Raw genomic sequence first — 134,898 nt, 5'->3', positions numbered from 1 at the left:
GAGAAAATTTATTGCCACTAAGTGGAAGGCTTTCCATGCCGTCTTTTCCTTGCCACACAGTGCATGGTCAAATGCATCATCTCGAAGAAGTTCACGAATCTGAGGACAAACAAAGACACCTTCCTTTATCTTAGCTTCACTTAACCTTGGAAATTTTCAAGGTTTGTCAATGGCCTTGACAAAGTTCTTCATCAGACCCAGCCTGATGTGTAAGGGTGGTAACAAAATCTTCCTTGATTCAACAAGTGGTGGATGCTGAAGACTTTTCCTCCCAGGCTCCAATGACTGTCGGAGTGGCCAATCTTTCTTGATGTAGTGGGAATTTCTTGCACGACTATCCCATTCGCAGAGAAAACAGCAGTACTTTGTGTATCTAGTCTGCAGACCAAGCAAGAGAGCAACAACCTTCAAATCACCACAAAGCTGCCACTGATGTTGGTCATAGTTTATGCACCTCAAAAGTTGTTTCATGTTGTCATAGGTTTCCTTCATATGGACTGCATGACCAACTGGAATTGATGGCAAAACATTGCCATTATGCAGTAAAACAGCTTTAAGACTCGTCTTCGATGAATCAATGAACAGTCTCCACTCATCTGGATCGTGAACGATGTTGAGGGCTGCCATCACACCATCGATGTTGTTGCAGGCTACAAGATCACCTTCCATGAAGAAGAATAGGACAAGATCCTTTTGACGGTCACGGAACATGGAAACCCTAACATCACCTGCCATGATGGTTCAGGACCAGAAGTTTCATCTGCTTCCTCTTCCTCGTCTGACTCAAGTGAGAATGATTCTGGTGCATCGGGAACCAGCAGTTCTTCTCCATGGGCTACTGGGCGTATAGCTGATGGAATGTTTGGATAATGCACAGTCCACTTTTTCTTCTTTGACACACCTTTCCCAACTGGAGGCACCATGCAGAAGTAACAATTGCTGGTTACTGGTTACAATCTGTTGGCTCTCTCCAAATCATTGGCACTGCAAAAGGCATAGATTTCATTTTCCTGTTCAACCACTGGCGAAGATTTGTTGAACAAGTGTTGCAACATATGTGTGGGGCCCACCTCTTGTCCTGATCTCCAATTTTGCAGCGAACATAAAGGTGATAGGCTTTCTTAACCATAGTGGTTATACTGCGCTTTTGTGGTGCAAAAGTCACTTCACCACAAACATAGCAGAAGTTATCTGCACTGTTCACACAAGTACGAGGCATCTCTGCTCACTTTGGCTAAACAGAAATGTGTGCCTTTGCAAAATCAAACACTGACAAATAAGAGAGCACGACACTGTATGATTTCTAGAGCTGATCTAAGGCACTCTGTTCAGCAGAGTGATGTAAGCTTTGTTATGATTGCATCATCCATGACTTCTAGGAATAACATGATGCAATTCATATCATGTATGACGCAATACCAGCTTCAGATTGCATCATTCATTGTTTTGCCTAAAAAGCAAGTACTGTCCAAACCCAGTCATAGATTTATTCATAGATCCAGTCAAAGATGTATTTTAGTCATTTCTGGTTTAAATTGAGATCTGTTCCCTTTATAACTCACTTATCCTCCGCCATTCCCAAGTCAAGGGTCGTATATACTGACCCAGTAGCATATCTTGAAAACTAGAGCCAATCAACAATTTTAAGCATCATTTTCGTTCTCAGTGACCCAGAATTAGTAAAGTTTGACTGCATTTATTTCAGAAGCATTTTGGCTGTAGAGCAGTGTTTTTTATTGTGATTGCATTTACATAGACGTTCCAGACAAGGGTGTTAGTCTAAATGTCTTAACCATTCAACAACTGAGGGAAGAGCATTGTGCAAGTCCACGAGGGAACCAGGTAGCCCTTGCTGATGGATGCAGTCTGCAAGTCTATGATCTATCTCTTCTAATTGACCACAGTGGCAAAGAGGTGAGTCACAAAGGCCCCACTGTTGCACTACATCTGATCGTTCTACATCTGAAGCAAGTGAGCTTTGCCCACAGATGACATGGAAGGTAAAACTAGGGGGCTGGACTGTTAGAGCTGCCGTGAGATAGTCATTGGCTACGTGTGAAGCTTGTTCTTGCCACCTAGTAGACCATCTGGAGGTAACATCAAGGTCCTTTAAAGGAACTATCCAAACAGTGGTAGATCAGTGGATTAGGCACATCTTTTAAACAGGGGTAGATGTGACAAGTCTTGCATCTTAAGTAACAGATTCTGCAAGGCAACTTGTCACCTGATGTCAGAAGGGGTAACGCTGGACAGGACCAGCAGCCAGGCCTAGTTGGTTCGTCTCATGGTACCAGTTGTTATGCACATAGTTTCATTCAGCTGACTGTCCTTTAGTCCTGTGTGAGAGGAGCTGAGCCACATCAAAGAGCAATCTTGTGCTACAGAATAGCAAAAGGCAAACCCAGAGCTTCTTAGTATCTGCACGTAGGCTCCCCACAGTACTTAATTTGTAAAGAGATGCCGGGGCTCAAGCAATTTTTTTAGATTCATAACTCATGCAGCAAGCCCAGAGATGCCAGGACTATGAACTAACAAGCCTAAAGGTGCCAGGGCTCAGGCCCAGCAAGCCCTGGCACAAATTAAGCACTGGCTCCCCAGGTTGAACCAGCTAGTCTACTGATCAGGTTGTTTCTAATCTTTATTTTCAGCAGGGCCACCGAGAGCAGGTTTGGGCCCCCCAGCAAGGGCGGACCAGCTAAAAATCTTTACACGGGATTTGTAGACAAAAACATATGCAACATAGTCGGGTCCTGGGCCCCCTTCTGGACCACCGGGCCCCGGTAATTTGTACCAGCTTCCCCCACCTCTCGTCAGCCCTGATTTTCAGTGAGGTCTTGGTAAGGTGTTCCTTGAATGTCATTGTGCGGTCCAGTGTCACACCTGAACACACAGGCTTTGGGTCATGGTCCACCCTGTGGCCATTCAGGAAGATGTATCTGTTGGCCTTTGTGTGGTTTAGATGGAAATAGCTGGAAAGTGACTTTTTTGCACTTGGTTAAAGCCTCCATCTTTTACACTGGTGGGTCACCTCTCTCATAACTTCATTCATGACTCCTTCTAGGTGACTGAAATCCTGGTCCTGCACTGCCAGACATATGTCATCTGCCTAGATAAAACATCTGGCATTAGTGCAGGGAAGCTCATTTGTGTAGCGGTTGAAAAGTATCAGTCCTAGAATGAGCCCTAAGGTAGAGACCATTGTTTTGGGAACTCCAGAAGCTTGTTTTTTGTCCAAGTGAAACTTGGAACTGGCAGCCTCTCAGCAGCAGCTCCACAGCCATGATAACCCATTTCGATAGGACCAATGCCAATTTTGGTAGTAGGCCTGTATGCCAGGTCATGCCATAGGTAGCTGTAAGATCTAGGAATCTAAGATCTAAGAATACTCTGCCCGTCTTCTGCAGTTAATTATGGCAAAACTAATGAAACACTATCTTAGATAAAGACTAAAAAAAAAAAAAAAAGTTATGGAGCAGAAAATGTAGATCCAACCTTCAACTAGCAGTTCCATCAAAAATAAAATCATTAGCAAATATTTTTAATTTCCCCCCTTAGAGATCTTGGGCCTGAGTCTCTGTTGCCTTAATGCTCCTACATGTCACTCTGGCAGCAAAAAAAGCAAGGCAGAAATAGCCTCTGAGGGAAACCTACAATGTAAAGAGGTTCTCTAACCATTAGAGAGCTGCCAGAATAGTTTTAGGAGACACACACAGACACACACACATGACCACCGCCATTATATAGGGGTGTGCCAGCAGCGGGCGGGAAAGGCCCAAGTGTGCTGCTCAAGGCCACTTTTGCACCAAGTGCGGGAATGGAGGACGTCAGAATCCAGGGCTTTTCCATCTATTTAGATCCATGCCAGGGTAGTCCTCCTGCAAAAAAGAGGAAGTAAAAGCAATTTAGATCGGGAGATGCCTGTTTCATGTCTGTTTTGGCTAAACTACTTGTAAATGTTATATTCAGAGATTTCAGATTCCAAGTGGCAGCAGGATCGTCTGATTCTAGTCCAGGCAAGTCTTCAGAGCTGACAGAGGCCACCAACTCATTTCTCACAGGCCACTAAACAGCTGTTAGATGGTGTAGGTGCAGCTGTTGTGCAAGGACATAGGGTGAGTGAGGCTGCAAAGGTCAGAGGAGTCACACCGTACACTGGAAGGTTGAGCCCTGGACTGCAGGGTCAGAGAGTGACCTGTAAGCTGCAGCTTACAACAGGGTTTGATTGCTGTGTTATGTAATGTTGGAATAAAAATAAATTGCTAAACACAAGCTCTATTTGTTTTAGTGCAAAGAACAACACAGATGGCAACAGCTTTCAACCTGGACAGGCAACCTAGGGATTAAAGGCACCACACGCCAGTAACAATCCTGTGAGTCACCCAGTTCCACCCTTTTATAAACACCAAAGCTATTTTTCCTTTACATATGTGCAAATAGGGACATTTTTACTAACACACTTTATATTTAGCATTTTTCTAACATAAAAATATAAACCGTTGGTCACCTACCACGGTGATTGCTGAGAGAGATGGAAACTGTCTGCCATATAATTCTTGTGTAATAGCAGAGAGAGGGAACTAAACCTCACTAAACCAAGAAGGCTAGTTGGTTAAACCTTCCCCAGCGTAGAATGATAGGGGTAACACAGCTGGACAGTGGGAAAAAGAACTGAAGAGAATAAAAGGCAGCTGAAAACAATTGCTGCCTTATCCTCCCATCACTGATAAGCCTCCAATTCTCTCCCATGCTTCAGTGCTCAAGTCCCCCTCAACTCATCTCCTCGAAAAAAGCCAGTTTAAAAAAGCTAAGTATTCCCACTACACTAGGCATTGTTACTAATTTGGTAGCTAGCAGATGCCATAGGGCTAAATAGTCCCTTAACATTCAAACAAAATGTCAGATGTAGCTTCTTACATTTCCTCAGGAGACTTGTGTGGACCAACAGTGAATTCAGAAAGTAGCTGAATGGAAAGAAAGCCCATGTCTAAAGCCAGAGTCACAAGGCAGAAGTGTGCAGGAGAATAAAATTATAGCAGCTCCACTAGTTTAGCCAGTAGAGGTCTCTCTTCTACTAATCCACTAATAAAAAATAATAATAAAAAAAGTTTTCCCTTTTGAAAGCATTCCCAAAACAGAATAAAATAAATAAGTGAGTGAGCCTATCGGCTCAGCTGTGAACCGTTCAGCACTTTAGTCCACAAAGTGCAAACTACTGTATAAAAAAGTTACAACACTAACCCCAGACTTTTCATCCAGCAGGAAAGGCCAACACAGACCCCAAAACAATGCGTGTGTCTGCCACAAAGGAAAAAGGAGAATAAAGGGTATTGCTGAAACTGCTCCCAGCAGGGATATGGTCCATTTGCTTGAAGAGCTCTTTAGTCCATGCAAGGGTAGTTCAGGGGATTGGTAATGTGATATGGAGCCTTTCCTGTATAAGTCACTGGTTTGAATCTGGATAATCAGCAGTGCCTGAAAGCCTTTACAACTTAATGGCTATTCTGTTGGTCTATGCGAAATGAATTGTTGGTCTTGATCCATCTTTTAATGGGGTCTACATCACAAAAAAATATGAAAACTCAAAGCAGCTGGAACCCTTGTTGGCAGTCTCAGAAGAGAGGCCAAGGTCGGAAGGGTATGAAGGTAACTCTCCTCATCTACTAGTCTACTACTGCCAGCATATTGGGAAGGCAGCATATGGAAGCCTGTACTGGCACTGCCCATGCTGCATCTGTCCCGTGGATGGAGGACTTCAAATAATAAGGAGAGTCAATCAGCATTTCCCATCAACATTAAATGCACATTAAAGGTAATCGGTAAATATGTTTTCAAAAAAATCCAACAGTTAGGTGCTAAATGTCTGAGGTAACTAGGAGGGGAGGGACATTCAGGACATGATCAATGTAACATAACTTGTAATCTCCACATCTGAGATTACACAATCATTATAGATCTGCAACTCATGCTCCAAGTGACAACACACTCACCATGGAATCCTGTTGTAGACTGAAGCTGGTTGCTGAACCTGATCCAATGACAACAGACAATGCTTGATTCAATAGAAATTTTTCCATTGACTTCAGTGGGCGTTGGATCAGACCCAAAGACCATCTGCTCTGAGAGGTGCTGTAGACTTTCATATTCCAACATGAGTTTCCTCGTCCCAGAATCCAGCAGAGTCCATGACCTCCTTTTTAGGTCAAAGCAGATGTGCAAGGCAGTATATTCCTTTGGTAAGAAGCAAAAGCTTATGTAGCCTGGGTGATTTAGCAAGACCTTTTAAAGCCAAGAGGAACTTCTGGTCAGCCTGAGTCCTGGGCAGTAGAGTTCAGAAAGGTTACCAGACAGGTCAATTCTCCAGAGTCTGGTGCAGCATGGGATAGCAGTGAGAGGCCTTCTTGGACCAATGTACTTACATCAGTATAAGTAGTCATCCACATTGATGTAGTAGTAATTTAACTCCACCAGTCAACAGCTGCACGCCTAAAAAGGGGGGCTACAACTGTTGATTTAATTTAAGGATGCATCAGTTGGAGAAAGATGTGTGTGAAAACCTACTCCTGCCAAAAGAAAATTTATATTAATGCAACCCTCGTGTATAGACCAGGACTACAAGAGTTAAAGGTGTCCTGAAAGGAGAAAAGGCCAAGACCCTCAAAGGTATTTAGGTACCTAACTCCCATTAATTTAAATGGTAATTGGGTGCCTAAATACCACTGAGGATCTGGGCCCAAGAGCCTGGCTTTGTGGCCCGTTCTTTTGCTTCATGATGTATGGTGAAGAAACCCTGACATATTTTGTCCAGGTCTTTTGTCTCATTGTCACCTTACGCTCCCCACAGTCTGTTGTATCCACATGTTGCCTCTCTTCATACACTTAGACTGTAAACTCTTTAAAGCAGGAGCCATCTTTTTATATATATACAGTCACTGTTTGGAGCCTTTAGGCACTACTGTAATAAATAATAGGCTTCTTATCTACCCTGGAAGACTCTATGATCCAGATCCTCAAAGACATTAAGCACCTCACTCCCACTGAAATCAATGGGAGTTAGTGCCTAAATGTCGGATCTGGAACAATGTGATTTAGGAAACCTCTTGCTAGATATCATCAGATTACTTTTCACTTGTTCGCAATTTTTCTGTCATCTTTGCTGGACAATTAATTTTCCCTCTTCCTTTTGTCTCCCCAGGAAACCAGAATTTTAAGGATGAAACTGCTGGGTCTCATTGTGAGAGGCAGGGATATCCAGACATCTCTCTACTTATGTTCAGCTGTAGCCAAGGAACAGTTAGACGGTAATGAGGGATGATTAGGTGGGATAGCACTTCATAGTTATAAACAGATGTATTTTTCACCTGTAATTTATTTGTTTGTGTAACTTTAGTAACTTTTAGTGTTTCCTTTAGTAACTTTTATAGTGGTAACCCAACTTTATTTTTTCTTTCGGATAGAGGCAGAGGAAATCATACTGGAACAGCAACCTGAAGAGTGTGTACTTACTTATTGAGAGGTATTTATATAAATTAGCTTAGTAATTTTAGTGGAGAGTATATTCCCTCCCTCCCACCAGAGCAGAATAAGGTGGCAACATTTTTTCACTTTTATCCCACTTTCATTTATTTCTGTTTTAGATTTTAAAATCATTTGGGGTTATGTGAAGAGACTTAAGTCAGCTAGGCAAAAAATAAGGAAAATTTTAAAATGAATGATGGGGGGCAGGATGCAAGCGGGGCAGTGGGAAGAAAACCAAGGAGGCAGATTTGGCAGTGGGAGAAATGTGGTGGAAAAAAGTCCATGATTAAATGGCTGCCAGTGTGTTTGTTGATAACACGCACTTTTAAGAGTCTATTAGTACTTTTTTCTCCCAAATATTATTTGTGCAAATATGATCTAGTGAAATTATCAGACTGATGCACAAGTCAGTTAGGGTTGCCAACGTTCTAATTGCACAAAACCAAACACCCTAGCCCGGCTCCTTTCCCAAGGTCTCACCCCCAGCTCACTACATTCCCCCTCTCTCAGTGGCTTGCTCTCCCCCACCCTCGCTCACTTTCACTGACCTGGGGCAGGTGGTTGGGGTACGGGAGGGGGTGAGGGCTCCAGCTGGGGGAGCAGGCTCTAGGGTGGGGCTGGGGATGAGGTGTTTGGAGTGCAGCAGGGGCTCCAGGCTGGAGGGTGGGACCAAGGGATTTGGAGTGTGGGAGGGGGCTGCAGGTTGAGGCAGGGGGGTTGGGGTTCAGGAGGGGGTGAGGGCTCTACGGTGGGGCCAGGGATGAGGGGTTTGGGGTGTAGGAGGGGGCTCCAGGCTGGGGGAAGGGGCTGGGGCACAACTTACCTCAGGTGGCTCCCTGCCTGTCCTGGCATCGTGCTGCACCCCAGAAACAGCCACCAGGTCTGGGTCCTAGGCAGGGGGCCAGGAGGCTCTGTGCATTGCTCTCACTCACAGGCACTGTCCCCCCCCACCTAGGTGCATGGGTGGGGGCAGCACACAGAACCCCATTCCCTCCACCTAGGAGCCAGACTTACTGGCTACTTCCAGGGGTGCAGCGCAGTGCCAGGACAGGTAGGGACTAGCCTGCCTTAGCCCCGCAGCACCACCAACCAGACTTTTAATGGCCCAGTTGGCAGTGCTAACCAGAGCCGACAGGGTCCCTTTTCAACCAGGTGTTCCACTCAAAAACCAGACACCTGGTCACTCTCAAGTCAATTCTGGTTAAGAAACCCATCATATGCCTACTTTTCTGGCTGGGGTGAGGAAACTGATAATAAAATCTTCCTGCCCCCTGCAGAACCTTTATCCCAAACTCTGGGATAAGGCATGGCAAAACACTGCTGCGAGAGGTAGAGCAGAGTTAGAATGCATTACAGACGTGGGTATACTCTCATACAGAGAGGGGGAAACAACTTCCTGAAATGAAGTAAAGGAAATAAAGGGGGAAATTTAAAATTAGTAAAGATGCAAATAGGGATCTGCAAAGTGAACCTTTGTGGATTTGCTTCACTGCTTCATGTGGTATCCATCGTGTGTGTCTCTATTCTTTGCAGTCTCTATTCAAGGATCTGAAAGCATTTTACAAACAATGTAAACTTCACAGTGCATTTCTGAGAGAGGGTATTTTAGCCATTTTCCAGATACTGAGGCAGAGTGTTGAAGTGACTTGTCCAAGGTTAAACAGCAAATGTGAAATTGAAGAACCCAGATCTCCTGCCTTCTAGTCCTGTGCTTAAACCACTAGACCATGCGTCTTCCCTCTAAAACAGGTTTTGTCAAGATTAAAAAAGAAATCCTGAGGGCAGAAAAGTACACACACAAAGAAACTTTGCTACAGAGAAAACTGCTAGACTGCTTCTTCCTTCTTCCCGCCACCCCCTCTCCCTCCTCTGGAGACTCCCTTCTCTAGATTAATTTTAAGGCAATTTAAACAAAAACAGAGGGAGACAAATCTTTGCCTCCTAGTTACGGTTTTTGCTTTGCGTTCCAATGTGACATTATAAAATCTCACTCGTTCATTTTTTTAAAACTATCCTTTAATTTAATTGATCAGTGTAGAGGAGTCCTGCTTATCCCCCCTCCCCACAAGCAGGAGTTGGGGGGGGGGGGTGAGAGGCTCCCAGCCATCCTCAGAAGGACCCTGCTGGTGAAACGTTATCACCATAAGACTCCCTCCTGTCCTATGTATATTGATTTTGCCGGAGGTTGCTAAACTGCTTCCCTGACACATTGTGCAACACCGCATTCGCCGAATTCTTGGCTGTTTGTTTAGCACCCCCTCGTCCTCACTCTGCCGCAGCAGTGGAAACGGGAGTGGGGGAAGGGGAGGATGATATTGCATCAGGCTGAATGGGGAGTGATCTCTGGAGGTTGAGATTCAAACCAAGCCAGATGCTTTTTTTTACTTACACTTTTACACACCCACACCCACACCAAGCCAGCCGCTTTTTTTACACACACACTGTGTGTGTGTAAGTGACAGCATGGCTGCTCCCTCCCACTACCCCACAAGGATCAGAGTAGGGAGCTGCTGGTCATCATGGCATCCCGGGAAAGACAGCGAGGCAAAGTTGCCTCCAGCCAGCTAGAGGGGAAAACGCCGCCGAACTAATAAGCAAGCAGCAGACGAATTCGAACTGCCGCGACAGGCCAATCAGGGAGTGTATGTAAATGAGCCCTGCTCTAGCCGGTGCACAGCCACGACCTCTCGGGCGGGCTCTGGAGCCGCTCGCGGCTGATCCCACGAGTCCACCTTAAATCTCCCCAATGGCCGCTCCGCCGATGGGCTGTTTCCCCCAGCACGGGCTCATTGGGCTCAGCCGACGCCAATCCAGTTTACAACAACAAGCACGGCCAGCAGGGGGAAAAAGAAAGAGAGAGAATAACCCACCTCTCCCTCCCCCCGCCGCCAAGCGTTCCCTCCTAACGCAACTACAGCGCGATCTGGATTTCAAAAGAAAAACACACACACACACACACAACTTTCCAAAGGTGCCTCCCTTGAGTCGCCTCCCCAGATCAACCCACTGATTTTAGAGGCGGGGGGGGGGGTGGAGGAGTGAGGGGGTAACTTGAAACAACGCCATGATTGTTGCAACAACACTTTTCGAGCTGGGGGGCAGGAGGGGGGGCTGAGGGGGACATATTACAATGATGCAATCCTGCCTTCGTCTTTTCTCTGTGTGCTTGTGATTTGCATTTCCCTGCCGGTGCATGGAGGGAATGGTGTTTTTTTGTTTTTTTGCTCTGTTTTTCCAAGGGGAGGAAGGTTACTGAGAGGGGAAGATGAATTGTGAGATCACTTTTGAGTGTGTTTTATTCGTTCCCCCTACCCACACCCCCTTTGGGGGGGAACATGTGAGCAAGGAGAGAGGGTGCTGCTAACCCACGGACGGCCCGAAGCATTGCAGATCGGTGCTGAGTTGTTTTTTGGAAGACAGTGGGTTTCTTTTTAGAGAGGTCTGAGAGACTCTCCACTCCAAGATTTTGGAGCTTTTTTTTTTTATTATTTGATTTTTGAAGCTAGGGTATGGTGACGGGTCCCAGGTGAAAATGATCGCTCGATAAGGATTCCTTGTAGAGGGCCCCCCTCCTGCAACGCAAAGCTCTAAACACCGCCTGCCTTTTTTTGCAGTGCGATATAAAACATTTTTTAAAAAAATCCTGCACGCCCATCTCGCAACGTAATCCTGTATCCCGGTACACCCCGCTCTGCACCCCTGGAAAGGTGCCATCCTCACCCCTTTCCTTGCTTAGGACCTGGCAATTACTCTACTGGGTCGGTGTATCTGGGGTACGGATCCTACGCTATGTACCCCCCAAACAGAGCCCCACGTGAGCCTGACCTACCTCTGCTCCCCTCCCTTCCCACTTGCTTTAAGCTTTTTTTAGGCGGGCCGAGGTTTCGCTCGCGCTATCCCTTGGGTTAGGCTGAGACAGGGAGGAGCCGCTGCCTGTTTATTTCCCATCCGTGACCACTTTTGTTCATGGCAAACTCCCTGTTAGTGCTCTTCACCTTAGGGCTTTTCTTATCAACTCGGCGTGCCGAGACCTTTTGAACCCCTAAAAATTTGGAGACGAAAGCAGATTAGACCATCAGGCGGCTGGATGCCATCCATAGGCTTGCGGGGAAGAGGGATTTGAAACCGATCCCTAGCCGTCAGACGAGGAAAAGCACGGTGGAAACAAACACTGGCCACTCCCTTTCCCCAGACCTGGGACAGTCGCAGTCCTCGGGTGGCATCTGCCTTGCATCAAGTACATACATAGCCGGGGAGTGCGTGCCCTGATTCAGAAGTCGGGGTTTCTTTCAGGCTGGTCGTTCAGCGTTCCGAGTTGCTGTCCTTGGGGAGAAACGGTTCGGTTTTCCTCTCCTGCCTTTAATTACAGGGATAGTGCACACCCTGTGCGCCTAGAGTGTATTTTAAGCGAAGCTAAGGCAGCAAGCGAGGGAAAACCCAGGCATGGTGGAAATAAATAACAGGACATTGCTTAATAGGGGATTTCAGCAAGTGAATTAGACTCTTTAAGTAGGTGCTTCTGCCCCGCTAGAAATTTCACTCGCTGAGATTTAGGGCTTTTTTTGTCGCACATATACGATTTTCAGGGGGCATGGAATGGATGTATGCTCAGCTAGATGTTCGAAAAAATGGTTGTGCTAACACTGTCAATAGCTGATCAACTTGAACAGGCCCAGGCATGCAGCCGTGGCAAATATAGTGTGAACAATAAAACTTTACAGTGCTATAGGGATTTCCCTGTAAGGAGCTGGCAATGCTTACATAGTGCCTCTCCCCCAGCGCTGAGAGGAAGATAGAGAAACTGGGGCACAGACTCTCTCAAGATATCTGGGAAAGCTCAGAAAAAACAACGCCCTGAAGAGATGTGAGGTTTTGCTAACTAGTCCTGATTCCATCCCTGGCAATGTAAAGTTTGAAAGAGCACTTGTGAAAGAACAACTGATGAAATATTTCTAATGACCTTTATTTTTAAATGGTCTTAGATCCACTTATAAAAACCTCAATTTACCTTCCCCTTTACAGTAGATGATTTGCATGCAAGTTGTCTTGTTTAAAGCTTTTTTCCTGTGGTGATGCAACCTCTTTGGTTTTGTGTCAAAACGATTAATAGGAGATAGCAACCTTACCTGCATTTTACCTGTTGACATAGGTTTGTGCTCCTTTCCCCAGGAAACTGGCTCTCCATAAGAGTTTGTAATGAAGCAGCTTAAAATCAGATGAAAAACATTATCCCTATATGAAACCACTTCTGTTTAGGTCCTAATTCACCCTATACTGTACATGATTCTATATTAGAGAGAGTAGCCTTAGTAGTGTGACATAGTGAGGGTGCTTTGGACAGAGGTGGCATTACTACTCGAGACCCTGATGCCACGAACAACCCTCACCATTATGCACATGCTTAACTTTAAGCAGGAAAGTAGGTCCAATGGTTTTAGTGGGACTACTCAGGTGAGTAATGTTGAGCACTTTTATAAGTGTGTGCAAGATCAGGACCATAGATCATAGAATATTTTCTAGGGTTAACTCTCTGTATGGAACAAAAACCGATGTGTTTGCTCTACAAACATGGAGATAATTTAGAAGCACAAACATACTAAAAGCAAACCCAATTGCGTACTTACTAGTCAATGTAATTATTAGGGTTTTTTTATATGTGCAGAATCCTATGATTTTGTTGATTTACTTATTTTGTGTGGACAAGGGAAATGGACATATTTGGTAAGATGCGGTTAATATAAGAGGGTTTTCAGACACAGTCATATCAGAACTTGAAAATTCTTTAAAATGGGGGTACGGGAGTAGCGCTGACAGATTCCAGGCATAGATTGTTGAGGGATTTAAGGCCCAGGTCCTCAAATGTATTTAGGTTCCTTACCTTTATTGATTTCAGTGGAAGTTAGGAGCCTAAATACCTTTACGGATTTGGGCCTTAACAGCAGCTTAGGTCTGATGTACAGTTGGCCAAATCTTGTGCCATCTGATGGCAAGATATGGTCCAGTATTTGAATATGTTATGACCAGATGTTATTTGGATTAAGATTTCAAAGGTATAGTTTTTAAACAAAATGGTGTGACTCAAGAAGTTAACTTCCTCCATTGAACCAAGAGGCTGAGGGCCTTTGCTCCCAGTTAATCTGAGATAGTGCCTATTACTGGTAGAAGTAACAGTAAATTATGACACATGGCCTGAGGAATGTATATATTTATAATGCTGTATCTTTATTCCTTACTTTCCCCTATACTTTAGGCACACAGAGGGAAACCTGCTGTACTACTTGAAGTAATCTACTTCCTCTTGGGCCAGGTAAAGAATGAAATTGAAACACACAGCAGAGAACTCATTTCATATATATGGCAGTTTTCTTTATTGATTGCTTGATGTGAAACAATATCAATTGGCAATTTTTTCTCACGCATTACAAAAAAAATATTAAACTTGGCTCAGTCTGCAATCCTTTCAGCACAGCCATATTAATTAACAGAAAAAGAAAGAAAAAAAAAACAGAAACAAACGAACAAAAAAAAACCCTAAAAGTCTACCAAATAGAGCATTTACAAATGCACAAAACATGCCACTTTGGCTTTATGGGGAAAAAATATCTTCTAGATTAAAAAAATCTTTTAACATAAATAAGTTAGTATAATTTCTCAGTGTCTTTACAGAGTTATGTACACAGGTACACTTCAAACTTTTATGTTTTTATTTTTACATACAGATACACAGGCAGTGTAGAAAAACTGTTTAAAGATGTAGTGTCCCTTTTCACTCACTCATGAACATTAGTAATCAACAATATTCTGTTTTGAAATATGAACTCTCCAGATTCATTTGAAAATATCCAGCTAATGTTATGGATAATAGTTAGAATCAATGGAACTACTCTAAAATTCTTTAGGTTTATCCTAAGAAATTTAAGAAGTTGCAGGACATAAAAATCCTTTTGCTGCTACATAACGGAAACAGAGCTCCCACCTCATAAGCTTAATGTAATAAGTAGAAATTCACAAGCAGTCTGTAACAGTCTGCTGTAGCCAGTGTTAGCATTATGGTGTATTTAAAAAAAAAAAAAAAGACATTGTAGACCCCACTTAAAGAGACAATACATCTTTAAAAAGTTTTTTTTTAAAGAAAACCTCTACACTGCTTCTCTTCATAAATTTCCCTGCTTGCTAGATTGTGAAAGCAAGTTTCAATTGGTCACCCTTTTCCATTCCCTCCCTCTCCCCCCCAAAAAAAGTTTATGTGCTACATAAGGTAAAAACTATATACACAGGTAGTACAATGAAGCAAATAAGGAAAAACCTAATTGCACAATGCTACATCCAATGCTTTTAGAGGCAGGTCTTTTAAGAGTGCCTAAAATTTTAGTGTTATTGTTTATTTTTTTGTTTTTTTCAGTGCTTGTACAGGATCTCCATCCCATGGAGAATCAACGATATGTATTTTAACTTTTATATATATAAAAAACTTTACATCTTCCTCCCTTCATCAACCACCGAGGCATCCGATGAACAAGGAAATGCATATTCTTAACTCTGTGATGAAAATAAAAAGGGAAGGTATTAGAAGTGCCAAAAGAAATGCAATTGCTTTGCTCTACTAGAGATCATGAGACACAAGTCACTATTTAAAAACTAAATCGATCACTTGCATTCTTTGCCCTAATTGTTGGGGATGGAGCGATTTTAAATTGGGTGTCGTGCCAACAAAACTTTTGACCAGTAATCAGTAGTATATGGGCAGAAGAGGGACATATTCCTTTAAAAACAAGGGAAACTCACCTCCACCCTTATGGAGGGCTGCTGATCCACACATAGGTTTTTTAAATCCAGCAGGCTTACACAGAGTTGAGACCAAGTGAACATGTTTCCAGAGCTCCCCATATTTCACTTTTTTAAAGTAGTATAAATGCTGTGTTATTAAGCTGTTTTGCAACAAGTCTCTTGGCTGACCCAGAGTCACATATTTAAGATTAATGCAAGATTCGTTTGCAACTGATCTTCTATCTTTCTAAACTCAAAACGTATTTTGGGTTGCAATAATAAAAATAAACAGCCCAGGGAACCCTCCTCTACTCCACTCCTTTTATTTTTTGTCTGCCGACACCATTAGTTTCCCCTTCAAACACCCAAATAAACAGACAGTAGTAGTACAATTTGCATACACATGCATGCTGACGTGTTCATGGATTGTTTACCCCAGCAGAGCTAATTTGTTTTAACTTCTGCTTTACAGCTTAATCTATTCTGCACAATCGCAAATCATGTTTGGAAACCCTTTCCTTTAATCCCTACTACTTTGAAACCATCGGTAAATGTACGACCCCCCCCAGCCCTTACATTTAAAAAACCCCCTCTCACTAACGCAGGGTGCTGATTGTACATTCCGATGTGTGTGATCGTACAAAAATAAATATAACAAAAAGAATAGTTCTGATATAAATAAAATGCTCAGCTTCTTGATTTACAGTCCTTATTTACTTATATGTCTCACGATGAAAGTTTGCTGGTATGTGCAAAGACCATGGGAAAAGCCATTAATACTCATCTGAAAGTTTAAAACAGTTTAGAAAGAACGTATTTGAAACTCATGCGTTCTACCAGCCATGGTACCGATACAATTGGTAAGAGGATCCTCCCTACTTAAGTGACCCAAATCTTAAACCAGAAGGAAGGTATTGTTTATTAATGGCACAGTAAAAACTCGCTCATTTACACTCCCTCTCCCCTATCCCCAAAAATTTAGCATAGTCTTCCTAAAGCATATTAACAAGATGTATTTAATCTGTAGACTTCTATTTTAAAGCCCTTTTGAAATTCTGTTTTTCAGGCGTATTAAAAAAAGACCAAGTCTACAAAGTTTATCAGAGAAACTAATATCATAGATACTGGAATGGCCTCAGAGTGGACCTTTCCATAGTCCTTCAATGCTTTACTCAGTTACACTGGTTTAAAACAAACAAACAAACTCCACCATTGTAATGGGAACCCACCTAAACAGTTTACGTTTGACGTCTTCTTGGGCTGGATTTCTTGGGTGTTTGCTCCACTGAGCTGGCACTGGGGGATTCTTCTGAAACCTCTTCTTCTGTTGTGTTGGCTCTTTTAGGTTGAGGAGAAGAATCTAGGAGGGCAACATTGAAAGAAACAAAAAGAAGAGTGAAAACTTGATATTAAATACGTTTGCTGCCAGATGTTTGCGCTGCATGGGGGAACGAGGGACTGGAGGACCCTGAATATTTATGACCCTCAGGGTCAACTATCGAAAGAGATGAAAGAGATGGGGAGGAGGGTTGTTTTTTTGCTTAAATAAAGATACAAGTTTCTTGTTTTGTCCAAAATATCCTTCTACGCGTTGCTTCATATGTGTTATGAAACTTGTACTATTTAAAAAAGTCAAAAGGATGCAGAGTTCACATAGCGATTACTACAGTCGCGGGGAGAGGAAGGAGGTGTTAGTTTGTAAGGGCATTTGATTGCAAATGATCCATGGGCTCTAGAAGCCAATTTAACTCAAGCTTCCCGAGAGTACAGACAGTCCTGGGTTTTTAAGCTAAGAGGAAGGGTAAATCTTAAAACGCTGTCTCCCAGTAAACCAGTAGAACAGTTTATTGTATGCAAGATATGAGCGTGATGTATATGCGAAGGAGGTATACAGCACTAACTAACACTGACAAGGATACAGTACAGAAAGCAAAAAGCTTTTGTTTTCTAAGAGTACGTTACCATCCGTCGCTGGTCGTTTTCTTTGCCCACTGCACTGGTCTGCTAAGTCCGTTTGATTTTCAGATACATCAGTTTTTTGATCTACAAAGTGAGTGTCCTCTGAGATTCCCTGAGAACCGACTACAATCACCGTTGGGCAGTTTCCATTTACATCCAAACTCTCATGGATGGCAGATTTGCAAGCGACTTTGGGGGGCCTCGGGAGTCTGAAGTAGAAGTCGGGCGAGCTCCCTTTCTCCACGGCTTGCCACTCGAACTTGCCAGCCAGGGGCTTGTGATTCTGGAAATCAAAATTCCACTTCCTTTGACATGCCTCTTCCATGTCCTTGCAGTGCTTCTTTAAGTCCCTGTTTAACTCTTCGTGATTCACGGGCCCAAAGAGGTTCCTGCAAGCTGAAGGCTTGGGATACTCCGACTGCCGGGCTTCCATCCGCTCCAGGGTCGGGCTCCCATTCGAAATACGTACGTTTGACATTTCCCCCCACCCTCTTTCTTCTGGCGGCGGTGGTTGTTTTTCTCTTTCGCTACGTGAAAATATTTTCTTCCTTGCCTCTTCTTTTTTTTTTTAAACTCGATCTCGGCTCCACGAGAAGAGACAACAACAAACACTTGCATAAGACACAGGCTGGGGGGAGAGAACCCCTGATATTCACCAGAAAGCCTGGGGCAGATCAAGTGGAGAGCGGAGGATGGGGAAAAGCCAAGCCCCCTTTTGCAAGCCCAGTTCCAGGCTGATGCGAAGCCCGCGGCTCCCCCGATCCAAACTGCGCTCGCAAACCTCGCCGATGTCAAAGCTGCCGTGTAGTAAAAAAAAAAAAAAAAGACGACGGAAAAAACAAGAAAAGACGAGCCCTTTTCTCGGTTGCCCAATATGGCGATTGAAGGGAGGCTGACGAAGAAGAAAATGATTGACATTACAAGTCTATTTAAACAGCGGAGGCGATCCATTGGTTAATGCGCAGGGCGCCGCCCCATCTGTGCGCCTCACCTCTTCCAAACAGCCAGATCTAAAGGTGGCCCGGCCTCATTTGCCACCTCTCGGTCTCAATACGCTTTAATCGTAATCATTTAAAAAAAAAGGGGGGGGGGGGGAGATGGAGAAAAACCGTTTTGCCATTTTTCTGTTGTTAGAAGCGGCCCTGCAAAGCTCCCATCTGCCCCGCAGCGAGCTGGGCTGGCGGAGGCTAAGCGCGGAGCGGCTTTGCAGCGGGGCCGGGAGCGAGCCATGGTGGGGAGGCTAGTTACATTTTGACTTCGTTCTTGCAACAAGCGCTTCGCATCCACCCGCGCCAAGTGTTTCGCCCTGGAGACGGGAAGGTCAGGAGTTCACGGCAAGGCGCTGGGGCTGGAAGGGGATCTTGGATTTGAACACACGCGGGGCCGGGAGAGAGAAGCGGGACCCCTCGATACAACAGCACCCCTTGCCCGCCAGATAAGGAGGGAGGTAGGGAGGTGTAAGCAGGGAGGGAGCCAGCAGGGACACCTCCTAACAAGAGAGACAGAAGTAAGCGAAGCGGCGGCTCCCGCATTCTTCGTGGAGGTTAGGGTCGCCGTCAGTTAAGTTAGCCTAGTTTCTGTAATGTGCTTGGGGTAATGGGTTAGATGCTCCAGGAATCACACCCACCTCCTCAGTCAGCTACAGCAGGTTCGGAGCAGATAAGGGCTAGTACTGCGTACCTTTAACACTTTCTGTTCCCTGCCCGTCCCGGATCATAGCCCGTGCCGTCTCCTTCATGTGAAAGGGAGGTCCCATTGACAGGGGTAGAGGGTTCTGCTAGGGCTTCAGTCCAAATCTGATCCTCCGAGATTAAGAGCGCCCCGGGGGACGCTACCACCAGCCCTTGCTGAAGGATTTACTCCTTTACCGTTGTAATGGGAACAGAAAGATCCTAGTCTTTGGGGCTGACGGTCACTCTGTGTTCCCCTCTATCCTGCACAACACGATATATTTTCACTTTAATTCGATTTGTATTTCTATGTGCCTATGCACCGCCAGATTTGTTGCTTTGGACAAACTAATTTAAGCGGAGAGCCCATACAACAGAGTTTAACTGGGGGAGGGAGAGGATTCAACTGACCTTGAAGCAACTGGGTTTGTTTCTCTCTCTCTCACACACACACAGCTCTCTCTCTCTCTCTCTCTCTCACACACACACACACACACACACACACACACAGTTTTTAATGGGCTGCTTAAGCTTTCAGTACGAACATTCCTTAAGGCAATGATGTAATAAAAACAGTCATTTCCCAACACCAGGAGTAAGGCTGGGGGAAGGAAGAGGAAAAATAAATATGGAAAATCCAGTTTTCCCCTTTTGCCCCATTCAATCACAATGATCATTCCCATTTCATGTGACTTACCCAAGACCTTAGAAGGCATTAGTTTCAGAGCAGGGAGTTTTTAATTTTAGGCTTGGTCTGCACTACACAGTTAGGTCGACATAAGCTGCCTTGCATTGACCTAACTGTGGAGGTGTCTTCTCTTAAATTTGGCTCCCACCAACATAAGTACCTCTCTACACTGATTTAGGCCATGTACCAATAGAGCTGTGCTGCTGTAAGATTGCTTGTGTAGCCATGTTATGGTGACAGGAAAGAGTTCTCCTGTTGCCTTAATAAAACCAGCTCAACGAGCAGCAGTAGCTATGTTGGCGGGAAAGCATCTCCCACCGACATAGTACTGTGCACACAAGCGCTTATTCTGGCAACACTTATGTCACTCGGGGTTGTTTTTTTCACCCCTTGAGCAAGAAAAGTTTTGTCAACATAAGTGCTAGTGTAGACATGGCCTAAATAACACCACCTCTCCAAGCGGATAGAGTCAGTTGATGTAATTAGGTCAACACAGCACCTACATCGACTGTTACTGGCCTTCAGGAGCTGTCCCACAACGCCAACACTGACACTACAATTGATAAAAGTACTCCTGGTGAGGACATGCACTGCCAACACAAGGAGCCAAGTGTGCATGCACACACACAGGTGATTTAATACTACAGTGGCTGTATGCTGACATCAGTTAAATGGACATAATTTTGTAGTGTAGACATGGCCTTAGTTTTCTATCCTGTGCTTGGATCATTATGTCCGATGGGTCTTAATATTGCCAGCCCCAATCATTCAACAAATCATATATCAGGCCAAAAACCAAAAGACAAAAAACCTACACCATGAGATTATCTTAAAAATCATGAGATTTCAATGAAATAATAAAATTGTCTACCTTTTTATTTACCTTCTGTTTTGGTTTGGTTTTAGCCCTTAGTTTTCATTTTCCAACTTCTCTCTGCTACCACAAGTCTAAAAACTTACTTTTAAAATTAAAATAAAATTAAAATAAAGCCAACATTCTCATGACTTCAGGAGCTTGCCTGGATAAATTATACATGAATGGTTATCAGTTGTATGTCCAGCTAGGAACTCAGCATCAGATCTAGCACCTGGTCTATACTAGAAAGCACTAGTTTGACTACATCAGGGGCTTGCATCAGATTAACTGTTTATTTAGCTAAACTTGGTTCACTTTTCTAGTACAGAGAAGGCCTACAGAGAGCCACACACCTCTCTCAGCCAGAGACCCAATGGACTGCCAAAAAAGCAAGTGTGAGCTTGGGCATTTAAGAGAGACCCTAGAGCAGGGGCCGGCAAACTTTTTGGCCTGAGGACCGCATCGCGTTTCCGAAATTGTATGTTGGGTTGGTTAGGGGAGGCTGTGCCTCCCCAAACAGTGAGGCTTGGCCCAGCCCCCGCCCCCTATCCGACCCGTCTTGCTTCTCACCCCCTGACAGGCAGGGCCGGCTTTAGGAAGTGCGGGGCCCGATTCAAACAGTTTTGATGGGGCCCCGGCAGGGATGACTGGGAAAAAAAACGTAAAAAAACACGTGGGGCTTATACTCACCGGGCGGCACTCCTAGTCTTTGGCGGTGGGTCCTTCACTCGCTCCGGGTCTTCGGTGGCACTGAAGGACCTGCCACCGAAGTGCTGCCGAAGACCCAGAGTGAGTGAAGGACCCGCCGCTGAAGTGCCACCGAAGACCCGGAGCGCTGCCGGGTGAGTAAAAATTAACAAGGAGCCTCTAGCCAGGGAAGGGATTCTCAGCCACTTGCCCCCACCCCGGCGGCCCTGCCACTGGGCGCGGGGCCCGATTCGGGGGAATTGGTGAAATTGGCCTAAAGCCGGCCCTGCTGACAGGCCCCTGGGACTCCTGTCCCATCCAACCCTCCCCCCTGTTCCCTTTCCCCTGCCTGCCCCCCGCCACCCTATCCAACCCATCCTCTCACTCCTGACTGCCCTCCTGGGATTCCTGCCTCATCCAAGCACCGCTTCTCCCTGTCCCCTGATTGCCCCCAGAACCCCTGCCTGACTGCCCCTTGCCGCTCCATCCAACCCCCTGCCACCCCATCCAATCCCCCCTCCTTCCTGACTGCCCCCTGGGGACTCCTGCCCCCATTCAAGCCCCCTGTTCCCTGCCCTCTGACCGCCCTGACCCCTATCCACACCCTGACCGCCACCCAGAACTCCCCTGCCCTCTATCCAACTCCTCCACTCCCTCCCCCCTTATCATGCTGTCTGGAGCACACCGGTGGCTGACGGCACTACAGCCACGCTGCCTAGAGTACCAGGACAGGCAGCCGCGTTGCCCAGCTGTAGCCAGCCACGCCACCGAGCAGCACCGAGCACCAGGTCAGGCAGCGGCTCTGCAGCCCCGCCACCCAGAGGATTGCGGCGGGGCAAGCTGAGGCTGCAGGGGAGAGGGAACATCAGGGGAGGGGCTGGGGGCAGGAGCTCAGGGGCCTGGCAGGAGTGGCCCGCGGACCATAGTTTGCCCACCTCTGCCCTAGAGTAAACCATCCTAAAAGACTGTGTTACACTTGCAACATTGGAGGCTGTAAGGCTGCAGTCATTTATATCGGTGCAAAGTAGGGATAAAATGCCACCTTCTGATTGGAAGTATTTTACACCTGCTTTGTACTGGTATAAAGGACTGTGCTATGTGCAAAAACAGGGCAGACTCAAGACCGTAGCCTCAGCAATGCAATCGTTTTCACATGAGAAGACATTCCAAGAGGTATGGACTTAACACGATTTGGAGCATTCAGCAATTCTTTGGAGAAAATCTTCAAATGACCTGTAGTTATCATGGTCTTTCCTCAAGGAGCAACTCAACCCTTAGCTCACATCCTGCTTAGCATTTTATGATCAGTGTTTGCTGCTGGAGTCAGGCTAATTAGCTAATTGGCAACAGGGGAGTTTTCTTATTGTTTTCCCCTTTAGAAGAAATAAACCACAACCATTCCACCTTAAATAGTTTAGGCTGTAAGTAGAAAGGCTGTGTCTGGAGCGACCTTGCTATGATCTAAAGTGTTTTGTTTACAGTCAGGCACCCCCTGATTGCTGCAGCAAATAGTGAGAGAGGCAGGCGTCTGCTATAGTAGAAGCAAAGCGTGAAAAACTACTATAGAGCCCCGAAGAAAAGATCTTCAAATATCAGAGCGCCATCCTCCCGCAGAAAGAGGGCACGACAGGCAAAACAGAGCGAGGTTTTCAGATAAATAGTTTGAAGGAGACATGATGTACTTTTTAATCCCGTTCGACGTTCAGTTATGCATCGTGCAGGAAATGATCATAACTGAGCTGTGTGTGTGTGTGTGTGTGTGTCAGTTGTAGAAGAAACGAGTCAAAGGCTGGAAGAGAGGATTAAACGAAGACAAACTTAGAGAAGAGAAACAGAAAGGAAAGGAATGAGAACAGTTGATAGAGGGCTGATCTGAGCAGTGCTAGGATTTTCGTGTATCCCCCCAGCCTGTACTTGCTTCTCAGCTCTTACTTGGGCTGCAACATTAGCCAAGCCCCACAATTGTATTCTTACTTTGGGAACTGGTTATGCAAGCGTCCCATCTTCATTTTGCCCCATCCCCCTAACATTTAAGACGGCACTTGCAAAAATGACAAAGCATACTTAAGCTAGCCACTTAATATCTTGTGGTTGTGGGGGGTTTTTTGTTTGTTTTTGTTTTTTTAAAGTTAATCTAGGAAGTGTGGGTCAGGCTGGGATAATCAGACAGCCACTCTACTGGACACTGTTGCAGTCAGGATGAAGAAAATGGTAAGAGAAGGTGATCTATTTCAATGGTTTGACTACGCTTGTTTTTGACCTATCCAAGGCTGTGAGAGCTCATTATAATTCAAACTCCATTAAAAAGCCATTTGCATGCAAAACGCTACCTTCCTGAAGGAATTTGTGGTTAAGGGGTAAGTATAATACCAGACACAAGCCCCAATAATGCACCTGAGTAGTCCCCCTGAGTTCAATGGACTATTCAGATGCATAAAGCTACTAATATACTTAATTGTATGCAGGATTGGGGCCCTAGAGAGTGCCTATGTGCTGAATGGTGAGTTGAATTGGCCTGCCATATCTAGGTTTATTAAAGGAGCCCTTATATGTGTCCATTAGGGGTAGTCTGGGACTAGCCCTTCATGGGTGCTCAAGGTCAGCCATAGGATGCAAGAAACCTTCTCTTCCATCTCGGGGGGAGGTACGACTCATATTTTCATTAAAATGGTGTATTTCTAACACTTTTAACTAACACATGAAAGTCCTAGTTAGAGCTGGGCAGGAAATGGTTTTCGCATCCCACAAACATTTTCAAAGTTTTGGAAATTTTTCCCATGTTGGGATGAAAAGTCAACATTTTGAAAACTGTCCTGAACCAAAAAGTTTTTGGTTCAAGTCAATTGACACATTTCATTTTGATAATTTTGAAAGGTTTTGTTTCAGCAATGACTATTTAAAAAGGTACTATACTTAGCTTAAATTTTGGAGGAAACAAGATGTTTTCAACCAGAAAACCAAAATTTTCATTTTAAAAAAAGTCAAAATGGCACGTCTCAACAATTTAAAAACTTTTTTTTCCAAATTTTTGTTTTAGTCAAGAAATTTGTCCAAACCAACTGTCTCCCATGAAAAGTTTGTTTTGATGAACAGGCATTTTTCTGTGTAAAAAAACTAATGCACATGAGCTATCCTGAAGCAAAAACACAGTGAAGACCAGACACTTTCATTTTACTGTCAGGTAAACTCGCCAAAGTGAATCCCATCCAGGGCTATAAGCCGTTTACCTTGGTGAGTTTACCTCTCAATAAAAGTAAAGTGCCTGGTCTTCACTTGGTTTGTGCCTCAGAATAGCTCGTGCACATTAGTTACTCTGAGGTAAAAAACAAAGGGTTTTTTAGCAGTGAAGACAAGCACTAAGTCAAGTGCAATGTGCTTCCAGAAATTCCAGTTTGGATTGTGCATCTCCACACACATCCCCTGAAGGAGCTAATAATATTTTACTATCTCACAGGGGTATTGTGAGGACTAACTACTTCACGTTTGCAAAATGGTTTGAGGATGTAAAGTGCTATATAAGAACGAAGTGCTAATAATAATGATTCATTATTATTATTACTATGAGAGTAAACAGTTTTCTAACTATGTGCCCAGTAACCTGGTGCCTTTAAGTAAGTTTCTCAATAGATAAATTATATCCAGTGGAAATGAGTTCTGTTTTTCTACAAAGCCTGAAGTGAACCGTTCTGGGAAGGGGATATTATTTTCTAGCAATGTTTTCTCAAGCACAATTCTTTAGGTTCCCAAGTGATGACACATTCTAAAGCAATGCTTTTGGCCTGAGATGTACATCTGTGAAAGGGACACTGGCTCCATTTTTTAAAGCCATTCATTAAATAAAAACACCCTATGTCATATGTTATGTTTCTCTGAAATGTTTAAAGTTTTTAGTGCATGAAATCATATGGTGCCTGGATTTTTTCCAGAACACAGCACTAACCTCTAAATCAGTAACTGGACATTGCTGGAAGGGTTTGGTAGGGAGTTTTTTACGTCCGTTTTGTGTTGTGTTTTCTTTCAGTAAATGCTACATCTTTATGTATTAGGCTTTTTCATAAAAGCAGCACTCCATATATGTGATAGTTATTACTGAATCTGTGCAAAAGGCACACAAATTACTAGCCCCTCCCCCCCACACACACACACAGTTCAGCTGGTGTAATTGTCTTAGTTCTGATAGCTATTACACCCACTGAGGACCTGCCCAAAGTTTTTTCTTTAGCTGTAATAATTGCTTGAGGATCAAGAGGGCTAGAAACATTTTTCTTATATAAATAGGTGAATTGGTTTGGCTGCTTCCTAAATTCTTTATAGGGGATTATTTTACTTTCTAAAGAACTTTGATTTCAAATTACAGCCCATCTCAGACATCAAAAATTACAGTGTCATGTCTGTGCTAAATGCAATGAATAGGACACTGGACTAGACTGCATTGTATTCCTGGCTTTGCTGTGTCACCTTGAACAGGTACTTTCAACTCTTGTTGCCTGAGTCCCCTCCCATACTTTGTCTGACTTGACTATTAAGCTGTGTGGGGAACTGTGTTTGTGCAGTACCTAGCACAATGGGACCCTTGGTACTAGTGTAATAATAAATAATTAATGTAGAGCAGTGCCTCAAACTCATTATATCTTGCCTGTGTTAATCCTAAACCATGTTATGGAATTGCACAGCTTCATGATACAACATCATTAGTGCACTAACGTATAACAACATGATATTCCCACATGGTAAATTTTCCCATTTCACTGCAAGTTTCTGGGAATTTAGAGGAAATCTAAAAGAAGCAAATCCCTATGACCCGTATGAAAGGTATTTTTAAAAGAAGGGAAGAGAGTTTCTGCATAATCATCTGCTTCCCATTGGAATCAAGTATAATGCTTCTGGGAGCTCTGGGTTGGGCAGAAAATGTCTTTTTTGTTTGCTTGTTTTTAATAAGAAGGTGTCTCTATTAAAGGTAATCTGCAAAGGAAAAATAACTGGATTTGTATTCTCTTTCTGATGGTTTAAAAAAGCCCTGCTTATTTACATCCCAAAATTTTACCTGAGGGCTCTCAGTGGGGGCAGAAAACTGTGTGTGTGTGTGTGTGTGTGTGTGTGTGTGTGTGCGCAGCTTTTTGACTTTTTTTTAGTGTTACTACTTCCTAGCTGTATCCATGTAACCCGAAGCTTCTGTTCAAAGCTGTTTATCTGAAAACCTCAATTAAAAGAATTTGTCACCGTATTGATCATTGGTTTGAAAACAATTTTAAATGTAATTTTCAGCCAAAGTTCTTGAAAGATAGACACAAAACAAAAAGAAATTGATAAACAAACTGTTGGAAACCCTGGAAATCCAGAGTGAAGGTTAAACTCAAAAGAAACCCAAACCTCTGAAAGCATGGAAATCCAGTTAGGTAGCCAGACCACCTTAACTCTTCCCCCATGTGATGCCCTGAGAAACTCAGACTACTTTAGCTCAATATTGCCAACTCCAGTATTCAAAAATCATGAGTCAGCTCCCACCCCCATCATGAGATTGGCTTAAAAATCAGGAGGGATTTTTTTTGTTTGTTTGTTGTTTTTTAAATAAAAAACTAGGGTGTTTTGATTTATCTTCTAAGCTGTTTTGAGCCTTTAGGGGTCAAGTTTTCCATCTTCTCTCTGTAACCAAGAGGGACAGAAACTTACTTTTTATTAATGTAAGCCGAGATTCTCCTGTGATCAAGTGAGTCCAGGAGCTGGGGCTTTCACAAAAATCCCAAATATCACAAGACTTATGTTAAAATCACAAGAGTTGGCAACAGGGTTATCCATCCATAGCAAAGAGTTTATTTATCAGTTACCATGAAAACTAAGAACGTCTTAATTCTTTAGGCCTGATTTTCAAAGATACTGAACACACACAAGTCCCGTTGAAATCAGTCGGAGCTGTAGGTGCTCAGCAGTTTTGAAAATCAAGCCATGAGGTCTGCAGGATTGAGGGTCCCTTCCTAAGGTATATAGCAAGGGGGGAAATGTGGCTGGCAGGAAAGTTGGGGGATAAATCTCCCTTCCCTCTTGGCCTGCTGTTCTCTGGACTGCATGGGAGGACGAGAGTCATGGGAACAGAAAAGCTGCTGTTGCATTGCATGGCTACTTCCCTGGGAGTCCCTCCCCCATGCACCATGATTCTCCTTCCCCTGAGCCCATGTAAGCTCTTCAGCCCTATGACAAGTTCAACCTGCAGTCCATAATGAGGCTTCTCCTTGGGCCTTCCTCCAGAATGCACCTCCTGCAAACCTTAGGTTAACCTATCCCCAAACTCTCTGTCATGGGCCTTAGGAGGCCTAGAGTTCAGGTTGTGGCATCCCCTCAGAGCCTTATTAGGCTGTTGGGGGGAGGGGGGCTGCTTCCAAATTTACCCCCCATAGGCTTTAGGAGTAACTAAGCAGCAGCCTTCACTCTACAAATTTCCCCAGGGTCCCCTCCGCCTCAGTTTTAGTTTACTCTTTATCCCCAACGAAGCAAAAACTAGCTCAAAAAGACTCTTGCCAGCCTTGCCACAAGCCAAGATAGGCTTGTTGGGACTAATGGCTGGTCTGCACTGGGAACATACATCCAGTGGTGAGCTGGAGCTGGTTCGCACCAGTTCGAGCGAACCAACTGTTAAATTTAGAAGCCAGTTTAGAACCGGTTATTAAAGGGATGGGCAAACTCTGGCCCGCGGGACCGTCCTATCCAGCCTGCCTGAGCTCCCAGCTGGAGAGGCTCCCCCGCCCCATCCTCGACCTTCCCCCCTCTCGCAGAGCCCAGCGCCAGTGCTCCGGACTGCTCCTGGGTAGCTCCTGATGCTTTGAGCGGCATGGTAAGGGGGTGGGGCTGCGAGCTCCAGCGGGTCGCGCAGCACCCATACACGCTGCCCTGAGCAGCATGGTAAGGAGGCTGGGCCAGGGCTGGGAGGAGGGGTTGGATAAGGGGCAGGGAGCGGTTGGAGGGAGTGGAGGTTCTGGGGGGACGGTCAGGGGATGGGAAACGGGGGGGTTGGGTAGATGTGGGAGTTCCGGGGGTCTGTCGGGGTGGTGGTGGATGGGGTCGGGGCAGTCAGGGGACAGGGAGTGGGGCGAGTTGGGTAGGGGGTGAGGCCCTGGGGGGCAGTTAGGGTATGTGTGGGGGGTCCCAGACTTGTATTCACCGGGTGGCGCTTAATAACCGGTTCCCTACCGGGTCGGCGGCGGGTTGTTCACTCGCTCCGAGTCTTCGGTGGCACTGAAGGACCCGCCGTCGAAGTGCCGCCGAAGACCCGGTAGGGAACCGGTTATTAACATTCTGGCAGCTCATCACTGCATACATCGGCATAGCTATTTCTCTCAGGGTGTGTGAAAAAGCCATACCCCTGAGAGATATAGCTATACTTACCTAACCCCCAGTGTCAGCAGCGTTATTCTGACAGAAGAATTCTTCTGTCCACCTAGCTATCGCCTCTTGGGGACGTGGATTACCTACACCGATAGGAAAACCCCTCCTGTCAGTGTAGGTAGTGCCTACATTGAAGTGCTACATTGATGCAGATGCAGCACTGCAGCTGCGCCTTTGTAGCATTTTAAGCGTAGATATACCCTTAGGTCCATATCCTCAAAGGTATTTAGATTCCCATCAGGAGTTAGGTGCTTTGAAAATAGCTTTGAAAATGTGGTCCTAAAATCAACACAGTGGTAGGGAATGAGCCTAAGGTAATGTCTTCATTGATAAAAAGGCATATTTCACTGAGGGATAACTAATGGATGTTAGCTATTACAGCTGTGCAAATAACTTATTTTTTGGTTTGGTGGCCAAGCCTAAAAAAACATTTGGGATTGATCCAAAATATTTCTTTTTAAATTTTTCAGCAAACCAAAAAAAAGAAGTCAAAACATTTGTTTGGTCAAACAAAACTTTTTGTTCAACCCAAAATGAAACATTTATTTTTGTTTGTGGTTTTTTATAATCTTTTGGAAAATAAAGTGGAAGTATCTTTCTAAAATTCTAAAGTCGTTTTGAATAAAAAAAATCAAAATGTTTCCTTTAAAACATGTCAAAAATGAGACCTTTCTGCTTTTTCAGAACTTTTTTTCATGTCTGAAATAATTTGGTGAATTTGTTACAAAATGTTTCAGTTGACCTGAATATGCATATTTTTGATGCAAAAACATTTAATTTGAAAAATTTCACTGAGGTCTATTACCTGTGCTACTGCAAACTCACAGCAGAGATCGATCACTTGAGTTTTACTAAGGCCTTGCCGACACTACTAGTGCTATGCTGATGTAACTATAGGTGCAGTGTATTCTGACAGAAGGAGTTTTTTTGTTGTCATAGCTACACCACTTCCCTGAATGACATTATCTGTGCTCGCAGTGCTGTTGTAGTTTTGTTGGTCCCAGGATATTGAGAGACAAGGTAAATGAAGGCTATTAATACTGCGTCATGTGTGACCACATTTGGAATCCAACTCCAGTGGGACCCTCTATTTGGGGTTTGTGAGCATATGTATACATATGCCCCCCTAAGCATTTGTTTGATGGACAGTCTGAATTATATCTGTTCTTTATAAATCCTGCACATTTTCCTCAGATTAATTATTCCAGGGTTCTGTATTGACAGATTTGCCAATGTAAGTAAATGAAAGGCCTAATTCCACAGACACTGACTTATGGATGTAGTATTTACTACTGTGAATAGAACAGGAGTACTTGTGGCACCTTAGAGACTAACAAATTTATTAGAGCATAAGCTTTCGTGGACTACAGCCCACTTCTTCGGATGCATATGCTATATGCATAATAAATTTGTTAGTCTCTAAGGTGCCACAAGTACTCCTGTTCTTCTTTTTGTGGATACAGACTAACACAGCTGCTACTCTGAAACCTGTCATTTGAAATGATTGGATCTACTCCAAAAAAGGGACCTACTCAAAGAATAAGGTTAATTCAGAGTAAAAGTGACTTTGGCCCTAGAGTATTGTTTTATAAGAAATATATGATCTCTGTACTAATTAATATACAACCTACAGTATTATAATAACAGGTTTCAGAGTAGCAGCCGTGTTAGTCTGTATCCGCAAAAAGAACAGGAGTACTTGTGGCACCTTAGAGACTAACAAATTTATTAGAGCATAAGCTTTCGTGGACTACAGCCCACTTCTTCGGATGCATATGCTATATGCATCCGAAGAAGTGGGCTGTAGTCCACGAAAGCTTATGCTCTAATAAATTTGTTAGTCTCTAAGGTGCCACAAGTACTCCTGTTCTTTTTGCGGATACAGACTAACACGGCTGCTACTCTGAAACCTGACTACTGTGAATGGCTCCATTAAAGTTTGTGATAGATTCATATATTTTAAAACCAGAGGAACCACTCTGATAATTTAGTCTGACCTCCTGCATAGTGCAGACCAGAGAATTTCACCCAATAATCCCGGCATTAGGCCCATAGCTTTGAGCTAGACTATCTTTTTTTTAGAAAGACATAGTAAGGCCCAAACTTGCAAACATTTACTCTGGACATGGTGTTTACTATAGTGCATAGATTGTAGTAAATGCTACATCCATTCGTGTTTGCAGAACTGGGTCCTAACATGACAAATTGAATATGTGATATGTACAAAGCCTTGGGTAAAATTTTCAAGAGAGCCTAACTGACTTTGGAGCCTAAATTCTATTTTCAAAAGTCAATTCAAAGTCAATGAGATTTAGGCTCTAAGGTGCCTAAGTAATGTCTTTGATGGAACTTAGGCTCCTAAATCACTTAGGCCCAGATCTTCAAAGATATTGCCATATAACTCCCAATGGGATTTCAGTGGGGATTAGGCACCTAAATACCTTTGAGGATCTGGGTTTTACGTAGTTTAATTTTTTTTACCCCTTCTCTACATGTGAAAATTGCATTGATTTAACTTAATCCGTTTAGAAACCGATTTAGTTTTGATCGGTACAACCTCCTTGTGTGCACACCTAGTGCCCTATATCAGTTTAGTTTACACTAATTGGTTTTTGTTTTTTGCTTGGGTTTTTCATTTCATTTATTTATTTATATTTTTCCACCATCAGAGTGTGTGTAAATTTTTTCCTTCAGTAAGGAGAGCTACAATATCTTCAACAGCTTTCTTCTCTCACTCTGTGTTGCTGGGGAAAAGGGATGATGTTAAGACCCAATTTTATTACTGGCAGAACTTGAAAATATTTCAAATAAACCATATTTCTTTTGTACCTATACTTTTATAATGGAGAGTAGTAGCGTAGGCCCTGGAGCCTAGTTATTTCTGCACAGCTTTACAGAGCTGGTATTTAGTTATTCAGTCATTTGATTCTTTTCCTGTATAGTTTATAACAAATGATACAGCGTATACTGTAGAAAGTCAAATACGATGGTTTTCTTTTCCTCAGTAAGTACTTAAATCTTGTCTTGGAAAAGGGCCAGAGCACAGAGCAACACTGTTCCAGCAGTAACATTTTGTACTTTATTTTTAAAACAAACAACAACAAAACCCTCACTTGAAGTAAAATTTCTTTCCCTTCCTCCATCCCCCAAAACACATGCATCTTCTTATGCATTCTTTCTGTCACAAACACACACACAAAGGTTGTGTTGACAATTTCTGGTAAGCACGTTATAGGCCATAACCTCTGCATTATTTGTATACATTTATAGCAAACTGCTAAGAAAGAGCTCATGTCCCAAGGCTCTAGTGCTACATTTTTAAAAAGTGACTAGTGATTTTGAGTACCATAATTAAGACACCTCACAAAATCAATGCCATTAAAAGTGTCCCAAGGAGGGCACCCCAGAACTGAGGCACACAAATCACCAGTTGCTTTTGAAACTATTGGCCTGGGGTGCCCTTGACAATCCTTTGAAAATACAGATCATTCTATTAAATCAGCAGATACTTTTAATTACTCCCAGATCATTACAAAAAACAAGTAGCAGCAAACATATGAACGAAGTTGAAGATCCATAAGCCAGGGCTCACACAAGCCAGCCAGCCTGACAAATCTTCCCCTGCTCCCTAAAAGCCAGGGACAACAGACAGACCTGGCAAAGTGCTCTTCCAAAGATCAGTAAACTTGGGCTTGTTTTGGAGCAAGGGGAGCAGTGAGTTCCAAATGGGGGGGGGACACTCCCCTAATTGGGAATATGCTGCTGGATACCCCTCTCTCGTAACAATGGAGTTCCAGCTACTGCATCTTCACTGACTGCAACTGTGGTTATGGACAGGGAGAAAGGCAGGCTTAGGGCTTGTCTACACTTGGAGTTACTCAGGAATTCCTACACTAGGAGTGCTTTACCACCATACACTATTCCGGCGAAGTGCTCTGTGGTGGGATATACAAACCCCATGCTGGCCAGGAAAGGGTTAATGAGCTGCTGTGGGCTTTGTTTGCGTCTCCCTGCTACACCTGCTATAGGTGTCTGCCTTGGAGGGAGGGGTCAAAGGAGCGAGCCCAACTCATTCAGTTGGTGGGAGGCAGAATAGACTTTCACTTGCATTGTGTAAGAGAAGTTTGCCTGGAGCCAGGAACTGCTTGAGAGACTGCTGCCTGCCATAGCCTCCCTGGGGGAAGGTAAGCCTGATGTGGCACTACTGTTGTGATTTGCTGCCAATGCCTTGCTTGTTGCTGCTGGGTAAGACTGCTGCAGGTGGTGCCCTGCCTGAAGGGGGGTGACAACTAAATAAAGACCTTGTGTGCTAGGCACTCAACTGGGAGCCTAACAGTAGTTGGCTGTGAACCCAGAAGCACTCATGTCACATGCTCCTAGTGTGACTGCAGTTTATACTGGCAAAGCTGTGCTTTTACTGGTATAGCTTATTCCACCATCCCTGAATGAAACAAGCTATACTGGAAAAGTGCAGTTTTGCTGGTATAACTGCTGGCACAGTTCCGTGGTCAGGGATCACACTTCTTCACACCCTGACTGACACAGCCAAGGCAGCAGAAGTTGTAGCATAGACACAACCTTAATTGCTATTCCTGAAAAACTCCATGGGTAGACAAGTGCTTGGGCACCAATCCTGCACTGAGCTGCCAGTCACAGATGTTTCCACTGCACCCTTGGAAACAGCTGTTTTGGGGGGATTTGACTTCTGCACCACGGATTCGTATCACACCTTTTTTTAATCACTTCACCTCTCTGGCTCTGTTTCCTCTCCCACAGTTTGTCCCTCTTGTCTAGTGAGACTGTAAACTCTCAAGGGCAGGGCTGTCTCTTAGTCTCTGTTTGTATTGTGCCTAGCACAATGGGGGCCCTGATCTAATAATCTGGCTTTGAACCTGTTTGGGTAGATTCTGTAGATGGTGCTGAACCACTTTCAGATTCATGCTAAAGACTATAGTCCTTGAACAGAGCCTGGAACACTGAGGGTCTTTTCAAACTGGCCACCCCACTATGTTAAAAACTGTTTTATGGTGGCACCATGTCTGAATCATATTGTAACTGAATGCATTCCTGTAGTCACACCCTATACATCATTGTAGTAATCTTTGGACAAAATATGCCTTGTGAGGTATCATTTGAAAACTAATAACTTGCTGCTCAGTAATATTATGGTAAAATGTATGTAGCATCATCATATATAAAGCTATGACTTCCCCTGAATGATATTGGTGGCACATAGCCCCGTTAGGCAGGTCCTCCAGTAGGTCCTAAACAAAGGAGTGTGTGTTTACCTCAGTTTCCATGTAAATTGTAAACAGGGTCCTCAGACAGCAAGAGGGGAGACAAGGAGAATCTGCACTTCTGCAAACAGAGGTGAGAAGAAGGCACGTGCATCTTCTTTCACCACCAGGCACCATGCTGCCTTCTTTACTGTTTGAATGAACTTTAACTAGGGGTAACTGTTGGGAAAATGTATCTCAAAGGGTAACTGAACTATAAAAGTGAGGGGCAAAACACCCCAAGTTGTCTCTCCCTATCCATCTCTCTCTTTTTCACCTAAGAAACCAAAAGAAACAGCTGTTGGATTTTGGGAGCAGACCCTGGCCTAAGAGTTTGGTCAGTAATGTTACTGGAAATGTGGTAAGGGACTTCACCTTGAACCAAGTCTAGTTTGTTAAGTCTAGTACTAGAAAGTGTAGTATCGTTATTATAATTGTTTCTGACTCTAATGCCTGGTTCTTGAACTCACATAAAACCTCTCTCTTTGTAGTTAAATAAACTTGTTTTAGTCTTTAATCAAAACTAATCCAGTGTGTGAACAGTGTGGGTAACTCCAGTTAGGCTAGCAAACTATCCTATATTGGTCCCCTTAGAGGAGCGATGGACCCAATATATCTGCACTGTCCAGGAGAGGGCTGGACAGTGCAGCACACACATGTTTGGGGGGGAAATCCAGGACAGGGAGCATGTTGGGTCACCCTGCATATAACCACGGCTGCTGGAAGCCAGCATGTGGCTGGTGTTTGCTGACAGGCTGTTGGGTCCGAGTTGGACCCGGGCTGGGATTATTCACAGACACTCTGGGTGTGGCCTGCATGCTGATAGGCTGTTTGAGAGCAGCCCAGGTTGGGAACTACAGCAGCAAAGCATTGTGAGGCACCCCAGGTTGCAGGCAGGTAGGGACACAGCTCCTCACTGGTCTGGATTGCACTCTGGAATGTAATGCCTATTCTAATATAATTTTCAAGCAAAGCACTGTCCATAATGAATACCACTTCTGTCAGTGCAGTTGCCCCAAGCATTTTGCAAAGGAGACTTTTGAATAATCATCATAGCTGCTGCAGGTGCTCCTTACTGTAATAACTGTGCTATAATAAACTCATTTTGGTTTTGATATGTTAAGAATAAGTATATTTGTATGTATGGGCTCATTTAATTTGATGGTTATGACAATAGTTGTTTCATAACCAAAACAAGTGGATTTTATAGCTCGTGAGTCAGTTCCTGGCTGTAAAGGCTTTGTTTTTTTAACTGGACAGGATTTGCTGCAGGTAGGGCAGAGGTGGGACAACTGTTGTTGGGGCTGATACACTGAATGTAACTATTGTGGGTATAGTTGGCTGCTTTGCTTATGTTTATTCGGTTCCCTATCACCTCACATTCATGATTCAGCCTCTCTGATGTCAATCATTTACAGTAGGGTTGGCCAATTTACAGCCCACAGAACAAATTTGGCCTGGAGCCTTGTTAAAATATAGCCCACATGCTGGAGTAAAACTTTTCTGACTCCTGTCCTCCTCTCAGGTGCCAGTAATATTGTTATTTATTAAGGGTTTGATTTTTTCACGGATGTTGCGGAAGTCATGGATTCCGTGACTTTGTGACTTCCACAGTGGCTTGTGTGGCTGACCCCAGGGCCGCACAGCCAGCCTCACTGGCCACTGCTGGAGCAACCCAGGGCCAGTTGCTCGGGAAGTCCCTAGGGCCAGATGTCCGGGGCCTCCCAAACAGCAACCGATGTGGCTGATCCCACAGATCGCCCAAGCAGCAGTCCTGGGGGCAGCCCCGGGGAGTGCCTGTGCGATGGGGGTCTGCCTTGGGGCCAGCCGCACCCACCACTGCAAGAGTGGCCCCGGGACCAACTGGTTCCTGGGACTGTCCGAGCAGCGGATGGTGTGGCTGGTTCCAGGGAGCACCTGAGTAGCAGTCCTGGGGACGCCCTGGGGACTGTCCGAGCAGCAGCAGTCCTGGGGCAGCAGAAAGCGGTCCCTGGGAGCAGCTGCTGGTGGGGGGGGGGAGGGGAGCAGTCAATCCCCATCACTGGAGCAGGGGCCCCCTGGAGCAGCAGGGCTCCAGAAGTTGAGATTTAGTCAGGGGTATTTTTGGTAAAAGTCATGGACGGGTCACGGGCCATGAATTTTTATTTCTTGTCCATAACCTGTCCATTACTTTTACCCAAAATACAGTACCTATGACTAAATCTTAGCCTTATTTATTATTTATATCATAGCACTTGGGCCCTGGGCTGTGACCAGGGCTCCATTGTGCTAGGCGCCGTACAGCTACAGAACAAAAAGATGATCCTTACTGGTGGGATCATCTAAAGGAGCAAGAACTAAACAGCTTTTCCAAGTCTAAGGCCTTGGCCTCGGGTAAAAGTTTCAAAAGTGCCTCAGGCCCAGATCTATGGGAGTCAAGTGCTAGATAACTTTGTGGAGTTGGGCCTAAGTAACATACCAGACTAATTCCCATTTTCCAAAGAGATTTAGGTGCCTAAGTCACACTGAAAGATAGTATACTCTAGACTCATAAGTGCCTAAATTGCTATTGAAAACAAGACTTAGGTTACCCCCTTGTCCGTACACACAAATTGCATGACGATAAGTGATACTGATATAGTTAAACTGAGGTAACTAAACGCACCAACTGCATGTGTTCATTGTGCTTGGCATTGGCACACGCCACAAACCTGCACAGCATAGTGTGGAATCAGTGTAGTATATTGTAATGTGGTATCCCAGGGCGCTTTGTACTTCCACCAGGCTCCCAGCATGTTGGGCAACTTTCATGGCAGAGTGTGGGATACTTCTTGGAGGCCAGAGGAATTGTGAGTGGAAGGGCCAAACTCCAGTGATCCCTCCTGCTCTATCCCAGTATTCATCTGTTGCCAGGGCAACTTCCAAACTTTGCTGTCGGCATGGAGAAGGCTCAGAGGAACACTGCACACCTGTCGCTTGCAGAGATTGAAAATGAGCTCCCATTGCTTGGCTTCACTGCAGAGTTAACTAGAGTTATAACTGAAGTATTGCTCCTAATCCAAGTCCTGTCCACAAACAAAACCCTAACTCTGGTGTGGTGGTGCTTTTAATTTGAGCTGACTGGCCCCTCCGGGGATAGACAGCTAGAGTTGCCCAAACTTCTCAGCTACTGACACAGCCACTGTGTGCTACTAATCCCACCTCTGCAGCTCAAGTGTTATTTGTGCTGTGTGGCCACTCTCACTCATGCTAGGGTAACATAAGAGGAGATGACTTGAGTGTAGATCAGGGTGGGCAAACTTTTTGGCCCAAGGGCCACATCTGGGTGGGGAAATTGCATGCAGGGCCATGAATGTAGGGCTGGAGCAGAGGGTTGGGGTGCAGGAGGGGGTACAGTGTGCAAGAAGGGGCTCAGGGCAAGGGGTTGGGGCAGAGGAGGGGTGCAGGGTGTACAAGGGGGCTCAAGGAAGGGGGTACAGGGTGCAGCAGGGGGCTCAGGGAAGGGGGTTGGGGTGCAGGAGGTGTTCGGGGTGCAGGCTCCATCTCAGTACCACTTGGAGTGGCTCCGGGGTGGCAGCAGCGCACACCGGGGCCAGGACAGGCTCCCTGCCTGCCTTGGCCCCGCACCACTCCCGGAAGGCCAGCAGCACATCCCTGCGGCCCCGGGGGATTGGGAAGCAGAGGGCTCGGCGTGCTGCCCTTGCCTGTGGGTACCTCCCCCAAACTTCCCATTGGCCACGGTTCCCTGTTCCTGGCCAATGGGAGCTGCGGAGGGAGGTACCCACAGGTGAGGGCAGCGCACGGAGCTCTCTGTCCCCTTTCCCCCAGGGGCTGCAGGGACATGGTGCAGGCTGCTTCTGGGAGCGGCATGGGGCTCGCGGCACTACGGGGGTGGCAATCCTGCAGTCTGGATCCAGCCTGTGGACGGTAGCTTGCCCACTCCTGGTGTAGATAACCAGAGTTACCTCTGCAGTGAAGACACAGCCTAAGAGAGATGGTGGCATCCCGGAGGCAGTGGGTCTTTCTGGAGTTACTCAAGGACTCAGTTTTGCAGTGACTGGTGCAGTGTGGGACAGCAGCGGAAGGACAACTTGTACACTTAAATCAGAAGTGGGATGCAGTCACACTTCCACTAAACTCATTTAATACGATCTGAGAAAAGTTGTATTGCTTGTGAACTAAAGTAACCTCTATGAATTCAAATCCAGAGAGCCATCAATGAGAGACAACATGTGTGTTGAGACATGGCATTTCTCATAAGGAACATTATACTGGTGCAATTTCTGTAGACAGACAAGGCCTTAATCTCCAGCCCCAAGAATCAGATTTGGCTCTAGTATAAGTGGGCACAACTCCATTAACTCCAATGAAGTTACACCTATTTACACCAGAATTTGACCCCATGTATTCAGCTGAATTTGGTGCAGAACAGGAAATGGTAATTAGGCACAGAGACAAGAGAGGGAGGAAGAATATTGAAAAAGCACCGACAAGGAATGAAAGAAAAATAAAGGGATAAAGAGAACAGGAATGAGTGAAAGAGGAAAAGAACAGAAACCAAGGGGAAAATAGGAGACGAATGAGAGAAAGAAGGAATAAGCTACAACAAAGACCTATTCAACATAAAAATTTAAGTCTCAGCTGCACCTATTTTTAAAAATTGGTTCAATCTCACCTGCGTTTAAGTTACTTTGCCTGCTCCGTGATGACCCAGGCAAAAATGTGTAAATCCCTTGTTAGAAACCCAGTCTTGAGACCATTGCAATCTGAAAACTGTTTACCAAAAAGATATAGTCATGCTTCAGGCCAAGCAGGCAACTGGTGTTGGGCTTCACCAGTGTTTAAAAATGGGGCTAGGGGCATATTTGTACTATGGTGTACATGACAGTTTACGCCCCTAGGGTCAGGGCAGCATGGCCTAGCAACCAGAGTCTATGGGGGTGGGGCATCCACCAAGAGGTGTGGCATCCCCAGTAGGGGGGCCCAGGCCCACCTGACTCCACCAGGCCCCAACCCAGGGCCCTCACAGTGGTGTAGCAACTTGCCACTGACTCAATGGCAGGGTCCTACCAAAACATGCTGATGCTTCCTGGGTGGGAGGTACCACTCCATCACCCTCCCTGGGTCACTTCCTACCAGTGTCTGTGTTGGGGGTCTCCCATGAGACATTGGGTTCTCTGTGGTCAGCTGGGCCGGTCACCTCCTGTGGTTACTCCAGTCACCAGGGTTCAAGCGGGCCCAGGGAGGCTCTGGTTCCCAGCACAGACAGGGGTTATGGCTGGCCCTCCACAGGCACTTCCCAGACCAGTCCTTCCCCTGCTGCCTCAAGCCCAGAATGAGCCGGGCTTCCTCCCTTTATACTGCTAGAGCATTTGGAGCATGCCCAGTCCACTGTCAATAATATGGGCTTAACCCCAGAGGTGAAAGTAAGCCAGTACGCCGTGCCAGACCGCACCGGCTTCTGCGGCAGGGATTTAAAGGTCTCTGGGCTCCCCACCGCGGCAGGGAGCCCAGAGCCCTTTAAATCCTGCTCGCAGCTCCGCAGCTGGGAGCCCCGGGTTGATTTAAAGGCCCTGGGGCTCCCAGCCACAGACGGTGCCCCAGGGCCTTTAAATCGTGAGAGGCCCCCCCTCTTCTGGATGAGGCCCTACCCACCTCAGGAAGTTACTTTCACCCCTGCTTAACCCTATCAGGGCTAGTGTGGGGTAAGCAGACCCTGTCACAGTGTAGAATAGATGGTTCCATGGAGACAAGAATGAAAGTGGGTAGGGGACTGGATGAAAAAGGGTTGGAGCAAGAGAGGCACTACAGAAGAAAAGCAGAAAAGAACTGCTAAAGCCAAGTACCTAGGTACATGTTTTTCTACTTCATGTTTAGGCTTAGGGATTTTTAATACAAAGGGGCTGTGGAAGGACAGGGGTTTGTTCTTGCTGACATGCCTCCTTTGTTCCTGGTTCCAGCAGCTGCTGCTTTTTCCTGCATAGTCTTTTCCTGTCCATCTCCCTCATTCTTTGGGAAAGAACACTGCAGAGACTACTCTCAGTCGGTACTTGTCAAGATGTTGGGCTTGCAACAATCAATAGCAGGATAACACCAGGTATGTGTGAGACAGAGGTAGGTTTGCACCTATAATGAGCGATAAACCTTGTAGGTTCTCAATTGGTCTGTGGAGAGCTGGCTGGTCACATGGCGCTGGCTCCTCTTTGTTCCCGGCTGCTGAAGCACAAGAAAAGAGGCTAAAAATAAAATACTTTCCTCATGTCCCTTTTCCATGTCAGCAATCATTGTAGCTGCCACAGGGATGTCTTGCAATTGCGAATGGGTGGGGAGGTGCCCCTGGGAAATCTCTCTATTAAGATGCAGTCTGTGCCATGAAAATGTTTGAGAACCCCTGATGCCCGCTTGGGCTATTACAGGTTAAACATAAGGGGCGAGGACAGGTTACTACAGCAGTACAGCAACACTCCAAAACACACAGGTCTCTGGTACAGATTAAATAATATTTAGATAAATTAGATGTACTCGAGTCATAGAATATCAGGGTTGGAAGGGATCTCAGGAGGTCATCTAGTCCAACCCCCTGCTCAAAGCAGGACTAATCCTCAGGCAGACTTTTGTCCCAGATCCCTAAATGGCCCCCTCAAGGATTAAACTCATAATGCTTGGTTTAGCAGGCCAATGTGCAAACCACTGAGCTATCCCTCCCCCTTCAGCAGGGCCGGATGAAATTCACCATGTGGTGGCAGCGGGGCTGCAAGCTCTTGCCAGGCAGCGCAGCTGCAGAGCCGCAGCCTGACCTGGTGCTCTGTGCTGCGCGGTGGTGTGGCTGGCTCCAGCCGGGCGGCACAGCTGCCTGTCCTGGTGCTCTGGGCAGCGCGGCTGTAGTGCTACCAGCCACCGGTGCTACAGGCAGCACAGTAAGGGGGCAGAGAGCCGGGGGAGGGGGAGTTGGATAGAGGGCAGGGGAGTTCAGGGTGGTGGTCAAGGGGCGGGGGCGTGGATAGAGGTTGGGGTAGTCCGAGGGCGGGGAACAGGGGGCTTGAATGGGGGTAGGAGTACCGGGGGGCAGTCAGGAAGGAGAGGGGGTGGATGGAGGGGTTGGGGGCAGTCAGGGGCGGGCAGGGAGCAGGGGGGCGTGGATGGGGTAGGAGTCCTGGGGGGGCTGTCAGGGGGGGCCGTCAGAGGGTGAGAAACGGGGGGGGGGGGGGGTCAGATAGGGGGCAGGGGCCAGGCCTCCCCTAACCGGCCCTCCATACAATTTCGGAAACCCGATGTGGCCCTCAGGCCAAAAAGTTTGCCCGCCACTGACCTAGAGGATAATAGGGTTACAAGTAATAGCCAACAGGGATTTGTCAAGAACAAATCATGCAAAACCAACCTAATTTCCTTCTTTGACAGGGTCGCTGGCTTATTTGATGGGAGGAAGCTGTAGACATGATATACCTTGATTTTAGTAAGGCTTTTGAAACAGTCCCACGTGACAGTCTCATAAACAAACTAGGGAAATGTGATCCAGATAAAATTACTATGAGGTAGGTGCACAACTGATTGACCAAACTCAATGGTTTGCTGTCAAACTGGGAGGACATAACTAGTAGTGTTCTGCAGGTGTCTGTCCAGGACTCATCAATATTTTCATTAATGGCTTTGATAACAGAGTGGAGAGTATGCTTATAAAATGTTCAGATGACACTAAGCTGGGAGGGATTTCAAGCACTTTGGAGAACAGGGTTAGAATTCAAAAGGACCTTGACAGATTGGAGAATTGGTCTGTACTCAACAAGAAGAAATTAAATAAAAACAACTGAAAAATTCTACAATTAGGAAGGAAAAATCAAATGCACAACTACAAAATGGGGAATAACTGGCTAGGCAGTATAACTGCAGAAAAGGATCTGGGAGTTATAGTGGATCAGAAATTGAACATGAGCCAAAAATATGATGCAGTTGCGAAAAAGGCTAATATACTTCTGGGGTGTATTAACAGGAGTGTTGTATTTAAGACACAAGAAGTAATTGTTCTTCTCTACATGGCACTGATGAGGTGGGAGCTGGAGTAGTGTGTGAATATTTGGATGAAACACTTTAGTAGAGATGTGAACAAACAGAGGAGAGTAAGAAAAATGATGTAAGGTTTAGAAAACCTGACCTTCGAGAAAAGTTTTTTTTAAAAATGGAAATGTTTAGTCTTGAGAAAAGAAGACAGACGGGGGACCTGATAAGTCTTCAGATGTGTTGAGAGGCTGTAATAAAGAGGGCAGCGATCAATTGTTCTCCATGTCCACTGAAGGTAGGACAAGAAGTAATTGGCTTAATCTGCACCAAGAAAGATCTAGGTTGGATATTAGGAAAATCTTTCTAACTATAAGGATAGTTTAATACTGGAACAGGATAGCAAGGGAGATTGTAGAATCCCATCATTGGAAGCTTTTGGATAAACACGTGTCAGGGATGGTCTAGGTTTACTTGGTCCTGCCTCAGTGTGGGGACTGGACTTGATACCTCCTGAGTTTTTCTTCCAGCCCAAACATTTCTGTGATTCCAGTGATCAGGGCAATATACTGACTTTTACTTCAGGGCCATTCTAAATACATCTGAATAGAACTAGTCTAATTTAAGGCCCTGTCTATGCTGGCCAAGCTCCAGGTATTGTGGGCTTCTCTGCACTAAAATAATTATCCACTGCTGACAACAGGTGTCAGCAACAAGATCCCCTGAACAGGGCTTTAGCTGCAAGTGTAGACAAGGAGAAGGTTCGGTGCTTTTTCTGTGACCATGATAAAAACCTGAGCAGAAGCATGGGGGCAGCAGGGAACAGTGCTGAACATGGCAATTCCTTGCGTATGCTTGCAGGTGAACCACCATTTTTGGAGCATAGACCAGGCTTGAGTTAGCAGCAGATGTGCTGGTACACAGTTCCAAATCTCAGTATAGACAGGGTCTTAATGGTTGTAACCTTTCTAGGAAGAATCTTGTCATACTGCAGTTTCCTTGGCCAATGCAGACAGTGCCAGAAACATTTGCTTGCTTCCTTGTATCACAGTGTGAATTGTAAATACTCAGCTTTATATTTATTGTGGGCCACAGTACACCTTCCCATGGCAAAAACCACAGGAGGGGAATAAATAGCCCATGAATTCCCTGTGAATGCACCCTGATAGATAAATGGCAAGCACAGAAACAGCCATCCAAACTGCATCATTCTTGGGCATCTATGAGGAGAAGCACTAACCTCTTGGAGGGGTGCTTCTCTGTGCTGTCCAGCCTTCTCCAGGGGTTGGGCCAGCCGGCTGGTGGCCCAGGGATCGGGCCAGCACTTGGGGGCTGGCCAGGGGCCTAGGGGTTGGGCTGGCACTCAGGGGCTGGCCAGTGGCTGTTGGGTCGTCACTCAGGGGCCAGCACTTAGGGCCGGAAGGCGGCCGGTGGTCAGGGTGGTTTGGCCAGGGCTCTTCTGGCCTTGTGGGGCGGGGCTCAGGGCTCTGGCAGGTGAGGGGGGTGGAAGGGTTGGGATAGGGTTAGGGCCTCAGGAGGAAGGGGTGGGGCCGGGGAGCTAACCGGGAGGGGGCATTCATGTTCCGCCCGTGCCTGCTAGCAGAATCTGTCAACCCAGGCTGGAGGCTTGCTTCCAGTTGCAGTGTAGACATGCCCTTAAGAGCCATGAAGCCATTGGCTTGTGCCCAAATAGTAACGCACTCCCAAAGGAGGATGAAGACATAGAATGGGAGCTAATGCACCCTTTGGCAGGGCCAGCTCCAGGCACCAGCCTGGCAAGTAGGCGCATGGGGCGGCCATTCCAGAGAGGGACGGCAGGTCCAGCTATTCGGCAGCAATTCGGCAGACGGTCCCTCACTCCCGCTTGGAGCGAAGGACCTCCTGCCGAATTGCTACCACAGATCGCAATCGCGGCTTTATTTTTTATTTTATTTTTTTGGCTGCTTGGGGCGCCCAAAACCCTGAAGCCGGCCCTGCCCTTTGGTCCCATCTAGATATGTGGTAGGTCTTGAGGGGAATACATTAAAGACAGCAGCTGCTCCATAGCTCCTGTTTCCTTCCCCTTGTGCCCTCCAAGCCACAATGCTGGGGTAGAGGGGCTTTACTGATCTCCTGGGGGAAGTGCTTTCCTTCTTCCATGGTGCCTACCTCCTCTCCACATGCTCTTGTTCTCCTTTGTCCTTGGATGTGCATGAGAGAGCCCTGTGCATCCATTCAAAGGCAGGACGTGGCCCTTAGGCAGGAACTCCAAAGGTGCTTGATAAACAAGAATGAGCGGAACAGGAGACAGCCGCCAATGCCATTCAGCCCTTCCACTTTCATCCACTTTGTTACTGTGTCCTGCTCTCTCCCTCTTTCATCTCTCGTCCTTTTTTCTCTAGCAACCTCTCTCCTCTTCCTTTTTTTAGTCCCTAGCTTTTAAATGTATTTAAATGTTTTGTTTCAATGCCCACTCTTGATAATTTAGTCCACATGTGCGCATAATTCTGCACATGAAATGCTCTTGCACAAAGCTTTCTTTACGGCTGTTTTTTTAAAGCTCATGTTCTCTCATTGTCACGTTCCCTTTCTCCACGGAGGTGGGTGCTTTTCAGAAGAGGTCAGCTTAACCCTTTTATCAACTCCAGCCCCCTTGGTCTTCATAAATGTAAACTAGTCAGACCTCGCACCTTCGCGCTCCTAATATTTTCTTCCCCTCCCCAAAACGCGATCAAGAAAAACAAGTCTGCAATTGGTATTTATTAACAGAACAAAAACAGCAGGTTTAAATTCCTTGAGGCTTGTTTTTGTTTTGATAAAATGAAGTGGTAAGGGGAGGAATGACAGGTCAGAACACCGCACCCATGTTCTCAGCCTTAGCTGACTGGTGCACCTGTTGTTCTGCAAGCTGCGGGTGGGAGGGAGGGGGACAAATTCAGATCTGATGTAATCAGGCATTGCTCTATTGACTTTGAAGGAGTCACACCCATTTACACCTATTCTGAACTTGACCCTGGATTTTAATTTATCTTCCTACTTCCTGCTCCAGAAGTCTCACACCACCCCAATGGGAGTCAAGGCTATTATGAAATGATTTGAGCACCCGGGGATAGTGTGTTGGAATGAGCTCAGAGGTTTATATATTGACATATATTTGATCACTTTAAAAAAAATTGCAGTTTAATTTCTCCATTGGAACAGGAAGGAAGACAAGTACACTTCTCCCTGTGACTTGAAGTGAAATTGCAGCAGTACAATCTTGGATCATGGTCAGTATTTAGGCCCTGATTCGGGAAAGCATCCCTATTCTGGATTGCACTTACACTCATGCTCAACTTCCCACTGAAGTCAATAACTTGAAACCAGTGTTTGAGTCCAACGTATGTGTTTAAGTGCTATCCTGAATAGGAATGGACTGAAGTGCTTTCTTGAATTGGAGCCTTGTTTGGAAGATGATAAAGAAAAAAGTGTTCCAGGTAATGTGGTGTTGGGGTCTGCTTCAGACAGGAGCATTCCTCCCTCTGTGTTGAACTAGTGCCCCGGTTTGGTGTCAGCAGGCACTCTGCTGTTGGAGATGCCTCCTTTTGAATGAGAGGTAAAATGGAGGCCCTGACCACTTGTAGCTATTGAGGGCTCAGTCTTGCCAGGTTCTGCGCCCCCTCAATTCCTTCTGACTTAAACTTCTATCAACTTGTATCTTGACTTTGACAGGTGCTTGGCATCCATCCCTACTGTTTACTGACGAGTTGTGGGGGCCCTTAAATGGCAATGGAAGAAGAGGGCATTGAGTATCTTGCTATATGTTTCAGCACCTTGCCAGAATGGGCCCTAAAGATACCATGGTGTTTTTTGGAAGAGCGGCGATGTTAGGCCTGGTGTCCCGGACAAACTTCAGATACATAACTACACCTTGTCCAATTCACCCTCTGACTGTCTGGGGTCTGAGAAAATCGCCACACTTCACGAGCGGGAACGTTTTGTTGTCGTTGTTCCACTGGCTTCAATAGGACATTCACGTGCTTAAAGTTAGGCAGGTTGCGAGTATCCTGCTGAATCCTGATTCTGGGCATTGCTGATGAGCGGGCAGTGCATGTTGTTGGGGGTCAGCGGGGAAGACGGGGACACTGAGGTCATTTTCGTGTGAACCTTTAGCGAGGGATGCAGAGGTGCTGTAAATAGTGGTTGTTACACTCATCATAGAACCAAGGGACTGCAAGGGTCATCTAGTCTAAGCCCTTGCCAAGATGCAGGGAAAAGCAACTGACAGAACGTTAGATAAAATTGCCCTCACTTCTTTATCATACTCCCTTTTATACCTTCCTGTTGCTTGCCTCCTGGCACAGAAAGCCAACCCGCCCCCCTTTTTTTCTCTGCCCATGGCACACAAGGCACAGTCAACCTGTGGAACTCCTTGCCAGAGGATGTTGTGAAGGCCAAGACTATAACAGTGTTAAAAAAAAAGAACAAGATAAGTTCCTGGAGGTTAGGTCCATCAATGGCTATTAGCCAGGATGGGAAGGGATGGTGTCCCTAGCCTCTGTTTGCCAGAAGCTGTGAATGGGTGACAGGGGATGGATCACTTGATGATTACCTGTTCTGTTCATTCCCTCTGGGGCATCTGGCCTTGGCCATTGTTGGAAGACAGGATACTGGGCTAGATGGACTTTTGGTCTGATCCAGCATGGCCGTTGTTATCTTCTGATGTGTACCTCCTAATCTGCCAAGGCCCAAATGAGGTACACGGACATATGAGTCAGGCAGGTAACTCAAAATGTTGTGTGACTCCTTCTGGCAGCGTAAATAACTTTCTGTAACTTCAGTTTCATGATTCTGCATGTCCAGTACAGAGTCACACAGAGTTTAAGTCTAGAAAGGACCCCTCAGATCATCTAGTCTGATCTGTGTATCACAGGCCACCAACACCTCCCAGCCACCCACACTCTAAACCCAATAACCAAAATTAGACCAGTGTTACAGCCCCACAAGAGACTAAGCTATTGCATGCCATGGGCAGAGAACGTGTGTGTGTGTGTCTGAGGCCTCTGCAGTGTCAAGTGAGATATACCCAAATGATCCCACACCCCATGTGGAAAGTGAAAACCCCCCAGGGTCACTGTCAATCTGACCTGGGGGGAAATTCTTTTCTGACCCCATAGATGACTAGTTAGACCATGAGCATGTGAGCAAAAGCCAGCCATTCAGGCACCTAAGAGAGTGAATTCTCTGTACCACCACTGAGCACCAGACTACCCTGTCCAGTGTCCCATCTCCAGCTGTGGCCATCCCTGATGCTTCAGAGGAAGGAGACAAAAAACTCCACCTACAGGTGACCGGCTGAAGCCCTGAAGCATGAGATTTCAGGAACATAAGATATGAACTGGAAGGGACCTTCAATAATTTAATAATTGTCAGCAATAACAGAGAAGGGCACCAAATCTGTAAGCAACGTCTGTAGTTGTGGGACTAAAATGGGTGACGTGACTGGAAGTGAGGGACTTTTGAGAACTAATTATACACCCCTATGACCCTGCAAGCGCCCAGCTGGCAGTGGACATCTCCAGGGCATGTTGAAGGCAAGTGGGGGTGTCGAGTATAGGATGGAGCGTGGCTAGCATAGTCCTGTGCCCTGACTCTTCCCTAGTTGTTCTAACCATCGCTCCATGACCAGGAGCCGGGACCATCTTTTTGTCCTGTGTTTCCGCAGCACCTAGGACAAGGGGGTCCTGGTCCATCACTGCGGCTCCCAGGAGCTACCACATTACAGATAACAAACAATATTACATCCTTGTGCTCGGCTCTGCACCTTTGCCAGAATGAATCGCTACGTGTCAGTTACTCCATCTCACACAGACTTAGGGCCTAACGGTATCTTGCAGCAAATGGGGTTGCACAAAGCAGAAGTCAGGGCGAAATTTGGCCCACACCACAGTATGTCATTTTCAATGCCATTAAGGTCACCTCTTAATGTAAGTCTCAGCATTTAACTGTGCCTGTAGGTCAGGACATTGGCATGGTTCACTTGCCAACTGTCGCTTCTTTTCTCATCACTGAGTACAAGCCTACTTTTCCTACCATCCGGAGTCATACTCTAGCCTGTTCCCCCTCCTCCTGGCCTTCTTTGTACATTTTCTTGAGTTAGGGGGAGTGCTGAATTCTCTTCTCCCCATCCTCCTGGCTGAAGTATGTCAAAGCACACGCAGATACATCTGTATAATGTGTGTCACTAAATACAAATGGCAAACACAGCAAATCTATCATATAGCTCAGGCATGCTTTGCCACTGCCCCAATGGTACATGCACAGACAGCACAGTGCCGATCTGATATGAGGCAAGGGGTGGCAATTTTGAGAGGGTTTGTGGCACTGAATTCACAGCCCACGCCTACAGAGTAAGCCAGCAGGGTCCACACAGGACAGTTAGAGCACTGTACAGTCACGGCACCTTGTGGCCTGGGCAGTAAATTCAGCACCCCAAACCCAGTTGCGACTGGCACCAACGACCTGGAGCAGCAGCATGAGCAGTGGCTACAGCAGCCTAGAAAAGATGGAATCTGTGGCACTCTTCGTTGCCTGTATCTCTTTCTTCAGGAGGCCACGGGCAAAGCCAGGGCCAGACTGCAAGTGCAACATCCCCAGGATGGGGCAGCTTTGTCCTGCCCTGGGAGCCTGGACACCTCTCTTCCCCAACACTCCAGCAGCATGCAGTGCCAGGCTGATCCTGCTGCTGGCCAAGTCCAGCTCGGTCCCAAAAACTCTGGCTGGGCCCTGCCTTGATTCACTTCCGGGAGTGCAATAAGGGGGTGGAGGGAGTCCCGCGGCCATAGACAGGGAACTGGGGGAGAGGGCTGGCTGGTCCGCATCTCTCTAGGGGAGGGAAATGTCCCGGTCTGTCCTGGTTTCTCCATTGGTGTGAGGGAGAGAGGTCCTGGCTGGTCAGCAGCTCTCCAGTGGAAGGGGTGGGGCGAGATCACAGCAATGCACGGGGGAGAACTCCGTACACAGCCACTTGATCCAAAGTTCATCACCACATACTACCTAAAGGGAAATAACAGGACTTGTTTGTTAGGTAGCTTTTTTTCTCCCTCCAAATCCTTTTATTGTGCCCAGAGATGAGATCACACCATCTGCTGGATGCAATTTGCATTGTTATCACCATTCAGAAAGTGGGAGATTCCACTGAACCGAGAAACATATTTCCTGGAATAGCTTATATGCAAATTAGGCCAGGATGGAAAACTCGAATAATAAACCTTATTTTCATGAGTTTCTCAGCCACCTGTTACGAGTTTGTGATAACAGCAATTCCCATAGGGTGCCAATAAAACGTGTCATCTGGTTCACTAGCCCTGTGCAGCCCTGTACGAGAGCTATATAAAAATGTGGTGCTGTCAGATTAAACTCTCTGACCACTGAGCAAACTGACAAGAAACCTTGATGGCTTGGAGAAAGTTAAGATAATTCTTTAGACCCACTGTGTCATCCAGACTAAATAAATGCAGCCAGAACCAGCCTGAATGCAAAGACTAGATAAGTAGCAAAGCTCCTTTGATTTAATTTTCATTGCCAAAGCAGTGTGGCCTAATGGAGCCCTGGACTGGGCCTCAGGCGACATGGTTTCTATTCCTGGCTCTGCTACTGGCCCGCTGGGTGTCCTTGGGCAAGTCACTTTCCCGCACTGTGCTCAGTTTCTCAGTCTGTAAAATAGGGATAATGATTCTGACCATCTTTGTCAAGCACTTTGGAGATCTACTGATGGAAAGCTAGTAACTGCTAGGTATTGTTATTACAAAATAACACAGCCTTCTGTGCAAAAGGCATGGAGTTCATAAGGCCTTTCCATGAGAACTCAGGAGTGATCACTGAAGGCCTGATCCAAAGTCATTTAAAGTCAATGAGAGTCTTGAATAGCTTCCAGAGGGAAGTGATATTAGCCCCATCATTTTGGGTCATTTAAAACCAGACTGGAAAAAACCTATTTGGTCAAGATCTTCAAAAATGCCTGCCTCAAGTTGGCTCCTAAATCCACCAGTCTGATTTTCAAACATTCTGACCCAGCAGCACCCATTGATTTTTGAAAATCTTGGCTATAGAAAATATATGGTAAAGAACAATCCTCCCTTGTTGGATTAACTGACTGAGCAGGCCTTTCCTATCCCTACTTTTAGAATTCTGCTTAGAATCCTGAGCTGAAACTAAAGAGAGATTCAAGAAGCGAACAGGGGAAACAAAGGTCAGGTGGATCACTACAAAGCCCAGCAATTACCGTGCTTTCCAGCTGGATAATGAATGGCAGGACAGAGTAAGGGTATGTCTACACTGCAGTCAGCAGGGTGAGTGCACGCAGCTCACATAGGCTTACCCAGGCTAGCTTTACTCTGGCTAGTGTGGGTAAAACTAGCAGTGACATTGCAGCAGCACGGACCCCAGGACTAAGAATGCAAGAATGTACCGGGGTGCTGGCAGGTTTCTACAGCTCGCACTGTAGCCTGGGCTACCATGGCTTCACTACTATTTTTAGCTGCACTAGCTAAATGAAACTGCACGAGCTACAATCACACCTCTGATTGCAATATAGACATACCTGGAAAGGTGACCACTTGGAAAATACCATGATGGTAATGGCTATGATGATAACAATAGCTTTAATACCGGAAAAAACTTCCAGGATGAAAGATGTCATTAATTTACCCCTTAAAGAAGCAATTCTCTAGAAAATGTTTTTTGTGTGGTTGTCTATTTCTTTTTTTTTTTCAAATGCAGTATAAAATGAGCCAGATGGCAATCATAGACAAACTGGTGTAGATCTGAAGTAACTCCACTGAAATGAATGAAGTTTGTGTATGTTGGATTTACACAGCTATAACTGAGAACGGGATCTGGTTCAATGAGAAAGAGAGCCTAAAAGGCAGCTAAATGAACAGACATACTTGCCTGTCGTGTTTTCATCTTCAACATATGCACTGAACTCTTCAGTTCACCGTCTAATATGATTCTGCTCAAGCGACACAAGAGTTTACACTGTACTCATCATAAACTGAATGACGAGGGCTGGCAAAGGCAATATATCAGTCTAGCAAGGCACATCAGGTTTGTGAAAGTTGGATTTACTTTTGTTTCTTTAATGTAATGTCCTTGTCTCTCAAAAGCCCCCTGTGACATACCAGTGTTGACTGTAGTGACACCTACTGGTGAGAACAAAGCCAACCAAATTGCTTCTGGCTTCAGCATATGCTTTTAATTTTAAAGTCAATTGGAGGTTTATGGAGTTTTCTGTTCCTGCCTGACCCATCCTCTAAGAAACAAATGCCAGCACTTTGAAGTAATTTTAACCCTTGCCCTAATAACTCAACTGTGCCCGACATCTCTGCATGAGTACATATTTAGGTCATCTATTAGTTTAAACTATTCTTATTAAAAGATTATACTAAGGTGCAAATTGCACTTAATGTTGCCTCCTTGGCCAAGTGTATAATGCACGAACTGGATTTTAATGCTGCAGGTTTCTCTCTGTGTGTGTCACACATGCACACTTGCAAAATATGTACCGACATTTTCAGGGCTAATTAAGCACGCTAAATTATTACCATTGACCACTTTAAAAAAAAAAGTCTTAATTAAACATCTAGGCTTATTTTCAAAAATAGGAAGTGCGCTTAGACATGGGGCAAATCTAACGGTTTGAAATCGACTCTAAATGCCAGGAGTGCCAAAAAAGCTATTTAAGATTTGTTTGTAATTTGTGTCATTGGGGCATACCATATTTATGTATAGGGCAAATGCCTAGTTCATTTTGTAGTGCACATAAATTTGAATGACTTGGTACAGGTCATTTTTAGGTGAATGTAAAGCTTGATTAATGGAAGAAAGCCCAGATATTATAAGATGTTTGCCTGTAGAATTTCAAAGTGAATTTGATCAAAACTAACATAATCCATATCTGTAATAAATTAAAACACACCCCCTCCCCCGTGCCTTTAAGTGACTCTGCGGGGGAAACTATTAAGTTTGGAAAATTAAGGCTAAATCTGAAACTCGGAGTGAATTCCTGGCCACACTGAAGTCAGTGGGCAAACTCCCATTGACTTTAATAGGACTAGTATTCCACCCTCTGTTCTAAAAGCTTCAGAGACAGTGTCAAGGTAACTTCCATGGTAACACACAATCGGTCCATCTAATACCTAGTCTCCAGCAGTTACCAGTCCTTCAGAGGAAAGCAACAACAATGCGTTAACTCAGATTTTGTCTAGATATAATACTAGGATCACGGCTGTTCAATAGATTGTCCAACTGGATGAGGGGACAAGTTGTGATGCTGTGAAATTTGCCTGTTCACAAAGGGTCATATTCTGCCCTCCTGACTCAAATCAAGTAGCTCCTTACACTGAGAAGTTAACAGGACTACGCTAAGAGTAAGGTGCTACTCAGTGTGAGTAAAGGGTGGTGGAATCTGGTCCAAAAATATTTAGGTTAGTCAAGATTAGAGAGAGTGGTGAGGTGCTGCCCAGAAGCTGTGACAGATACTAGCCATGTTGCTTAATGTATCTCTGGAAGGTGCACAGATGCCATGGTGAGGGGTATGGTATGAGAACTTGGAGATACCTAACAAAACTAGTGCAAGAAATTGGGTTATTGGCATTTGAAATTCTACACAAAAATATGCAAAGAACTAAACAGTGGGACAGAAAACAGGCTAATCATATGCAGCAGTGGGTGCTCAACTGAGTTTTATAAGGTTGGATCAGAAGTTCTCAGGACAAAGGTCTGGGCATCATTACAGACAGCGTCGTGAAGATATCTGCTCAATGGGCAGCAAGGGGTAGAGCAATGAATAAGAAGCCAGAGGCTATATGAAGGAGACAGAAAAATATGGACTATGTTACCATTCACTTTGCGTGACTCCTCTCAGAAAGGCTGGAGCTGCAGTAGAAACGGACCAGGAAGTGCAGAAAAATGAATAGAGGCATTGGGAAGAGGTTGTGAGGGCGTTTCACACAAGGAGAGTTTTTTTTAAAAAGCAAAGATTATGTACAGCCATATCACCGCCCCTCCCTCATTGTGCAGTGCAGAGGAGAGGAATGGAGTGGAAACTCTACCTGAATGTCCCAAAACATGTTGGCAAGAAGAGAGCCAAAGTGACATCAACCCCCTCTCCCCAGAATACTGTGCAGTTAGGGCTCACTGGGATGCCTAGCCAAACAGATTGTGTGGTACAATATGTGCCATCCTTCCTAGCAATCCAGGAGGTAGCTCTCCCATGCCTGCAGACTGTGGCTCATGCCCACCTCTCCCTACTGCTGCATTTGCTCCTACCCCCAGGAGCTGGGTTTACCCACCAACTTCCAGATGTCGCCAGCCTTTGTTTATTATCAACTCTGTGTATCAGGAATCTGTGCAGCAACTTGTGGGGAGAAAAGCCAATGGAAATGATCCCTCCACATTCCATAATGCTCTCTTGGACCTGTTCACTCTCCATCCAGCTTGGGGGGGAGGGGGCTCATCATTAGCAGAATTCTTATTTCCTTGTTGCTGGTAAGCAGCCATGACTGGGGGAGAAAGCGAAGTTCAGGATGTTCTTCAGTCAAACTGGCATAACATGGTAAAGGGTCCAGCAGAGCTGGTAGGCTCAGATTTTGACTAGATATATATAGGTCCTGGGAGGAGCCTCAGAAAATAACCATCAGAAAAGAGCTACCTAGGCCAGGGGAGGGGTGTGTATCTCTCCTGCCCCCAATAGGTGGAGAAGAAATGGGGATGATTCCACCCATAACCATCCATGTAACTGGGAGACTCCATTTCCTGCCTGTTTGCGAGATGAGTAGGGTGGGATCTTCATCCTCTGGCTGAGTCAGTGGAATGGCGCTTTCAGCAGGGAGACATCTCTTCCCCTAATTTTTTCTGGATGATTAAACATCAATCAGCCTGGGAACCTGGTCCTATCTTAAGGACACTGAGTGAACTATAAATAGCAATTGGGCTGGACATAATCTGTGACCCCCAGCCCTGAGAAGAGAGCAGTTTTGGGCAGGCTGGTAACCAAACATCATCATCAAACATGCGTAGCCTACTACGGACCATTGCACCAGCCAGAGTGACTGCAGTTGATGGCATCACACCAGACACCATGAAGTTCCTAGATCTGGCTCAATCCTGTGAATCCACAAATCTTTGGGGCAGCATTGCAGGTGGTGCGAGGTAGGCTCAAGGCATTCACCCTTTCACACGTCGGGTGATTTTGTTGGTTTTGTTTATCCTGGTGACATGGCCATAGAGCATGCAAGATCGCTTTTGAATATAGTGAGTGACTGAAGGAAGGCCAGACCTTTCGCAAGAGTGTGACATTTTGCACAAAGTCATACTCTTTATGCTCAGGATTTGCACTGACAGGGCATAGGGAATGGCTCTAGCCACTCCAGGTCTACCTGTAAGCGGGCCCAGGTTTCTGATCTGAACAGCGATACAGGCAGTACACAGGTTTGATAGATCCTGAACTTTGTCTCAGCGCAAAGATGTTTTTGCATCCATAGGCAAGACATGCACTTCATAAAGGAGGTGGCGAGACTTATTTGTTGAAGAACATCTGGTTTGCTGCAACCCAGCAAGGTGTTAGGAGCAATTAGTTAAAAGCAGGATTTTTAAAACTCCAAAAAGTACTTGGCTACTGTCTTCAGCTTGGCTTTGCTTTTATTTAAAAGCTCTGTGTAAACAAGGGATCAGAAATAATGCAGCAAAACAACAAGAAAATATGAATAGAGAGCTGAACACATAGTTACTTAGCTGTAACTCTAACAAACAATGCAGACAGATATTGCTGCTGGTAAAATTCAGGTAAATATACTACTCAGAATGTGACTAAAGGGAGAGGAAAATCATATGCAATTAAGCACTGATCCAGCTCCCCTTCAAATCAATGGAAAGACATTCATTGACTTCAGTGGGAGTGGGATTGGGTCCCTAAGGAGCTAAGGAATGTAGATCTTTTATGTGTAATAATGTGCCATTATGAACTACAGAATAAAGTCTCCCTTTCTAAAACTATGTTGATAAATTTCTCCACCCGGGGGATATGTCCAGTCCTGGTAACAAATTTCTAGGTCATAACATACCAGTGTTTTATTATTTAAAGCAGCTGCCCATGGAGTGCGAGAGAAGAGAAGGGAAAAAACCCTAGAGGGGTTATTCTAACCACCTCCGAACAAATGGAACTGTGCACATTGCTGCAAAAATAACCTTGTCTGGCAATACTTGGCTTTAACAGCTAGAACAATGTGTGTGTTTTTCTGTTGTTACTCAAGGCCACCGACACTAGGTGTCACTCTGAACTTTGGAGGATAGGAAGTAAGAGACTATGAAGAGTATGAGAATAAGACACATTTGCTCATCCTCACGGGTTGGGACAGGTTAGAATCTCCCCTCCCCCTTCAGATTATACAGAGTGGGACAAATACACAGCACTTTGGTGTGTGTGTGTGTGTGTTTATGAAAACAGTACTGGGGACACAGTACATGACACAACAACCCCAAATGAAAAACTGAACAAAGAAACAACTCCAAAAGACAGAGAGAAAAGCTACAGGGTCCTAAACATTCTGTATTTTTCAATCCCCAGATAATCAGTAATGGGACAGATGAGCTTTTGCATTAAGTATTGCGAAGGTGAAGCCCTCAGTTAATGGTGAAGTGCAAAGGGTTCTTTGAACACAGATGTTGGCAGCTATGTGCTTGGACTGTGGGATGAAAGTCAATAATTGTTCTCATGTTTAAGCCAAGAGAGCGAGCGAGCAAGAGAACTGAATGAAGATATTTTCCAGTATATTTTCCACCTCCCTCCCCAACTTCCCCTAAACAGTAGCAGAAGTATCACGCCACTCCTACATGCACTGCACATTTTCCTCAGGAATGTGTGTCTATTTTTGGAGAATTCTGAAACCTTTGAGAACATTCCTCATTCACAAACACACTCTATTTTTTCCTGTATTCCCCTGTGACTGCCCCCATCCTGCCTTCGTTAGACACAGTGTATTAAATAGTCATGCCTGACGAGTGACACGAGGCATGGAGCTGAGAGAATTCTAACCTCCCAAATCCTGAGAGAGCAAGGGGGAAAGGATTCCCTTCACCTTACAGATAGCTGGGGGAGGCTTGTAAGTGTGCTCCAGGCCTGTTAGTGACACGCTGGAGCTATATTGTCATGATGGCATTTTCAGTACCAAAAGGGGAACCTCAATGGTTTCCGTTTAGAGTAGGTTGGAAAAATTGGACTGTTCCTTTTCCTGGGTGTTCAAGTGTCACAAGAACAAGCACTCTGAGACCCCCTAGTGTTGGCTACAAATATTGCCAGTGAAATTCTCATGATTTTGTTTTTGTTTCCAGGGCTGGTCAAAAAGGAGAAAGTGCAGCAGATATGTGAGAAAATGTAAAAAAAGAGCTGGGTTTTTTTTCTTCTTCTCCTTCTAGCAAGATTTTATGTGAACATAGCACTGGAGAAAGATGCCAGCCAGGAGAAAGATCCTGGAGCTTGAAATTCTGTCTGTAGGCACCGAGAGGGTTCAGTCTAGGCAGTAGAAGAGCACACTACCCCTCTCTACATTCTGTGGAAATCCCGTTCTGGTGGGGCCACCTCTAGGGATGAAATTGTAATTCAGTCCCCATGCCCAGTTAGTCTGTGGGTCCTGCATTGAGCCGGCCTGCAAGGGAGACTGTTATTGTGATAATTTTTTGTGGTATTGACACCAGTCCGGTGCAGACCAGACTGAGGCAAATACACTCATTTTACACAGGCCACCAACTAACTGTCAGAGGGTGAAACTTTTGCTCACTACCAGGCTGGGCTGGATTTGAAGAAAGGGTTTGTCTTCACGGCCAAGTTATCCTGGGTGACAAGCTCCCAGGTCTGAATACTCATAGCCTAGCCTGGAGCTGAGCAGTCACACTACAAAGCCCTACCTGACTTACTGTGTCTTACTAGTGCTGCACGCACACGTGTGTGTCACTAGGACTTCTGGGGGTACAGCCCATGGTTCTTAATGCTGCAGTAAACGAGCTGGTCTATGAATCTATCGCGGTGCATTGTGGGAGAACTACTTTGTCCTCGTGGGCCCACAGGAGGGATTGTGGGAAGGCACTGGAGGACTGTCAGCACTTAAGCGATTTAGCTTACATCCACACTGGAAAGGGAATGGGTTACCAGCCCGAGTGAAAGCAGCACTTGGGGTTTAGCCCATACCCCAGAAGAGGCCAGCTAGCCTGAACTGAAAGCACGGCCGCTCTCAAATGAGAGGGTTTTGTGATTAGAAGGCAGGGGGCTGAGGGGCAACATCCACACTGAAAACCGAGCTAACTGCAGTGAAGACATGCCCTAAAGGTGCAAGGTTACATAGCAAAACCTCTGACCCTACCCTCCTACCACCCCCCAAAAGCAAGCAAACAACAAGTTAACCAAAGATTTTTAAACTTCCGAAGAAGAATGGTCTTGTCGTTAAGAGACAGATCATGGAGTCAAAACACCTGGGTTCCATTCTGGGGTCTACCACAGACTTTTTTGCAAAGTCATGGTCTGTGCCTCAGTTATCCCATCTGTAAAATGGGACTAATACCTAGCTCACAGGGATATTATGAGGATACATTAAGTAATGTTTGTAAAGTGCTTTATTTATCCTCACACTATCCCTGTGAAGTAGGGAAATGCTGTTCTCCCTGTTTTACTGATGAGAAACTGAGACAGAGAGAAGCTAAGTGATTTACCCAAGGTCACACAGGAAATCTGTGGCAGAGTAGGGACTTGACCCTAGCTCTCGCCTAGGATAGTGTCCTTATCTCTGGACCATCCTTCCACTGCAGATTTGTCCTGTTTTCATCCACTGGTATAGCTGTACTGGTATAGCTGTACTGGAGCAAAACCCTCATGTACTGGAGCATAGCTGTACTGGAGCAAAACCCTCATGTAGGTAGACAAAGCTATTCTTTGTACTGGCAGAGCTTACATTTGTGTTGGTACAACTATATCAGGGGCTGGACAGTGATGGCTGTAATCATGGCAAGTCTGCTGTGTAGACATGGCCTTAATTTGTATGAACAGATTAATTCAGCACCACCTTCTGGCTCTGTTGTTATGGTATGTATTTGATTTAGGTTTTAGGTTTCTAACCCGAACCATATAAGTGGTTATTGGGACAAACATAATGGTTTGTATGCTGGCAGATGTATGCGTCAATGTAAACATAACCCTCCTTAACAAAGAACACTTGTCTCAGAATTTGCAGGCTTGGGACTAAAAGCTTCTGCTGCTATTCCCTTTAGTGGTGGTAGTGCAATGATATCCCTGGACTACAGCCTAGCTCGAGTTGTCCGGGGCACAAAATTGGAGGTATGTCTGACAAGTTCTTTGGTCCAGGACTGCTTGGTAGTAGTGGAGGTCTTGTTTTCACATGGGGCAGCTCCTGCCCTAGGAGAGGATGTTTGGGTTGGGATGTCATCCCACAGCACATTATTGGAATTCAGTCATTCATTGTTTACTAACCCATATGTACTAGGCCAAGATCAGAATGGTGAAGGTTACGGTGCCTTCACTTGTGAGACAATGGTGCATCTGTCTCCCTGTGTGCTGCCATACAACCCCCGAGTACAGTTATGCACCGCTTTGAAATTGCACTGAAAACAGCAAGTTTGTGTACTAGGCTGACCTTGCTGACAACTCAGTTCGGGAGCCACCTACAGGCTGCACAGAGGAAGCATTTAGAAGGTGCATAGTATTGTCCTGGTTTGTTTGTATAAGGCTCCTTAGTACATTGCTAAAAGGTCTGAATATAATAAATCAATTGAAATTAGTTATTTTGGAGCTGTCCCTTCTCTCTGCAGAACCAGCTGACAGATGCTGCAAACATATCCAACTCAGTAATGAATTCATTTAATTGGTGAGAACAATACAGGCCTTTCGACTTGAAGGGCCATTAACAACCAAGGCTTGAGTGGTTGTATTAAGAGGGAGGGTCATTGATCACTGTACTCAGGTGGGTTTCTTTTTCTATTGGAGAGCGGCCAAGGCCGGGCAATAGTGGAGCTGTATCTTTAGGTTGTATAACCAGAGGACGGTTGGAACAGTATGTTTAAGAGAGAAGCAGAGAAACGGCCCGAAGAAAGAGGTGCCTGTCTGGAATTCAGTGTGCTACCCATACATCTGTGTGTTACAAGCTACACATTGCTTTTATCATTCAGGAGCAGGTATATTTATAAAGAAATTAGGCTAGGACACAGTATCCTGTATCTGTATCAACTCATTTCTCGCCCAGTCCCAACAAAGATATAACATGCTTCTCATGTCCAGATTTTACTGACTGCTTGGGAGCTGTGACTACTTTCTAGGTGGGCTTTTTGCCATGAAGGCCAGCTTGCCTACTTGCCATACTTCAAGGGAAGCATCCCAGGGAATTTGGACTGCACACAGAGTATTCTTATTTAATTATGCCACATGGCCTGTGATAGACAGCTGCTCATCTAAAAGAACTGATCATCAGCAAGTATTCGAATTGCCAAATGTTTTAGTTAGCTCACTGAGTAAATGGACTTTTATTTGTTTGATTCCAAACCACCTGGAGCTACTCTAAATTTCCAATGTAAACTCTCCCTGACACAATAATACCATTATCCACATATGTATTGAATATTGGATCTGGCCAAGTGTTTGTATATTACACATGTTCCTGCAATCTTTAAATCTAGTGTAGATACAGATGTAATTGACGGTCCAAAACCCTGATGTGGTAACCTGTCCCATGGGAGCAGTGAATAGGTTATTGATCACTGAGGGTGAAAAGTGCAGGTCTGTTTGCAGGCTAACCTTGTTTGGCAGACTGTAGACAATGTCAGGCTGAACTCTTGGATTACTCTGTCTAAGGAGGTGTATAGCAATCAGCCTGAAGTGAGCTGCTGATGAATAATAAAAGATTCAAACATAACTCCTGGATATATATATACAGCCATATGCCTTGTCTGGCCTGGCCATCTGGCACCCAGATATTACAGGGATGGGTGCTTTGGAAGTACAGATAATATTGCCTACTGAAAGTCATGACAGAGACTTGAAGCCCACAGTTGGTAGAAAAAGAAAACTCCAGGACTGCAGTAAGAGATTGTGCACCGGGGGTTTGTGCATGGGGGGCACACTGTACACATAGACTTGCCTTGTCCACATAGCAAGAGAGACTGGTAATCTTTACTGCACTGTACTCCTTTCCTTCTGATTTTATAGAGGAACTTCCATGGGAACAGGGATCTATGTGTGTGAAAGGGCAAGACTAGAGAGCCGTGCATCATCACCTGCCCCCAACACCCAAGGAATCCACTCAGGAATTAATTCAGCCTACGGCCATAACTTGATCTTTTGGTAGGTTTTGTAAATCCCACACATGGGAAATTTGCTTTGGGGGAGAGAACTGATTCAGCTAATTCAGAGCTCCCCTGTACAGGTTTATGAAGCATACAAGGAGACCAAGGTATCGCTAATTATGTTTTGTTTAACCAGGTCATTTAAATGGCTAATACATTTTGAATGTGGCTTGTCTGAGCAATATCATCTCTGTATACGGCTAACATGGCTTTTTAAATGGCTATCATGGCTTATATCCGTTACACTAGTGCTCAGAAGCAGGAAAGAATCTGGTTAATTAAGGTTCTGTCCCATGTGATTATGGGACAGCAGCAGAATCTGCTTTGATTAATTATTTGTAGATCACTCTGCATTTCACAGGCCATCTGTGAAGGCAATGTCTCTGTCCTAAAGAGCTTATATTCTAACTCAAACATTGCGAGATGTACAGGGGGTGAAGGGACAGGGAGGAGGACAAAGTTTCAGTAATTTAGGCTAGGGACACAGAGGGGACATAAGCTGAGCATTGCAATGCCTAACTTTTGGTGCCTTGCTACTCAGTGGAACTCACAGCCCTGAGTTAGGTGCCTAGGCTCCCTGCACAACACGGGGAGAGTTAAGCACTTATGAATGGGAGTCACAGAATCCAGTACGCTGAGCAGGAGCCACCTAAACTAGCCAGTAGGACATCCTGAGGAGAGAGGCAGGGTTTAAGCTCCACACCTCAGGGGGAGGTAGGTGCCTATCTCCGCTCAAGATTCACAGGTGAGCCCTTTCCTTCAAGGGAGTAAGGCACCTCGCCCTGGTCAGCCCTTTCTCATCATAAGCCGAGTTGGGGGGAGTTGCCATCTCACAAGTCTAGTGGTTGGAGCACTGAGAGGGGAGAGCACAGAGTCAGAGCAGGGATTTGAACCTGGCTCCCATCTCCTGGGTGAGTGCCCTAACCACTGGGCTATAGACTACAAGGGGGACAGCACTATTGTCTTTTGGAAAATTAGGCTTGCTCAGAGCTCACCTACTGGCCTATCCCTGCAAGTGAGGCATGTGGGAGAAAGCCTACTTTGGGAATCCCACCGGGGCTTAAGTGTGAGCTAGGCACCAAGTAGCTCAATGCCTACAAGATTAAGTGGCAGCTGAACAGAGGTTTTGAGGATCTAAATTTTGGACTTTAGTTGCCTAAAGTGGCAGTTAGGCCTAAACCCCTTTGTGGATCTAGCCCTTAACGTTTTTGGTTTCCTCAGCTTTTTGACTGTCTGACTTAAGACACTTAAAGGGGTCTGATTTTCAGAGGGTGGGTGCTCAACAGTCTCTGAAAATCAGGCCCCTTCAGGGTACCTTAGATTGAGCACCCAAAATGATTAGTCACTTGTGAAAATCTTGGCCATTATCCGTGGTGTGACCCCGTGTAGGTTCTTTGAAGTGAGCAGAGTGTAAGGCCAGGAATGAGGGAGGGGAGTAGATTGAGGAAAGTGGATGGGAGCTGGCTGCTATATTTGTCTTATGCAAGTCTATACACCCAAGGAAGTTGGGATGGGGGTGGGGAATCCTCAAGACTTTATCCCTTCTATATTTTACATGAATGAAAGAAACCACTGCTTCTCCTGTGATGCTTATGTTCCCTAAGACCTTTGGTATCTTCACTGAAATAACTAGCTTCAGTCTGAGCTGTAATTTCTACTCCAAAGATTTTCTCAATTCACGAGACAGAGAAGAGAATGGGGGTGGGTAGAGGGGAACTTTATTTTTTACTACCAGACAAGTTTGAAGTTTGACCGGTTTGTAGAAAATATAAATTAACGCACAGGTCACAGGTCAGACCCTGAGAATCTGCAGCAGCAACTACTGAAGAGTAATGGTGGGGATTTCCCTTGGATTCTGAACTGTATCTATAATTAGAGCACTTAGATACTATCTTCCTCAAAGAAAAAATTGCCCAACTCCCATTGAACACCTCCCGCTCCTACTGCTTATTCAGGAAGCTCTTTGATATGTATATTTACATAGAATCAAAGGTCCCAGCCCTGCAGGGCTTATTCGGGTGAAACTCACATTGGCTTCCATGGGAATTTTACCTAAAGTAAGGACTGGTCCCTTCGAAATTATGGATAAAGAGATGTTTAGTCATCCAGTACACGCCCCGGAGGCCAGTGTAGAATTGTTCCCTGTGATGTTTTCTTGAGTCGTGCCTTGTAAACGATTCAATATTCAGTATGCACCCAGCTGTGTACAGTGACTGTAAAAAAAAGGTGGGTAACAATTTGGAAAATATTAGGTATCTTATAACCAATAAACAAAGCTCAACCCAAATCCCAAACCAAACTGCTAATAGCTTTAATTTACTCACAACACTTGGGGTCAGATCCTCAGCTGTGTAAATCAGTGCAACTCCTTTGAAGTCAATGGACCTATGCAACTCTACAGCAGCAGAGGAACTGGCCCACAGACCCCCTCTTGCCACCTTCAAACCATAGAATTTAACCCCAGCTTCCCTGTTCACTGTCTTTATTGAGGACATCCCTTCATCAGTTTATCATCATCAACAGCATTGACCTCTTACTCACAGTGAAAACGGAGCTAACCTTTTATCTCTTGGAGGGCACTCATGGGTCTTATGCAAAGGTCTATACTTGTCTCCATCAGACAGAGTTGGTTTGAATAGGATTTGGACATCACCCTGTCAGCCCACGCTCCCAACCTGTTATTCCACTTGCCACCAGTGAGAAGATAAATGTACATTTTAAACTTATATTCACATTGGCTTTTTTAATACAAGACATAGATGGTTTCCATGGTGTCACTTTATAAGGGGAAAGTGTCAAACTTGTTTAACACAGTTAATATACAGCTTGCCTGCCTGATCTCATTGCAATAAAATGAAAAGATGCTTTAGCCCACCTCCCCAGGTATAAATACAAGCTGAAGTTATGCAAATTCCCCCAGGTCATTCTCATCTGCATTATAGAACATTATATTGCAGTCATCTGTGTTTCTTTTTCTGGATATGTTTGCTCATTAATTAGGGGAGAAAAAAACAGTCTCGGCTAAGAGCTGGTAACAACTGAATTTGACTTTATGTTCTTATGACAAGGTGGGTGAGGTAATATCTTTTATTGGACCAACTTCTGTTGATGAAAAAGAGACAAGCTTTTGAGCTGCACAGAGCTTGTCTCTCTCAGCAACAGAAGTTGGTCCAATAAAAGATATTACCTCACCCACCTTGTCTCTCTAATATCCTGGGATCGACCTCACTCCATGTTCTTGTGTCTGTTGCTTGCTAGTGACTAAGACTTAACAAAAGTATAGTCTTGGTTCAGGGCAAGATTCTTACCCTGCCTCCTTTCAGCAAGATGGCTTTAAAAGGCCTGTCATGAGTGATTGGAAGGTGAGTGTGGGAGATATTTAGTAGGTGTTTTATTTCTTGTTTCATTGGTGGCTTGGACCACAAGAAACCTTGCAAAAGAGAATCTTGAAGTGGAATTCTCTGTTTGTCTCCTGTGCTAAGAGAAACCACTGGGATTAATTTTAAGTTGCCATTTAGACCTACAAAAGCATTTGGAGCAATACTGTATGCTTGCTGTATGCATCAGAATCCCAGTGAGGTCAGTGGCTGAGCTGTGCATGGAGCAATGCTAGAATATGGCCTATTGATGTGGCTTTTTATTTTAATTGTTGGGACATTTGTCCAAGCCTGGCAGCCACTGCTCTAGCACATCTGATACAGTGCTGGTATTATCCACACATGAACCAGCTTCCATCGTGCAGTGAGCAGGGGAGCAAAGAGGAAGAAGCAGGGAGTGCATGTTCTATGCCAGGGTGCCCTTCTCCCCAGAAGTTCACAGAACTCCTTTCACATGAGCACGGCATTGCCGGATCTTTGCAGATTTGGGATCCATGTTGGACCTGAAAGGGGACGGAGGCGAGGGGCAGTCACACTAAACAGCATGCTCCCCTCCAAACTCAGTGGGGGTTTTCAAGCAGTGGCAGTATGAATCTCCTACCACTCAGAAGGGAGGGGAGAGTGCAAGCATGACAGGGAAGGCAATGATCACATGACTTCTTTGTTATGCTGCCAAGGGGTGGGCACCCAGGGAGCAGGGCAAAGAGTCAAACCCATTGTGGGATAGCCAATTATTATACTCTGATTTTCCTGCTGACCCTGCGGCTCCCTGGGATCTGAAAGCTGCAGCCTAAGAAGCTGCAAACTGCTCTCTGAAGGCGTGAATTCTCTTTACTGACTTTTTTTCCCCTCTCATGGACTTCTCCAAAGGAGTAGAATTCTCTGCCTTTCAAGGTCAACTTGCACCTTATACTGTGTCCTTTGTAAGGGATTTAGGGCTGCATGGGCATCTAAAGATGCAGATAGCTGCCTATTGGGACTTTCAGAAGCATCTAGATACCTAACTCCCACTGAAATCCCCCTGAGGCTCAGATTCACAAAAATATTTAAGCCCCTAGCCCCCAGGGGGTTTAGGCACCTAAATACCTTTGCGGATCTGGGTCCTAGGAGCTCCCACCACCTATCTACATCTTTAGATGCCTAATGAGCTTTAAAAATCTGGTCCTTAGGGTTTAGGCAACAGGTATTTAAAGTTGATTGTTTCCAGGTGTGGTCTCTTGGTTTAATCCATGGCACTGGGGCTTTTTTCCAACACTGATTTCTGAGCAAGAATTAGGGACAGGTGACCCAGCTGGATAAAATAGGGGTTGACCCAAAGCTTTGCTCAAAACTCAAACCAAACCTGAATCTTTTTGGAAATGTGAAATAATTCACATTTTAAAAATTGCTAGGCCAGCTCATCAATTGATGGAAATTAGCATAGTTTTGCTTCAAACTCCCGGCAATGAGGTTACACCAACTGATGAGCTGGAAATTTGATTTAGAAATGGCAAAATACTATAAGAAAGGCTGTACTTGTGGTATTTCCAGGCTGACCAGAACTAGGGAGTATGAGAGAGCCTGTTTTCATTAGTTATTTCCAGTCCAGTTTATAGACCAGGGAACAGATTCTCCTCTCACTTACACTAAGATAAATCAGGAGGGACACTGAAGTCTATGGCGGGAAAATGGTGTGTGAGGAGAATCTGGTTATAGAACCCTGATGCTCCACTCCCATGCACTGCATTTATACTTGCATACAGTAAATGCAAAATGGATGTAAAATGTTACCATGCTGATCTGAATATGATTCCTCTGCAGAATCCCGTCACTTATAATAAGTATATAGGCTCCAGTCTTGCCAACACTTAAACATATGTCATTAACTTAATACACATTAACTTTAATGGGACTACTCACACATGTAAAGTCAAGCACTGGGACTACTCACACATGTAAAGTTAAGCATGTGTGAATGTTTGCAGGATCCAGGCCTGAGAGCTGATTGGCTGTTGGACGAGCAGAATATTCAAAACTCTATGCAGTAATATAATTTAATACTCAACATTAGGGGTTACTACTTCTGGCTGGTGAATCTTAATGAAGAGGGCTAGTAAGAATGAGCTTGGAGGTTATGGCTTAATTCTTAGTACTTTTTTTTTAATAGGTTCAGATAATACTTTTTCCTTTTTTCCTTTTCAGCGACGCCGCTAGTTCCCAGAAGTTCTCTGGGTCTGTGTATATTCCTTCCGTGATATTTTTATTCTTTTATTATCTTTTTTTCTTGAGGATACATTAAGCAAATACACCAGGCCTGATTCTTAACACTGTTACCTCAGTTTTGCACTTATGTAATTCCATCATCTTCTGGTCACTTACTCCTGACTCACACCAGGAAAAACAAAAAGAAGCAAACCAGGCCCATTTTATCTTGAGCTATGACTCCTTTTCTACAAACCCATAACAAAGACTAAGGGTAAAATTTTCAAAAGTCTGTGACGTAGGCGCCTAAGTTCCATTTCCAAAAGTTAATTAGACACTTCGATCCAGATCTTTAAAGGTATTAATGCTTGAGTCACTTTTGAAAATGGAACTTAGTAGAGCTGGGCGGGGGGTTGCTGCAGGGCAGGTCTGGGGTGCATTAGCCAAACTGAGGGATGGAGGAAAGCATGCACATTGTACACTGCATGAGTCATGTCTGGCTCCAGTCACTGTCACACTCTCACTCTCCCGTGGATTCAAATTCCCTCAGGGTAGACAACAAATGAACAAACTACAACCCCAAGTGGAGCTGCAGACTTCCAGGGCCTCCCTGAGTCTGTCTAAATTGAGCATGTTCCCCTTTACGTGGGTGAAAATAAAATAAACACTGCAGAGTAACAAAAACACCATCTCCATCGCTGACACATGAGCTGCAAGTAACACTCACTTGAGAGACAGGGCTTTAGGAAGGTCTTTGTGTTACTGTAATTGCCATTTTCCAGCACAGTGCAGGGCAACAATGATCAGGTCCCTTAAGCAGTTTAATGAGTAATATTGGTGCAGAAGGAAACAAGATGTGCACATTAGTTTGTTTATCAGACACACAATGAGGACTCAGGGTAAAAGTTCTCTGATTAACACACGAGGAGCTGTTCTTCCCACCACCCATGTGGTGGAGATATACAGGTAACTCCCATTGATGTGAATAGGACTTACGTATCCTCTGCCTTGCACCCATCTGGGAACACCTAATGGAAGAATAGGCTCAACGACTGGGAAACAGAAGAAGCAGGTCTCCAGATTCAAGGGATGGTTTTGTTTGCTCTAACAGAGAGATGGCGATACCATTACTTGTTGTCCTTAATCAGGATTGCGACAGATATGGCAATTTCCAGTAATATTTTTGGGATCTCTTACTGTTTTAAATTTATGTATCATTGTGGGCCAGGAATTGCATGTAATTCCATGGGGGAGACGGACCACAACCCTCCAGGAAATAATAACAGTGTGTGTGGGGCGGGAGGGAGGGACGGACACGTGATTAGGCAAATTCACTCAGGTTGTAACACCTTCAGAGAGCTACCCCCACCGGGGGAGACTCACATATACTGGTTCAAACTGCATTCCACATAGTCCAACAGATGAAGAAAGTATCTTTGGATAAATAGCCTGACTCAGGCCCTTCTTTCTGAGCCAGCAAAGGACCAGGACCTTGTGAAGCCCCAATTCTTCCTGGGAAGAGTTGGAAGGCCTTTCGTCTACTGAGGTCCATAGGACAGATGGGTGCCCTCTGGTAAGCTTTTAACATGCATATAGGACCTTTTGCTCTTTTTGAATATGTTTTCTCTGTAGTGCTTCCACTTTAAGAATAAATGTGCTTGCTTAGAAGGAGCTATGTGGTAACTTGTGACTGCCGGCAATGACAGCCTTCGAAGAGTAAGCAAAGCACAGACATTAGTCTGTTTAGACAGTCTGGCTGGCCGAGAATATCACAGTGTAGGCAGGGAATAGTGCAGCCTGGAAAAGCCCTGGTCAGGGGAGCGAGAGAGACACAGGCCTCCACCCAAGAGAGGTGATGGCTGAAGAGCCAGGAGCCTAGAGTGCGGGCCTTCAAGGGGGAGTACAGATGCAGTTGCCCTGAAGTGTGCTAAGGATGTGCTACAAATAGGGTTAATAAGGTATCAATGGATAGACATAAAACTGAATCGGAAAGGGGTGAGGTTTTTTTATACCAAATGACTTTAATATTCTCCAGGCCAAATGGAACCCAGCCCATATTGTTAAGAAAGGCACCGAGTCCAAGTCAGAACCAAAGTGTCTGTCCAGCTTCCCCTGCTCAGATGTTGGAACTGGTGATGTGGGGGGAAGGAATCCAAGTAAGCACAGCGCTACTCCTGTCACTATGAAGTATTGAGTGTCCTCAGGATGGAGAGAAGAGTGTGTCTGGTTTTGTGGTCTGCAAGCTCTGCTCCCCACTTCCCTACACCATCCTTCAAAATAAAACCATTTAAAGAGAAGAACATATTTTGTTTTACATGTAAAGCTCCCTCCCCCTGCAACTTCCTCATAGCAGAGCAAACCAAGCTGGGCATCCAAACCAAGAGGGAAAACCAAACCTCATAAGAGACCCCCATGCTCTCAAACATGCACAGGGGTATTCCCTTACCTAGTAGCTCCCAAACGCAGAAGCAGTAAGGCTGACATAAGGACAAGCATCTTGTTCCCACTTTGACATTTTTGGCATGTCTCTCCCCATTCCTTCGAAGACAAATGATTTGTTGTTGAAAACTGGTGGCTTGGCTGCTCCCCTCCCAGCTACCCAGACATGGCTGGTTGTGCCTGCTGAGCTGCTATCAATCCTTTCTTTCCAGCTGCAATCCGTGTGACTCAGATTCTCCAGAAAACTCCTGGCTCAGCATCATAGGAGGCGGAGGGATTAAAACTTACGAAAAAATGAGCTTGTACCAGCTCGTTATATAAGTCTGTAATGGAGGGTCATATGAGCTGGTCATTTCTCCTGCCTTCCCTTCTCCGATCCTCTGTTATTCTTGGCTGCAAACTTTTGGAGTCCCAGTAGGGATGGCTGGAATGGGACAGGATATCCCAATCAAAAGCCCAATTCCCAGCATGGTTTTTTCCTGCTGGAGGCAGTCAGAAAAGTCTCTTTTTTTTTTTTTTTTTTGGTATGGTTTGTCTGACCTACATTTTCTAACACGGTGTGACCTACATTATTTCACTGACCTACATTTCCATTTTGAAAAATAAAAAGCCCGGGAAAAAAGGCCAATAGAGACATACGGGAAGCAAGAACCCAGGCTCCTGGGAAAGATCTCCAAGCAGTTGCCTGAAAGCAAAGCAGATTATGCAGCTTCTCATTTTTTTTTTCTTCCTCCCCCACAGCTGTTTCTGCTTAAAAAACAAAACAGTTTGCCTGCAAATTCGATTTCAAATTGGGATAGATTTTTAATGAAGTACAAGGGCTTCTCTAGACCATTTTCCCCTCCCATCTTGAAGTGAATTTAGCCCCAGTAAAAAGGAGCTATTTTTTGTAAGGAGACAGCGCCCACTAAAGGCAGCATTGGCCTCCCCTCCAGCTACAAGGTGTTAGCTTATTTGGTGCCTGGGATTGGTGTGTGGAGTCCACCAAAGATATGGAAGGCCCAGGAGAGGGAGGAAGGAATCCCAGAACCCAGTTATCAGCTGATAGAGGGGGACAAAAAGTGAATAAACTGGAACAGGGGTGCAGGCCATAGGGTCAAAACAAGGTAAACAGAAGGGGACAATTGACAGCTGGGCAGTGTAACAGTCTCTGTTTATTCACAGACCAAGTACAGGATGGGCAGTAGCAGTGTAGGCTTCCACACGCAACATACCAGTGTTCCACCCTTGGGCCCTCTCCCCTCTTTCTTCCACACCTTAGCCCTGGGTGAGTTTATGCACCCATGGTTTTAACTGTTCCTCTCTATACTGACAACTCGCAGATTGTTCTCTATTACACCTGACAGCACTACCTTCTTCCCTGTCACCTAGGCTCACAACCTGGGAGTCATCTTGGATTGCTGCCTCTCATTCTTCCTCAATATCCATGCTGTATTCTCACCAAAACTAAAACAAACAAACAAACAAAATAACATTTTGGTTTGAATGAAATGTTTGACCCAAAACAATTTTTGTTATGTTTCATTTTGGGTCATTTTTGGCAGTAGTGTAGTCCAGGTTAAACACAGGTAAACTGAGTTTACCCACTTCTCACTTGGGGAATATGGAGTTTAGTTTACCCATTTCTTTTTTTACCACTACATCACTGGTTTTCGGGTGTGTTCCCCCCTCTTTTAGTTTTTAAAAAGTAAAAGTAAAAGTAATCTTCAAAACAAAACACCATTTCAAAATAAAAGGCTAAAATGAACCATTTCAACTTTACAAAAAAAATCGAATTTGTTTTGGACAAAACTATTTGCTAAATTTGATCCAAATTCAGCAAATAGTTTTGGGGACCCAAAAATGCATTTTCCAGCAAATTTACTATTTTCTAATTTACAATTTTGTTTTTAAACTTTGGAGTGTTATCTTTTTTCATATCCTCACAGCATAAACATTTTACCACAGTTAATACACTAGGTTTAGTTTAGCATAATATATCTTTAATGGACAGTGTTAGAATCAGCATACAAAATGACTTTCCATCACTTTATACACCCTGGGCTGCAATTCCCCCTGCGTTATTCCAGATGTATATCAGTGTAACGCCACTTATTTCAACAGAGTGGAATTGATTTCAATGGAGTTACACTAGAGCAGTGCACCAGTGACTCAGGCTTTAGAATTTTCACTCAACAATAGGCCTGGTCCGTGTAGGTGCTAAGTTCCCTCAGATGCCACTGACTTCAGTGGAAGCCAATTATGGTTAGCATCCTGCAGGATGGAGCCTGTGACACTACATTCCATAATCTTTATGAAAATATGCTTAGATATGGATATGACATAACTGAGATATACTTTATTCAAGATGGCTCGTGTAAGGTATCATTGGAAAGGTTATGATTTACTGAATGTGATTATCCAATTTCTGTGCATGTATCATTTCTGTATCTAAAGTTAGGAATATGGACTATGTAACAATTACAATTGGGTGTATATTGGGAAGACCCTCACCAGATGACAGGCCATCACATTTGATGGGCTATTAGGAAGGAAAAACAAGACTGTGAAGATACTAATCTCTCTACCTCCTGAGAGGCATCCTGGGACATAACTGTAACACTACTAGGTCAGGTGATCTTGTCATCTGATACTAAACATTATCTTGAACTTCTTGTAACTTTCCACTAAAAGGGAAGGGGGGTCAAGTTTGGGAAACAAAGGATTCCCACTTTATGTAAATCTTATTTAAGGGTGGGGAGGAAGGCAAATGGGACTCTCCTCCATTGTCTACCCAAGAAGAAGGACTGCTGAAAGTACCTGAAGGGACAAAGTAACTAACTTGAAATGAAAGGCAGGGGAGAGTCCAGACTGAGACAGCGGTCCAGTCTGCAAGAAGAAATAACTGGAACTCTGAGTTACAGAAACCCTGCATCCAGCCTAAATTCAACATTTAGGGTGAGAAATTACATTTTTTAACCTGTTTCTTTAGTGAATCAAGCTTAGTTTGTGTGGTTTGTTTTATTTGCTTAGTAATCTGCTTTGTTCTGTTTGCTAGCTCTTTAAGCACTTAAAATCTACCTTTTATTGTTAATAAACTTATTTCTTGTTTATAATAAAACCCAGTTTGTGCAATTCATAAGGGGGGGGGCAAGAAGCTGTGCATACCTTCCTCCACATTGAGGGAGGAGGCGGATTTCATAACATACCTTTGGGTCTGCTTGTCAAGGGAGGTGGGCACCTGAGTGCTGGGGCAAGTCCCTTTAGCTGAGTCTTCCCAGAGCTGGTCTCAGAGTCTGTGTCATTCTGCAGTTGGGTGTGGCCCTGCCTGTGTGTGTGCAGGAGGAGGCTTAAAAGCTTGGCTCAGGAAGACAGGGTTAAAGGATGCCCATGCTGGCGGAACACGTGGGCTCAGTGGTATCCCAGTACATCAGGTGGCATCTTAAAGGGGGGGCAACCTGTCACAGAGCCCATTCTTAAGTCCCAATTTTGCAAAGCACTCAACCATGTGCCTCACTTTAAACAGGTAAGTTGTCTCATTGAAGTCAATGCTTAAAGTTACACATGTGCTTGACAGCTTTGCAAGATTGGGGCCTTATTAGAGTCTATCATGTAGGTACAACTTGTCTGTCCTAGTTCACTTTGAAATGAGTGCTAAAACCTACACCGGGACTGTACACACTGTACACAGCTGGAACGGAGCAGGCCAGGATTACATAGCCCCCCTCAGTACCATTGGCTAGCCCATTGTGCCATGCACAGCTACACTGCTATTTTTAGCACGCTAGCTCAACCAAAGCAAACGTGTGGGCCCTCAGTGACTGCATGGAATTTCCATTTATGTTAATAGATGAGTACAGGCTTCCAAGCAAGAAATCATCAACACCCCACCCGCCTGTTACAGCTAGTTGAATTTTTCATTCACAATATTTTATTTATTTTTTGAAAAATAAAGACTTTTGGGGAAATAAAATTTTGTAGACAACTTTGGGGCTTTTAAAAAAAATTTTGATGGAAAAAAGAAAATTGGAAAGTGTTTCATTTTTCACTCCCCCCCCTCCCCACTCCAATCTGTCCCCCACTTTTTTTTTTCTACCCTTCCCCTGACTTTAGGGAAGATGTGAACAAATTGGACAGAGTTCAGATGACAGCAACAAAAATGACAGGTTTAGAAAACTGACCTATGAATACAGATTAAAAAAGGTTAAACCTGACCTATGAATACAGGTTTAAACTTGAGAAAAGAAGATTGACGGGGGACCAGATAATTGTCAAATATGTTAATGGCTGTTATAAAGAGGATAGGGATCAGTTGTTCTCCATGTCCACTGATGGCAGCACAAGAAGTAATTGGCTTAATCTGCAGCAAGAGAGATCTAGGTTAGATATTAGGAGAAACTTTCTAACTATAAAGCTAGTTAAGCACTGGAACAGGTTACCAAGGGAGGTTGTGGAATACCCATCACTGGAGGTTTTTAAGAACAGATTGGCCAAACCACTGTCAGGGATGGTCTAGGTTTACTTGGTCCTGCCTCAATACATGGGGCTAGATGTAATGACTTCCTGAGGTCCCTTCCTGCTCTACATTTCTATGATTCTATGATCCTCCCCTTCCCCTCCCGCCTGTTTTTTTGTTTTGTTTTGTTTTGTTTTGTTTTGTTCCTTTTTCCACTGAAAACATGGGGGCAAGGAAAAGGCCTGGGGAAAAGAACAAAAAACAAAACAAATATTTTTTCATTAGGGCAGGTTCTTTTATATTGAAAAACTGGAAAATGTTTGATTTTTTTTTTAAAGCAACTAAAATTATTTACATTCTCAGCCTTTTTTGACCAGCTTTATTCCCCACAATGTCTGCACCGCACATTTACCAATATACTTTTTGTAGAGACATAGAAGGAATATTAAATGTCCAAGAGAATGCAGGGTCAGATTTTCAAAGTGAGTGAAATGCAATAAATAATGTGTGTACTGGTCTGTATGGAAATATCTGATGTATGTGTGCAAATCAGCTGTTTGTGCGTGCAAAAAATCAGTTAGGTTCCTAACTGACTGTGTCCCCAGTTATTTAATTTCTGTCCACAGGGTATTTATGTGCAGATGCTGGGTGTGCGCAAATCTGTATGTGCAGTTGTGCGGCTCCATCTTTAAAAATCAAGCCTTTGGGGGTATGTCTACTCTGCAGTGGGCAGGTGTGATTCCCAGCGCAGGTAGACAGACTCACGCTAGCTCACATCAAGATAGCGAGCTAAAAATAGCAATGTGACACAGGCACAGGAGGCAGCTCAGTCTAGCCGCCCAAGCTGGGATCTGGGGTGCGTGGACTCCCATGGTAGCACGAGCCTCTGCCCGTGCCTCAGTGTCTACACTGCTTTATTTGGAGCTCTCGCTTGAGCTGTGTTAGTGCAAATCTGCCTGCCTGCGCTGGGAATCACACCTACCTGCAGGGTAGACCTACCCCTATTTTCTTCCTTCTCTTTTTTTTGTCTGAAATCACTGCTCGTCTCTGTTCCCTCACTCCTCCCGCATAACCACACTGGAGCACTTTTCTTAGCTAACTTCTGAATGAATGTATTGCTCATAAAAGCAAAGCACCGCCAGCCCTGACTTGAGACAGGCATAGTGCAGATGGGAGTTACAGGCTAGTTCCCTGCACCACTACTCTGCCAACGCCCCTTCAGACCTGACTTGACCCTACCCTTACTTTTGTAAGCTTGAGTCTGCTCACAGGGTGCTGTAACTCCCCAGGTACAGCATTCCTGACCTGTAATATCCCCTCTGTTCCCAGTCTGGGCTCACACACATCCCTACTGATTGCTTGCCAATCCGAACATGCCCCTACCCAGTTCCTCTATTCATGCCTTCTCCTCCCCCTTGTTCTCTACCAGTACATCTCACTGGGACTGTCTGCCTTTTTAAAAATCAGCAGGTTTTTTTGCTTAGGTGCTTAAATATGGACTTAGAAGCCTAATTGATGGCATCCACATTTGAAAATGTTGTCCATCTTATATAAAAATACCCTGGCTACAGATCACTTCTCATTGTGCAGGAAGTATTGCCTTAAAATGGGGGGGCGGGTCCAGCCTCCAAAATGCACCTCACAGTAGCAAAAATGAATTCCTCGCCTCTCAAGCGCAGCGCCATAGGGATGGTGCTTTCTATTTGCAGTGCAGCCCTGTAGACAGAAAACACTGAGGGCTGGGACTCATCCTTGCACTGTGTCCTTATACCGCACCAGCCTGCCAGGTTTCCTTGCTGAGACATGACCATCTGTCATTCATTTCCCGCGCGAACTGCACAGATCCCTGCCCCATCACGTGTTTAATAGGGAGTTCCCTGGCGAGTTGTCCTTGGAGCTATTGCCTAGCATGCTGTAGTGGGGTACAGAAAGGAGTACCAGGGTCTCTCTTTCTCCCGACTCTCACACACCATGCCCCATCCCTAGAAGTGATCAACAATCTTCCCTCTCCCCCGCCACCCCACATCTTCTTGAGGTAGATGTTTTCGAGGTGCCCCGCCCAGGAAAGATGAATCTCCTGCCACTTACTGTCTATTCAGGAACCTTGGCAGCCCTGAGCATCGTATTTCTGATGCCAGCAAGAAGTCCTATGGGATCCCAGCCAGTCACGCATGGGGATTATAAAAGGGGCTGGACTGCAATTTATAATTAATGACAGGAACAAGACACCCAGCTGCAGCTGAAAAAGCAGGATTTTTATTTTTAATTCTATTTTGCTTGGGGCACAGATCTCAACATGTGAGTTGTGACTCCTAAGTGGGTAGCAGGGGGTCAGCGGCAGTTGCCAAAAGAAAGGGATTGTGAACCTGCTCTTACTTCCTAACTCCGGATTTCTGCCCCTGTAAACCATTGTGTTGAATCTCATGGACCTCCTTGGAAATGCTGTGGGAAATGGACCCCTCTTTTGAGTACAGTCACAACTGCCATATAAAATCCTGACAGAGGAGGCCCAGATGTAACTTGAGAAATGTGCAGGAAAGGGGGTCACAGTACAAATAATAACATGATAATATATCAGATCCTTAAAGATCTCAAACTGCACTGTGGCTGAGATGCATAAGTGCACAAGGCAGCCAAATTCCACTGGAATGTAATTAACATTGGGTGCCTAATGCCCTTAGTTAAATCTCGGCCCATAGTCAAGCACCACTGGAATGCAACCAGCTTTGGGGGTGAGAGCAGCACTGAATACTGCACAACAATGGAAGGAAAGGAATATTTGGCCAGGGACCCCAGCCCAAGCCTTAAGACTCATGAAAAGTATCAGTGGCTCTTTAACGTTGTCACGTTCTGGGGTGCAGTTCAGACCAGTGAGAGGTTGCATCACCACTTGTCCTGTAACCCCGAGTACCTTAAACTGCACTGCTGCTGTAGTGCTGTCTGGATGTTCATCGGCAGCACACAAGCAAGCACTGAGAATGTGTGTGCGAGCATCCCGGGTTCAGCAATTCTGACTTGGGCAGCCTGCTTGTTATGCCATAGTCTTCATCAGCCTTGGTTACTGTGATGGATTGGATCATAGAAACCCCCTTGGGACTTGCCACCTGATGTGCTGAGACTACCTCTAAGCCCATTTCCCCTGGCAGCTTGGGACTTCAGACCCAGGTCTGAACCACATCCCCCAAAAGCTGCAGGCTTAACTGAAAACAGCGTAAGACGTGTTCCTGTCTCCAACACTCAGATGCCCAGCTCCCAGTGGGATCCAAACCCCAAATAAATCTGTTTTACCCTGTATATAGCTTATACAGGATAAACTCATAAATTGTTCGCTTTCTATAACACTGATAGAGAGATATGCACAACTGTTTGCCCCCCCCCCACCCCAGGTATTAATACATGCTCTGGGTTAATTAATAAGTAAAAAGTGATTTATTAAATACAAAAAGTAGGATTTAAGTGGTTCCAAGTAATAACAGACAGAACAAAGTGAATTACCATGCAAAATAAAATAAGACACACCAAGTCTAAGCATAATACAGTGATAAAGTGATTACAGATGAAATCTCACCCTCAGAGATGTTCCAGTAAACTTCTTTTACAGACTAGCCCCCTTCTAGTCTGGGTCCAGCAATCACTCACATCCCTGTGGTTACTGTCCTTTGTTCCAGTTTCTTTTGGGTATCTTTTGGGGGTGGAGAGACTATCTCTTGACCCAGCTGAAGACAAAATGGAGGGGTATCCAGGGGTTTATATAGTTTCTCTCTTGTGGGTGGAAACCCGCCTATCCCCCGTGTAGAACCAGCTACAAAATGGAGTTTTGGAGTCACATGGGCAAGTCACATGTCCATGCATGACTCCGTTTTCTACAGGATGTTCCCAGGAAAGCTCAGATGTGGATTGGTGTCTGTCAAGGTCTATTGTCAGCTTAAGTGTTTCTTGATTGGGCACTTACTGAGAATAGTCTTTTCTCAAGAAGCTGACCAAATGCTTCACTGAGGCTACTTAAAAGCAAACAAGTACACAGCCAATATTAATAATTTCGAATACAAAAATGATACATGCATACAAATAGGATGAATACATGCGGAAGAACATAACCTTTGCAAAGATATGTTACATGGCATATCTAGCATAAAACATATTCCAGTTATGTCATATTTACACTCATAAGCATATTTCTATAAAGCATTATGGGGTGCAACATCACAGTTACTACTAGCCATGTGACCCCAAGAAACACCCCAGTCCCAAATTTCCCCAAAACCATCTGCCCTGAAATGTCCAGCCCTCTCCTGGAAAAGTCAGAGGCATACTAAGGTCTGTTGCTCCTTTAAAGAGACAAACTCACAGCAGCTTGTTGCTTTAACTGGAGTTTATAATCACTTCAAGTCAAACACAGCAGTGGATTGATTTAGAATAGAAGTAAAAGAAGTTTATTAACAAACTGAGAGGTTTTAAGTGAGTTCATGTGTAAGGGATAAATGGTTGCAAGCAAATAAAAGGGAATAATGCTTGCTAGTGACTAAGACTTAAAAGTATACTCTTGGTTCAAGGCAAGATTCTTACCCCACCTCCTTTCAGCAAGATGGATGCCCACCTTCTTGGTCAGGATCTCCCACAAAGTACAGAATGCTACAAGTCTTCTTAGGTGAAAGAATGTGGGGTTCTTTACCCCTCTTATAGTCCTGTGAACTTTTGAAATGTACCTTTCTTAAACTTGATTGTCCCCGCTGTGAGCAGAGGCACCATGGAGTCTAGTGGAGAAGATTCCATACTGGTTTCTTCCTTGCTGGTGCTTTCTACAATGCAAATTTTTGATCTGTCCCTGCAGCCTCCAATATGCCAATGAATGGCAACTTGACTCTGATTGCCAATTGTCTGTGATTGCAGCTGGCTGGAGGCGTTGGCTTTTCCTTTGTCTGGGAAAAAGCCTGTTTATTTATTCCCCAGACTTCTCTGGTTCAAATATATTATAGTCCCATATTTCCTTCACATTTGTACAGTCCGTCGGGTATTTACCATACATACATCACACAGGAATATTAATGATCGGTGTGTTATTGGTTTTCTGATGATACCTTACATGACATCTTTTAAATACAGATTATGACATAAGTGAATTGGGATACACTGAACTGATCAGGCCAGAGGACACTCACTACTTGATACCAGTGAGCCCCTTGCCTTCTGACTTTGGGATGCTCTTAAGGTCACAAGTATACATACAAAGCAGACTAAACCTCAGTTTTTCAAGTCTCATGGAAAAGATTGGTTGATTACCGAGAGAAAGATGAAAGCAACTGGGAAAAGAGCCTCAAGTGGACTTCCAATTAAGTGCCCACATTGTGATTAAATACAATGGCAGAAACAATATTGTATTTACAGATCTAGATATCTAAGCACTAGTATCTGATTTGTATGAGGAATAAGGTATAAGGCCATTTTTCAAACTTAGGTGCCGGAAATTAGGAAAATAAATCCACCTTTAGGTACCTAAATGAGTGACCTGAGTTTTCAGAGGTCTTAGAACATACTTAAGAACGTAAGAGCTGCCACCCTGGGTCAGACCCTGATCCATCTTGCCCAATATCCTGTCTCCAATAGTGGCCCATATGAGAGCTTCAGGAGTAGTGTACAAAATGGGGCAATTATGGAGTGATCCACCCCTGTCTTCCACTCCCAGATTCTATGCAGTGTTGTAGCCGTGTTGGTACCAGGATATTAGAGATCCAGGGTGGGTGAGGTAATGTCTTTTATTGGACCAACTTCTGTTGGTGAGAGAGACAAGCTTTTGAGTTTACACAGAGCTCTTCTGGTAGTCAGAGGTTTAGGGTCTCTCTGAGCATGGATTTGCATCCTTGACCATCTTGGCTAATAGCCATTGATGGACCTATCCTCTGTGAACTTATCCACTTCTTTTTTTTTTAAAACCAATTATACGTCCGGCCATCACACCGTCCCCTGGCAATGCGTTCCACAGTTTAGTTGTGTGTTACATGAAAAAGTACTTCCTTTTGTTTGTGTTAAACCTGTTGCCTGTTAATTTCCTTGGGTGACCTCTGTTTTTTGTATTGCATGAAAGGGTAAATAACACTTCTCTATGCATGTTTCCCACACCATTTATGGTTTTATAGACCTCTATCATATCCTCCCCTTCTTAGTCATCTCTTTTCTAAGCTGAACAGCCCTAATCTTTTTAGTCTCTCCTGGTATGGAATCTGTTCCATACCCTTGATCAGCTTTGTTACCCTCCTCTGGGAGATCTTGAGCAACCACAACTCCCACTGAAGAGCTAAATCCAAGTAAGACATACACAAAAGGGAGTGCACAGTGGCTGAACTTTTTGGACAACTCCCCACTCTGTTCCTCAGAGGTGGTGATTTTTACACACTTTAAGCTTCTGTTGTCTGGGGTTGCTGTGGTATGGGGGTGAACAATTTGTTTGGAGCTCTGTTTTTTGCACAGATCCCTCAGTTTCTGCTCTGTGTTACAGGTGTGTGCAGTACTTTTACACTAACTGAGATAACAATGAATCCTGTGTTTTTGAAGGACAGAATCCATGTTTTAAAGTGTGCTAGATTTGATAAGCCAGCCAGGAGGGGTTGTTAGCTGCTGATTTCTGAAGGTGGAAAACAACCCTTCCAAAGAGCAGGCCTTACAAAGCAATACAGCTAGCTGCTGCAACTGAGAGTGTTGCTGGGGCTAGACTAAGCACAGCAAACAAAGATGGCTGATGGTAGGCTGGAAAATCTACACATCCAGCTAGAAGGGCAGTTTTACCAGCTACAGAGTGACAATCTCCTTATTATTTGTGATTACTTAAACGTTTCAGGAAAGAGTCAAAGCAGAGTTAAAGAAAAGACCCATTAGCTCTAATTAGGTATGCTAATAAGCACTTAAGACAGCGAGGATGTTACTAGGATGGAAGATCAGGGCATGTCTCTGTTGCTGGACCTAAGGGACAGGATGGAGCAGATAACCAATACACCACTGGGGAAGAAAATAGGAGAGACTGCAATCCCAATGAGAGCAATGGCAGCAGTACAAGCTCTGCAATGTGCACCTCTGCTCAAGAAGGATTTCAAAGTGACAAGACAGACTGGAGGTTTGAATCAGAAGGATGGACTGAGTTTGTCAAGACTGGTCCATCAGATAGAAACAGGGCTACAAAAGGGCTATTCAGAACCTGAAGTAATGGAGGCAGTTGTTAAAGCAATATGCCCTGGAAGGAGTCTTCAGAGCTACAGGGAAAGAAATAGCACCGTGGCATTACCAAAGCGGAGGAGACTTTTCAGATCCTATTATGAAGAGAATGATGCAACTGAACTCTATTATAATTTTACCAGTGCAGTCCAGGGTCCCAAAGAAATACCTCAGGATTTCCTGGTACGTGCCTTGGATTTGCTACAGAAAGTACTGTTTGCATCACAGGAAGCTGATTCTACTCTGAAGTATGATCCACTCTTGATGCAAGATATGTTCCTCCATTTGGTCTCCACTGGGCTACAGAGTGATGACATTCGGTCTGTGATGTTACCCTATCTCCAAGATAGTTCAGTTACAGAGGAGGCTTTATTGGAGAGACTCACCATTGTAAATGCTTGGGGAAAGAGAAAAACAGCACAAAGCAGCAAGAGGGGCATGAAGAAAAGCTGCAGAACTTAATGTTGTGTAATAGGCCTCTGCTGTTGGTGAGCCAGAGATTGACGAGGAAGCATAAGAAAAAATATCCTTACATGGAACCAATCTGATGGATGAGACTGGAGATCGGCAGACAAGTTTAGTGGCAATTAAAGAACTAAAAATGGAGATTGCTGCTATCAAAGAGGTTCTGAGGGTCCCCCATCATGATAGAAGGAGACCACTACAATCCATTCCACAGAGAGCTCCTTAGAGGTGAAGCTGTGACCCAATCACCAGAAAGAGGACAAAAGCAATATGATACATATTGCAGTAATGCAATTTCCTGCAAAATCCTGGCAAACCTTATTGAATTAAGTTTGTTTTTTGCTGGGGATATCACAGTATAGTCAGGGAACTGTGCAGCCTAGAAATACCCAAGTCAGGAGGGAGAGAGATGCAGGTCTCCACCTAAGAAAGGTGACAGCTGAGGAGCCTTGAGTCTAGAGTGGGTGCCCTTGCCGGACCTTGGAGGGGCAACACAGATGCAAGTGTCTTGAGCTGTGACACTTGCAACACTTGTTTTTGGTGGGGGAATGAAGAGCACTATCAGTCTGGATGTTGTTTCATGAGGAGACCCCTAAGAGTGGACAGGAAGGGAAATTACACCCAATCACTCCAAAGAGACCTCGAATGACCAACAACCCCAGAAGTCCCAAAGACAGACAGTTGCCAACAATAAACAAGAAATTGAGAAACCCATGGGGCTAGCAGAACTAGAAATGTTAAACTCTTGTATAGATGTACTTGTGACCATGAGTACAATTATAATAGTAAAGGAATAGTAGGTAATTGTTCATTGACATCAAAGCAGTATGATAAGTTAATTAACATAGTGGGGCAAAAGGTACTGTTCGATGTGCTTTGAAAGGAATTAAGTAGCAATTTTGTGGGACATGGTAAACAAGCATGCATAGTGCCTTGCCAGTGGGTGAAGGAGAACCTTCCTAATGTATCAGTAAGGGAACTCATGATGTTGCTTGAGAGAGATGAAAGCCTGAGGCTCACAACTGCTAATGGCACCCCTATTCCATATGATGCGTGGGTTGAAATACAGCTTCAGCTGTTAAATGGCAGGAAAGTACTAACAGTCCCCATGCTGGTCACAACTCCTGAGATGGAGAGTCCTATTATTGGATATAATGTTATTGAAGAGGTTGTTAAACAGTATTGTCAGGAATGATCAGAGGCCACAGTACCCCATGCCCTCCATAGTAATTTGTCAACTGCCTTTCTCCATGTTCAGCAGGCAAAAAATGAATGTGTGTACACTTTCTAAAGGCTTCAAAGTGTGGGGACCTTGGTATGGTACAAGTAGGGAAATGTGGAGTCATAACTAAAAAAGGGGACATGACACACTTGAAAGGTTGAACACATATAAATTGGCTTTCTGCTGGAGTACCGGCCATTTTTGAGCCAGGCATTCAGGGTCAGTGGCTGGAAGAGTTATAGGTTAAGGAGACCCCCCACTCAGAATTCCACAGGGGTCAGCATTCCCATCAGCAATTCAATCCAACGTGATATTACACTCCACCAGCACACAGCGTTGGGATGTCTCAAAATGATCCAAGCAGTAATTCCATTGCCAGTACCAGGCCTAGCCCTGAACCAGGACAGCGTCAAAGTGAAGAGAGTTGAATGTGACACTGTTCCAAGTGGTAATGATACCAGGTCAAAACATTCCTCTGGGAATTCACCTCCTTGTAACACCTTCAGATGGATATCACCAGTTAACCTGCATCCTCTTAGTAAGGAGCAGCAGGAGGCCATCCAACACATGCTACGAAAGGAGTTAGGGTTTTTTGCAAAGGATGCTCAGGAAATAGGCCAAGTTCAAAGTTTAGAAATGCACATAGAGCTCCCTGATGCCCAACCTGCTGCCTCTACCAGGAGGTGAAGAGGTGTTGGCAAGCCTACTCAACCATGGATGGGTCACTAGGTCCAGCTCTTCCTTCACTTCTCTTGTTGTCTGCATGCAGAAGGCGGCTCCATATTGACTATTGAGTGCTGAATCAAAAGATGGTGCCAGATTATCAACCCCTTCCCCTATACAGGATGTATTAGATGGCTCTGGTGGGAAGTCATGCTTCTTGGTTCTAGACCAAGGCAAGGCCTACCATCCAGGGTTCACTAGGAGTTGACTCCTCACCACCTTCATTACACATGGGATTTGTATGAATAGATTTGTATTCCACTTGGGCTTATGAATGTTTCTGCCACCTTCCAGAGGTATATGGAAGAATTGTTTGAGGGTCTGAGAGATAACAGTTGTGTCCTATATTTGGATAATACCCTGGTTATAGAAGAACTTTTGAGGAAAACGTTGAGCATGTTAGGGAAGTCCTTCAGCAATTCAGAAAATATAGCATCAAACTGAAAGGCTGCAAAATGTGATTTATTTAAAAGCAAGGTCTGATATCTGGCTGATTATAACAGCTGAAGGTTATAAAATGGATCCAGCTGACAGCCTTGCAGTACAGACATTGAAAGAGAAAAAACTTTGCAATGTGAGCGAGTTGCCGAAGGTATTGGGCTTGCTAAATGATTATCGCCAGTACATTAAGGACTTCTCAAAAGCAGCAAGGCCTTTGTATACTGTTGTCTTTTCCACCTCGCAACAATAAGGCATCTGTGGGGAGAAGGGGCCTTGTAGAAAGCAGAGAAAGAATGGGATGGGTCAAGTGCCTCCTAGCCAGCCAATCATATGAACCGAGGAACGTCAGAAAATATTAGAAAAGATGCTCGATATTATAGTTGGGCCAGTGCTACCATTAAGGCAAACTAGGTGGTTGCCTAGGGTGCCAAGATTTGGGGGGCGCCAAAAAGCAGTGCGCCCAATTTTTTTTTACAGCGTTCCTGGGCTGGGCTGCCAGTGGCGCACTAACACGTGCGGCTCAGACTCCCTCTCCCAGTGCAGCGGCCACTCCATGCAATTATTGTCATTGCCGGCGGGAGCGGCGTGCTCGGGGAGAGGGCGTAGCAGAGGTGAGCTGGGCTGGGGAGCCCTGCGGCAGCTCCCCCCCCTCCGCCCTGGGGCACCCCCCCCATGGCAGCTCCCCACCCCCCCTGCCCAGGGAGCTGTGCGGCAGCTCCCCACCCCTGCTCATCTCTGCTATGCCCCCTTCCCGAGCATGTGGTCACCGCTCCACTTCTCCCGCATCCCAGGCTTGTGGTGCCAATCAGCTGTTTGGTGCCGCAAGCCTGGGAGGGGAGGAGAATTAGAGCGGGAGCAGAGCAGAGGTGAGCTGGGGTGAGGAGCTGCCGCATGGCTCCCCAGAGGGGGGAGAGCTGCTGTGGGGGGCGGGGTCTCAGGGCGGAAGGGGGTGGGGAGCTGCCGCGGGGTTGGGGGGGGTGCAAGTGGTGGAAGCCTAGGGTGCGAAACTTTCTTGCACCGGCCCTGATTCTAGTGCAACTCCTAGTAATAGCCTATCCAGATTTCTCCCTGACATTCCTTTTACATACAGATGCGACTTCTGATGGATTGGGAGCTGGGTTGTATCAGTGACAGGAGGTCAAGTTACTAGTGATAGGCTACAGCTCTAGGACCCTTTCTCCTGCAGAAAAAGACAATTTGCATTCTGGGAAACAGGAGTTTCTGGCTATGAAATGGGCAATTATAGAGCTATTTCAGTATTATTTATATTACGTGATATCCTTCACTGTTTATATAGATAATAACCCATTGACATACGTACTTGCATCAGCCAGAGTGAATGCCCCTGGACTGTGGTGAGTAGCTGAATTGGCCTACTTTAATTTCAATATCCAATACCAAACTGGAAAATCTAATGTTGATGCTGATATTTTGTCCTGTACGTCACTTGATATAGGTAAATTCATGGAACAGTGTATGGAGGAAATGTCTATGGATGCTGTAAATACTGTATTAAAATCAGGACCAGACCAAGAGGAGGGGCTTATATCCTGGATAACCACTGTCACTATGGATGCTGCTGTATTGGGAGGAGATGAGCTAACAAGTGAATGTTCAGCATCTAGACCCATCTCTCAGGAAGATCTATGTCAAGCACAGGAAGCTGACCCAAGAATGAAAGCAATTCTTGAAGCAAAAGCTAGCAGATCCAGGCCACCAGTAAGGAAAAGCTGCAGGCCAAACCAGGTTTCTGTTTAATGGTGTGAGGGGGAACACTGTAGCTTGATAAGGATGGTTGCAAAAACACTACTCACAATCAGCTGCTAGTATCTGAAACTGGTCTGTGCAAAGTTACATAAAAACTTGGATCACCTAGGTGCTGACTGAGTTATTCATCTTACTAGAAACTGTTTCTATTGGCCACATTTAAAGGAGGATTTTCAGCACTCTGTAACTCAGATCTGTCAATGCCTGAAATGGAGGAGACCAAGCCAACATATCAAAGCCTCATTACATCCTATCAATACTGCAGAGCCAGTCTCAACTGATTTTCTTCATCTTGAGAAAAGCAGTGGGGGTAAGAATATATCCTGGTTGTTATGGACCAGTTTAGCGAGTTTGCACAAGCTTATCTGACAAGGAGAAAATCTGGAGAAACCACAGCTGACAAATTTAAGTTATTTTGTTTTGAAGTTCAGATTCCCTAAACAAATTCATCATGACCAACATGGCAAATTTGAAAACCAGATTGCAAGGTCAAGAACAAACCCAAGTTGAACGATATAATAGAACACTACTAGGAATGTTGAGAACTCTCCCTGAAGACCAGAAATCTAATTGAAAAGAGTTCTATGTGATAAATGGTCACTTACACCAATAAAAACCCACTAAATATTCAGATTGCTCCCAGTCCCACAAGACCAGTCACTCACCCAGATCGATTTGCATCCTACAGCTCACAGCAAAGATAATGCTGTTAGCCAATTCTGCGGTGAACTAACTAAAGGTTTATTAGCTAAGAAAAAGGAATGAGAGATATTGAGAGGTTAGAGCAGGTAAAAATATATTTGCAGGTGAGTCACAGTCTATAATTTTAAAAGGTAGCAGAGATGTAGTAATCTGCCAGTTTCCAAAAGTCTTTTAGGGCTACCCAGCATAACTCGGGGGATCTACATCTTCTTGTTCAGTTATTCTGTCCTCCTAGAATCCAGACTGTCCAGAGATGATGAACTTTTCCTTGTGTCCATATTTATAGCTTCGTCTCACAGAAAACAAGCTGACAGTTAAGCTACCCACATGGGCTCTTTCTTTGGTAACAGAGAGAGGAATGCATTTAGAGTCTTTGATCTCCTATCATCACATACAATGACCACTTGCTTTAAAATGCACAAGAATTAGCATTTTCCTGTTAAAGTTCTTCACTTGCATTACACAAGGCTTCTTTCTTGTTTGGTGTGTTATTTAGTTACAGGGGGGTTATACAATGTAAAGGTTTCCTATTATATTCTAACAGGACACAGATAAGTGAAAACAATACATGCAGCATCCCATTCGTTTTCATGAAGTTTAAACACCAAATACAGTAGAACCACAGAGTTACGAACACCTTGGGAATGCAGTTGTTCGTAACTCTGAACAAAACGTTATGGTTGTTCTTTCAAACATTTACAACTGAACATTGACTTAATACAGCTTTGAAACTTTACTGTGCAGAAGAAAATTGCTACTTTTAGCCACCTTAATTTTAATGAAACAAGCACAGAAAGTTTCCTTACCTTCCTTAAAACTTTTTTTTTTAGTAATTTATGTTTAACTCAGTACAGTACTATACTTGTTTTTTGTTGTTGTTTTTGTTTGTCTCTGCGGCTGCCCGATTGTGTACTTCTGGTTCCAAATGAGGTGTGTGGTTGACTGGTCAGTTTGTAACTCTGGTGTTCATAATTGAGATTCTACTTACATTCTTACGTATTTAACAATCATTTTGATTTCTACTAATACACAGGTCAATTGACCTGGCTTCCAGCTGTGAGTTTATCAGTTCCCAGCTGATGCCTAGGCCTTGGCCAGATCTGGAACTTGGTCTGTCAGCATCACACCCAGTTTTTACAAGGAACATAATTATTCTGACAGTTCAGATGGTGACATACAGATTCAGTTCCTTAATCTTCAAGGTCAGAATAAAAGCTGTGCCTGTTAACACTAGGGAACAACATCTGAAGAGCAACCAATTTATAATAACCAGCTCACTAAACCCAGAAGCTGTGGCTTATTGTCTCACTATTACAAATGATTCCCACATTGCTGCTGATTCTGATGGAAGTGCTGAGATGTCACATGGAGCTGGGTCAAAGGAATCAATACCAGTATGGAGACAGGCAAACACTAACAGTCATTGACCTACCAGGATGAGAAAAGAATGGAGGATATTCACATATGATCAGCTTGGGACCTCAAGTTTCTAGTATAGGAACCCACAGATCAATGTGGATAGTCCCTCTGAGGTTGTACCAGTTACTACAATATTTAGTGCCACTGAATTTAGGTCCAACAATATATATATCAGGATTAATTGCATAAAAGATCCTGTCATTTTTAAATTGTTAATTTGAAGTATCAGTCATTACACAAATAAGTTTATGATCTAAAAATCAAACTGGTGACACCAAAAGTCTTGGTCCCTAGGTAGTAAAGGATTTTTTCATGTTGGAACCAATAGAAGTGTTACAACAAAGTAAGCCTTACCTGTAACACATGGAATGTGTGTGCTGTATGTTTATACTGACTGAGATCATAAATAATCCTGTATTTTCAAAGGATGGAATCTGCATTTTGAAACGTTACATACACGTCTGCTTGGAATAAGCTGAGAATGAGTGACAGGGGATGGATCACTTGATGATAACCTGTTCTGTTCATTCTCTTTGGAGCAGCTGGCACTGGCCACTGTTGAAAGACAGGATACTGGGCTAGATGGACTTTTGATCTGACCCAGTATGGCCGTTCTTATGAAATTATGTGCAGACACAAAATCAGAAGCCCAAATGAGACCCTTGGAACATCAAGGCTTCCAGGCCCAGTTGCTCATCACTGCAAAACTCCAAGTGTGAAATCAGAGCCCACTCCTGAAAATCCGTCCCAGAAAATTCCCCATGAGAATGTGACTACAAAGGGTTTTCCCTAGGTGACTAAGGAAATGTTTCCAGAGCACCAACGGGAAGAATTAAGAAAACGACGACGCCACGTGATGAAGTGGTCACATTGTACAAAAGCGAGGCATAACAGTAACTGAAAGTGCCTATACAAAGGCAGGGAGGGAGCAAGTGACCTAGGTGAATAGGGACTGGGAGTGGCTGGTTCATTACAGAAGCAGCTTTTCCTCTCCTGGAATTGACACCTCCTCATCTATTATTGGGAGTGGACTACATCCACCCTGATTGAATTGGCCCTGTCAACACTGGTTCTCCACTTGCGAAGTAACTCCCTGCTCTCCATGTGTCAGTATATAATGCCTGCATCTGTAACTTTCACTCTATGCATCTGAAGAAGTGAGGTTTTTACCCACGAAAGCTTATGCCCAAATAAATCTGTTAGTCTTTAAGGTGCCACCAGACTCCTTGTTGTTTTTGAAGATACAGACTAACACGGCTACCCCCTGATACTAGGTGCCAATGTTTTGATGCTGTAAAGGATAGGAATGGAGCAACAGTCTCCAAGAATGTCAGCAGATCCAGCCCTGAGTTAAGCACAGCACTGAGTGGGTGAGGTCTCTTGCCCACAGGCTATTGAAACACACCATGTTTAAGATCCCTTAGATAAAAAACCCTGACATAGCCTTGTTTTGTCTGGAAAGAAGCCTCCAGCATTAGAAGCTGAACTTGTGAAAAGAATCCTGGGAGCTGCAGATAACCTTCAGCGTTTGCTTTACATTACAAAATATCATCTCAGGACTAACGCACACCTAAAGCTTGTAAAAAAACAATTAAAGGAAGAAATCACAATACAATTTCCAGAACGATCAAAGGAATGTTTGGTTCACACTTATGATAATAAAGAGTGTTTAGTTAGTAAATGTCAGGGAAAGCCTCTTAGATAATTTATCTGGAACTATCACTGCTCGGTCAGTCTCCCGCCCTATACGTCCCATTGACTGGAAAGGCTACAGTTTAAACAATTGGGCACATGAGTAAAACAAACCTTTGCAAACATCCATTGGTATGTACAATCATTGCAATTGCAATTGCATTGGCAGAGGGGGGCAGGGACCAGTATCCATGTCGCACTCCTCATCAGTACCCGGCCCAGGCCGGGGAAGCTAATGATCCAACCAGCAGATCAGATTTGGTGATGAATCCTGGTCATGTGCCACCTGAGGCACATTGCATATACGCTAAGAAGAAGATTTGCAGAGGACTGGAAGCAGAATGCTCCCAGGAAGGCCCTAGGCTTTGGAAATTGCTTTTCTATTGGTCCTACAAAGCCCTAGGCCTTCTCTACATTACCGTGGATACAAATACATGGCTACTCCAGTATCCACACTAATCTAGCTACACTGCGTCAGACCTCCACCACAGTCATGCTGCACTGGTGTTAAGCGGGGCTTGCACTAGCGCAGCACATCTACACTGGGTCGGGGGAGAGGGTTGCAATAATGTTGCTGCATTGCAAATTGCAAACTTCCATTGTTCCAATGCAAAAATCCCTAATGTAGACAAGCCCCTAGACTCACTCTGCAGAATAACCGCTGTGTAAGACTTCTCAAATGAAGACCTCAGAAAACAGAGATGATTTACAGAGAGTAGAGGTCATTTATTTTGAGACAAATGTTCCACAAATGCAGACCACTCTGAGATCTTGCTTATAAACAACAGCATGTACTTTATTTACAGTCCCTCAGTCCCTCCACCAATACATATCAATGCATCCATACCTTTGCCCTGTTTTCCAGCTTTCCAGCCCCTCCTCCTCTCTGTGTGTGTGTGTGTCGGAGGGGGGTGTTGTGTGGGGATGTGTCTGTGTTAGAGAACTCCCCTTGTCAGCTCTCCTAGCCTTCTCAGGGTCTCTCACACACACGTATGATCACTCTTGTGCACACACTCTCCACAAGCACTTCCTTCCCATACTCTTTTTAAACCACTCACCTGTTGATGAGCTAATGAACTCATTCATTTCCTAATCCCAGTCTGGCCTAGTAATCAAGCCCACCCTTGACCAATTAGGCCTTCTCCAGGGGAACCTAACTAATAGTGACCAGAGTGCTGGCTCAGGTTCCATCTCTCAGCACTCTGTCACAAATGTATTTAAGGCTGACCTTGCCTCCAGTCTCAGTTTCTGCTCCCCTCTCATTCCCAGGCTCCTTATCCCAATCTACTCTCCCCTGTCCCCAACGAGTCCAGCTATTGTCCCCTTTGCAATTGAATCAGACAGCTTCCTTCTCCTCCAGACTGGCTGAGCCCAGCAGGGAGCTTATTGAGCGCACAGGAGAGACAGGCTCCCCACACTCAGTTCAGGGGCCTGGACGTAGCATGGCCTGCAGAAGTCCAGGGCTACAATCACAGGGAAAGTTCTGCCTGTCCTGGGCTGGAGCATGCCCAGTGTGATTGGAACCTTTGATGATTTTTGCCAATAGGCAATAGCAAGTCTCTACTGAGCATGTGTGAACTGCAATTTTCCAAAGGCTTATAACTTGGCCAAATTTAGGCAGGTTTTCATAATGATGGCAAAAGGCACCTCCCTAAAAGAATGCCACTTCCCTACCAAATTTCAAGACCTTGATCCAAAGCACGAGGGCATTAGAGCTTTTCAAAGAAAAATATCACCAGGACTTTTTTAACATGGACACATGCTATGTATTTTTCCTAGCTTCATTCTTGGAAATGACAATCATTTCAGCTGAAATTTTCCAGAGTTAATTCAACCTGAGGCAGACACATGGCACAGAAAAATTCAGTCCAAATGGTGGTAGATAGGCAAAGTTATAAGCAACTGAAAACAGGGTCTTATAATAGGAAGTGTCAGACAACTTTAATAATAGGTGGTGCTACTAAGCCAGCCTATAATACACATGAAACCTGCAATAAGGGGCAACTATTATAGATACACAGCAATCACTTTAAAGCATCCCATCCACTTTAAAGCCTTTCATTCACCCTTTTAATTAAAGATCCAACTCCACTGGACAGCCAATTTTTGCTATTCCTGTGAATCATCAAAGACACATTTCACTCTGTACACTGGGCCTGATTCTCCATTGCCCGGCACCCTGTGTGTAACTTGTTTACACCACTACAAAGTGCGTGTGAAACTCTGTGGGCCAGATTCCACTCTCCCAGCTTAGGAGGCTAGGGGAAACCATATTGGGTACAGAGCCACCATGATGGGTCCTATCTACCGTCCTTCCTGTGGCTGGCTCAGAGGTCATGGCTGGGGGAAAGGGTCATGGTCGGGGCATTCCTGTACTCCTCTGATCCTGGCTGCCATTGATTGCACAAGTTACAGCAATCTCCAGCTGCTCTAATTTGGGCAAGGAGACAGGCCTTGGATCAAATGGCCCCTGGGTCAGGGGACACAAACGTGGCTTAAAGCCACCTTTGCCCCCTCCCTTCTGGCGTATCCTGAGCAATTCTTCTGAGAGAATGGAGGATTGGGACTTAGTACTGGTCAGACTTCAGAGTATTCTCATTTGGTAGCTGGGGTGGAACATGTCAATCGCTCTTCATCAGAGAAAAATCAGCAAGGTCTTTCCCCTCGCTTTGTACGGGGGTGAATGACACCACAAGGTGCAGAATCAGGCCCCATCTATCTATAAGGCTCATTGGCACCCTGTGCCATGCAAGGTGCCATCCAGATGTACAGTTAGTGAAATAAAATGAGAACCATTGCTACTCTTCATTGTTGTTAGATGTGTCCTTGCAATGGTTTGATTTCCAAACCCCGAATGGAAGCTTTTGATTTCTCTGTAGACAACACAGTCTATTCTTACCTTGCAGAGACTGTGTAACTCTCTTTATGAATTACCCCTGTGCAATAGGCTAGCTCCCAGTCACCAGCCACCACTCTCAACTCATTCGTCTGTATCCCCACCACCCCCAACAATGTCCTGACTCCCCCAGCCGGCAGGAGAAAGAGTGCATTATTCATCAGATGGAGGATAGGTTGCTATCTCCGTAGAAATACTGTACCTCCCAAAATGGATAAGATTTCTGCCAGCCCTCTGTACTACTAGCAAAGAATGACAACATCTCAATAATACTAATAATTCATTAATAATTGTCCATGCGCTGAGCTTTTGGATTTGCATAGTTTTCTGAGACAGGGAAGCCAGGTTTTTAGCAATGCCCACGCCATCTGTCTTTTCTCTGCAGAGGAATTTATCCCTGTTTTTTAGAAGCCAGTAGGGAAACTGGGTCTGTTTAGTATTCTCACCTAGTTACAGTCAGTACGCAGTGTGCTGCTACTGGGAAATAAATGTGTGTGCCTTCCTGGACTTAGGAGAAGACACTATGTGCCAATTTTTTAAAAAAAAATATAGTCTCTTGAAAAACACGATTACTTCAAATCTGGGGAATGTTTTATACAGATTTCCTTACTTGGTAAATAAGGCTACAGCTGCCTTGTTTATTTGTTAAAAGAAATGGGAACAACAGCTTATGCATTTATTATGGGGGGTATGGGAGGAATGAGGAAAGATCTCCAGGTTCCCCACACCTGTCATTTCTCCAAGTCCGTAACTGCTACCTTTTAATGTCCTGAAACATGACAACACTCTTCCCTTGCTCTGTCCAATACATGGGGAGTTCTCTCATGATAACACACTCCTCACTCTTCCCATGTGCTTCAGGAGTGAGGTGCAACTCAGATGGGTCACAGTAGTACAAGCAGCATAGTCCAGTGGAGGAGGCATTGGCCTGGGACTCAGGTGAACTGAGTAATTCCATCCCACCGCTCTGCCACTGACCTGCTTTTGTGATTTTGCGCAAATCCCTTTGCCTCAGTTTCCCCATGTGTCAAAATAGGGATAATGACACTTACCCTCTTTTGCAAAGAGCATTTTTCACCATACATCTTAAAGCAAAGTACTGCTGTTAATGGTGCTATCACACAGGAACCCAGCAATGCTACACAACAGGAAACTGGTAAAGGTCAAAAGAATTGGAGGGGAAGAGTGAACCAAGGAAACGGGACAGTGTAGAAGGGGGATAACCATGGAGCAACAAGTAGCAGGGAGAGAAACGGCTAAAGGAAGCACAGAGAACAAGGAGAAGACAGACAGGGAAAAGGGGGAGAGAGATACTGGGCTAGATAGACCACATGTCTGATCAAGTATGGCAATTCCTACAAATATCAGGGATTAGAGGGGAGAAATAGATTGGGGGAAGAGAATCACAGACATTAGAAAGGGAAGAAAAGAATACAGCTGAACCATGACTAGTGCAGGATTGTTTCTGAGTGCACATTTTCTAGTTCTTTGCCCCCATCTATTTTTAAATATCTCACTTCCACTATTTCCCTTAGGGGACCAGTCAACAGCCTAATCGATCTACCAATGTGACATTTTCCCTGATAGGCTACATTTTCTTTTTCTAACTCTCCTCCTGTGTCTCTTCATTATTCATCCTTGTGCTTCACTTAACAATCCCCCTTCATTTCAGTGCTTACACCCTTGAAATATTTTTAGACTGTTATCACAGCCCCCCACATAGACATCTCGTTGCCAAATGATACATATTTTACTCTACCCTCATAAATCAGGAGAGAATCTCAAAGAAGTCAGTGAAAGAATCTATAAGCTATTTCCAGGGCCTATATGCACTAATAAAACTGCCCTCATCATTTTTCTTATTAACACACCCACCACACTAAAGTGCTTGTGCTTAACAAATGCTAAATATTCAAGAAACTCTGCTTTCCCCCTTCCCACCAACCCACAGCTCTTTGGGGTAAGGACTAGAGCCCCAAGACTTAATTTGTCGTACCAGAACATTCTCAAATTCTGTCAGGTGTAAATAAGATCGGGAGTTTGCTGACTTGCCTGACTGAAAATATATGCTCATTTTAGCCCGCAAAACACATAACCTCCCTATAAGGACATAGCCAGCAATTGGCTAATGCTCTGATTGGCAGCTAACCGGAACTAGAGTAAACATTCTTGCTGTAGACTGTAGGGAACCTGCACCATGAATGAATGGCCTGAAACCCTTTGTGTGTCTGGTGTGGTGCAGAGAACAAGGGCAGTCTCTGAAACTAACCTGAGAAATTGAAGCCATCTGATTAAAAATGAAATCAAACAACCCCAGGGACAAGTTTTACTCTGATTCCTATTGTGTTTGGCTTCTGCCTCTAGCTCTTGCACGAAGTGTACTGGGTGGTGAGTTAAGGGATAACAACAGCAGCATTTGTACCAAGGGAAATGAATCCCTAGAGTTTTTCTGAAGTTAATGTAAATTTGGATGGTTAATGTAAATAGGGTGACCAGATGTCCCGATTTTATAGGGACAGTCCTGATTTTTGGGTCTTTTTCTTATATAGGCTCCTATTACCCCCCACTCCCTGTCCCGATTTTTCACATTTGCTGTCTGGTCACCCTAAATGTAAACATGTCTTACACGGTTTCAATGTTCATTTGTGTTTCCCTGAGAAGCATGAGGGTGGGATCCATGCTTGCAAAGTTCTGAAAAATCCCCTCCCCATTTCTCGTACACTCTGGCACCCTCACAGAGCGACACAGCACATTCCCAAACACTTGTTGCATTCAAACAGCTTTATTTTGGTAATACTACATTGAGGCCGCAGGCAGCTCGGGAGGCTGATGGTGCTAAAACTTTGTCCTGGGCATATTACCAGCTGGAAGGATATCACAGGATGCTAGCCCACCAGGGAGACAGGAACATAGGAATTGCAACACTGGAACAGACCAATATTTCATCTAGTCCAGTATCCTGTCTCCGACAGTGACCAATGCCAGATGCTGCGGAAAGGAAGGCATAAAACACCCATAATGCACCTAATTGTGCATTACACAAGAGGGAAAGTTTCTTGCTGTCACCTGCTGGTGATCAGGTTCTGCCTTGAAGCATGACGGCTTACATGCCTTGTAAGTTTAGTTTCGCAAGTGTGACTGCAGATGCTGCTTGTCAACTGCAAAAAGGCCTGGCAGGACCTGAGTGTGAGCAACATGTCCAGAAGAGGGTTTTTGTTAAGAGTTAGGGTGGGATTTTCAACAGCGCACAGAGTTGTCCTGTTCTGCTCCTATTGAAGTCAATGGGAATTTTACAATTGACTTAAATGGGAGCAAAATTAGGCCAACACTGAACACTTAAGCAAACCCATATTTATTATCTTCGGACTTGGGTTTACGAGGTCTGATGCTTACCATAGAGTTGTTTCAATTATCTGAAGGTGATGAAGTCCTTTGTCCTTACTATTCTGGCAATCTCTCACAAAAATCTGGGCCTTCACCATGAAAAAAAATCAAAGTAAAAATAAGGACTTTCTGAGAGCTGCAAAATAAAACTAAGTTTGCTCATTGGGTGACCCCCATCTTTTGCCACACGTCTCAGGAGACACCACACAAACACTGAAAAATATATTTAAAAAATGAATTACCACCTTAAACTACAGATCAATTAAAATGCAAAAGAGGCCCAATCCAAAAACTTCAAATATGTTCTAGACTATGTTTTAAATGTTAGCAGAATCCAGCGGTGTGTGAATATGTTGTTCCATTTGGGGCCTGTAACTCTTCCTAGTATTTTTTAAATTAATTTTCCCTGTATCCCAAATAATCCTTGCTAGCATCTCTCTGTCACTATTAGGCTATTCCCACACTATAGAATACACTAAAATGTTTCAACTTCAAATTGCTAGCCTGGGATAACTTACTCTGTAGGATGGTCACTCTCCTTCAGGGGAAGAGTCAAGTGGTGGGAGGGGTTTTCTGTAATGACCTACAGCCACATAGTGGCCTACTCAGTCATGGGTGGTGCCAAGACTTCTGGGGGCACATCCCCTAATGCACAGGGTCAGCTGCACCACTCTGTGACAGCTCTCACTGGGTACTGCAGGAGAACTTGTTTGTCCCTTTTGGGGCTTGTGGGTGGAAATGGTGCAAAGCAGGTAACTCACACAATTAAACCTGTTCCAGGTAGCCACGCTCCTGATTTCTGCCTGCAGCCTACATTCCAACTGGCAGTGGGGCATGGAGCCTACTCAGAGCAATGACTCGTACCTGATGTTGGCATTAGTGCAACTCATTTTGGGGAGAGGAAGACAAAGCGGGTCACAAAAGGCTGTGGTATTTTGGCAGTGGCCACCACTTGACTCTTCTCAAGTAGAGTGTGTGAGCTGCATGCAAAGCTGGAGAAGTGGAGACAGTGGCTGCTGTTTCTAATGCCAGGTGAATCCTCCTGTACTGGCCTCTGGATGGCCGGCAGTAGGCTGAGACAATGACTTGAACATTGGAGCTCTGAACCAGTGATGAGCACAGTTGCTGCTACTGGGAGCCATTGGACAGCTGGGGGAACAAATCACTGAGCAGGCCTGTTCGCAGTGGTAGTGACTTCTGCTCAGTACACAGGGAATAGATAGATGGCAAGAAAAAGACATGAGGCAGGGAGGTCCCAGAGGATTGTGGGAAGGCATTGAAAGACTCAGCCCTAGACTGTTGTGCCACAGTGCTAGCCTGCATTCACCCTAGAGACAGGTTGAATAAGCAACTCTGAGGAAAGCCCAGTTGAGGCCTGCCCCATGCTCCCGGACTTGCTAACTTGTGCACTTGCCACAACAACAAGAGTGATGGGGTTGTGTGTCTGGACAGCGGCTAAGTTAAAGGGAGCACTCAAGCTGTAACCCATCTTAAATGACTAGGGCAAATCCCTTAGGGAGGGAGATCACAACCTCCCCCATGCCTGAGTTATGAGTCACCCTGACTCTGCCACTTCCAAGGTCATATTTTAGTTCAATAATTATAATTAACAAACCCCGTTTAGCAATTTCCATGTTCAAAAGCTTTTACTCCCATCAACTAATTAAGTTTTGTCTCTTAGGTAACGGTCAATGACAGTCCCAATTATAACATATAATAGCAGCCAAATCGCCTTAAACAGGAGCAGATTTGATTGGCAAATTATTACACAAGTGGAAAGAAAAAAAAATCACAAAATAAAAGAACTGGAAAGAGTCATAGAATCATAGAGGATTAGGGTTGGAAGAGACCTCAGGCGATCATCTAGTCCAACCCCCTGCTCAAAGCAGGACCAACACTCACTAAATCATCTTAGCCAGGGCTTTGTCAAGCCAGGCCTTAAAAACCTTTAGGAATGGAGATTCCACCACCTCCCTAGGTAACCCATTCCAGTGCTTCACCACCCTCCTAATGAAATAGTGTTTCCTAATATCCAACCTAGACCTCCCCCACTGCAACTTGAGACCATTGCTCCTTGTTCTGTAACCTGCCACCACTGAGAACAACCGAACTCCATCCCCTTTGGAACCCCCCTTCAGGTAGTTGAAGGCTGCTACCAAATCCCCCCCTCACTTTTCTCTTCTACAGACTAAACAAGCCCAGTTCCCTCCGCCTCTCCTCATAAGTCACGTGCCCCAGCCCCCTGATCATTTTCATTGCCCTCCACTGGACTCTCTCCAATTTGTCCACATCCTTTCTGTAGTGGGGGGTCCAAAACTGGTTGCAATACTCCAGATGTGGCCTCACCAGTGCCAAACAGAGGGGAATAATCACTTCCCTCGATCTGCTGGCAATGCTCCTTGTAGTTCAGGCACTGAACTGGGACTCAGGAGAACCGGGCTCATTGCCCAGCTCTGCCATCAACACCATGGGTGAAATCGGCCACATCGTTGAACCTCTGTGCCTCTCGGTTCCCTATCTGAGAAACTGAGGCAATACTAGTTCCTTTTTCCCACCTTTCATCTGCTTTGCCCATCTAGATTGCAAACTCTTCAGAGTGGGGACTGTCTGTACAGTGCCTGGCACAACTGGACTTCTAGGACCCTCTAGGCAAATAATCTATAGTAAGAATACATACATCTAACTGTATACTAGACAGACTATTTATTGGCAGGTGTCATGGCATCTGGGCTACTCACCACTCAGTGGTACCTTCTTGTGGCTCATCTGGGGAATTAGCTCTGCCATCTGGTTTGATGCCCCTTCCTGCGGTTACCCAGCCTCCAAGGTATCACAAGTCCTTTGAGGCAAACTGTCCTAGGTGTTCCACTCCCGACTGCATAGTCTGTGGCTGGTAGGAAAACCCAGGCCCGCCCTCTACACCATGTTCCAGTCCAGGGACCCTCAACCCAGCAGCTCTGGGCTTTTACTCTCCCAACCTTTACTGCTCCTTCCCTGGACTCCTTCCTACTCTCCCCTTACTGCTCTCCTCTCCTTGTTTCAGGCAATGCAGGTCTCCTCCCTGAGCATGACAACTTCCTCTCTTTATAGATCCTGCCCAGCTACTCTTCCCAGCTGGACTTCATCTGCAATTAGTACCCTGCACTCCCTAGGTTTCCTCCAGGTGCAGCTTAAGGTTAATTGGCCTCATTTACCCCTCCAACCCCTTGTGTGGGGTTGTGTGTGGACACCCCATCACACCAGCTCCTAAGTTTAAGTTACAGAATAGCAAAATATCGCCAGTGACTTAGCAGGAAAACGCTATTGTCTGATCCGCTGTTCAAAGGGTCAGTTTCTCAGAAAGGTGTTACATATTCCAGTGGTTTGTGTGTGTCATCAGAGTTCCTCCTTTCTTATAACCTGCTCTAGTAGGTTAAGACTACGTTGGTAATATGTCCTCATTTAGACTAACATGGTGGAAACCCATTTGATTAGACTTTTGGATGACTCGTGTCTCTCGTTATCTCTGACCCGCATAAAATGTTAGGCCTTTTTTTTTTCCTCTAAAGTATTCCCTCCTACCCCAGCATCAATATCCTTTCACATCATGGACACAGGCTTTTGTCAAAATGTTAATTGTGGGGTTTCTCTCACATTGATTTTACATTGTGAATGTGTATTTGCTCCCCACGCCCACAGAAAACAGCTTTTTGATTAGAAACAATATAGCCAAGAGATATCGGGTCTGCTATATTAATAACACGTTGGATCTTAGTTGGGTAGCACAATGACAAACCCCAGTTCTTCATAGAACTGTCTGTCAAAGGGTTACATTCAGAGCTTGACCTTAACTGCCAAGTTCGGGTCCAGCTCCTATATTGATCTTTGGTGCAGGAACTATCTGTTTAATAAGTGTTCGTACAGGGCCCAGTGGGGCCCTTAGACACAATTAATAAATAAAATATCATATAAAAGCTAAATAATACTAATGAATAAAGTTCCCCAAAGCGGAGTGGTCAGGTCCAATGGTCCATCTCAGGCCCATTCCACACTCGGGAAGTATCAGAGAACTTACAGAATAAAATTATTTGCAGTGGTTTTCTGCAGATCAGGCAGACCATAGCACAGTCTTGGTTCTGTTACTGCAAACCCAGGAGGATCCCAGAGCCCAAAGAGAAGGACGATACAATGGTTAAGTCTCAAGCCCTGGTTTTATATGTGACTTTTCACCCACTACATCTTTCTCTCGCTGAGTCATCAACCCGCAGGGGGTTGGCAGTGTTTGCACTGTATCCCCATATCCTAAAGGGTTTTAAAACAGGTTTAAACAATTAACTCTGGGCTGACTTGCAGCATACAGGATCTTAAGTATTGTTTAGCTGGAAAATAAAAGCCGTTGAAAGGCTGCCAAAAAACATTATGGTTAGTGTTTTAATACGCTCTTTAGTGCTCCGATAACTAACTGCTCCATGGGGTGCACGTTGGCCTTAAAGAGCAGCAATTACTGTCTAACAGCTTCACCTCACTTCGGGTGAAGGTTTGGGATGTGCCAGAGCTACCTAAAAAAGGTGGCTAATAAAATAAATGGGAAGATATTGGGTCCAGCATAGGTGGCCATATTTTAAAAAGTAAAAAAGCAGAATACTTTTCTGGTGACAATTTTAGCAACATGAAATAATCATAGAAAACACAAAGTACCCTTCTTTTTCAAAATGGCATCCTGCTGTCCCTACTGCTAACTAGCTTCTCATAGTGAGATCAGCATCTTTCCGTTTTCCCCTGTTCTGAAGGAGTTTATTATGAAACATTGAACAAGTGTCACTAACATTCAGTTTGAGCCAATGGGCAGTTTGGGTAGCATGGATGCTCGTTTGACTTTTCTCTTTGCTCCAAATGCTGTTCATAGCTCTTGGACACTGGACAGTGTGTCCCTAGAAATAACAGATTAAATACGAGGTGGTGTAGCAAATCATCTTAAACCAACATTGTGAAATTATAAAAAAAAACAACCCTCCAAAAATTCTGATTGGTTAAATAAAAAATTGGGACTGGCCTAGTGAAACTGGGACATATGGTCACTTTTAGCAGTTGACTGGGTTTCCCAATGCCTCCTTCTGAGATGGCAGAGTTCTAGTTTCCCTCTAGCAAGCACTAGTTAAGCCCTTGCTCATGAAAGCAGCTGGATTCTAGTTAAATATACCATCCTTGTGCTTGGAGTAGGACAGAAAAGAGGAGGGAAAAGTGACTTTAGGATCTTGTCTACATGGGGAAAATTGACCATCATAGCTATTCTGGAATAACTATTCTGCTATACCTATTCTGGTATAATTTAGCTATTCTGAAATAACTCCCCCAGGTGGACACTCTAGTCCATAATAAAAGTGATTTTATTCTGGAATAATTACTTGGCTTCCAAAACGAAGTAGTTCCAGAATAAAGTCTCTTTTATTTCAGAATAGGGAGCTATTCTGGAATAGCTGTAGCAGAATAGTTATTCCACAATAGCTATGAAGGTCAGTTTTCCCCATGTAAACAAGTCTTCAACCACCCTTGTGCTCTCCATATGCAGAGGTCTGCCTAACCTCTGGTGTAAATTAGAGGCTGCTTCTAGGGTTTTCTAATTTACATACATTCTGGGTCCCATTCCACCCCTCCCACCACCCCTCACGGGCCCTGGGAAGCAGAGAATACCCATAGTACACTGCATTCTGGCCACACTGGCAACATGCCACCATTCTGCATGGTTGTAGGCAAAAGGAAAAGATTCTGATCCTTTGACCTGGCAACTAGGAGGCCTCCCGCCCAATTACTGCTGTGATCAACAGGGATCAGGTTGAGCACTGAGTTGTTCTCCCCTAGAAGAAGTCTTGCTTCTCAGAAAGAAGAACTAGTGAAGCCACCCTAAGGATCCACTTCTGTAAAAAACAAAATTTTACAACAGCACAAGCTATTCCTTTCCAAGCTTGCCTGTGAAATACACAGGGCCACCCAGAGGGTTCAGGGGGCTTGGGGCAAAGCAATTTCGGAGGCCCCTTCCATAAAAAAAAGTTGCAATACTATAGAATACTATATTCTCGTGGGGGCCCCTGTGGGGCCCGGGACAAATTGCCCCACTTGCCCCTCCCCTCCCCGGGCGGCCCTGTAAATACAAGACAGAGAGGAGTCCAGAACAATAACTGCAGTTTTGTTTAGGTGCATGGCAAAATATGAAGCCGAGATTAAAACTTACTCTGTATAACACAGGTGAGAAAAATATTCTGGCAATGTTCTACTAGACTTGAGGCTGCAGACATCCATACCAGATTTTTTTCTATGCTAGAACTCTAACATGTCCTGAAATGAATAGGCCACCTTTAAGTGCTGGTCTGAATGACCAAAGAACATAGCACCATGTGACTGATATTGTTTTGCATAAGGCCAAAGATTGATGCCTCCAGGACCCCAGTAGAAACACACCCATTCCATGATGATTCCCCCTTTACAATTACGTGTTGAGACCTATCATGTAGACAGCTTTTAATCCATTTAATATGTGGCATGTTCATTTTATATCTTTTTAGTTTTTTTACTCAAAATATCATGTGGTACCAAGTCAAAGGCCTTACAGAAGTCTAAATATATTACATCAACACTATTACCTTTATCGGCCAAACTTGTAATCTCATAAAAAAAAGATATCCAGTTAGTCTGACAGAATCTATTTTCCATAAACTCATGTTGATTGGTAGTAATTATATTACCCTCTTTTAATTCTTTATTAATCAAGTCCCATATCAGCTGCTCCATTATCTTGTCTGAGATTGATGGCAGACTGACATGCCTATAATTTCCCAGGTCATCTTATTTACCCTTTTTAAATATTGGGACAACATTACCTTTCTTCCAGGTTTCTGGAACTTCCCAGTGCTCCAAGACTTATTGGAAATCAACACTGACAATCCAGCAAGTGCCTCAGCCAGCTCTTTTAAATTCTTGTGTGTAAGATACTTGGACCTGCTGATTTTAAAAGATCTAATTTTAGTAGCTGCTGTTTAATATCCTCCAGAGATATTAGTAGAATGGAAAGAGTGTTACCACATGATATGACTACATCATCTGTTTTTCCCCCAAGTATAGAACACTTCTGCCTTTCTATAGATAAATCTACCATTTCCATCCAGTAATGGACCAATACAATTGCCAGGATTCTTTTTGTTTCTAATGTACTTAAAGAATGTCTTCTTATTGTCCTTAACTCTGCTGGCCATAGATTTCAATTTGAGTCCCTTTGCTTCCTTTATCAATTTTCTATAGTTCCTAACTTCTGATTTATATTCATTACTATCAATTTACCCTTTCTTCAATATGTTATAAGTTAAAAAAAATCACACCCCTAACCAACATAGCTATACAGTACAAAATCTGTATGTAGATAGGGCCTTAGTATTGCAGGGTGAGCGATAGACCCCTCAAAATTATGACAGTCCCAAAAAATTCAGAATAGATGGCACTGGGGAATAAGAAAGTTGTGAAACCAAAGCGGAACTTTGAGAATTCCTTGATATTTAAATGTGAATTACCTTTGTAATTTTGTTAAGCATAAGATGATGATTTGAAATAGATACAATATGACTCATAATGTTTGGCACTTACTGTGTGTCTAAGACAAGGCACATGATGACATGCAATTATGTGGGAAACTAAATTGCTAATTTGAGCTTCCATAAAAATCCAATAAGTTAGAACAGGCATTCCAAGTTTCCGAACAGTTCAAATTCTTGCAAAGCAAACAAAGATCTTATATAAAGGACATTGTTATTTCAATGGATAATTACTGTACCTAGATGGCAATACAAACAAACTCTGCTAATTAAATATATGACTTTATAGTTTGTGATTTGTCAAGAGGCCAATCTCAGGTCAAATTTAGTCCAACTTTTAGGTTTTTCTTTTCAAAAACATATACAAGGAAAAAAAATTCCACAAACTTTCTCAAAACCTAAAATCATATTTCCATGATTTTCTCAATTGCAATTACAACATAAAGCATCCACTCCTTTGCAGTGTTTGCACCTCAGACATTGCAACATTGTGGTGGTACATGAGAACCTGAAAGTGAAATTGGGTAAAAACTGAGAGCCAGATCATACACCCAAGATCTGTGTGTGGTTGAGTTCCAGATCTAGTCTGAACCCTCCTTTGCAGTCAACCACCTTCCTCCATGTCATCATCTCTATCCCTTCCTAGGACTTCATAGGATGCTCCACAGAGCTAGGATCCAGGCAGAAATAAGAATCAGAGCCTGAGGTGGGCAGGAGACACACGTCATACCACCTGCAACCCTTTGAAGATTCCCAGAAAAATGCTCCAGCCTGGCTTCTATGAAGATGGTGGGACAATCCAGCAGCCTGTTGTACAATAAAGAACAATGTGGGAGAATATCACTGACTTTTCCTCTGCCTCCATTCCTTCCCGTGGGTTTTACTGCAAGAGGGGACAATCCAACCCTGAGTCACTCCAGGTTTACTTTTCAATGCAAAATATTGTATCAGGCTTTCCCCAGAAGAGTTTAAAGATGGGTTTGAAATGGGACATTTAAACTATTGTTTTGATATGCATTCCGGTGTGTGAATCCTTAGGGGGTAGAAAATAAAAGTATGGCAGAAACTTTTAGAGCTTTGGCAAGAACAAGGCTAATTATGATTACACCAAATCTACGGCAGCGAGTTTACTGGAGTGGCCTTTGTGTCCCATATCATTTCATTATCTCTCTCTCCATTCAAAACCTCTTTTATCCACTACTGAGGAGGATACTTGCATGGGACCACCTATGTCCCTTTAACCTGCCTTGCCTGACAATAAACAAAAGGAAGCTTCTGGTGCTCTGAGATTCTTCCCCCTTTCCCAGCTCTTGAACACCAAGCTAAAGATTCATGAGAAGTAGAAAACAAAAAGTAGCAGATTTTTGTCTGACGAGTGAGTGCCAAGAACTCCAGAGCTGTAATTCTTCGGTGAACACCAAGTTCCTTGTTGATGTGAGGCAAGCCACTTAACACTTTGACCCCGATAAATAGCCTGATCTGTAAAATGAGGATAATATTTACCTACCTACCTACTTCTCAGGGACATTGGGAGGTTAATATTTGTAAAGCACTTTGAAGAGAAATAGTTCTATCTAAGTGCTGTTATTAAAACACAGGGTACTATATTGCTGATTATGATTATATATAAATATATAGCTACATTTCATTGTGATTATCAAAGATCTATTCATTATTTTAATTATCAGTTTTCCCAAACTCAGATTTTTCTCCCTTTCTTTAAAATAAATGCAGGTTTTCCAATCTCTCCTTGATAAGTGCCATCAACAAACATAGACACCAAAACATAGGCACCAAAAGTGCCATCAATAAACACAGATGCCAAAATGGACATTTAGAGGGCAAAATAGGTCTTTGGGGTATGGATGTTATTTTCATATTTGTCGGTAAAGCACCTTGCACACTTTGGACAATCCAATGGTGTTGTTACTATTAAATAGAGCTATATGTATTTAAATGAATTGGGGTAGAAAGATTTTTTTAAAGTGGGGAAACATGAAAATATGGTAAAATCTCAGTGGAAAAAACCTGGGATTATCCCTTTGAAAATGATAATGACAACTTTAAAAAAATCACATTTTTATCTGAAATTCTTTACCTCCTGTTGTGACAAATAATTCCTAAGATTATTATACCTGAAAATCTAGAGAGAAAAAAGAATGTATCTTTTTTCAGCGTTTCTTTGTGAATTTGAAAGCTCTTTGAATACAGTCACTTTCCCTTGCTCCTCTGCAGACTCTGTTGTTTGTATGAATCTTTCATAAGCAATCAGGGAGGAAAAAACATTTAAAAAAACTAGGAAAATGTGATTGTGATACCCCGCCTCCCCCCTTCTTCCACCTAAGCAAAGAAGATGAGCGGCAGGATTGGTGGCTGAAACAATTTATTTAATTGTAATTGACTCGATTTCAACTTGATGGTGTTCCCTTTCCCAAAAGGTAGTTGGCATCAAAAACATCCCAGCGAAAAACTGTCCCATCCTGAGTCACTCTCTGGGATTAATTTTTTCTCCACCTCCTGGGTTGATGTTCCGCCTCCTCCTCCTCTTTTCCCTCCACAGCAGTGTGCTCACTGACTGCAAGTGTTTGGCTTAGGTTTGGCCTATTTGGCAACTACCAGCTCTTGGTGGGGAAGCAGTCACGTTGCAGAGACACGTGCCAGTGCAGCGAGCGACTGGAAAGCAGCCCGGAATGTGAAAGTTAATCAGCCGAAGAGCAACAGCTTTACAAACTGCACATGAGGCAGTGAGGGCGGGGGGCGGTGGAGGGGGGAAAACACTATGAAGAAGAGAGCAGCAGTACACGACGGAATCTGTCCATTCTGCAGCCATCAGCACACAGCAGCAGGATAAATCCTCTCTCAGTCATTCCCTGCTGCTGGGCAGCCTTTGATAGGTGGTGAGGGAGGGAAACCAAACATCTGGATGTAAGCAAGACTCTTCTGTGAAGTTTGGAAGTGACAAGTGCCATCATTCTCCACATCGGGGCAGCTGCGCCCCAGATCCGTGCAGGAAAAGCAAGCAATCCCTTGTGAGAGAGGCAAAAGTGACAAGCAGCGAGAGCCCCTAAATGTAAGTGATCTTCACTTCGAAATTGACTAACGCAAAAGGTTTATAGAAGCGAATAACCAGAGAACTGCTGTTACCGTGCTTATAGCCCCAGGGTTCACTTGTTGAGTAGATTAATAATTTCTGCTGCTAATAATAATAATTCCCCATACAGCAGTGACTGCATCCTCTGATTATTTCAGTCTCAGTCTGAGTCCAAATTCCAATTCCCAGGACTGGGGAAAGGACCCTGCTTAACTAAACTTGGGAGACGCACATACAGACCCTAGTTTTACTTGTTTAACGACACTTGGAGCATCTGGTTTCTGTACATGATTGATCTGGTTTTCTCTCCCCTCCATCTTACGCTGTTTAAAGCCTTTCCGGTGTGCGTGTGTGCGCCGGTGGCTGTGACTCTGAAGGGATGGGCGGTCTGTTACACTGTCTGGGACTGGAGATGTCGCTGGAGTGAAGTCTAAGGCAACCATAGGGCCTGGATGGAGGAGGAGGCGGAGGGAAATGGGCGCTCAGATCTGGCCTCACGTGGAAAATTTGAATCTTCCCAGGGGAAAATCCGACCCTCTTTTCAGTTTTTGTTCCTTAAGAAACACAAACACACCTGAATCAAAAACCAAAACTAACCCCTCGTCACTCAGCAGGCAGTCCTCTCCCGGGTCTGACCCTTCCACCCCGCTGTGTGAGCAGGAGAGTGGGATGAGTAAGTATGTAACAACAGCGCTGCCCAGGACGAGATTGGATGGATTGCTTTGCAACTATACGTAATAGGGGCCACATGCTGATCGCTCGTGTGAGGTGTCACTCCAGAGGATCGCCACGGACTAGAGTGGAATTCCCTCATGGAATGACCCTGGAGTAACTGAGATCAGGATCTGTCCCACTAATTAATTGATTATTATTCCCTCCTGCCATCACCCATGCTGACAGGTCCCGTCCCTCCCTCCCCGCTCCCTCCTTTGCTACTAGGAGTGTCTTTCCCGTGTAATTAATTATTCGTTACCTCTTAATGTGTCCAGTCTGATTTATGTTTGCGGGGGGTAACTGAAGTCTAACGGAAAGAATCAAAGTACATTTGCGATTTGTTTACAAATCGGGCGCGCCCGGTGATGTTCTAGGCTTGATGTCCTGGGAATATCCCCCCCACTGCAGCCTCCCGGGCAAAAGTGGCGCGTTTCGACACGGATCCCAGAGTGTTTGAACATTCCGCGTCAGGGCTGCCTGTCACTCCGGTGTTCGGGACGGTCCCAGCGAGCACGTAGCAAAGCAAAAACGGTTGGTTTGCTTTTTAGTGGGGGAGAAGCAACCTCGGGGTTTATTGTTCCGATTATTGTATAATTTAATACATTTTTATTTGTATTGGGGGGGGGGGGGCTGGTTGTTGTTTTTTTGGTTTTGCTGCTTTGTTGTTGTTTTTCTTTTACAATTACTTCGCAAAATGTAGAATTGTAGCCCCGACAGTAATCGTAGCAATGGTAGCGAGAGTAACTAGTTACAATCGCATTGCATCTTCCCCGGTAGCATTTGGTGGGGAACTGGTTTTATTTTTGACTCCGAATCGCAGTTGTTTAACTTTTCGCAAGTGTATCGAAGGCGCTGGCGAAATACCGGTACACCCAGCGCGCTCCTATTCTCCAGTGCTAACTCGTGAGGGGGCGAAGGGGGGGGGGAGTCTTTGCAAAGTTGCTGACCAGACTCCTTATCATTTATATTTGTCCTTATCATTTGTCTTCTCCTTAATCGCCCCATGTAAAGTCTGTAGCTGGGAGAGAAAGATATGGCTTGTTAGCTTAACAAAGGCAGGAAAGTTAATTGCCTTTTTGACTTCCCAGAGCAAATACAGAATATGTGTGTGTGCAATCAGGTGCGTATTTGTACTTGTCTGTGTGCAAGGAGCCAAAAGTCCAACAGGATATTACATTTGGTTCCCTCCAGCTATGGATTTTCCCCTGCTTGGGCAGGTGAGCTGGAAGAGGGTGCTACAAAAATCCGGATCCATCCCTATGATTCTCTTCCTTCTAAGGGGGCTGACTAGTTGCAAGGATATAGGTTACATTTCCCCTAAATTCTGCCGAAGATTTCACATAGATTTCCCATTCCCCTACATTCTGCAGCCATGCAGGGTCGTATCAAATGCTCCTCCCTGCGAAAGTGCAGGAAAGGAACGGGGACGGTGTCTCATTCCTTTGACACAGAAGTAAAGGGTCCCTGGGGGCCGCAGCTCCAGGGGTGCTGGGGAAACCTGATGCCCCTGTTGATGGGAACCGTGTGAACAGCAGAGCGATTGCAACTGGAATACGTGTTTCGTTCGTTCCCCAGCACTGGCGGCTGCGGGAGATCCGTTCAGCTGTTCTTGGAGAAGTCAAGCCGTTCCCTTACCTAGTGTCTGAGGATATGGAAAATAACTCACACCCAGCCCCCACCCTGCTGTCCTGAATCTGTGCAAGGGGTGAGCCATGCAAGGACGGACTGTGGTGCACATGCCTTTGCGAAGGAGGCAGATAAGGGGCAGGCATTAGGCAAAAACTAGGGAGAAAGGAGAAGAGGTCAGAGTACTTTGAAATTAGTGAAGGTGGTTATGCCTTTGTATTCCTCTGGAAAAGGTAAAAAGAGGCAGCCACCCACTGTAATAATAATAATTTACTTAGCTCTTATAGAGCACTTTTCATCATCAGTTCTCAAAGCCCTTTTCAAAGGAGGTTAGTATATTTATCCCATTTTACAGATGGAGAAACTGAGACACAGAGCAAAGTCAGGAATAGAACCCAAGACTCTTGAGGTCCAATTCAGTGTTCTGTGCAGTAGACCACACTACCTAATAGGTATATTGTGTATCTGAAAAAATCAGACTTTCCAACTAGACTTTTAAATAAAACACACACACATCATTATTATACCGAGGGAACAGTTCTCCGTAAGGATGAGAATTTAATATTCCATCCAAACTTTTTTTCCCCCAAAAAATTATTTCAGTGTTTTGATCATTGATAAGAGCTGGTTGAACTATTTTGAAATTCAAATTTTTGACAAAATGTTCCATCAAAATTTTGAGGCAAAAAGAAAAATGTTTATAGAAATATGAATTAAATGTTGACCCATTCTAGTTGACATATAACCAGAGGGAAATTAGAAATGGCCACCACTAATGCAGAGCCCTGTTCTTCAACACTTACTTATTCAGGCTGACGTCAATGGAGCTACTTGTGTGAGTAAAGACACTGCATGAATGAGGGTTGATGCATAGATTTTTAAGGCCAGAAGGGACCACTGTGATCATCTAGTCCCACATTCAGTATAACGCGGGCAATTGGACTTCCCTGAATTAATTCCTGTCTGAACTTGAACATAACTTTTAGACAAACATCCACACTTGATTGAAAAATTTCCAGTGATGAGAGGACAGGCCCACTGGTTGTAAGTACAACTCACAAAAATCAGTGGTCACGAGAGACTGAACTGTACTGACCACAAAGATCAAGGTGCTAAATATGTTGTATGTAGAAAGTATTTCAGATTATTTTGTTTTTGCAGGTTTGTAACACACAGGGTTTTACATGCAGAATTAACATGTGGAACTCATTGCCACAACGTACCTCTGGTATCCAAGGCTTAGCAGGTTTCTAGAGAAATGTTAGGGGTGAAATCCTAGTTCTATTCAAATCAATGATAAAGTTCCCATTGATGTCAGTAGGGCTAGGATTCCACTCTAGATATTTATATGAACAATGAAAACATCCGAAGAAGTGAGGTTTTTACTCACGAAAGCTTATGCCCAAATAAATCTGTTAGTCTTTAAGGTGCCACCAGACTCCTTGTTGTTTTTGTAGATACAGACTAACACGGCTACCCCCTGATAAATGAAAACATCTACAGCAATCAAATATGCCACAAGTTTGGCAATGGTATGACCCCTCATGATTCAAAGTATGAATGAAGGCAGTAGGAAGAAACTTTCCCTAGGGAAAGGTTATTCTAGAATTACCCACTTCTTCCGAAGCAGCTGGTGTTGGCTGCTCTGGGTAAGTCTACACAGCCCGCAGCAGCAAGTCTCAAAGCCTGGGTCTGCAGGCGCAGGCTCCCAAGGCTCATGCTATGGCACTCCCAGGGTATGTCTACACTGTGGCCGCTCCAATTACAATCTTGTCCGAGATCCTAAGTACGCATTCAGGCAGCTAGACCCTCTTGTCGCCCATACCACCATGGCTACACTGTTATTTTTACCATGCTAGCTCCATCAAAGCTAGCACACGTACATCTACCCAACCTGAAATTACCCCTCAGAGATAGGATATTGGGCTGACTAGATCGCTACTCCCATGTGGTATAGCTACTCCTGTGTTCCTCTAATCATAGACATGGGCGAGGCAGATTCTTCTCTAATTAATGTTATTTAAGAGATTCAAAAATGCTATTACCAAAGGTCAAAAAATGTTTTTGAGAAATGCCATATTTTGTCTTTGCAAAGTATAGCACAAAGCCAACTTACAGTTCAGATGAGAAAAGTTTCTAATGCAAAAGATTATTTCCTGCAGTGCACTCATTACCTGTCCTTTCCTAATGTTGATGGATCACCTTTGAGTAAACTTAGTTTAAACGGCTGGAAGTTTGGCACCAGACGGAAAAGGGACAGAGCAGCAGTGTGATGGTTATTAGCTATAATGAAAAGCAGCACTGCTAGGTAAAGTGGAATTGCCTTTTGAGATTTCGGACACCACCCAGAGGTTTATTTATGTTGCTGTATTTGCAGCTGCTTCTCCTTTACGGGCACTGAGGGCTCAGTGATAGCTCACAAAAGAAAAAATAAATGAAAACCATTTTTTAGAGACAATATTTTGTTTATATACTAGATATTTTCACACACAGAGGCACCATGGGCTAGTAGTGGACTGAGAAGGTGGGAGTCTGGAACTATTTTGTCCTCTGGCTCTGCACTGATTGTGTGCCCAGCTTTGGACAAATCACTTACCCTTTCTCAGTGTCCTACTCTGTATATCCTCCAGATTTCAGAGCGGCAGCAGCTAGATCCACTCCGTGGCTAGCCGCTAATGGATCCCTAAGGCCGCATTAGCCTCTGTGCTGCCTCTGCCTCCATCTCCATGGGAGAACAGTGATCCATGTAGAGAAAGCAATTGGATATCTTTCTAAAAGGTATGCTCTAGGCTCAACCAGAAGTTATGGATTTGATACAGGAATTACTGGGTGAGGTTCTATGGCCTGTGTAATGCAAGAGGCCATCAGAGTAGATGACCATAATGCTCCCTTCTGGCCTTAAAATCTATGAACCCCCACGAACATCTCCCCTCAGTTTTGCTCTGTCCCCAACCTCCCAACACACCACATAGGCAGCCCTTGAACCGAATTCCTGAGCAGCTTCCACAAATCATATCCCTCCTCTCCCGCACAGTAGGGAGTGCTGTGTGGCGAGCCCTCTGCACTCACCAACACTGAGATAGGATTTGCCCTTAGAGAGACAAAGACGGTGTTTTGCTTTTATTTTTATCTAAAGATAGAAAACAGCCTTCCCCTCTCCCCACTTTATTCTAGAAGAGAGAACAAAAAATTGCAGGAAAAGGGTTATATTTTTGAGTTTCTTTCAGCTAATAGTTTGGCTAATGCAGAGAGTGAATCAGAACAGTAGCCCCGTTAAAATAAAATAACTGGCTTTGTCACTTCTCCCCATCCTAAGATTTCTTTTTTTTTTATCCCCTCTACTTATAATGGGATGTTTTTATCCCCTCCTCTCCAGTGTGCATTCTGTTCTCCCTCTGTATTGTTGTCCACTCTGTTGTTGTTGTTGTTATGTATTATTATTACTATTACCTAGCAGCCCCAGTCATGGGCCAGAACCCCATTGTGTTAGGTGTACAAACACAGAACAAAAAGACAGTCCCTGACCCCAAAAGCTTGGGGTCAACTTTCCATTGTTCCTCAGGAACGTTGTGTTTACTGCTAGTAAAGCTGTGCTTTTACCTCAGAGTAAGTAACACACTTGAACTATACTGAGGTAGAAGCACAGTGAAGACAAGACATTTTAGTTTTACCATGAAGTAAACTGGTGAGGTCAACCCCAGGAAGTTTAAAACTAAAGCGCCTGGTTTTCACTGTCTTTACCTCAGGATAGCTCACAGTTGTTAGTTACCCTGAAGTAAAAAATGCAGCTTTTTAGCAGGGAAGACAAAGCCTCAGTCTCCATGATGAACAAGCCAACCCACTCACTAGCTCTACATGAAGCCCCCCACAAAAAAGAGAGGGAGAAGCCCTCCTCCCCCTCGACAGCAAATACAACATCGGCTGAGGCTCCAGTCAACATAGTCCACTGAAGTCAATGAGAGTTTTCCATGAAGATTGGAGATTGGCAGAAGTTTTCCCAAACAGTTTCCCAACTTTTCCTGGAAGAGGATCAGAAATACCCTAACACTTGCTACATCCCCCGTAGAGCATGTGATGCCTGATGTGTCTGATGATCTTTCTATCTCTGGCAGGGAATCGTTGCTCTGTACGCTCGTTGGTGAGCGGCAGATTGGAGAGCAAATGGAGTGGAGGCCAGTGAAGGCAAACCGTGTACGAAGGAACCTCTTTGGCCCCGTGGATCATGAGCAGCTGCAGCAGGACTTCCAGCATATGCTGCGCAGCAGCATGGAGGGAGCCCAGCAGAAGTGGAACTTTGACTTCTTACAAGACATACCAGCAGAGGGGCTCCTGCAGTGGGAAGAACTACAGAGCCATGATGTCCCGGCCTTTTACCACAGTTGTGTGGTGGGTGAGGCTCGCAAGCCTTTGAAGCCCTTGAACCAGGGTATAGTCAAGGAGGTCAAGGCTCACCACTTTGCCACAGTGACACTGACTGAGCACCCCAAAGTTGCCAAGAAAATGTCGGGCAAGAAGAGCCAAGCAGGGAAGAAACGAAGACAGACATCCTTGACAGGTGTGTGAGATTTGTACTCTATGCTGCTCAGTGGGTCAGAACTAGCCCTGAGAGCTTCACAGGAATTTAATCCTGATAGGCCTGTAACTAGCCTCGTCTTAGACAAAAAACACTTCAAATAAATCAGATGACATTCCTGATGCACACAGGTTAAGGGAGCTTATCACGTGCAGTTTACATATGAGACAATTAGGCTGATTTTCAAAAGGGCTGTGCACCTGCAGTTTCCATAGGCATCCATGGGATTTGTGAATGCTCAGAAGTCTGAAAACCAAGCCAAATAAGGGTATGGTTGCTTTGTCAAACTTAGGCCTGGTCTACATTATAAAATTAGATTGACCTAGCTACAGTGCTCAGGGCTGTGTAAACTTTTGCATCCTGAACACCATAGTTAGGTGGAGCTAAGCTCCGGAGTAGACATGGTCAGATCAATTGTTCCATCAACCGAGCTACCATTTCTCAGAAAGGTGGATTAACTACACTGATGGAAAACCCCTCTTCTATCTGTGAAGGAAGCACCTACACTATGGTGCTAGAATGGCACAGCAGATGTGGCCTTAGGCCTTGGCTACACTTACCCGCTAGTTCGACAGCTGGAAATCGAACTTCTGGGTTCGACTTATCGCGTCTAGTCTGGACGCGATAAGTCGAACCCGGAAGTGCTCGCCGTCGACTGCGGTACTCCAGCTCGCCGAGAGGAGTACCGCGGAGTCGACGGGGGAGCCTGCCTGCCGCGTGTGGACCAAGGTAAGTTCGAACTAATTCGAACTAAGGTACTTCGAACTTCAGCTACGTTATTCACGTAGCTGAAGTTGCGTACCTTAGTTCGAATTAGGGGGGTAGTGTAGACCTGGCCTTAGTGTAAGTGTGAGAGACTAGGCAACTAAAGGGAAGGGGGCGATGAAGAATAGTTAAGATGACTTGTCCAAGGGTAGCCTGGATCTCAAATTGGATTGTCCAGCAAGACAGTATGACTTTTTCCAATTCTTTTCATAGATCTGTGTAGTTAGCCATATGTGCTCTTCCCAAAGTGCTGTCTGAGACACAGTGGGCCAAGCAGAGCCAGGGGAGGAGGAACAGGAACCAGAGAAGGTTGCCAGTTTTCATGCTAACTTCAGTTTGGATTGGATACTGAGTGAATGCATCCAGGAATTGTAAGAGCAGACCAGTCTTAAACTTGGCAGGAAGGGAGAAAGGGCCAGCTTTTGAAGTGCTAAGCACATAACTAGAGACAGCTTTTCAAAGGAGCTCAGATCACATTTAGGATATGTTTCTACACTGGGTTCGAGCTAGACTGCTAAATAGCAATGTGGACATTTTTGCATGGGCAGTGGCTTGGGTTGCCCACCCAAGTCCAAGACCACTCAGCTCTGTGTCTGAGCTTGGGCAACTAACCCAAGCCACCAGCCGTGCCACAGCGTCAACACTACTATTTTCAGCACGTTAGCTTGATCAGATCTAGTGCAAATCTCTCTGCCTGCGCTGAGAATCGCACCTCCCAGCCGCAGCGTAGACATACCCTTTGGCACCGACACCAGGGCAAAATTTTCAAAAGTACTCAGCACCCAGCCACGTCTAGGATGACACTTATCGCCAGGCTATAAAACAAGTGCTCAGCACCCAGCATGCTACGCAGCATGCTGAAAATCTCACCACTTATTTTTATAGATAAATGGCAGCTGAGATCTTTTAAAAATCTGCCCTAATTGTGAGTGAGCACGTTTGAATATCTTATCCTGATTATATTTCATTTATTCACACAGGGATTTTGGTAGTCCTGGACTCCTGAACAACAGGATTCTTTCTAGCCTATATGGAGAGGGGAAGTGGGAGCCTAATGAGAAGTACCAGCCTGAAATTGTCAAAAAGGATAATTAAACTAAGACATTAGGAAACTTCTTTTGAATAGTGATGCAGATCAGACAGTAGACTAATTTGCCAGGAGAGGCTATGGCATAAGCTGGGTGCAAGCAAACAATATGTGTTTTAATACAGCCAAATGTAAATGTATATGTCTAGGAACAAAGAATACAGGCCATATTTACAGGGTGGGGAACTGTATCTTGGGAAACAGCGACTCTGAAAAAGATTTAGGGGGTCATGGTAAATATTTAGCTGAACATGACACCAGGGCTAATGTGATGCTTGGATCCATAAACAGGGGAATCTCGAGTAGCAATAGAAAGGTTGTTTTACCTCTCTATTTAGCACTGGTGTGACCAATGCTGGAATACTGCATCCAGTTGTATCCACAATTCAAAAAGGATGTTGATAAATTGAAGAGGGTTCAAAGAACAGCCACAAGGTTGATAAAAGTATTAGAAAACATGCCTTGTTGTGATAGACTTGAGGAACAAAACCTATTTAGCTTAACAAAGAGAAGGTTAAGGGGTGATTTGATTACAGTCTATAAGTACCTACTTGGGGAACAAATTCTGATAATGGGATCTTCAATCTAGCACAGACAAATCTAACATGATCCAATGGCTGGATTTTGAAGCTAGACAAATTCGGATTGGAAATAAGATGTAAATTTTTTGACAGTGAGATTAATTAACCATTGGAACTACTTACCAAGGGCCATGGTGGATTCTCCAACATTTGCAATTTTTAAATCAAGATTGGAATTTTTCTCTAAAAATATATGCTCTATGAATTATTTTGGGGAAGTTCAATAGTCAGACTAGATGATTACAGTGGTCCCTTCTGGCCTTGGAATCTATGAGTCACCATCATTAGAGAGGTTCAAGAATGGACTACAGCTTAGTGATGAGAGGACAATCCTACACTAGAGCACAGGACAGAGATGCTTAATGAATGCACTTTTCATCTCCAAAGCACTTTGCAGGCATTAACTAATTAGCAGTATAATATAACTGTAGGAGTACAGGAGCGTTATTCAGGCTTCAGTGTTGTGACAGTTGGAGGGTATCACCATTCAGTTGTAAATCTCTGTCTAGCAGTGTAAGAGCAAATTATGCAAATATTTCCAAGGGATATTTTCTTCCATTCTGTTTGCCGGGTAAACAAACATTTCAACAGGGGATGTGGAAACCAAAACACTAAGTTGCACAGCTTAACACTTTCCCATATTTGTTTTTACAAGAGAAAACTTGTTGGTAGAAATTGGTCCCCCAAGAATTCTGGACGCAGTGAAACTGATCTATCAGGTCAATCATGTATATTCTGCCTATTTTGGTGGAACTTTGAGCTTGTTCAATTTCTCTCTCTCTCTCTCTCTCTCTTTCTCTCACAAGCACCCTTTTATCCTCCATATCACCACCTCAACAGTACATCAAAATCTCCCATCAACTCAGAAGATCTGTACTCTGCTCCCTCTGGAACAAGATGTGACTAATCCATGTGACAGCTGGATTAGTCATCCAGAGTGATGCCTACCCCCAGGGACCAAACCCACTCTCTGTGCCACACTCCCCAACCTCTGTCATCCCAGAGAGTGTGGACTAAACTTTAGACGGGTTCTGAACACAGGTATCTGCTATCTCATTTAGTCAAGCAGAACTCAGTAACGCTTTGCATTAAGTTCCTGCAATGGTGCATTTAATTGACACTATAAAAGACAGCAGTGGTCTGGTTAAATAAATATCAATGTCTTCAAAACCAACATGGGTTCTGTGGACACTGGAGCCACCAGAGTGGGAGGAACTGAAGCTTTCTCACTGTATCTGACTCCTTGGGCAGGGAGAATTAATTAACCGGTAAAAATGCAGTTTTGCCATATTCCCAGCTCATTTGACACATGCATACCATCAGATCCAGCCTCTGTTCTGATTCCATGAGAGTGCTTCACAGCTGCAGATTTACAATACAGCTAGGCTTTATTCTGGCCTTTTCCAGGACCTGAAGTGAGCTGTCTTTTTTGTAAGCCGGATTTCAAGATGCATCAGTGGCAGGAGCTAGAGAAGGAGCCAAGGGAAGGAAAGACATTTTCCATGCAGAACCAGCCTCCCACTTTCACACGCAGCTCTCATCCTTTTGTTTTCACAGCACTGTGGAGTTGAGTTTAGTCATGTCTACACTAAGGGTCCTGCAGCAGCACTGCAGTTATGCCACAGGAGTGCCATAGTGTAGGTGCTTTCTACAGTGATGGAAAGGGATAAGCCACCTCCCTTGAGTGGCAGTAACTAGGTTGGTGGAAGAACTTTTCTGCTGACTCAGCTGTGTCTGCACAGGGAGTGAGGTTAGGTCCATCTACTGAACTAGTGGTTTCAAGATAGTGGGTAAAATTTTCAAAAGTGACTAGTCTACACTACAAAGTTAGGTTGAGCTAGCTACATCACTCGGGGTGTGAAAATTCACCCCCCCCCTCCGAAAGATGAATTTAAGCCGACCTAAGCCCCGGTGTCATCACCACGAGGTTAATGAAGAATTCTTCCATCAACCTAGCTACCGCCTCCCGAGGAGGTGAATTTATTACAGCAATGGAAGAACCCCTTCACTACAGCAATGCAACTGTGCTGCTGTAGCATTTCTAGTATAGACATCCCCTTAGGCACTTAGAGCCCAGATCTTCAAAGGCATTAGGTCCCTAACTTCCATTGAAATCAATGTGAGTTGGGCACTTAAATTCATTTGAGGATCTGGTCCTAAGAAGCCTTAGTCCCACTGACTTCCATCAAGACTTTGGCTTCTACATGCACAAGTCCCTTTTGAAATTGGAACTTGGGCTCCTAAATTACTTAGATGCCTTTGAAAATTTTACCCTTGCTAAAATTCACCATTGATGAAAGTGAGGATAACACTTACGAATTTGTCACTTATGAATTTGACCCACCAAGTATAATCCACAATATATCTCTCCTCCCCAGTACAAACTGGAGGACAGTGTCTATATAAAGTCTCATGACTAGAAGAATTAACAGTTGTGAGGATTATACTTTGTGAGAACTCAGATATCCCACTTATTATTGTTACTCCTCTCCCCTTCCTCCCCACCAAGAACTTCTTGTGACATTTGCAGGCCTTTTCTTCCTCATAAATTAGCTGCTCAGACTCCCAACAATATGTGGTATTAATTTGGGTCATCACTATACATATTAGCCTCATCATAAATCAACCAACAGAACGTAATGAAATTGGATGCAGGATTGTCTTTGCAGAACTTGGCTGTGAAAACCTATAGAATTCCAGGGAGTATCCTCTGCCAGTAGTATTCTCTGTAGAAATGAATACAACCGTAGGCTGCTAGGACTCCATGAATATTTACTACGTACATTGCCATTTTGGTTATGCGAGAAAGTGAAGTTAAAACATCATGAGGGCCAAATCCTCAGCTGGTTTAAATTGGAATAGCTCTATTAAAGCCAATGGAGCCAGTTTACACCAGGTGAGGATGTGGCTCCCTGCCTGTAAATGTGAGTAAACTTTCAATTTAATTTCAGCTAAATTTGTCCTGTTAACTACCTGAAAAATGTCTTTGTTTCTGTATTAGAAAAAAAATCACTGCTTAGTGTTTCCACAAATTATGGAAAGCCGGTCATGGTTCTGTTGTTAGGTTGAGTTTTGCACTTGAAGCAGGAATTAAATCACTTTGCTATGGATGAAAAATACAGAATATTTTCCCCATAATTACAGCCCTTACTCTCTGAGTACAGAATGAATAATAATTCAGTGTTATTGCAAGGTTATATGCAGTCTTCCTAGAGTTCTTATTTGATGTAATAAGTAAAATGTTATTAGTAAAGTTCAGCATAATTATAATTCTTCTGATGTTATTCTAAACTGCAGATCTTTTTTAAGGTGGCAAAAGAGCACTGAAAAACAACTATTTCTGACCAGAAAACACTACTGTACTGGATCTAAAAGTCAGAGAGTAAAATGTCACATTGCTCAGCTTATATAAGAGAGTCCAACGTCCTTTGATCTATGCTGAATAAAAGCCAGCACATTTCCTTTGTTTGTTTGGTATTACACAGCTTTATATGGAACATACTAAAGGTATTAGTTTTGTTCCCTCATGGGCCTTAGAGAAGCCTACCTGACATTTCTTTAAAACATCATTCACCACTTCAGCAGTTTCTAATTCTGTTTGTTTGCTATTCTACAGATTACCACTCAGCTAAGAAGCAAGTCAAAACTAACACTCAAGCTGCTGCAAAGAATTTGGCTTTCTGAAACGAAACACAGGATTGATCTGCACTAGAGATGTTATAAAGAGCTGCCAAGTTTATTTGACATTTAGAAATTGTGTGTGCAGGCTACAAATGCTTGAGGGCATCACATGGATTGATATATTCATGAAAGTACTGATGGAGAGTCTTATAAACACAACAAAACTCACATTGGAATGAGGTTAAACTGGAAGCCCCTTTGCTAAGGGTCACTGGCCTTAAAGGTGTTGGTAAGCAAATTTGGAAATGTTACAGGAATTGGCTAATAGCAGCAACTTACCCATGTGCATTTAAAAGAATACTGCATATGAGAAAGCAGTGAACATAAGGTTAAACAGCTGTACAAATGTACTGCAAAGTTTGAACAAGTCAAAATATGATCAGGACCATATTATGTTTCCGATTTTGTATTTTTTACATCTTTAATGTACAGCTTGTTCCCTATTTCTAAGGGTGATGGCTTATCCAATCAATAAGCTTCACCAGCTAAACGCTACAGACCTGATTTTTTTTAAAAAAAAGTTCCCAACCCAGCCTGATTTTTAAGGTGCAAAATTGTGATTACACTTTTGTACCCGCAACTATTTGCGGACATAAATGGTGGTATTTATGTGGCAAATTCTCTGCTGCTGTCAATGGACACAGCTGTAGTTACTTCAGCTGAGTTTTGCCCATTTCCATGGGCAGCGAATTTGGTCCTATGTGTCTGTCTACTTGATAGTGTTCAAAAATCACAGTATTAACATGTGACTGTTGTAAATGTATGTCTGCAAATTTGCACCCATGAAAGCAGGGATCTTATGTTAAAATCATTCCCTATATCTGCTGGGACACATATAGCCTTCATTTTCACCTGTGCAACTCCATTGAGGCCAATGTGTATGTGAAAATGAGAGCAATATTTGCCCTGTTGGGCATAGTGTTTTGTAATGCAGGTTACTATGGAGACATGGGGCTAGAGTCACAAAAATCCTCAGCATCATCACGCCTAACTTTTAGGTCCCTAGAAACTCCCTAGGGTTCACAAAGCCTGAGTTCAGGGCCTAGGCTCCCTGTACAGTGAATGGAGGGCGATGGGCGCCTCAGAATCGGATTCACAAAAGCCAGCAGGCTAGGCAGCTCCTCGCCCAGGCTAGCCATTGGGAGATGCCAAAATTAGGGGGGGAGAGAGTGCTAAGCCTGATCCCTGTCAGTGAGATGGGTGTTGAAGTCTGGGCTGCAGGGAGGTACCTCATTTGGCTTGTGATTCTCAGGTGCAAACCCTCTCTTAGGGTTATCTACACTGCTTTAGCAAGATGTTGGGAGTTAAGGGGGAAGACCACCCACATAACGTTAAGCCCAGTGGTTTGGGCACTCAGAGGTGGTAGGTCCCAGTTCAAAACTCTTCCACCACCACCCCCCATTAGTGAAGGTGGGGCTAGAACTGGGGGCTCCCACATCCCAGGTATAAGCACCCTAACCACTGGGCTAAAACACTGGAAGGAGGGCCTCCTCTTTGCCCACCTCCAGCCATTTTGTGTATGCTCATGTGTAGGGGCCCAATCCGGTAGGCAAACTCTGAAGATGTTTACCAGATTGTGCCCTGGGGGAAAGTTAGGCAGAGGAACTCCTGTCTTTCCTCAGTTCATGCATCACTCTGGGGTTAAGTATCTGGACGCCTGGTGTGGGGCTGCAGTGTGCATGTTCATAGGTGCCCAGGGAATATTTACTGCTAAAAGTTAGGTGCTGAGTGAGTTTAGGCACCTCCAGGATTTGGTGGCAGCTGGGACTGGGATGGGATTTGTGAATCCTATTGTTGCCTGATTCTGGGATTTAGGCACCTAAAGTGGCAGTTAAGCTCCTAAGTCCTTTTGTGAATTGAGCCCATTGTTTTTTTATTTTTATTTTTTAAGCCCCCATCATGGTGTTTCCATTACTATTTAGGATTTTTGAACAAGGAGAGAAAAAGTTTAATAACAATCGCTCATCCATCCCTCTTGGCATTGCATGGATTATTATTTCTAGGCGTTTTTATACCACAGACACTTCCTTTCTATTTCCCTTCTCCACTCCACCCACCAATTTGGATAATTGGGTTTTATGGCTCTTGGCACCCAGTGTGTAAAATGTAAAGAGAAACCTACAAAATATACATGCTACATTATTCTTGTTCATATGGACTTGAGTAAGCTGCTGTGTTTCACAAACGAGTTTGGAAAGACCGCTGTGATTTGGGCATTTTAGAAATTACACAATGATTGAGAACTGCTTTTTGCCTAAAATCTAAATATGTACAGTAGCTTTTGTCTGGGTATATATATACATATTTGTTTATGCTGTACACATGGGATGCAGTTTATACATGTTCACACAGATATTACATGCAACACCAAGACAGGATAATTATTTTTCCATAGGAGCAGTGATGTTTAGATGTAAACAACAGTTCATTAAAGCTACCAAAATGTACCCAATTTTAATGAGAAAAGGCAGTGAATTAAGCCTGTTCCTTTATTTGCTGAGCTACGGGCTCTCAGCATGTTGCAGGCAGAGGTGCTGAAACTAGGAGTACGGGGGTGCTGCTGCACCCTGGCTTGAAGTGGATTCCATCATATACAGGGTTTACAGTTTGGTTCAGCACTCCCATTATACAAATTGTTCCAGCACCCCTGGTTGCAGGGTCTATATTTTCATCTCCAGGCAAGTGAGAGAGTCAGGAGAAATTATTTCTCTTTTTAGTCTTTGACTTGGGAACTATGGAAACAAAGGGCCCAATCCTGCTCCTACTGAAATCAATGGGAGTTTTGCGCAATGGAACCAGGATGAGATGCCACATGGAGACTATTGTGAGTTAACTCAGTGTGTGTGTGTTTGTGTGCTCAGCAATGCGGTTACAATAGAGATGGCATGCTGGGAAATAGTATGTTTTCTTACTTTTGGTGATGACTAAGACAAATCTATTTTTTTAAGTGTGTGATTTTCTCTGATTTGAAAAAAATTGCACAACCTTATGTTTTCTGTGTGTTTGTGTGTTTTTAAAATCAGACCGACGACACTGTGTACCTTCTTGTTTTGTAGTGATGTGCTAAGCAGCCTTATTTTCTGATCAGTATGACAGGAGCCGCACACAAAAAAGCCTATACATCTGTAATGCGCAAGGTTACCATGATGTTGCCTTGTTTTCTTATAGGGGAAAAGGGATACCTCTTTTTACAGAGGAAAATTATGATAGCTTGTCAGGGATTGAGCTTGTCAAGGTGTGAGACTGCAGGTTAGAATTTAGCCCATCCAAATTTCTAACTTCTCTGCCAGTTATGATTGTGAATATTAGCTCAGAATGTTATAGTTAATAAAAAAAATCTGCTGGCAAGATGCAGGGATATTTTGTGTCTCTCTATATATTTTTAAAGTTTCTTAATTACACAGTATTGTAAATGAGAGTACAGTGTACAGAAAGAAAAAGTTTTCTTTTCTTACTGCTCCACTCCATGGTGGGTGCAGTTAGGATGTCCTGATACTAAGTAATATAGGACCAGATGCTCAGCTAGTGTGAATTCTTGTAGATCACTGAACTGCGATGGAGCTGTGCCAATTTATACCAGCTGAGGACCTGGCCAGAGGTATTTTGCACTAGTGCTTTGTGTTTCTACAGACCAAAAGTTGATGACAAGCAGCTAATCAACTGCATACATAAGCTGCCTCCTCTCTCTGTACACAAATTTGTATGGGTACTGCAATAGCAGCCCTACAACTATTAGCCCTACTGCTGAGAATGACAACAGGCCTCTGATTGGTTGCTGAGGTGTGTCATGTATGGGATAGAGAACAGACCATTCAAAATCTTCTTTTATTCAATAGTTAACATTCTGATGGAGAAGTATTTTAACAAGGAAACATGGAGTCAACATCTTTTTTTTCCTTTTATCCTGTAAATTGCACTTTCCTATCAAACACAATTTAGAATTTTCTTTACAGAGACATTTCAGTAGTAATACCTAATAATAATACCTAGTACATAGCAAAAAATAAAACAATTAAATGGGCCCAAAACATTCCCAGTCTTTAAAAGTATGGAAAAGGAGGCAGACCCACTTGAAGTTAAGCAGTATACTGTAGCTTTAGTATATGTTTAGTTCCATTTAAGTATACAGTGCTCTGAGTGAACTAAATATAATACAGTAATGAAGCTGTTCAAGGCATATTTACTGACCATTGGCTGACACAGACCAACAATCAAATCCCCACGTAGCACTTTTTCATGATGAGACGCAAGGTGCTGTGTTCTGGAACTGACATAAATTGGGCATTAAAGAGGTGGTAGCAGCACTGTTTCAAGCTAGCTTAACTGTACTTCTGATTACCCAGCAGAGGGGGAACTGCATCAGGAATCCATGATATTTAATTGTTTTAACCTCCACCTGTTAATAAATAGACAGCTAATCCCTCTGAGCTCCCTCTCTCAGGTATAGATCATTTCATTCAAGTCCTTTGGCAGCAATTGAGGAACTGGGGCCACGTCAGCAAGGTAGCCAGGAAAAGTGACACTAGATGCTTTCCGTTATTTTCAGGATAGTACAAATAGAGCTTTCTTCTACAACTTCTCTGCAGACTATCATAGGGACCCTTCTGTAGGTCAGTATTGTTTTTCTGGAGAACCTATGGATGAGTTACGGTAGACACCTATACTCCACCATTAGCTTTTGGATCTTTATTAATGGGTCGGTGGAGGGACTTATTTATTCCAAAGCTTGTGAACTGCTGTGAGAAAAGTGGATTTTCTCCATTCAAATGGCAAATCTAATGGGTCAACAAAGTTCATTCTGAAATTCAGAGGGTTTATGTTATACAAGGTACTTTCTTTCAGGTATTAATTTTTCTTTGCTTGGAATGTTGTAATACTGTAGGTTCAATGGATTTCAATGTAAGAGTTGTTGACGTGTGAAGTGTTTGGTTGTCAACTGTGGATATTTGCAATATCATAAATAAAAACTGGTTCATTACTTGTGTTTTTTTACAGCAAACGAGACTGAGTTGTCCTCTTTTCACACACTTTTTTTCGTTTCTTCACAACTCCAATTTGGATTCCATCCACTTTTCCCCCAATACTGTTCTGCTTTCACAATGCATCACTGACACGAACAAAATATCAGCACGGCATTTGGGGTAATTTAAACTCGGCTAATCTAGAATCCAGAAAAATGGACTTTGTTTCTCCAGCGGGTCTTTCCATATTTTCCCACTGAAACATTACAGACATAGGTGCCGAGTGGCTATGGCTAGAGGGGGTTTAGTCCCTCCCCCCCTCAATCTATCTCTGCCTTGCCACCTCACCACTGCATGTATGCCCAGCTTGGCCAGTGACAGCCCATGTCCAGCAGTACCAGGGCCAGGAAGGGGACAGGGAATCATAGAGTAAGGGCCCCACCTGTACATGGGCATGTGCATCACATGACACCGTGAGAGGCTCCTCCAAATCAGCAAGAGTCCATGGGCCAGAGAGGGAAGCCAGGCCCAGCCTCACAGGACAGGTGCCGCTGCTGCAGGGAGAGTGTAGGGCAGGCTAGCTCTCCAAGCCCTCCCCGCCTCAACTCCTCACTGGGCTGGGATAGAGACAGCAAGCTCCCACACAGTACGCACTGGAGAGTGGGAACTGACACACACATGCAGCAGTCTGTTGCCTGCACATAGGCTGGGGACTCAGCCCCGCCGCTCTCCCCCTCCCCCCCCAAAAGAATAGCCGCTATGGGATGGGTGACCAGATGTCCTGATTTTATAGGGACAGTCCCGATATTTGGAGCTTATTCTTATATAGGCTCCCCACCCCCGTCCCGATTTTTCACACTTGCTATCTGGTCACCCTACATGGGTGCAAATAGTGAATCAAAAGTGAATCCGAAGCCCATTTTCCTTTCCTCCTCTTTGCAGATATGTTTTTGCTGAGGAACCACTGCCTCTCCAATGGTGTCAGCAATCCTCAGGGCCGGCTCTACTATTTTTGCCGCCCCAAGCAGCGCGCCGAATTGCCGCCGCAAACGGCGGGGGCAGTCCATGTGCCGTTAGGGCGGCACGCGCATTTCCGCGGCGGCGGCAATTCGGCAGCAGCTTCTGTCTTCAGCCGGAAGACAGAAGCCGCCAAATTGCCGCCGCGGGCAGCTGAACATAGAAGCTGCCGCCGAATTGCCGCCGCCACGGAAACGCGCATGCAGCCCCAACGGCACACGGACTGCCCCCGCCGTCCGCGGCGGCAATTCAGCGCGCTGCTTGGGGCGGCAAAAACACATGGACTGCCGCCCCTTGCACATTGCCGCCCCAAGCACCTGCTTGGAATGCTGGTGCCTGGAGCCAGCCCTGGCAATCCTCCAGTTACCCCTGGCATGAAATACTACCATCAGGTGTTAAATTAAAATTAATTCAAATTTACAAAGGCAGAGAGGTAGCCCCCGGGTCCTGCACAGATTCCAACAGTGGTAGTTATATCTCACCTCACTAAATCTTCCCTGCGGTTTCATTTGGCTACGACATTTTTCACTTCCTGCCATATACTGCTGCAGAGAGCTGTAGTGACATATTAAGCATCTGCCATGTTTCACCCCAGAAGTGGCTGCACTTCAGTACCAAATGAAGTGATTCACATTTTATATTATATGCACATGCATGCTTATTTGTTATTACTGTATTGCCTATAGGTCAGTGGGAGCTACTGGGCAGACAGCACTTTTGAAAATCAGGCAGGTACCTAAATATGGTTTAGGAGCCTAACTTTAGGCTTCTGCTTTTGAAAATCTTGGCCCAAACCATTCTTCCTCTCACAAAGTAGTGTGGGTAAATAGCAGAGCCAAGTGTATTACCTTTGATGGCAGTCACCTGCACTCTGCCCATTAAAACATCTCCTCTGAGCAGTTTCAACCAGCTGCCAATGTGAAAAAAAAAGAAGACACGCACACATATATGCCTGCTAGGTAAATATATCCTTCTTCATCTCCCCACCCTGCACGAATCTGAAATGTCTCCCATAAAATTACATTGGTCTGCAGCCAAAGATAGTATGTAGTCCTGGATCAATGGCAGACTGAGGTAACTTCAGGGTTAGAAAGGAGTGAACTATATCACTGGAAAAAGGAAACTTCCAACTTCCTGCTGGGATACATAGTACTGGCTTCTAGTCCTGGAAAATCCAGAAATACCAGACCCTAAAATCACTACATTATTTTATACAGAATACTTTTTTGGTAATTTTTAGAGGTTTAAAAGTGTTGTTATTAAATCGAGTCATGTCTGTAAGGAGACGTCTTCACTGCAAAAAATGACCTGCAGCAGTGAGTCTCCGAGCGCAGGTCAACTGACTCTGAAAAGCTGGGTTTCAGACCCCAGGATCCAGCCTGAGCCCCAGTGTCTACACTGCTAGTTTTTGACCAATAGTTCATTGTCCCTGAGTCAGCTGGACCTGGTCTCCAAGACTCGCTACCAGTGGTCTCATTTTGCAGTGTAGACACACCATAAGGCACTTTGGGATTCATCTGGATGAGCGGCGCCATCTAAATCCCAAATGATCAAATTAGTATTTATGAATTTATCCAACTTGTTGAAAAGTGGCCATTTTTGACACTGGCACTACTGGAACCCAGCATAAAAGACAATCTTTTGGCAGGGGGTTAGGAGAGATGGAAGGGTCTTGTTGTTTTTGAGGAAGGGAGAAAGAAGGGGTAGAAGTGGGTAAGGGAGTGAAAAATGATTTTCCTTGGCTCTGGCGCCCTACTAAGGAGCACTAAGAAAAAATAGGCCCAGGTCCTCAAAGGTATTTCATTACCCAACTCCTATTGAAATCATTGGAAGTTAGGCACCTAAATACCTTTGAGGATCTGGGCCATGTTTGTAGCACTTTGAGGATTAAAGAATGTAGGAAACTGGTTTCCCTTGTGTTAGCTACAGCATCACAACTAAGGGCACTATTCAGCAAAATGCCTTTTTAATGTTTGTACACCTGTATCTATAATCTGCAAAAATCCAGTTCTGTGTGCTTCCCCTGCCCTCTCAAAATAATCACAATGGCCTTTTAAAAAAATATATACGGGAAAATCATTTTAAAATGTGTGCCAGATACCACAACAGCCACCACGTAAAGATTTCACAAACAAACGAACGATAACATATGCTTTGGGATTCTCTTGCTTCTGAGCAGATGTTTCTATAAACCAATTGCAGTGGATATTAATAAACACTACAACACAGCTACATTAAGCCTAGGGTTGCCAGGTGTCTGGTTTTCGACCGGAACACCTGGTCAAAAAGGAACCATAGTGGCTCCAGTCAGCTAACTGCTGACCAGGCAGTTAAAAGTCTGGTTGGCAGCGCAGGCAGGCTCCCTACCTGGCTCTGCGTGGCTCCCAGGAAGCTACTGGCATGTTTGGCTCCTAGCCATAGGGGCAGCCATGGGGGCTCTGTGCACTGCCCCCACTCTGAGTGCTGGCTCCACAGCTCCCATTGGCCAGGAACTGCGGCCAATGGGAGCTCCAGGGGCAGTGTCTGCGGGTAGGGGGGCAGCGTGCAGCGCCACCTCGACGTGCCTCTGCCTAAGAGTCAGAGGGACATGTCACCACTTCTGGGGAGCCACCCAAGGTAAGCGTCACCTGGAGCCTGCACCCCTCCCCCTGCTGCACCCCTCCCCCCTTCTGTACCCCAACCCCCTGATCCCTCTCCTGCACCCAAACTCCCTTCTGGATCCCACACCCTGCCCCCCAAACTCCTGTCCCAGCCTGGAGCCCACACCCCTACCCCTTGCCCCAGCCCAGAGCCCCCTCTTGCACTCCGAACCCCTCGGCCCCAGCCTGGAACATCCTCCTGGAACCTCATCCCTGGCCCCACCCCAGAGCTGTCACTCGCAGCTGGAGCCCTCACCCCTCCTTCACTCCTGCCCCAGCCCTGAGCCCCCTCCCCCACTCCAAGCCCAGAGCCTACACCCCCAGCTGGAGCTTTCACCTCATCCCTCATCCCAACCCCCTGCCTCAGCCCTGAGCCCCCTCCTGCACTCCTAACCCCTCAGCCCCAGCCTAAAACCTCCTCCCCTCATCCCTGGCCCCACCCCAGAGCCATCACTTCCAGCCAGAGCCCTCACCCCTCCTGCACCCCAACCCCTTGTCCCAACCCAGTGAAAATGAACTAGTGAGTGATGGTAGGGGAGAGCGAGCAAGGGAGGGAGGGGGATGGAGAGAGCACGAGCGGGGCCTTGGAGAATGGGCAGGGCAGGGGCAGGGCCTCGGGGAAGGGGCGGGGCAAGCGTGTTCGCTTTTCTGCTATTAGAAAGTTGGCAACCCTAATTAAGCCACATGCTAGTTGTGTCAAGCTCTTTCCTCCACGAGCATATCTTTTGCTGGGATAGGGCAATGTTATACTTTAAAGAACTATAAATCTTTTACCAAGCCAACAGAGCACATTGCTTCACTTAGATTAAGAGCATTGTTTGAATACTTGTGGTTGTACAATTTGTCCTGTCTCTTTCTCTTTTCTTTCAGCCATGCTAAACAATGAAGTGGCAACATTGTGCTGTTATGTAGGAGGGCTGATGTGATGTACTGCAGGAGATTTTTAACTTGTCTGCCGCAAATCAGGATTATCCCTTTTACTTTTCCACAAATCTTTCCAACTTGATTGCTTTTATTACAAATAATTTTCCTCTAATCTTTTCAGGACACTTCACACAACAGAGCAAAAAACATATTAATCACAAAAATGTTGGGCTGAGGGTCAAATAGCCAGGAAAGGCTGCTACCAGGTTGGCTTCCCCTACCACCAGGCAGCCACCAACAGCACAACTTCCACTATTGCTGCTCCAAACTGCGGCTGCAAAGTTTGCTAGAGTAGACAAGCTTCTGAATACTACTGGAGGGGGCCTGTCTAAAACCACGGTGCGGGAACTAGTGGCAACCTGACACAACTGAGCCATGCTGCTGGTGAAGGGGAGATTGTCCCATAGATCCTTGGGCTCCGCATGGTCAGCAGGCTACGCCCCTTGCCACTTCTTTAGCTCCACTGTAAGAAAAGAATGCAGTGGATTTCCTGTGATACCAAATCATTAGATGCCTCCATATAATTTGATGAAACATTGTTACATGGGAGAGGAGGGGGCTATGACCTAGACTGCTCAGAAAATAAATTGATTATATGTAAAATACATTTTATTGGGGTTTTTTAACATTATTGAATCTGTAATATTAACCTGAGCTTTTAGATGTCTAAAAATGTGACTAAATCTATTCTATGTAATCCTGCCCATTCAATAATGTTACAACCCCCAAATGAAATATTTTAAAAAAGATATAGTGGCATTGGGTAGCTTCTGCATCTTAGCCACCCAGTCCTGTAACCTTTACTCGAGTCATGCATCCACTCATTACTCATATGAACAGTCCCATTGATTCCATCACCTTTACTCATATGAATAAAGACTACCTGCATGCAAAAGTCATAGGATCCAGCTATAAGTTTGTTGTTCCAGAAGGAATTCTTCAGTGGTTCTATTTACTTCAGTTCACTTTCATATTTTTTAACTTCTCCCCTAAGGGAACAATAATGAAATCTACCGGGAGTTTCATGCAGGTGAATACTTGATCAGTTCCTAAAAGAAAATAAACTACCAAGAACCAAATACTTGTTCTCAGAAATCAAACCTTTGCAATGAAGACTTTATTTTTGTTTCTTCAACACAATTGACCTAAGAGTTTCATGCTAGGTGCAAATGAGTGGAGTGCTTTGTTTTGCATTTATATATATATATATATATATATACAGCATCAGTCCACTGAAAAAAACAGGACTATTAAGTGCATTGAAAAAAAATCAGTGCACGGAGAGGGGCTTAGTATATTCATGACATTATTTGTCTCTAACAAATAGCAGTAACCCCAGATGACCTTCTGGCTCCTGGCTCCACCCAAGTTCTTGGCCTCTTTTCAGCATCCTGGCAAAAGTTACAGACATCCGCAACACAATGCCAAGTAGCTGTTTTGTCTGTAGATATGTAATAGAGATTAGAATAGTGGTGGTGAGGAGCCATAAAACATCCCCTTCAAATATGAAACTGGCATAGAATTCCTCAGTGCTTTTCCCAATGACCCCAAGTGTCACATCAGGAATGAGTGGCTACACACCACAAAGAAAAAGTTTCCACCACTTCAGTTTATTGGATATAAGTTTCTCTTCTCCCCACCCCCTCCCAATGTCGATGCTGAAACCTACCCTTTCATGTCAATGATTAACTCGATGCTATTGGGCTTTGCAGCCCATGTGAAGGGCGGATTTAGTGCAGGGGACATTACATCATACCTTTCTGGTGTGCTCAGTCATGGATCACTGATTTGCCTCCGATTGCAAGCTAACAAAACTGACACTTGAATGGAAAAGAGAATGTAACCCCTGCGCATGGCTCATTAGCACTTCCCCTATGTAATCATTTTTAAAGGGACGCCTGAACTGTGGCCATAATGGAAATAGCTTTTGTTTTCCTGTAGTAAGCCTTAAAAGGAAATTTTGCTTCAATTTAAAAGACCCTCCTCCCCCGCCCCGTCTTTTTCCATTGGAGACAGGAAACAGTTCTGTCCGGTGTTCAAAAATACAAATTATGATGGGCAGAACATCAGAAATACAGTAAAAGAAGGCAGCCTGGCTTTCGGAAAAGATCTCTGCTCGATGGGCAGGAAAGATAAAGGAAATGGTCCTTAGGCTGACCACCCAATCCAGCCCAACCCCTCTTCTGTCTTTAGCTATGCCCAGAAAGAAAGAGTTTTTTTAAAGTTAATGTTATTTCTCATTGAAGTGCTGGATTGTAGTACTCATTAGGTTTGCAATTAAAGGTGAATTGCAAACAGAGGAGAAAACCATTGGGCTTTCCCCTTCCTTGCTTCTTCAGAGGTATAAAGAAGGCCTGAAAGGATTTTGTCAAAACAAAAGAGCTGGGTGCTCTGTTGTCTTTAACATTAGAATTTCAGGTTCAGACAATGCTGGTGCAATGGTGAGGACAGACAGGGAGCTGCTCGGTAATAATTTACGAGTCCTCTGTGTTGACCAGGTTAGTGGGATGGCTCAGCTTAATAGCAGGTTGTAAGAAAAAGAGCAAGTAGTAAGGGCACAATGGCTCCAGATTAGACCCCATCCCCCTCCAATAAACACTTCAAGGTTGTTATGAGACAATGCCCAAGTTATGAGCTGTGAATATTCTACCTCCTGGCTCCTGCCAAGTTACAAAACTTGTTTTGCCACACAGGGCCAAGGCTAGGAACCAGAAGCTCAAATGCAGTTAAAAGGACTCCGTCTCTCCGGAGGGGTTTTAGTTGTGGGGGAACTATTCAACTGGGAAATCTGAAGAAATTATGCAGAAATTATTAGGTGACTAGAAGGGGATGGTAAGCCTCTAGGTAAGAGACGTATACATAGGCTTTTTGCTGTTGTATAAAAATCCCTCTTCTCTTATGTTATGCTTTATCCCTATGGTTAAAAGTAAACAATACTTTGGTTTAGGAAGGCCGTCTGGGTGCTCTGTTCAACACTGGTCTCAGACTCGAGACGGAAAGAACTGCAGGTTCCGAAGCCAGTTAGACCTGCTGGGTCCCTGGTCTAAGAGTTGGAGAATTCTGGGATTCCACCCCAGGAGAAATAACAGCTGAGGCCTGATACCTGAAGAGGAGCATTCGGAGACCAGAAAGGGGACGGGGTACAGCTAGCCCCCCTATCCATGACAATGGTGACATCACTAAAGCCAAGAGAGTGAAAGCAGAAACATTCATCTAATCTGCTTATTCCAAAGTGCCTAACCCTCTCCTATGCCCCCAGCTGCCAAAACATCCAGCTTCCCCGAGCCTCTACAATGCAGCTGTGTAATGTCAAACTGCAGTAGCTTGTTGGCCTAGAGCTGTCAGTCCACCTGCAGCCTCTCAATGCCTGTAAGTCTTGGAGACAAATAATAGTATAACTTTTTGTCATTCGAAGGGGCTTCACCTCGCACACCAGGATTTAAATAGGCTGCAGCACATTCAAAATGAAAAAGAGGTGGGGCAATGTAAAATAAGTTCAATTTAGTATCAAAATAGATAACACTGGGAGCTTGGTGTTTATTTATACTATGGCTGCTTTATACATATTTAGCTGTGCAAAGGGGTCTGAAAGCGGCTATAAGTATAATGTATATCTACTCTAAGGGTATGTTGGTGGGTAGTGTTTGATGTATCGGGGATCAATTTATCATGTCTCATCTAGATGCGATAAATCGATCCCTGAATCGACGCCTGTACTCTACCTCAGCAGGAGGAGTAAGCAGAGTTGATGGGGGAGCTGCGGCGGGCAACTCACCGCTGTGAGGATGGCCAGGTAAGTCGAACTAAGATACTTCGACTTCAGCTACGCAAATAGCATAGCTGAAGTTGCGTATCTTAGTTCGAACCCCACCACCTAGTGTAGCCCAGGCCTAAGGTACATTTTTTATGTGACCAGAGTGGTGTACAGGGGCCTTGGTACAAATGAGAATCAGAGTCAGAGGACAAATTTTATTATGCATTTTTGTGTTTAATTCCTTTAAAATCTCTGTTTTCCAATTTATCTGCAGCTGCCGCAGAATCCCCAGTCTGCTGTACAAATCAGGGGGCCTCACCAGAGCTGCTACCACCCCCTACCAAAAAATTGATGGGGACTAGGGAGGTTGTTTTTCTTTGCTCAAACTTTTAACAAAAATATGTCTATGGACAGGGCTGCAGGCTGGGAACATGCGCCTTTATTTAACCGCATCACAACAGTGGAGTGAAAAGCTCCCACTAACTAAAAAGGAAGTAAAGGGGAGTGGGGGTGGAATATGGCTCCATCTCATAATCCTCTGGGTAATCCATTAACCCTGTCCTAATCACTTTACTATACAAATGTTGGAGGCCTTGGCGAGGGCAAGGAACTGGCTCTCCACTGATAAGCTCGGTGCTTTCCCAAAAGCTCCCCCAGTAGCACCATGTCCTACATTTACACCACACTAGAACACACGTGTGTCTGCATGCATCTACAAGCTGTGTCCCTCCCCCCCCCCCCCCCCCCGTGACTGCATTTCACCCCACCCACCGCCCAGTATCCTCTGTCCCCTTCTCAAGCTCTCTGTCCAGGCTTTCCCAATAGGGGGTTTCAGAGGGGTAGCCATGTTAATCTGTATCAGCAAAAACAATGAGAAGGCCTTAGAGCACCTTAGAGACTAACACATTTATTTGGCCATAAGCTTTCATGGGCCAGAACCCACTTCATCAGATGCATGGAGTGGAAAATACAGTAGAAAGGTATAAATATACGGCACATGAAAAGATGAGGGTTGCCTTACAAAGTGGAGGGTCAGTGCTAATGAGGCCAATTCAATCAGGGTGGATGTGGCCCATTTCCAACAGTTGATAAGAAGGTGTGAGTATCAACAGAGGGAAAATTATTTTTTGTAGTGACCCAGCCACTCCCAGTCTTTATTCAGGTTTTTGAATGTTACAATTCTCGATGTGTGATTTGTGTCCATTTATTCTTTTGCGTAGAGACTGTCCTGTTTAGCCAATGTCCATGGCAGAGGGCTCATTCACCTGCACATCTACCAATGTGATATATGCCATCATATGCCATCAATGCCCCTCTGCCATGGTTGTGCCCTGACCTATAACTCCACAGCTGAAGGAGAGCCTATTGGTAAAGTTGTTCAGAATCTCAGGGTCTCACTAGACTCCTCTCCACTCCTGGGATCCCAGATAGAAGGAGTGGCCAGAAATGCCATCTATGACCTAATACTGGCTGAGAAACCGAGCCCCTTCCTCTCATAGGTCAACAGCATGATGGCATCATTTGTGTATAATAGCCCCTAGCCTCTGGCTTTATGGCAGTCCCTGAAGACCCAAAGGAACACCTGTATTTTTTGGCATTGACAGGAGATTTATCATCAGTCCCCCGATTTTTTTTATTCTAGGTGAATAAAATCTCTGGAGAACTGCTAATGCCATAAGACCCCCTCCATTCAGGATGAATATTTGACATTTTGAGACAAAAAGATCTCATGAGAACAGCTTGTGAGACTTTCGTGTTATCAAAAATGAACCCAACACCAAACATTACTGCAGATTCAGCCTCAAAACTGAACCCCAAACCCTGGCCTTAAATCCATCCAAACACCACCTCTTTGGGGATTGGAGTGTGCGTGCATCCTGTTTGCAGGATTAGGGTCATAATTAATCATTTCTTTCTCCCACTCCTTGCCTTTTCTATTTAGACTGGAAATCCTTCAGGGCAAGAACTGTCTCTTATTGTGTATTTATATAATGGAGCCCTAATCTCAGCTGGGGCCTATCGGCATTACAGAAATACAAACAAACAAACAGTAATAATGGAAATAATAATGAATTCCTTGAGACCTCAGATTGACAAGGGCTATTAAAGTGCAAATATTATTAGTAAAGATGCTGATAATAATGAGCTCATAGAAGGGAAGTACCTCTTCAGACCACACAAAAAAGCCTAAGTACACAGCATATGGATGAGGTTTCTGTTGCAAGTTAACTTAGTGCTCAGATAAGTTACAGGCTGATAGAGATAAATTGTAGATGAATATTCATAGAGTGTTTTTACAATATTAATTGGAAGTTTTAATGAATTTGATTTTAGTGAGCTCACATCCCTGCTGTGTTCACATTCCATGAATATGCCAGCAAACAAGCTTACTGGCCGGAGAGCCAGTTTTAAATGAATATTGTAGAGTGTTCAAGGAAAGCACATTTGAGATTTGTAATCATGAATATTAGCATGGAAAATCTGATTCTAAGCAGAGAAAGATAAGATTTATGTTTCTGATCAAAGTAGCTCAAATGTCAAATACTTACAACACAACTACTCAGAAAAATTTTAGGTAGCAAATACAAGTTATCTTTGTGATTTTTCTCAAATGTAAACAGAAAAAGATGGGGAATGCATCAGATTCATTATTCACTGTGGTTTATTCAACCAGCTCTAATGATAATGCTGGCACTGTCTACATTTCCTCCACACAGCTGAGCCAATGAACCTCAGTGCTGACTCAGAGCACCACTGTTTTAATTTGATAAAGATTGCCAGTCCTTCCAGAGTAAGCTGTGGTTTTAAGAGCTGGACATGTATTCCGCAGACACATAGAGGAGACTCATCAAGATCATTTCAGCTTCTTAGCTAAGCTAGGATTTAAATACGTTTCCACAGCTGAAAGCTAAGTGTTACACCTTTGTCCTGCCTGTCAAAACTCCAGGCTCATATATATATAAAAATGGAGATATCCTATCTCCTAGAACTGGAAGGGACCTTGAAAGGTCATTGAGTCTAGCCCCCTGCTTTCACAGGAGGACCAAGTACTGATTTTGCCCCAGATCCCTAAATGGCTCCCTTAAGGATTGAACTCACACCCCTGGGTTTAGCAGGCCAATGCTTAAACCACTGAGCTATCCCTCCCCCTGCCCTACTTCTATTTTGATGGGGTACACATAAAAGGTGTATCCTCCCTCCCTTATTCAACCCTTCACTCACACCATGTACCAATAGCTCTCTCACACCAGCCTAGACAGAGAATTTCTACTTTGGGGCTCTCCCAGTTGGGACCAGGGCATTTTTTCTCCCGAGTGAACTCCTTATTCTTCCGCTTTCAGACATCAGCTTAGATCTTCATCTTGTTGGGGAGGGTAGCTAAATTCATTCTACAACACTAGATGCAACTGTCAATGTGTGTGAGGTCACAATATGAATGGAGAAACAGAGCTCT

The 134,898-nt window shown here is 44.4% G+C and overlaps 2 protein-coding genes and 1 long non-coding RNA gene across 6 annotated transcripts; 2 read left to right on the top strand and 1 right to left on the bottom strand.

Moving 5' to 3' along the window:
• Nucleotides 1-13,859: 13,859 nt before the first annotated feature.
• Nucleotides 13,860-18,029, bottom strand: CDKN1B (cyclin dependent kinase inhibitor 1B). Its single transcript, XM_034784486.1, has 3 exons — nt 17,245-18,029; nt 16,512-16,642; nt 13,860-15,054 (listed from the first exon to the last, which is right to left on the bottom strand). Exons 1-2 carry the CDS (start codon nt 17,717-17,719, stop codon nt 16,521-16,523), a joined length of 597 nt encoding a protein of 198 aa, XP_034640377.1. The 5' UTR covers nt 17,720-18,029; the 3' UTR covers nt 13,860-15,054; nt 16,512-16,520.
• Nucleotide 18,030: 1 nt separating this feature from the next.
• LOC117884253 lies at nt 18,031-104,136 on the top strand. 4 transcript variants are annotated; one of them, XR_004647535.1, is made up of 4 exons: nt 18,031-18,561; nt 34,078-34,156; nt 39,735-39,871; nt 40,491-40,515. It is a non-coding gene; the product is annotated as an uncharacterized LOC117884253 (long non-coding RNA). The 4 variants fall into 4 exon arrangements; XR_004647532.1 differs by lacking the exon at nt 40,491-40,515 and adding an exon at nt 102,678-104,136 and having other exon boundaries at nt 18,059-18,561; XR_004647537.1 differs by lacking the exon at nt 40,491-40,515 and adding an exon at nt 67,720-70,468 and having other exon boundaries at nt 18,221-18,561.
• Nucleotides 104,137-104,602: 466 nt separating this feature from the next.
• LOC117884239 (cyclin-dependent kinase inhibitor 1-like) lies at nt 104,603-118,164 on the top strand. The gene is made up of 4 exons (XM_034784476.1): nt 104,603-105,101; nt 111,575-112,017; nt 115,275-115,509; nt 118,085-118,164. Coding segments are annotated over exons 1-3 (546 nt in total). The 5' UTR covers nt 104,603-105,099; the 3' UTR covers nt 115,376-115,509; nt 118,085-118,164.
• Nucleotides 118,165-134,898: the final 16,734 nt, after the last annotated feature.

Source organism: Trachemys scripta, chromosome 1, assembly GCF_013100865.1.
Source record: "Trachemys scripta elegans isolate TJP31775 chromosome 1, CAS_Tse_1.0, whole genome shotgun sequence".
NCBI lineage: Eukaryota > Metazoa > Chordata > Testudines > Emydidae > Trachemys > Trachemys scripta.
This window is presented reverse-complemented; position numbering and strand designations above follow the sequence as displayed.

Excerpts from the sequence above, each read along its gene's own strand:
- LOC117884239 (XM_034784476.1), top strand. Across the intron at positions 112,018-115,274 it reads AAGACAGACATCCTTGACAG|CACCCTTTTATCCTCCATAT; the intron begins GTGTGTGAGATT and ends TTCTCTCACAAG.
- CDKN1B (XM_034784486.1), bottom strand. The coding sequence starts at position 17,719 with ATGTCAAACGTACGTATTTCGAATGGGAGCCCGACCCTGGAGCGGATG. Across the intron at positions 16,643-17,244 it reads AAAACGACCAGCGACGGATG|ATTCTTCTCCTCAACCTAAA; the intron begins GTAACGTACTCT and ends TTGCCCTCCTAG.